Raw genomic sequence first — 101,274 nt, 5'->3', positions numbered from 1 at the left:
CGGACGCTCCGCGCACCCAGGCGCCTGCAGCCCCCCTCCTCCGCAGCCGACGGGGCAGGCGGAGCCGCTGCCTGCAGGTCCCGCTGCCGCCGGAGCCCGGGCGGCGGGGCAGACGCGGAGGGCGAGCCGGCGAGCCAGGCGGGAGGGGGGCTGCCCGGAAGGCGGCGGGGCAGGCGGGCGGCGGGGCAGGCGGGCGGCGGGCGGAGCCGCGCCGTTCCGGGCAGGGGCTGGCGCGCCGCGGCCCCGCTCTGCCTCGCCGGGCTTTTCGCTCGCTGCCGGCGCGGAGCCGCGCGCTGCCCCTCGGGGCGGAGCAGCCCCCGCCCCCGCCCCCGCCCCCGCCCCGCCGCGCCCCGCCCCGGCCCCGGCCCCGCCGCGCCCAGACGCGCCGCGCCGTCGAGTCGAGCGGGAGGCTGCGCGCCCCTCGTCGCCCGCCGGGAGGCTCCTGGCTGCTCCGCCGCGGAGGGATGGCCCGCCGCCCGCCGCCCCGCCGGGGCCCCCGCCCGGGCGGGCTGCTGCTGCTGCTGCTGCTGCTGGCGGCGCGGCTGCCGAGGAGCGCCGCGGCGCCTGCCCAGGTGAGGCGGGGCGGGAGAGGCGCGGCGCGGCGCGGCGTGAGACGGGAGCCTTGCTGCGCCCGCGCCCTCCGGCGGGGGACTGCGCGCCGTGGCCCCCCGAGGGCGACGGAGCCGGGGCGTCGCTGGACCGCGGCTCCCCTTCCCGCCAGCCGGCCGGCGGGGGACGAGGGCGCGCAGCCCCGACGCGTCCGGAGGGGCCGGGCCCCGCGCGCCCGTTCCCCTTGGCCGCGGCCGTGGGCTGGCGGTGGTGGGCGCTGGCGGCCGGGGCGCCCGCGTCGGCCGAGTGTCAGAGCGGGGTGCCGGGGATGGATGGGGGCGGCTGGGCGGGGAGCCGCCCTGCCGGAGGCCACCACAGGGCCGCCGCGTCTCGCGTCCCCTGGCCAGCCGGACGGCTGATTTATTTGGTATTGCTGGGTATCGTCTGGGAAGCCCGAAGGAGCCGCCGTGCCGCCCCAGCCGAGCCGGCATCCGGCAGCCGAGGAACAGGGCGGCTCGTAGCCCACACGGAGGGATGGCCGCAGGGAACCGTTTGGGTCTTTCCAGACGCTGGCCTTCGGGGGGGCGGGCGGGGGCTCTCTGTTTTTTTAACACTTTCTTTTATTGGCAAGAATTTTTAACCCTAGGGGTGAGGTCCCATGTTGGCTCTATGCAGACTCATTGGAATGAAGGAGACTAAAGTTAGGGGCCACTCCCTGTAGTCCCATTTGTTTCAATGGGGTCTACTTTGCATAGGGCCATCCCACATCGTTCTGTCTTTCCATCTAAATGAGTCCGTGACGCCTACAGCTTTCAAAACCATCGTGAAGCGTTTTTGGGCTGTAAAAAGCCCCAGTACGTGGAATCTGCCATTATCTACATATCTGTCAGAGACACACTGGGAAGCCTTTCATAAGCAGATGCCATGAGGTGGTAATGCTACGAGCTGGCCTGGGTCTCCGCAGAGCAAGTGAGCAGCAGGCAATCTCTTTTACAACTGACATTGGTTGCATTCTCCCTTAGTCTCCAGATCTTTATCTAGTAAGACCATCGCAGATGGCGAGAAGTTCCAGGGGCATTTGCTGAGGGTGCAGAAACATCAAACCTGAGTTGGAAGGGACCTTGTTAATTTATTATGTATTTGTTTACGGAATTTCGCCCTCCCCAAAGGCTCCCAGAGTGGCGTACAAAGATTAATAATGAGACAATCCCTGCACACAGGCATAGCAGCTAAAAGACACGACACAAAAGTTAAAGGGATTGGGAGGGAGGAGGAAAAAAGCAAAACTTGGCCACCAGTCCTTCCATTCAAATTTCTTATAGGTGTTTGTTCTGGCAGGAGAGGGTGAAACAAGCTCTCTGGAGATGTTCCTTCTCTGGTCGCTGTGGGGGGCCAGGTTGGTCTCCTCCTTGCTCTCATATTCTTTCTGGGAGACAGGGAAGGCATTGGTCCTGGGTTCTCTGGCTGATGGATGCATCCAGTGTACAGTCCTAGGGAACCGTCATAGTGGTGTCATAGAGGTCATCTAGTCCAGCCCCCTGCTCTGTGCAGAAAACATAGCTTTCGCATCCCTGACAGATGGCTGTCTAAGCCTCTGCTTAAATACCCCCAGCGAAGGAGAGCCCATCACCTCCCGAGCTGCCTGTTCCACTTTTGCACAGCTCTTACCTTCAGGATGTTTCTCATGTTTAGGCAAAATCTTCTCCCCTGCCATTTCAACCTGAGGATAAAACATGGCAACTCTGCAAGGGAGCTGGCATTTTAATTTCAGCCCATTCGCCCTAGATTCTGGTTTTGCTGCTAGGTCTTGGTGCCAGGGAATGTGAAGCATTAGCAAAATCAAGACTGCCTTGGAGCACACGTGGAGTGTAAGTTGCCATCAAGCAACCACAAGTAGCATCTGCCTATCAGGGGACTTGCACGGGCATAAGCTGTGACTTCCAGACATGCTGAGGCCTTGTTCCCTATCCCAGAGTTGGAGGATATCAAAACAAAAAAAGAGGGAAGGGGTGATGCCAATCTTATTCTGCTAATATTTCAGGGGTGACAGAATCCCATGTCATCCCCTGATCCACCTGCTACCGTCAGGTGCTCCAGTTTGTGTTCCATCATTGCGGTAGGTCTACAAGGCCTGAGGAAGGAGCGGGGCATTTGGGGTGGTGGCCCCAAGGTTGTACACTGGCATGCCCAAAGAGCTCCACTGACCACATCTCTGAGGTTGGGTTGAAGGAACTGGGTGTGTTTAGCCTGGAGAAGAGAAGACTGGGATGGGGACGTGAAAGCACTGTGGGAATAACTGAAGGGCTGCCACATAGAAGGGGAGGGGCCCTAGCTCAGTGGTACAGCCCTTGCTTTGCGTGCAGAAAGTCCCAGGTTTGATCCCTGGCATCGCCAGGTAGGGCTGAGAAAGAATCCTGCTGGGAACCCTGGAGAGCAATTGCTGCCAGTCAGTGTCGACAGTGCTGGGCTACATGGACCCAGGGCCTGACTCAGTATAAGGCAACTTTTTATGTTCCCGTGTTAAGGGGGCAAACACTGGTTCTTGGCGGCTGTCTCAGAGATCTATTGGGATTAAGTGACAAGAAGGTAGATTTCAGTAGAACATTAGGAGAAATGTCTTGAGCAGCTTGACGATGGTGCCAATTCCCTAGAGGGCTGGGTGGGCTCTGCCTTGCTGGAGGTCTTCACTTAGAGGCTGGATGGCCATTGGTTGGTGATGCTCTAGCTTTGGACTTCCTACCTCAGGCTGGGAGCTGGACTAGATGACCTCTGAGGGTCCTTCCAACGCCTGTGATTCTGTGACGCCTTTTAGAAGGCTCTTCCAGCTCTCTTTATTGAGGAGGTCCAGATGAGACAATTATACTTTATCCTCCCATCCCGCCCCAACTCCCAATGGTCATTGCCCTGAAGTACCGTCGTAAGTCACCTGGATTGCAGGAAAAGCCCAGGGCAGAAATATTTGGAACACATCAATAATTTCCCCTCTAGAGGCTTTAGGAGGGTAGCTTGGTCCCCAATGATGGATGGTGGTGGTGTGGAGCTAGGGCTCACAGGGACGCAGACTGGGGCTTTTTTATTAGCAGGGATGCTTTCAGCACCTCCCCCCCGCCCCGACTTCCCTGCTCTCTCTGAACTTAGTGGCAACTCTCACAGTAGCTGGGTGGGGGGAATAGATTTTCCCAGCAACAATATATTTTCCCCTGCAATCCTCAGAGTGGCTGTAAGGTGGCGGGATGGATTTTCCCAGCAAAATATATATTGTTGTGAGCTATCCTGTTGGAATGAGAAGTATTTGGGGGGGGCCTTGCTCTTGAACTGGCAGTCCTGGTGGGGATGAAAATGGCTGAAGCTAGTTTGTTGATATGGATCCACATCAATCTGGAGGGCAATTTGTAAGCATTACATGAATCATACCTGTTTTTTCTCCTAAGGAACTTTCATCTCCAGGCATTCCAAACTGCTGTTCCTGATACCCAGCTAACAGCACAGCCGAAACATTTAGCCTATGCATACGCACACGCACACACTGTTGTTAGTCTTTCTATCTTTCATTCAATTCCCTGGTTCTTAACTGCTGTCTCAAAGAACGATTCTCAAAGAACGATTCAGACAGAAGGAGATCTTATTGTTCAGTTCTCAGATGTGGTTGTGGGTTTCTGAAAAGAAGGGTATGAGGGGGAAACCCTGTTAGGGTTCAGAACCTTATCAGAAAAGCAAGGATCTCAGTTCTCTGATGGCTGTCTACTCGATTCCTGAAGCAGCCTGTTACAGGCATGTCGCTGTATTACGCAGCCCCCTTTTCTGGCCTTGCTACTCATCTCTAGCAAACTGAATGTTCTGATTCAGCATCGCAGGGTTTCAGCACCCTCAAAAGGATACTCATGCGTGAGTCATTTTGGGGCTGAATGAGAAAAGGAAAGCGCGCGAAAGAAGGCCAGTTTCCTGCACAGAAAGCACTCCTGGCCGTGCACAAACTTCAGGCTGATGGTGCAAATTAGTGCCATGCTGAAAATCTCTTCCACATTCCCCCCCCCCCGCCTCCAGTAATTCTCATTCAGTTCAGTAGAAAGGAAATTGCTTTCGAAAAGTCATTCAAAAGGTGAAGAACAATTCAGAGAAATTCTCATCGGTTGGGGCCTTGCGCTTACCTTACTTATGAGGTGGCCGAAGAGTGCATGCGAGTGTCCTGCCTTTGACTGCACAATCATCTCTCTGTTGGCTGGCAGCCTCCTTGGTTTCCCACATTTCAGTTAAAGCCCAGGGGAAGACATCAGGAGGCAAGTCCTCCCATAGGGCTTAGATCAGGAAGCGCAGGCAGCCCGGGAGGCTGCAGAGCCTTGGAGAGATGTCTAACAGAAACACCCTTGGCCAGCTTGCAGTGATTAGGTAAGCTCAAAAGCCACCAGTAAATTGAAATAAATTATAAAGTGTCCTGAGAATGCTGCAGAACAATGGAAACTCTTTTCACAGGGGAAGAACTCTTTCAGCAAATGGGAGGACAGATTTTGGCACAGCAGTAGCTCCATCTCTTCCCTGGAGCTGGACACAACACGCCGGCCCCCCCCCCGCCACACAAACACGCACACACACCCCTGCTACAGGACGTTCAGGGAAGTGGCGGTATTCTAACCATCTGCATTAGAGACAGGATAGATCCACAGTCACCTCTCAGAAATTTAACATTTGAGAAACCCTGGGGAAAGTGCTAAAACCTGCAGAATGGTAGCTACAGCTGAGCCACAATTTCTCAGGAGACATTTTTCTCAGAAAAGGTCCGAGATTTCTCTTTACGTTTCCCCCACCCCACCCCAATAAAAGTCTATTTTGCAGGATTCTCCCCAGATTTTCTTCACCGTTGCTGCTCTGGCAGCTTGCAGTGATCGTGAAACTCCCACCTCGCCCCAACCCTTTGGGGAGGAAAGACCGCAGCTGTGCTCCAACCCCTGCCAAGGGTGAGCCCTTTCTGTGAGAAACCATTGGAGCACTTCTCTTCCCTCTGGAGAAATTCGGTGAAACTGTCCCCCCACTTTCTCTGCCTGCAACTAAAATGACCAAGGGGCTGGAGCAACTCCCCTGTGAGGGAAGGTTACAACAGCTGGGATTGTTGAGCGTGGAGAAACGGCGAGTGAGGGGAGACATGAGAGAGGTGCCCAGATTTATGCATGGTGTGGAGAATGTGGATAGGGAGACATTTTTCTCCCTCCCTCATTCTAGAACCGAAAGGGGTCATCCCATGAAGCTGATTGGTGGGAGATTCAGGACAGATCAAAGGACGGACTTCTTCACACAGTGCAGAGTTAAACTGTGGGATTCACTGCCACAAGATATTGTGATGGCCGCCAATTTGGATGGCTTTAAAAGGGGGCTTGGACACATTCCTGGAGGAGAAGGCTATCAATGGCTACTAGTCCTGATGGATCTGTGCTCCTTCCAGGATCAGAGGCAGTCGGCCTATGTACACCAGTTGCTGGGGAACATGGGCAGGAAGGTGCCGTTGCACTTATGTCCTGCTGGTGGGGTTCCCACAGGCAGCTGGTTGGCCACTGTGTGAACAGAATGCTGGACCAGGTAGGACTTTGGTCTGATCCAGCAGTGCTCTTATGTTCTTGCAAAGAGGGCGGAAAATTTTGGAAAGCCCTCTGTGCAAAGCCCTAGTGCAGCCCGACATGACAGTTGCATATTTGGGCCTCGCTCTGTGTGTGAGTACAGAGAGGCAGAGCTGCCAATGGTTCTGAGCCACACCAAATGTTTGTGGCTCTGCCTGAGGCAACACTGGCTGATTGAAATCCAGAAGGCTCAATTGCCTTGTGGCGCGGAAGTCGGCCTCATTGCACGTGCGTGACAGAGCCTAATGCATTGATTAAGTCTCCAGACCTGCTAGATTCTGGTAAGTTTGCAAGTTCTCGGTCCAGTCTAGCATCCTCCTGTTCCTCAGCCAGATGTCCAAGAAGCCCTCGCCCCTAGGCATGAAGTAGGGATGTCAGAGAAATCTGCAATGGAGTCAAATGAGTTCACATTCCTATGAATCCAACCTGCGAATTCTGCAGCCGACCAGCTTTGTCCGAGTGATGCAGATTCTGTGGGCTGGTTTTTTGCTTTTCGGGGGGATATGCACTAATGCGCATCAGTGCTAATGCATGCTTGTGCTACTCTGCATTGGCGCTACTGTGCATTAATTAGTGTGCATTGGTGCAAGTGTGCATTAGTGCTAATGCGGATTAATGCAAGGTCAATGAAACTCTGGTGAAAAAAATCCAATTCCATGAGTGGGAGATGGAACGAAAGACACCTGACAATCTGTGAAACACAAATGTCATGGATTTAACAAACTCTGTACATCCCTAGCTTGAAGGCCTTTGCTCTTTCCTGCTCCTGCCCACTTCCTTTAAGAGATATTTGGAGCTGGATACAGAGGCTGCATTCCTAAGCACATATATTCAACCTCAAGGAGAATATGCACAAAGTCTGTTGAAGAAACAAAGAGGGAATTTTGCACGTTCTCCAGTCATTATGCATAGTCTCCAAGGGACCTTGAACTGGTGCTGACATTGTTATATTCTTTTCAGCGCTAGCACAAGATGCTTTTATTCGCTCGGATGTTTGACATTGACACATACTGTTTTTTGCTGATTGAATTGTTTTATTTACTTTCTCTCACCCTTATTGTTTGGATGTTTAATTCTATGGTTTGTTTGAATAGTCATATTGATGAGAGGAATGTGGAGGTATGTTTTGGGGCTGAAGGTGCGGATGTTTTTAACATTGAAAAAGAATAAATCAGTAAAATGAGTGAGGGAGAAAACTTCCTCTCCGTACACTTTCTGTACACCTGGCATCATTTTATAATCCTCCATCACCCCTGCCCTGAAAAAGCCCTTTCTAGAAATTAACCATCAGAAAGAGAGAGGGAGAGAGTGTTTACTCTTACGTACATTACACTGTGTTTAACAGGCTTACTCTCTGGAAAGCATGCGTAGGATTTCAGACTTATCCACTGAAGTATTTCTTTCTGTAAGATTTCTGTTCTTCCAGGGGCCTTCTGTTAAAAGCTCTGGACTAGCAATTTTGATTTTTGCTTGTTTGGACACCCATAATAGAAGAGGTAGGAGTCAGACATTGCTTGGATCTGTCTGTCTTGTGTCTGAAGACGCTGAGTTTGATTTTTCTGGATGACTGGAGGGGGTTCAGACCTGAGTCGAAACAAGAAAAGCAGTCGGGAGATGAAAGGGGAAAAATTGACTGACATTTCAAAAGCACATTTTGAGGTCAGCCAGCCATAGATTGGTGTGTTTGTGAAAGAAAGAAAGAAAGAGAGAGAGAGAGAGAGAGAGAGAGAAAAGAGGGTATACTGGTGTGTTTGTGTGTGTATCAGTGCCTGTGTGTTAAAAGATCAGGTGGGTTCTTTGATTTGGGATGATTTGAAGTAGAGGGCCATTTATTTATTTATTTAAAAATGTATTGGCCGCCTTTCAGGGCAGAAGCCCCCCAGGTGGTTCACAGCAATAAAATACATAAAACAGTTAAAATATTGAAAGTAATAAAAACATAATCACAATAAAATAGTGATAAAAGCAACAGTAAAAGCTGACAATAAAACCGTCAACAGTTAATTGAAGCATTTCTTTTATTTGAGTGATTTGACTGAGAACTTAGTAGGCTGGCTTTGCCTGTGGTGAAATTTAAATTAAAACAACAACCACCTTCCATTGGCACCAGTGAATACTCAGGGGTCTGGGGGCATTGATTGGGGGGTCTGGGGAATTGATCGGGGGCCCTAGGAAATGCATTTGTTGCTAACAACGCCACAGCTTCCGCAGTACATATCATTTAATTGCGGCTTGTTTTATGTTGGAGGTGCCAGGTGCTGAAATGGGGGGGCCTATGTATGCAGAGTTTGTGACCCGCCGCCAAGCAACACTTCTGAGGGACTTCCTGCCCTCACTTTTCTCCCGCCTCATTTCAAGAGCTACAGATGATACTGGTTCAGTCGAAATCTGACCCAGCTCTTGCAGCCGGCGAGCATTCTCATGAAACAAGCATGGCCTCAATTGGAACATTGAGCTGGCCATTGAGGCTATTAATAGCCCTGCTTGGCTTGCGGCTGGTGGTTGAGGCATGTTAAAAAAAAAAAAAAAACTGATGAAAATCCGCCCACTCGTACTTTTCACGCTTCCCGTTATTAATGCTGCTCCCTCGTATGATGGCCAGGTCAGAAGGACTCCACTGACAATCTAGAAATGTAGAGTCATTAAGTTGGACGGGACCTTGGTGATCATCTAGTCTAACCCCCTTATTGCAGGCTCTACACCACAGGGTGCGGCTGCAGCATCCCTGACAGATGTCCGTCCAGCCTCAGGTTAAATACCTGCAGCGAAGGAGAAGCCACCCCCTCCCAAGTCAATCTGTTGCACTGCTGTCACCGTTAGGGAAATTCTCCTAATGTTTACCCCAAATCTGCATCCCTGCAATTTCCATCTGTTGGTTCTAATCCTGCCCTTGGGAGCAGCAGAAAAGAAATCTGCTTCATCTTCTCCAGGCCAAGCATGCCCAGTGTTTTCAACCGTTCCTGGAGGGACTTGGTTTCCAGATGCCTCCCCCATCCTGGTAGCTCATTTCTGGGTGTGCTCCAGTGTGTCTGTGCCCTTCTTAAAATGGGGGGCCAAGAACTGGACACACTACTCCGAATGCGGCCTGATTAATGCAGAATTGAGCAGAAATGTCCCATGATCTGGACACTCCCCTTTGGTTGATGCAGCCCGAGGTTGCTTTTGCTTTCTCAGCTGCCGCATCGCGCGTCTAGTCCAGGGCCTGCGCAGTTTATGCCCTCTGCGTGCACACAGCAGAATGTGATCTGGCAACATGTCAAGAAATGTCCCATTTTTAAATTGCCGCAGGGTGTCTGGTTTGCATCATCGATGCCTTCCAACCTGATACCCTGGAAATGTTTTGGAGGACGGCTCATTATCCCTGATGGTTGGCCATGCTGGGGCAGATGGGAGCTGTTGTCCTGAAACCTTGGAGGGCGCCTGGTTGGGGAAAGGGAATGTAGCTTTCTTTCCTCGCCTGCCTTCGCTTCCCATGTGTGAGATTTTGCTACCTCGGTCCAAGGTTTCGCACAGGGGAAGCGAAGGCAGGTGAGCAGGGAAGCGAAGGCAACAGATGTTAGCGATAGGTGGTTATTTCAGTTGTGCCTCCTTAGGGTGTAATCTTCTACATCGCTGCTCAGAGGAACTCAGCCTGGTGGTGTGTGGTGGGGTTTGCTCCCAGGTAAATAGCTATAGGATTGGGGCCTTACGCGTGGTAGGACAAGAGGTGTTGGGCCTCTTCTGGCCCTTGGGGGCTGCATTCCAGTGGCCGGGGGGGGGGGGGCAAAGGCAAGTGGGCAGGGCCAAAAGACAAAATAGCCACCAGCGTATTTTGGTGTGAAGCTTTTATTGCCAGGAATTAAGCTGTAGAGTATTGTTTCTAGCGTTGTTTTCCTGCTTTAACTCACCCCGGCCGTGAATTTGTCGAATGCCCGTGACACCCTAGCAGGGCTGTCGCCACATCTTGTCGCAGGGAATTCCATAAGCTGCTTTGGGGTTTTTTCCCCCCTTCCCCTGTTCTTCTAAATGAAGCAAATATAATTTAAATAGAAACCAAAACAAGGCTACAGCACTCTGTTGGGTTTGCTGCACCCGCCCCATCATCCCCCCCACCCCAAACTAAGCCCTGGTTTAGCCTTTCTTTGGAGGGAAACTTCTTCAACCCCTGACCATTTTCCTTGTCCTTTTCTGACCCTTCTGGGGCAGAGGCTGTCTGGGTGTGATGAGCACTTGCACCGAGCATGGAATGAAATCAGTGTCCTTTCGGATTTCTGCCGTATTCTTTTCTGATGTATCGTGGGAGTTTTTAACGGTGACTGTGGTCTGTTTGCCATTTTAGGGACGGGCTCCTTGCGACGGCCCTGGCGGCTTGGAGAGCAAGACAGGGTCCGCGAAGCGCTGCTACCGCTGCCCTGCAGGTCAGTGCCTTTGGCGCAGTCTGGGAGCGACTCCGATCGCCGCCTTGTTGAAGCGAATGAGCGCTGCTCAAGAAACCGGTGTGCTGGTGCGCATGAGGGCGGAGGGTTCTCCGTGATGCGTTTGGTCCCATTCTGTCTCTGTCTCTCTGTCTCACACACACACTCTCACACACTTGTGAACACTGTCACACACACACACTCATATGCATACACACTCACAAACACACACAGACACTCACACGCACACACTTTCTCACACTCATACTCTGTCACTCACAAACACACTCACACTCACACATTCTCTCTCTCACAGACACACACACAACCACTAACACATGCACAGACACAGACACAAAGATCTCTTATGTTCTGAGGAGGGATGGGGCGAATTTTTAAATTCTTCATTCTTTGTTTAAAACGGCTATAATTCTCCCGTCAGCATATTAGATTTTAGGGCAGGGCACAACTTAACACCAACACAATAAAACACAAACGGAAAGATAGCAGCAGCAGACAGACCTTACAAACCTTGCTCTGCTGAATCCGATCTGTTAAAACGCCTGGGTAAATAAAACCTGGTTTTGCCTGGTGCCTGAAGGATATCAGTGTTGAGGCTCTTTGGGGAGGGCATTTCAACGGGGGTGCCACTGCTGAGAAGGCTCCCTCCCTTGCGGATGACCAGCGTGCCTCAGGTGGGAGAGGTACGCATGAGGCTGGAAACAGCACAGCTTGGAAGGGTGCCCTTTTGTTTCAGTAGACGATCCCTTTACCTCTGCTGCAACTGACGTTAAGCTATGTCCAAATTGTTGCTCTGCATAAACTCATCTGGGACAAGATCTCCATCGACATCCTCCTTAGCGATAGCAAATCCCCAGGGACAGCGACCTGGTGCCAACCTACCCGCGCTTCAAGCTAAGAGAGGCTGGCATTTTTGCGCCCACCCCCTTTGCCCCCACCCCTGGAATGCCTGAGAGTTTCTTTGAAATGAAATTTGTCTCTTGGGGCAAAAGAGGTTCAACAGGGCTGCCTTGCAGGATTGTTGTAAACGCTTAGGTTATAAATGATTCGCTTGAATCGCTTTGAATTTGTGGGGCACAAATGTGAAATAATAATAATAATAAACATATTAAAAAGGCCTGCTCTTGGATATATTTGTTATCATACTGTTAGAGCCCAGCGTGGAGGGCCTTTTACTTTTGGTTTCTTCATAATAACCAGAGAAGTTGGCTTACTCCAGAGGCGTAACAGCAAACACAAGAGGGGGTTTTCTGCACGTGCACACACACACACACACACACACCCCTCCAGAAAATGGTGTTTCTGGGGTCTGACTGAGGTTGGCTGGTGACTCACTGAAGCTGGCAAACTTTGTGGCCTTGGCGTGAAGCCCCAAAACTCCCCTTAGTGGCTTAGAAGAACTCTGTGGGCGGGGATGTTTTTATTTTCTTCAGGAAATTTCTGACATTTCTGCTTCTGTGTTAACAGCACACCACCAGGGGTAAATATTACGTTCAGGATTTTCTTTCTTTTTTTTAGCCATGGGTGCACATATAGGTATGATCTCATCTGCTCAATGTCTTTGCCTCCCTAAGGCATGGATGGGTTTTTATGATCGGCTTTATTTTTTACTAGAACCCTGAAATCCATCTATCAGAGCCCGGTGCAAAACACAGACACCTAGAATTAAAGCATTCAGAGCCCAGGGACTTGTTATGAGTATGAAAACTCAACAGCCGCTGTGGTGTAGTGGTTAGAGCATTGGACTGGGACTCAGGAGATCTGGGTTCTAGTCCTCAGTCAGCCATGAAGCTCACTAGGAGTCTTTGGGGCCAGTCACTGCCTCTCAGCCTAACCTACCTCACAGGGTTGTTGTGAGGATAAAATGGAGAGTAGGAGGAGCATGGACGCCCCCTTGGGCTACTTGCAAGAGGGAAAAAAGGCGAAATATAAATGTAATAATAAATGAACAAATAAATAAATAACAGCATGCAAAAATCCACTCCTGGCTACCCCAGACTTTCTTAATTTTAGCAGTGTAATTTTGGACAAGGAAGAAGTCATTCTCTTGCTGCAATTGTTAAGCAAGTTGTAGTCAAAAATCCTTGCCCGTCTGCTGCAAATCTCCCAGAGATCTATCAGTAGATCCCAACCTGCCTTTTGCCCACCACCGCTCTAAGGCTGTAGCCTGTAGCTCAAGGGTGCGTTGTTGGTCTGTGGCGATGGGCTGCATTGCCCCCAGCAGGATCTCAGCAGGCCGCATGATGTCTCTGGGAGTCCTGTGCCTCTCCCAGTACAGAAGAAAGGAGGCTGAGCCCCACCCTCTGGAAGAACCCCAGGGGGTCAGATTGGCGAGCCTGGTGGGCCGGATCGGCCCGCGAGGTGGAGGTTCTCCACCCCTGCTGTAAGTGGTCGGCTTGTGTCCATGCTGGAAGCGAGTGAAGAGGTGGCCAGATGCAAAAGAGAACAGGGCTGCTGCGCATTTAACAGTCGTGCCGCCTGATCTCGAGGAACAGGCAGGATGGTAGAGTAGGTATAGCATTCTTATAATTAGTTACTATTAATTGTTATTAATGATGATGATTAATGATGATAATTATTAGTAATGATTATTTATTGTTTATAATAATTATTTGTTATTGCTTATTAGGTATGTATCATTATTATTACTTTATTAAAAATATTTCTTGGCCGCCTTTCAGGGCAAAAGCCCTCCCATGGCGGCATCCAGCAATAGAACACATCAAACTGGTACAATATTAAGAGTGATAAAAACACAATAAAACAGTAAGAATGCAATAAAAACCAGCCTAAAAACAGCAACAAGAGCAATCAAACCAGTATTTATTATTTAAAACATTTTAAATAATATTTTAAAGTTATTCTTATTTGTCCACTTAGAAAGCACCTAACGTTTTCTAAGCGCGGCACAGGCTCGCAACCTAATAAACACAATACAAGAGGAAAAAGGGATGGTGGGGAGAGGAACGGAAGCTTGGAACAGCGGCAGCTCCTTCTCAGGCTGATGGATGTGCCCAGGCTGATGGATGTGCCCAGGTTGCCGTGAAGTTCTTCCTGGAGGTAGGAGGCTGCAGCCTCCCAGCGGCCTTCTCTTCCAGCTCTTCTCCCGAGTTTTCTTCCTGCAAAGTTTTGCATGGCACAGCATTCCCATGAAGTGAGCCCCCCGCCCCGCCCCAGAGTCTAAAGTAGCACAGTCCGGAGACAGGTTTACGCCCTCCGCCTGTGGGCGTTAAGAGAAACCCCTCTGCAGCAAGAGCAATAGGGCCAATGATCGGGGGAAAGGGTTGAGCTCTTCCTCGCAGGAGGTCTTCAAGTTGAGGCCAGACAGATTTCCAGCTGTGGATTTCCTGCATGGAGCAAAGGGGTTGGACTAGACGGCATTGTCGAAGCACTGCCCAGGATCACAGTCCAATAAACACAAAAGAAAAGGAAGAAGGGATGAAGAGGGAAGAGGAAAAGAAGAGCTGGAACAGCAGCAGTCCCTTCTGCATCAAGCAGGGGAGTTGCACCAGATAGCCTACAAACCAACCTACCAGAATGTTACCTGGATATTTACCTACCTGGACAATGAATCATCATCCGAAGCCCTTCCCCAGGAGCCCCCACCAAACGAGGAGAGGCCAGTGGCTATGAGAAAGAGGGTCTTTTCAGGGGTGGCACCCCTTTTGTGGAATCCTCTCCCCAGAGTGGCTCATCTAGCACCTACGTTAGGGTCTTTCCCGTGCTGGGGGAAGACCTTTTTATTCTCCCAAGCATTTTAAGAACTTTTTCTAGCCCTTGACTCCGCTGTTGGCTTTTTAATTTGGTTTCATGATGCTGTAAAGTTTTTGTTATTTGCTGCCAGTTTTCTCTTAGTTTCATTCATTCATTCTGGGCTGTTTTAATTTTTGTTGTTGTTGTTAATGCTTGAATTTATTTATTTATTTGTGGGGGTTAATGCATTGTACGTCTCCCGGAGTACTTTGCTTCTTGGGCGGTTTAAAAGTACAGAAAACAAGCAAACATGCTTTCTGAATCCATGACAGTGGGATCTGCAAGGCCTTCTTTGTAACACGATGTCTTCCCTCCTCCCACCTCCTTCTTTACAGGATTTAGCCAGAAGATGGAATGCCCCACGGATCGGGAAAGCGGCTGCGTCAAGCTGCCTTGTGAACAGGGTCATTACCTGAACAACAATCTTGTGACACCGAAATGCGAGGGCTGTGGGACATGCCCGTCAGGTAAATGTCTTTGCCACAAATTCCCCTTGTTATTTTCTCCCCCTCCCCGCCAGACACAATTTGCAGGTGTGTCCATCTCTTCCTGCGCCTTTCTACCAGCTCAGAATTCTACCATCTTATTCCGTTGCATTTCTAGATACAGCAAGCGTCTGGGGTGAGGCGCCACAGTCACAGAATGCACCACCCACCCCCCAGACACAGACAGATCCTTTTTGCCTCTCCTTCCAGATATTTTCTTGGTGGAGGGGACAGTTGCTCACAGGGTAATGCCCCCCCCTTTGCATGCAGTAGGCCCCAGGTTTAATCCCAGACCACTGGTTTTTCCCCCTCTTCCCTCCCCATCCCTTTTTCCTTTCATGTCATGTCTGTTTAGATGGGAAGCCTGCAGGCAAGCATCATCGTCTTTATTACGGTCACTGACCGGACTTTGAACATACCAAAATACAAAGAGTCTGCAAACACATTCGGGAAATATACAGCAAAATCAGTTCCGAAGAGATCTTATTCTCATAGCATTCAAGAATAATTCAATGCCTCGTTCTTTTATTGGTTGACTGTAAGCCATTTTGGCCTGCGGAGCTGGATCAAAATGCTTTCAGTAAATAAATCATGGTAAATCAAAGGATCGGGTAGCCAGTGATGATATTGGCCATGCCTGAGACCCTTGAGCAGGGGTGCAGAATGAGAATTGGCTGGGGGGGAGGTGAATCCCCCCGCCCCCCACCAGGCCCTCTGAGGGCCAGATGACATCAGTGGGCATATGTCCTGCCAGGGGCAGAGGATCTGCAGGATTCAAGCAAGGCAACAATCACACCAGCTGGGTCCCTTTCCCAGATTTTATTTGGAGGGAGAGGCAAGATATTAACAGCAGAGAAGAACATGGGAAGGAACAGGCAGATGCAGAGAACGTCTGCCCCTTCAGTTACCAGGAGCCCCAGTGCAGTAACAGACGTACTCCATAGCTGGTCAGCTGTGGCACGTGGCACGATCCTTGCCCATGGGGAGATGCGCCGTTGGGCGCTCCCTTGGGGCTTGTCATTTTGTATTTCTCCCATAGGTTCCAACGCATTCTGCCAAGTCGTGCTTACATCACTAATTGGCTATCAGCTACATCTGTGGTTAGGCTATATTCTGACATATCTGGCAGGCTACCTAGTGAATATATGTACCTTCATCATCAGCGATCTGTTGCTACATACAGCTGGTATCCCGGATTAGTTCATCCGTTGCACCTGGCTGTCTTGCTTTAAACCGCCTCCCTAAACTCTCCCCTTAGGGTGCAGGAGAAAGTTCAGGCACAGAGGATGAACGAAAGGGAAGACTCAGGCATGGAGATTTGAGCATGGGGGAACCACTGTCGTACACCGCTGTCGCCCTCCTCGCAATAGTCTTCCAGAATGGGTCCCGCTACAGCATGGTCACGCCCAGTGATGTGATCATTCCCCCCACCACACGCCCATGCCCACTTTGCCTTTCCCTGAGTTCCATGCCTCCCTCGACACTTACCCGGTGCTGAGAAGAGCGGCCCACCCTCCCGCTGTTGTCTGTGACCTGGAGGGGCCCAAGGAGGTTTCCGCGGGCTGGATGCACAGCCCCTGCGGGCCGGCAGTTCCACACCCCTGCTCTGGAGAACCTGCGCCAGTCGCAGTAGATAATGCTGCTGGTCTAAATGGATCAAGAGTCTGAGTCAGCGCTGTTGGCTGTGTTTTGATCCTCCCCTGCAGACCGCAACCTGGTGGAGAAGTTGCCTTGCACGGCCAATTCCGACCGAGTGTGTGAGTGCAAGCCTGGGTGGCACTGCCAAACGCCGCTGGAGAAAGGCTGCTTTCGGTGCTCTTCCCATTCCACCTGCAAGCCGGGCTTTGGAGTCAAAACCAGAGGTAGGAGGGATAAATCCAGATAAATTGAGAACCAGTGTGGTGTAGTGGTGAGAGTGTTGGACTGGGAGCCGGGAGATCCGGGTTCTAGTCCCCACTCGGCCATGGAAGCTCGCTGGGTGACTTTGGGCCTGTCACAGACTCTCAGCCCAACCCACCTCACAGGGTTGTTGTTGTGAGGATAAAATGGAGGAGGAGGATCCTTGTGTAAGCCGCCTTGGGTTCCTTAAGGAGGAAAAAAGGCGGGGTATAAATGTAATGAATGAATGAATGAATAAATAAATAAATAAATTGCCCCCAGCAAGGGCCCGTCTGTGTGTGCACCCGTGTTCTGCAATCTGTGTTAACGTCTGTAAGCCGCCCAGAGAGCTTCAGCTATGGGGCAGTATAGAAATGTTAATAATAATAAGAACAACAACAACAACAATAATACTCCAGGAAGTGGCTAACTGGCTCTCCTGCCCTTCTTTTCCATAATTTCTTTAGATTCTGCTAGTTAGGAAGAAAGCTAACTTTTTACATATTAAGTGCCAGCAGTCCAGTTCCGTTCCAGTTCCAGGGAAGCCTGTCTCTTCTGTACAGGCCCAGCTTGTCCCCAGCGCCTAACAAATCAACACCCCACACATACCTCCTGATGCTGCCATCTCATCTACAACAGCTTCTCAGTCCTGGAAGCCAAAGGCAGCTTTCCCTGAAATCCCTGCATGTGGAACAGGTCTCATTTCAGGCAAAGCTGCCTTGGAGAACGTCCCACCAAGTGACCTAAATTGGGCTTCCAGGACTGAGAAACGGTCGCCGCTTTTTGTTATTATTATCGAAGAGATTTTTTAACCTGCTGTTCAGGGCACACAGCCCTCATAGTACTGCAACAACATGAATATACCATGAGGGATATATACGGTTTTTGTTAAATCCGTTCCCTTTGTGTTTCATAGATCGTCACAAGTCTTTGGTCTGGCATCTGCTCTTTGATGGAATTGGATATTTTTCTAGGGAGGTACAAGAATGTTGTTCCTGTTTGGAAATGTGCATTAGTGTCAGTGTGCATTAGCAATAATGCCACAATTAGCGTCAATGTGCATTAGCAATAATGCCACCGTTAGTGATGGACAGCAGTTTGGATGGCTTTAAAAGGGGATTAGACAAATTCCTGGAGGAGAAGGCCATCGATAGGTACTAGACCTGATGGCTCTGTGCTAACTCCAGTCTCAGGGGCAGGATGTCGGTGTACACCAGTTGCTGGGGAACATGGGTGGGAGGGTGCTGTTGCGCTTCTGCCCTGCTTGTGGGTTCCTGGTCAACAGCTGGTTGGCCACTGTGTGAACAGAATGCTGGACTAGATGGACCCTTGGTCTGATCCAGCAGGGTTCCTCTGATGTTCTTATGATGAGAGAAGGAGAAAATATCTCTCTCTCCACTTCCTCCACACCAGGCATAATTCTGTACACCTCTCTCATGTCTCCCCTCACTTGCCATTTCTCCAAGCTAAACTCCCAGCTGCTATAACCTTCCATCACAGGGGCATTGCTCCATACCCTTCAGCATTTTAGTTGCCCTTTTCTACACTTTTCCCCCCTCCAAGTCTTGCTTTATGGGCTTCCCAGAGGTATCTAGTTAGCCGCTCGGAGAAGTAAGGTAAGTTGGGCCTCAGTCTTATCCTACAGGGCTCTTGATGATTTTATTTATTTATGCATAAAAATATATATAAAATTGATCCTTTATTCTTTTGCCAGGCACCTCTGTCAGTGATACTGTTTGTGAAAAATGCCCTCCAGGAACTTTCTCGGATCAGGATTCAAGCACCCAAATCTGCAAGCGCAACACAGAGTGAGCAAGAGTTCCTTTGCTTTGATTTATCCAGTGCATACTTAGAGCTGGTCCTATCATATGTGGACACGAGGCAAGGAGCACAAACAAACCCAAGTTCACAGCCCAACAACAAGCTGTGACTTGTCTTCTTGGGTTTGTGGTTAACAACCCATAGTTAAACCGTAGTGCAGGATTCACTCGTAACGACAACCCACAATTCAACGACAGCCTGCGATTCAACGACAGCCCACACTCAGCCGGCTCTCTGGATTGTTGTTAAGTGCAAACCAGGTCATTCTTTAAATAAGATTCAGCTTCTTGTCCAGTTAGCTTCTCTACGTGGAATTATGGGGTGTTTCTTCCTGTCTTTCATCTCTGGCACTAGAATGTCTTTGCCCAGCCATAGATCATCAGGACTTGAAACATAGGGGAAGAAAACGCAAACAGAAAACGTATAAATATGAGTCTTTATATTTTGTGTCTTTTGAACAAATTTTTTTTTATAAAGTTTGATGCTGCTGATAATAATAATAATGCATCCTTATACTAAAAAAGTGTCGCATTTATGCAAGGGTGTTTTTTTTTAGTGTTTTATGTTGATGCTTTTATTCACAAGATTTTTATTGTTGTTGTTCAGTCGTTCAGTCGTGTCCGACTCTTCGTGACCCCATGGACCATAGCACGCCAGGCCTTCCTGTCCTGCGCTCTCTCCCGGAGCGTGCTCAAGTTCATATTCATTGCATCCGTGATGCTATCTAGCCATCTCATCCTCTGCCGTCCCCTTCTCCTTTTGCCTTCAGTCTTTCCCAGCATCAGGGTCTTTTCCAGAGAGTTTTCTCTTCGCATTAGGTGGCCAAAATATTTCAGCTTCAGCTTCAGGATCTGTCCTTCCAATGAGCAGTCAGGGTTGATTTCCTTTAGGATGGACTGATTTGACCTCCTTGCAGTCCAGGGGACTCGTAAGAGTCTTCTCCAGCACCACAGTTCAAAAGAATCGATTCTTCGGCGCTCAGCCTTCCTTATAGTCCAGCTCTCACAGCCATACGTTACTACTGGGAAAACCATAGCTTTGATTAGACGGACCTTTGTCGGCAAGGTGATGTCTCTGCTTCTTACTATGCTGTCTAGGTTGGCCATAGCTTTCCTCCCAAGGAGCAAGCGTCTTTTAATTTCATGGCTACAGTGACCGTCTGCGGTGATCTTGGAGCCCAAGAAAGTAAAATCTGTCACTGCTTCCATTTCTTCCCCTTCTATATGCCAGGAAGTGATGGGGCCAGATGCCATGATCTTAGTTTTTTTAATGTTGAGTTTCAAACCAGCTTTTGCACTCTCCTCTTTCACCCTCAACAAGAGGCTCTTGAGATCCTCTTCGCTTTCTGCCATTAGGGTGGTATCGTCTGCATATCGGAGGTTGTTGATAATTCTCCCGGCAATCTTAATTCCGACCTCTGATTCATCCAACCCGGCATTTCTCATGATGTACTCTGCATATAAGTTAAATAAGCAGGGTGACAATATGCAGCCTTGTCGTACTCCTTTCCCAATTTTGAACCAATCGGTTGTTCCATGTCTGGTTCTTACTGTTGCTTCTTGACCCTCGTACAGGTTTCTCAGGAGACAGGTAAGGTGGTCTGGTACTCCCATCACTTTAAGAATTTCCCACAGTTTGTTGTGATCCACACAATCAAAGGCTTTAGAGTAGTCAATGAAGCAGAAATAGACATTTTTCTGGAATTCTCTTGCTTTCTCCATGATGCAGTGAATGTTGGCGATTTGATCTCTAGTTCCTCTGCCTCTTCTAAACCCAGCTTGTACTTCCGGTAGTTCTCGGTTCACATACTGCTGAAGCCTAGCTTGTAGGATTTTGAGCATCACCTTGCTGGCATGTGAAATGAGTGCAATTGTGCGGTAGTTTGAACACTCTTTGGCGTTGCCCTTCTTTGGAATTGGAATGTAAACTGACCTTTTCCAGTCTTGTGGCCACTGTTGAGTGTTCCAGATTTGTTGGCATATTGAATGCAGCACTTTAACAGCATCATCTTTTAGGATTTTAAATAGCTCGGCTGGAATACTGTCATCTCCGCTAGCTTTGTTGTTACTAATGCTTCCTAAGGCCCACTTGACTTCACTCTCTAGGATGTCCGGCTCAAGTTCAGTGACCGCACTATCATGGCTATCAGGGACATTCAGATCTTTCCTGTATAGTTCTTCTGTGTATTCTTGCCACCTCTTCTTAATCTCATCTGCTTCTGTTAGGTCCCTGCCTTCTTTGTCCTTTATCATGCCCGTCTTTGCACAAAACGTTCCCTTGAGATCTCCAATTTTCTTGAAGAGATCTCTAGTCTTTCCCATTCTGTTGTTTTCCTCGATTTCTTTGCATTGTTCATTTAAGAAGGCCTTCTTGTCTCTCCTTGCTATTCTCTGGAACTCTGCATTCAGTTGGCTATATCTTCCCCTTTCTCCCTTGCTTTTCGCTTCCCTTCTTTCGTCAGCTACTTGTAAAGCCTCATCAGACAGCCACTTGGCTTTCTTGCATTTCTTTTTCTTTGGGACGGATTTCGTTGCTGCCTCCTGAACAATGTTACGGACCTCCGTCCATAGTTCCTCAGGCACTCTGTCTATCAGGTCTAATCCCTGAAATCTATTCCTCACCTCCACTGTATATTCATCAGGGATATGATTTAGGTCATACCTGAACGGTTTAGTGGTTTTCCCGACGTTCTTCAATTTCAGCCGAAATTTTGCAAGAAGCAGCTCATGATCTGAGCCACAGTCAGCTCCAGGTCTTGTTTTTACTGACTGTATGGAGCTTCTCCATCTTTGGCTGCAAAGGACATAATCAATCTGATTTCGATATTGACCATCTGGTGACGTCCATGTGTAGAGTCGCCTCTTGTGCTGTTGGAAAAGAGTGTTTGCTATGATCAGCATGTTCTCTTGGCAAAACTCTATTAGCTTTTGTCCTGCTTCATTTTGTACACCAAGGCCATGCCTGCCTGTTATCCCGGTGATTTCTTGACTTCCTACTTAGCATTCCAATCCCCTATGATGAAGAGGACATCTTTTTTTGGTGTTAGTTCTAGAAGGTGTTGTAGGTCTTCATAGAACCGATCAACCTCAGCTTCTTCGGCCTCAGTGGTTGGGGCATAGACTTGAATTACTGTGATGTTGAATGGTTTGCCTTGGATTCGTACTGAGATCATTCTATCATTTTTAAGATTGTACCCCAGTACTGCTTTTCCCACCCTTTTGTTGACTATGAGTGCTACTCCATTTCTTCTAAGGGATTCTTGCCCACAATAGTAGATATGATGGTCACCTGAATTAAATTCGCCCATGGCTGTCCATTTTAGTTCGCTGATTCCCAAGATGTCGATGTTCAATCTTGCCATCTCATGTTTGACCACCTCCAGCTTACCTTGATTCATTGATCTCACATTCCAGGTTCCTAAACAATATTGTTCTTTACAGCATCGGATTTTCTTTTCACCACCAGACACATCCACAGCTGAGTGTCCTTTCGGGTTTGGCCCAGCCGCTTCACTCTTTCTGGCGCTACTTGGAAATACCCTCTGCTCTTCCCCAGTAGCATATTGGACACCTTCCGACCTGAGGGGCTCATCTTCCGGCGTCATCTCTTTTAGCCTTGTGATACGTTCCATGGGGTTTTCTTGGCAAGAATCCTGGAGTGGGTTGCCATTTCCTTCTCCAGTGGACCACATTTTGTCAGAACTCTCTGCCATGACCTGTCCGTCTTGGGTGGCCCTGCACGGCATAGCTTATGGCTTCACTGAGTTACGCAAGCCCCTTCGCCACAACAAGGCAGTGATCCATGAAGGGGAAGATTTTTATACCACCCTGTAATAAAACATTCCCAGGGAGGTTTACAATAAAACACTCGAATGATGCAATCCTATGCATGTATGGACAGAAAGTTTTGAAGTTCCAAAGTTTTCTCCAGAAAACTCTCCAGAAAGCTCTGCCAGTTTCACCAGAGGGAATGGCTGAAACTGACACAACTCTCCCTCTTGACAGTTTGACTGGACAGGAGAGATGGTGGAAGAAGTGGCAAAGAGGCAATAATGTGCAAAGGAGGCTGCACGCTGTCACCACCAAGTCACGATGGGATTATATCCCAGTCTAATCACAGCACAGTAATGGTCGTGATCCGTAGCTGGCAAGTGTGTCTCCTGCCATGCTAGCCTGTGGGGCATGTGGCGATACTTTAAAGCAGGGGTGTTGAACCTCTTTCAGTCTGTGGGCTGAATTCCATTTTGGGGGCCGCATTCCAGCGGTGGGCAGGGCCCAAGGCAAATTGGGGCAGGGCCAAAATTCCCCAAATACCAGCACATTCAACCCTCTTACTGCCAGGAATTAAGCCTTAGGAGAGGCATTTCAACCATTTAGATTGGGGGGGGGGGGAACCACACAAAAGCCAGAAAACCAAAGGATTGGCATTTGGGAGGAAAGGGAATGTGGCTCTCCGCCTTGTGCAGAATTGGGATATGAGTGGTGGACTACTTTACTGGACCGTTGCAACTCTTTTATGCTCTGTTTTCCCCCTAGGTATGCCAAGTTAAACAAGGTCACCGTGAGCACAGGGACTTCCACGCATGACAAGCGCCCCCTGGACCAGCCTGCTGAGCAGTTGGCCACCGTGACACCAGTGGCCATCCCTGGGCTACTCCTGGGCAGTTCCCCTGCCCGAGTCCTCCACACAACCATCAGGAGACCTGTGGAGGAGGTCAACACCAGCCATGTTGCTGGCATCATAACGCAAGAGAAAAGGACGAGGAGAGGTAAGCAGGGGGGTGTCATTCCAGGGGTGCTGACAGGTGCTTGGACAAACCAGGTGATGGTCTTGAAAGCATCATCGCGCCCCCCCCCCCCCCAAGCAAGCAGCAACCTCCTGCGAATTTTTGGTGTCTAGTACTCCCCCAAAAGGAGATGGAGGACCAGCCAAGTTCCTTCCTTCCTTCCTTCCTTCCTTCCTTCCTTCCTTCCTTCCTTTCATTTCTATACTGCCCACCAGGCAATAACCACGTAGTTTTAGAATCATGTGGTTGACCTGGAAAATTCTGAAAAGTAGAAAAATCTATCCCAAGGTGAGTTCTGTAAATGGCAGTAAAGAACGTGCTGCGTATTGTTTTTCATCTGGCCTGATTCGCATCCACAGAGACGGTCCTTTCTTGGCCTGTTGAAAAATGTACTGGTCAGATATTCTCTTGGCATAGTTTGTTATCTAATCTGAGTAAAGTTATGTCTAACAGGGGGGGAAAGTTAGTTCCTGCATATAAGCTGCCCTTTGGTGATTGGGTTGTATTTTATTTATTACATTTCTGTATTGCCCAACAACCGAAGCTCTCTGGGCAGTTCACAGGACAAAACCTAAAACCATAGAATGCAATAACGTAGTAAAACTTAATATAAAAACATACATTTTTTAAAAGTGAAGGACTAAAACAGCTGGGAGAATAAAAAGGTGCTGAAAAGAGCACAAGGTAGGTACCCGGCGAGCCTCTCTGGGGAGGGGATTCCAAATACAGAGTGCCACCGCTGAAAAAGCCCTCTCCTTAGTAGCCCCCCACCTCAGGTCATTCAGTGGAGACTCCTGGAGACGGGCCTCTGAGAATAATCTTAGGCTCCAGGCAGGTATATATGGAAGGAGACGATCCTTCAGGTTATCTCCAGTGGTTGTGTACCACCTGGATAATCAGTGGTGTAGGGGCTAGGGGTGTCAGAGAAATCCATTTGGGGGGTGGAGTTCAATGAGTTTTCTTAGGTCTGGCCCCCGGGACTTTATTTCAGTTCCCGCTGTGGCGCCTGACTCCATCAGGCGCCACAGGCCAGTTTCCCAATTTTTGGGAAGTGAGACTGACCAGTGAGTCAGGCCAGTTTCCCAATTTTTACGGGCATTTTGTGAGCCCCTCCATTCTGCGATTTGCACAAGTTTCTGAGCAATTTGTGCAAATTACAGCCAAATGTGGGCAGATTTAGCCAAATTTGTGCAAATTTAGCCAAATTTGTGCAAATTTGGCTGCAGTGTGTGCAAATTGCTTAGAAATTGGAGCAAATGTGCTCAAAAATTGCAGAACCTGCAAATAAATGTGCAAAAAGGTTCCTGGAGTTTGGGGAAAAGCTTGGCTCGCAGATGCAAAGTGAGTCATGTGCACCGCGGAACTCTGTTGAGTCAAAAGGGAACTGGATTTCCCAGAGACAGAAATCCCTAGTAGGGACGGAGCACTAGCACTTTTTGCATAGCAGGGACATTGATGTCATCTGCCCGCCAACCCCTACCCCCAGGCATCCCTGTTCCCTCTGAGTTTAGCTGCAATCCTCTCAGTAGCTGGGCAAGAAATGGATTTTCCCAGCAACAATCTGTTGTTCCCTGTTGTGATGCAAAGTCTTTTGGGGGTGGCTTGGTCCTGAATGGGCAATTCAGACCAATTGGCTTTATAGAACAACTGCTCCTGGTGGAGATGAGAACTTGTAGGACTGGTTTATTGATGTAGATCAACAGAGCCACCTGAATTGTTGGATTCTCCTTGGGGGCGTGTCTGTGGGGAATGTCATGATGAGCGCCTGCACTTCAGAACTGACCAGTGCACCACAGTGGACAACCTAGGTCACATGGGGGAGAAGGCCAAAAAACCGCCCTTCTTAGCGTTTGGCTGGAAATCCGTCCCAAAGATTATGAAACGGTGTTTACTACAATAGAAACAAGATACAGTGAACGGCGAGGAGGGGTGGTGGAGGAAACAAAGCCAGCACTGAAAGGAAACACACGACGGTTCCTGGTCTACAATAACCTTGCCGCAGACAACACTCATGTGGGGCTCCCAACGTTTCAGGCTTATCTGGAGAGATGGCCTGAGATTCCAAGCAGCCCTCCTCTATTTACCCTGGACCAAGGAGGAGCAAAATACCTGCCCCATTAATTCTGCAGAATACAAAGACCAGAAGCACATGGCCCCAATTACCCCCTGTTAAAGACAGCAGGACGCATCTCCTTTAGAGCAGAATAACCTTGATCAACTCTAATGGCCAAGATCCTGCTCAGGATTTAAAGATACAGGCATAGATAGATTTATGGATACCTAGATCTATAAACAGACACTGAGAATCAGCTCAGGAACAACCCCTTCTCAAGTCATTGGTAAAAATGTTGGCTTCAGTCTCCTTCATGGGCTATGTTTATTGCTGTCGGTTCTCGGCATCCAAAACTTGGAAGTTCTGCAACTAAATGTATCATCACCACTGGCAGCCATTCTAGCACACAGGTGCAGAGGGAGATGAGAGGGGGAAACGGGGCCATTCTGCTCACCCGGCTGCAAGATGGCTGTTTTTTCTCTTCCCTCCCCATCCCTTTTTCCTTGTGTGTTGTGTCTTTGGAGATGGAAAACTTGCAGGAAGGCCCATTTTGCTTAATGGATTATTTGTAAGCTCCAGGACAGCTTTAGGAAAAATATATATAAATATATAAGCGAAGAAATGAATAAACAAACAAATAAATAAATAGGGTATGACTTGGTGCAGTGCTGGTGAGGTTCCTCGTGCGCTTCCTCCTCCATCTTCCTGATCCTTTTTCTGATCTGGGTGTTGCAGATGATGGTGGCTTGGTGCTTCTGGGAATGGTGCTCCTTTCCATCCTGGTGCTGATTGTCGGCTTGCTGATGCTGTGGCGAAGGAGAGCGTGCAAAGAGTGGATCGTTGCCCACAAAGTGAAGAGTGAGCACCGCTCCTGGGCTGATACATCTGTTGTCTGTCTTTCCGAGGCGCCACAAAGCTCGCCGTTGTGGAATGACGATGCACCATTTGGGTTAATCCTGTGTGCAGTTCTGGGGTCATAGCCAACGTTAGTCTAACTGCAGCCCGATTCATAATTCCATTGCAGCTGCAATTGGTGTATTTTGCTCTGTTCAAACAGAAAAAAGCTGCAGCGAACCCCAGAGGTTGCAGCAGAGGCTCCGGGGAAATCTGCTGAGCCCCAAGAGGGCCGGATTTCCACATGATGGGCCTCCCCGCCCCGACTGGGCATTGGGGGGTTCATACATCCCTATGCATGAGGAGGACTCTCCTCACGCACTCTCTTTCCCAACATGATTGGGCTCCTGCCTGCTGTTTTGGTGGGCTGCTGGAAGCCTGATGGTACTGGGGAAGAGGGCAGCTTGGGGGAGAGTCATTCCCCTGTCCCTGTGTCCCTAGCACTGAGAACTCGGAATCGGGGGAGGGACAGTGGCTGCACTGGGCATCTGTAGTGGCCCATACATAAGGCCCCTGAGGGCCCTATCCATCCCACGGGCCGTGGGATGCCCACACTTGACTAAATGGATGTTAGCATAGCCTTAACAGAGGCCACTAATCCCCATCAGACACTTGGCCTTTCAACACCGGGCTTTCAGGGCCCAGGTTTCATGACGCCATGCCACTCCACACAAACTACAGCGTGATTAATTTCAATGGGTCTGCTCTCAGTAGGGACTAACATTGGATACAACCCCTGGTCACCTCAAAACGGATATTGCAGGGTAGAAAAGGGCGACCCAAATGATCAAGGGGATGGAGTGACTCTCCTGTGTGGAAAAGTTACAGCATTTGGGGCTCTTTAGCTTAGAAAGCGAGCACGTGACAGAGGTGTACAAAATTATGTATGATGTAATGAAAGTGGACAGGGAGAGGGCTCCCCCCCCCCCCCGCCATAATACTAGAACCCAACGTGGCTCATCCCAGGAAGCTGAACAGCAGGAGATTCAGGACAGAGCAAAGGAAGGACTTCTTTGCACGGTGCAGATTTAAACTATGGAATTTGCTACCACATTATTCATTTAATTTGTGCCCTGCCTTTCTGCCAGAAACAGTGGCGCTAACACTCAAATCCTGATTAAAAAAAATCTGAATTAAAACTTAACATAAAAACAAAAAATTTAAAAACAGTGAAAACCACAGCGATCAAAGAAATCGGCATCATGACGTGGTGAAGGGCGCCAACTTAGCCAGCTTTAAAAGGGGGATTGGACAAATTCTTGCAGGAGGAGAAGACTGTCCGTGGTTGCTGGTCCTGATGGCTTTATGCTACCTCCGGTATCAGAGGCAGTATGCTGGGGAACGTGAGTGGGAGGATGGTGTTATGTCCTGTGGTGGGCTTCTCACTGGGACATCTGGTTGGCCACTGTGGGACAGAATGCTGGATTAGAAGGACATTTTTGTCTGATCTGGCATAGCTCTTGTGTTCATATGATTTTGTTGTGCCAGGAGGTGGCGTTCTTTCCTTTGCTTTGGTGACCTTGATGTGGTTCATAGGGATGTCAGAGAAATCTGTTTGCAGAGTGGAGTGCAACAGGTTTGCCTAGGCTCAGCCCCATGGAGTTCATTCCACTTCTTGCTGTAGCGCCCAACTCAGTCTGCAGAGAGTGAGTCCAGTTCATGGATTTTCCAGGCATTTTGCACATTTATTTCCCCCCACAAGTTCCACAATTTGTGCCAATTTCTGAGCATTTTGCACAAATTTCTGAGCAATTTATGCAAATTTGGCTGTAGTTCTGCAAATTGCTCAGCACTTTGCGCAAATTGCGGACCCTCCAGGAAAGAAAATGTGCAAAAAAAGTTCCCAGAGTTCAGGAGACAGCCCGCAACTTGGCTCGCAGATGCAAAGTGAGTCGTACGTGCTTTGGAAGTCTGTCGAGCCGAAAAAGAACTGGATTTCCCAGTGACAGACATCCCTAGTGGTTCATAAGCCAGGTAGGCTGTAGCAAAGAGATTTAGGGCGTAATCCTATGCATGTTGAGTCAGAAACATCTCCTACTACTTTTGTGGCTGGGGCATGCTGGGAGCTGGACTTTTTTCTATCAAAGCATGCATAGGATTGCACCCTCTTTGCCACAGCCTACCTGGATTATGAACGACATCAAGGTTGCCAGTGCAAGTGGAAGAATGCCTTAAGCGCACAATCCTTTGCATGTTTATGCAGAAAAAAGTCTGACAACTCCCAACGTTCCCCAGCCAGCATGGCTGGCTGGGGCACGCGGGGAGTTGTAGGACTTTTTTCTGTCTGAACACATACACAGGATTGTGCACTTAAAGGCTAACAAATCTATCCTGGCATCAGCTTTTTTGTGGACACTTCATCAGATGCATGTCTCGTTAACCGCAAATTAATTGAGTTTGGGATCTTAAGGATCGAGAGCATCCTTAATTTGCCACTCCAGGCATCTGTCTTCCAGAATAAAAGGGTTAGTTTTTACAAGACTCTTGGTTGCTTTTACTGCAACACGCTACAGCAGCCTCCCCTCTGGAAAATGAGACGTGACCTCTCTCTCTCTTTCTCCCCATTGCAGTCTCTAACCATGCGAAGATGTGCAGAGTAAGTATGGCCTCTGCCCCACGACTCGCTCCCGCCACCTCTAGGGGTTAAATTAAGTGCTTCATTTTCAGCAGTGAGTTACAAATGGTTCAGGAGCCGCTGATGCTGAGATGACGATTTTGCATGTGCGTGTGTGTGATCCTGTGGGACGTATGAGGCCATCCTTTCCCAACCTGGCATACTCCAGACGCATTGGACTACAACTCCCATCAGCCCCAGTGTGGTCACAGTGATGATGGGTGTTATAGTCCGAAACCTCTAGAGGGCAGCAGGCAGGTTGGGGAAAAACTGATCTAGGCAGTAGCCCACGCTGGCTCTAAGACAGGGGTGCAGAACTTCTCTCGGCCCGAGGGCTGAATATCATTTCAGAGAAGCTCTCGGGGGCTGCGTTCCAGTGGTGTGTGGGGCCGAAGGAAAAAGGGTGGGGCCAAAGTATAAGTAAACCCGCACAATACCAGGATATCTCAGCTTAAAGCTCTTACTGCCAGCCGCTAAGCCTTAGGAGAGGCATTTCAGCCTTTTAGAATGAGGTGGGGGGAATGGCACAAAAGCCAGGAAACCGCCAAACTATGAGTGGCTGGGGGCGGGGCCAGGGAAAGGGGGCGTCACCACCGAGGGGGGTCAGGAGGGACCCAGGAGCAGGGCCGGCGTCAAGGGTCGGCATGATCAGGGACCTGCCAAGGGTCCTCGCTCCAGCAGGGGCCGACTGAGAAAAGCCCCCTGGAGTTGCTCCTGCTCTTCTCCACTGCAACCGGCTTGTTCCTCCGCCTCTCGCTCTGGCCAGACGATGGAGGTGGTGAGAAGGGAGGCGGCGGAGGAGATGCCGCGGCCTCCTTGCTCCCTGGCTCTCTGCCTGTCGAGCAAGCAAGCGGTAGCGAGGAGGAGGAGGAGGAGGAGGGAGAGCAGCTGGTGACCGTGGCAGTGAGCAGGCAGACTCACGGAGGGAGCGGGGCATGGAGGTCTGGAGGACAGATGTCAAGCCAAAAGATACAGGCAGATCTTTGGCTATGATTGATTTACGGATTGCGGTGGAGGCTGGGGGAGCATTCCCTGTCCTGGCTTCACACGGAGGCGGAACCCATCGCCAATTGCTCTGTTGCCTTCCCGTCTTTTCAAGAAGAGGATCAAGGCGCCCAGCTCTGTGGAGAGTGGCCCAGCACAGAGAGATCCAGTGGACCCAGAACTTCTCACGGAAGCCCCCGACGACAGACTCCTCTTGGGAACAGAGAGGGCGCCCGGCCTCGAACCCAGCGGGGGCGAGCTGGTTCATTTTGGCAGGGTGGCATCCCTGCAGCCTCCTCTGCAAAGCCGTACGAACAACCACATTGGTGAGTCGGAGAGGTCTTGCGAGAGGGGAGAGGGCCCGCTGGCACTCCTGAGGGAGGGGGGGAGGGCACTCTGCTCGAGTGCAGAGGCATGCAGCCAGATCCAAGCCCTGTGTTAAGAGGGTGGACTCGAGCATCTGTTAAGGCTGCCTCCAACAACACCGGGTTCAGCAGGCTTTAAGAGAAGCCTCTGTCTGCAGCAGGGTAAGGACGAAATACGGACAGCACAGCCAGAAAATGGTAAAAAATGGAACTGAATTCTCTCTCCCTTAGAATCATGGTTGCATGTATTCTGTGACCCTGTCTGTGGTCTTCAGCGCAGAATTCAGCTTCCTAAGAATCACAGCTTTGCTTTCCTTCTTTTCTTTAAAAAAAATCAAGTTTCTAGTCCTTATGATGGCAAATTCACGCTTACAACAGTGTGTGGGATGCCTGCTAAACATTTCTAAGGAGGTGACTGAAGAAGCTGAGCTGTGGCCAGGGAATGGCCGCAGCTTCTGGGCACTTCCAAATTCTTTCCTCCCCACACACATGAATGGCCGAAGCAGAATAAATTATGCAGAGTGCCCATTTTGCATAATTTTATCTAGGTCACAAGATTCAGCTATTCTCGGTGCAGTTTGGATTTTATTCAGGGCAAAGGGCCCCCACGCACTGTGGACCACGTATCTTAGGGCTCATCGATATGTTCAGGAGAATTACGTGGCACAGCTTTCTATGGACAGTTCCGCTTTTGAAATTTGGGTATGTGCGTGATCGAGTGCTACCTCCTCATGTTAAAAAATGACAGCCCCTGCCCAGAGGGCAAGCTAGCCTATCCTAGGCAAATTTCCCCCCTGCTGCTCTAGTTTTCTACATTCAGGGAATTGTTGATTACTCAGGGAGGGTTCAGACTTTTGCCTGTCGCCTTGTCCTCAAAATCCAGGGTGGAATCTCATAGAGGCAGTTGATTCCGGAAGCATCCCTGCTTTTGAGGAGAGAAGCAGAATTGGAAGTTTAAGAAACCGTTCCCGGATAGTTCCTGGGTTTTCATGCAGTCCCAGTCCACTCGCCTCCAAAGTCAGCAGTCCTGGCCTCTCCGGACACAAACATATTTCAGAGAGCTGAGAAACCCAAGATCACATACAGTGGGTGTTTCCAGACAAGACCTTGTTTGTTTGTTTGTTTGTTTGTTTACATTTGTATACCACCCCATGGCCGAAGCTCTGTGCAGTTTACAGAAGTTAAAACATTGAAAAACAACATAAAAAGTTTAAAAGCCATTTACATAAAAGCACACAGACAATATACACAAACAACGTATAGCTAAAAACTTTTATGTGTCATAACTAAAGACACATCCAGGACCGATTAAACTCATCCTTCATGGGGGCCCAGACGACAACTTTTCTAACCTTTCTGGGACTTTCCTACGACATCTTCCATCTTTTTTTTTCTCTTTCACCGCTCCGGAATCTGTTTGGATCTGGAGTGGTATACAAATGCTGTAAATAAATAAATAAATAAAATCTGTTAAGGAGCAAATGGACAGCTAAGCAATGGGTGCTTCCAGATGGAAGGGTCCTAGGGCTAAACATCCACAGGTATGATTGTGCAGCTATTTATTTATTATTACATTTATATCCTGCCTTTTTTTTCTCTTGCAAGGAGCCCAAGTTGGCTTACATTATCCTCCCCCTCTCCGTTTTTATCCTCACAACAACCCTGTGAGGTAGGTGAGGCTGAGAGTCGGTGACTTGCCCCAAGTCACTCAGTGGGCTTTGTGGCTGAGTCCTTCACAGATTTTCTGCAGTAAGAAAAAAGACAGAGGAAGTGATGGGGAAACACGGGAGGGTGACGAGTGGAAGATGTCATTGTCTGGACCTCCTCATAAAATTCCATGAATGAGGCAAAGCTAGATGGTGCAAGAAAAGCCTTATCTGGAAGTGTACGATGTCTTCCCATTTGTCACGCTAGGAGCCCTCTGTCAGGAAACACCCTGTATCTCAGATGTCTAATTCGACGTTTGCAAAATAATCCTGTATCCGTGTGGAACACCATGCCACAGATGCAACCACGCTCCACTTTCCCTTTGAATCAAACAAAACACTGGACTTTTGCTGGAGGGGAATGTTTCCTTGAAGAAAAACATCTGAGCCTTTAGCTCATTTTTCTGAAACTTCACATTGAGTTGGGCTGCTCACAGGGGGAAATGATGCTGATGCTGATGCTGTTATCTTACTTGCTTCCTTCCCTAGAAAAAGTATACATCATGAGAGCTGAAACGGTGATCGTGGGGTCTGTTTCAGAAGTGCCTTCTGGGAAGACCTGTCCAGCTAGAGATGAAGAAGGGAGCCTTGGAACCCAAGAGGGCGTTGACGAGACGGAATTGGCCATGCACTATCCGGAACAGGAAACAGAATTCTGTGCAGGAAGTAACATCACAACTCCTGTAGAGGAAGAGTGGGAGTTCTACCATTCCAGTGAAAAGACGTTGGCGATCTAGAAGGAAAGTGATGGAGGCACTTACTGTAGTCCACACAAACCAATCCAGCTAGACAGCATTTTTAGTGTACAAAGTGCTTTACAGATGTTTTGAGTTATGGACTTGTGACAACACCTAGGAATTAATGCCATGGATGTAAAATTGGTGAGGGAAAGGATGCGCTTGATCCAGATTGAGAAGTGGGAGATTATCCAATAAGTTTCGTGCCTGTCTTTTTTTCTGGAAGCCTATTGATAAATCGCTTTAGGTTGGTTGTGTGTTACTCGTTGACTTGATGGACCACAGCTAGAACTAGGGATGTATGAGAAATTTGTTTCCATTTGGGCTCGATCAGGATTTACCAAGTTTGCGACTTCAAAACCAAACACAGATATGGAGCAATCTGCAGTCGAAGTCTGAACCTTACTGAGCTTGCAGTGTGATTCACGGACCAAAAAAATGGCTTTCGACAGCATGTGTACCTTTGAAAAATGCACATAGAAATGTGTACTTTTGAAAAATGCTCACAGATACGCTTTAATCAGTGGGAGAAGAATGTGTACGTTTCAGCCATGCGTAAAGCTGATGCACGCATTTGGAAAAATACACATGAAAATATGCATGAATTTTCAGGCAAAAAGAAAAAAACAGAGCTCACAATTTGATATGAACTCGAGTTGGAACAAGCTTCAAGATGGAATTTGGAGAACTTTGGTGAGCTCAGGTTTTGCTGATTCATACAATCCTGGCTAGAACCAAAAGGAATTTCGCAGGGAAATATGCTGGAGCAGTTCTCTGATATCAAAATGTTTGCAGAGATTCAAATGGCATGCTGGCCCTATTTACATGGGACTGCATTTTCACATTTACATATATTGGATTTTCTTTTCTCAACCTCTTCAGTTTAGAATTCGGAAAATTCAGCCCTCCCAACCTGGTGCCTTCTAGATGTGTTGGACTACAAATTCCATGCTGCCTAGGCATAATGGGGTTTGTAGTCCAACACATCTGAAGGGCACCAGGTTTGGGAAGCATTATGTTATCACCTTAGAATTCATCCAAAAGACCAAAGGTTTTCTTAATGCTTCCCTGAGCATCGGATTTCAAGAATGAACTCTGACAGTGTTTGAAATTCGACAACATGCCATATTTTGGGCCAAATTTAGAATCTGTGTGGAATTTTCATTCCTGCTCTGCCGAAGTGGAGTGAGGAGCTGGGGAGCCCCTCCAAACTGTGTCTCTGAGGCTTCAGCCAGCTTGTGTGGAGTTATTTCAACTCTGTCTCCTCCTCGCCTGGAAATCTTAAGCAGCCTTCTTAAGTTTTGTTTGCCAATTATAAAGAAATGTTTGCTCTTTCAGACCGAATTGCTCAGGCGGTGATGTTATCAGCCATCGTAAAATCCTGTGGCCGTTGAGATTACTGATTAACTTCCATCCCAGTCTTGTAAAAAAAACCACACACACAACCCCCCCGCCCCAACAACGTCACTGTTTTTGCCTGGCGGGTGGGATGCTCAGAAGAGCAAACAAAGAAATCGCTCTGTGTTTACGGGACAAAGCGCTTTTATAAAAAGGAGCTGTTGGATCCGCGAACACAACTTGCAGGGGGCTGAGCTGCGGCCCCAAAGCGACAGCGCTTTCTCCATGGACCCTTCCACGGACAATTTGCACATTGAGAATGAGATGGAAACGAGGGAGACGGGCCGGCTAGGAACAGCCAAAGAGAACACGGCACAAACGGAGCAGTCTGAGGCTTCCAAAGCACCGACTCCCGACATGGAGAGTGGTCCAGCTTCCAAAGCTCAGCCCATAGAAGGGGACTGTGCCTGCCGTTCGCCCTCCGCAGAAGGTCCAAAGCAAGATGCTCCAGAAACGGCGCCTTCTCCCCCTTTGAAGCCACCGGCGTTGGCTTCCAAAATGTCACCCGTGGAACCGCCCGAGCAGCCCCGCTCCCCCAAAGCTTCACTTGCCGAAATGGACTGCCTCATCTGCTTCAACCGGTACAGCCCGTGCCGGCTGCCCAAGCTCCTGGCTTGCCAGCACGCCTTCTGCGCCGTCTGCCTGAAGCTCATCCTGCGGCGTGAGGACCGCACCTGGCTGATCAGCTGCCCGCTTTGCCGGAAAGCCACCGTGGTCTTTGGGGGGCTCATCTGCAGCCTCCATGACAAAGAGGACCTCGTGGACCGGCTGGAATGCCCTGGTCTGGATGCCGAGGTGCCCTGCCCTGGGGACTCTCCCAGCCCAGGCCATGCTCCGTGCCAGCTCATCTCCGGCAACCATGACCACGCCAGCGGAGGGACCAGCCGGGCTGCAGCCAAGAGACTGGTGTTGCTGTTGCTGTTGGTCGCCATGCTCATTGTCCTTGTGCTCCCGTTCATGTACACGGGGCTGCTGAAATGGGCCCTCTGCTTCGTCGTGGTTTTGGGGCTCGTTATGTCGGTAGTCCTTTGCTGCAACCCCAGCTGGAGATGTTCAGACCACCCATGGCCCTCCTGGAGGAAAAAGGAGGGCCACGTTGCGTCAGTGGCTTGAGAAGCCCAATGCTCTAGTTTCTTGCGCTACGGTGGCTCAGCAGAGCCTCAGTCATTGCTGGTCCAGAGCTGTTGCCGCTGGGGCAGGTTTCCGTTCTGCCTCCCCTGACCCCGCTTCCAAGGTCCTGAGCAGGAACTCCTCAACCAGCTGCTGAAAGAAGAACCCACGTCAGTTTCTGTCCTTCAGGTCAAGCTCAAGATCAGACACATGGGCCTCATTGTTGGGCAAATCAGGTGGCCATGTATGGATCGCCCCCAAAGGAGGACATAAATTTGCATACCATTTGCATGTGCTAATTTATATGCATGGCTTTCCTGTTTAGAAATTATCCTGATGACTGAAAGGGAAATGCAGCCTATCTCACCATATTGCAGAACGCTGTAGCCAGGGGACCTGTGTATACCTCCAGTATCAGAGGCAGGATGCCTCTGTACACCAGTTGCTGGGGAACATGGGCGGGAGGGTGCTGTTGCACTCATGTCCTGCTCGTGGGTCTCCCGTGGGCAGCTGGTTGGCTACTGTGAACGGAATGCGGGACTAGATGGACCCTTGGTCTGATCCAGCAGGGCCCTTCTGATGTTCTTGATGTTCCTTCTGATGACGGGCAACAGTTCTGATGGTTCTTTAAACCAGAATTGGACAGGACAGCCCTTCAAATATAGGATGGCTTCTAAGAGGGGGCAGTCCTCTATAAAAGAGGATACCTGGCCACGCTAGACCAGGGCTCAGGAGGGAAGGGGGTTGCACCTTTGTGAAAACAGTCTCCAGCATCCGTTTGCCCTGATGCGCACCCTCCAGTGTACCATGGTGGGCATCTGTGTACGTGCCCGCTGCTTGCCATCAAGTGTGGGTTGATTTCATCGTTGTCCAAGAAACAAGCAGCACCCCCAAATCCAGACAGCTCATTTAGTGATGTGTTGTCCCAAATGCTCACTCACCTGGAGGGTGTCTGCCTGTCTCTTTTTCACTACCACAAGATGCAGATATTATGAATCCATAGACCAGAGGTCTATCTAAGGTTGTGATGGCTAAATCGAATTTCCATGTTCAGGTGCAGTACAGCCTTGAATACCAGAGGTTGGCAGTTGTGGGAAACAGCAGTCTGGACTAGCTGGACCTTTGGTCTGTTCCAGCAAGGCTAATTGTCTTCTTAAAATCTAGCGGTCCGGTCCCAGTTTGGAATTGAGCCATTTTTTAAAAAAATGTCCTGTGGGTACATAAATATCCCACAAGGGTACAAAATATGGATCAATTGCTCTTTAACTCCCCTATTGTCAGGGTGTGTTTTTTTAAATGTCTTTTTCAATGCACATGTCATGGTTAGAAGGGGGATTCTAATCCATTTGGGAGGGTTTGTGACTATGGGGAGCAGACAGAATCATTTAATTCAGAGTACAAAGGGGTTTTGTTCTGAAGTCATTTAATGCAGAGTACAAAATGGTTTAGTTCTGAAGTCATTTAATGCAGAATAGACAGGGGGCTTGCTCTGGAATCATTTAACAGAGCGTACAAAAGCGTTTTGCTCTGAGCTCATTTAACACAGAGTACAAAAGAGTTTGTATGTTACATATCCATAAAGTTTACAAGGAACCAATAATCACTCTAGTACATTTGAAACAAACACAGCCTAGATATCCTTGCTATAAGGGCAGTTTGAAACACTCAGGATTGTCAAAATGTGTTGCCCCAATAGAGGTTTATGTATATATTTTAATAGGTTATGATCTGTGTAAGAGTTGTATAAAGAGAATTCTTCTTGGGAGTTTGTCTTTTCTTCTTCCCTGCCCCAAATCTGTATTTGCCTTAAAAATGTGCTTCATTGACACAAAGGTGTCTGTCCATTCAGTGCCCAGGTGAAGCTCTCCCAATCTCTATGATGGAAAAGTTTAATCTGTGTCCATTTCTGCCTATTGCACAGCCATATTTTGATGGAAAGGGGAGAGTGTGCAAGGCCTGTTTGAACACAAATTCTTTAAGACAGAGTTGCCAACTTCTCCATGGGTCCCATCTCCCAGGCTAGGGTGGGGAAATTCATTCAACCCAAGGGCCAAATTCAGTTCTGGAGATGCCATCGGGGCCCTATCCCAGTGGTGGGAGGGGCAAAAGGGGTCGTGCCAAACATACAAAAATATCAGCCCATTTTCACTTAAAGCTTTTCCTGCTGGTAACCAAGTCTTTGCAGGTAGGTCACAAAGAAAGATAGGCCATTGCTGCATGCGATTTGAAATGATATCAAAGTCACCTTTCTTTTTAACTTGGAAGCTTATTATATAATACTGCAGGGGTGCAAATCTGGCCCGCCGGGTGGGCCCAAATGGCCCAACCCCCTTTCCCCAACCCCCTATTCTTTGGTGCCTTCCAGGCTTTTGCGCAGGGTTTTTTTCCATTTGAAAAGGTTCTGCATCCCTGTAATATGGCTTACAACCGTACAAACACCAAGGGGTCGTACAGAACTAAATGTGAACATTCTCTTTCCGTTCTGCAACTGAAGAAGTTGAGTGTGTTAAGGGTGGGTGGGGGGGTTGTGCTTTGAATGGAATATAAATGTACCCTAAGATGAGATGGAGACAGAGAACTGTTCCTTGCTGCGATCACAAGGTTGCAGCAGGAGTTGCCTTCCTCCCACACTTAATACGGGGAATAAGGAAGCAAAGATCATTCAACAAAGTAAACGCAAAGCGTGCTAAAAATAGGAGCTGGCGGAGACCGTCGCTTCTGAAGAGGCAGGGAAGATTGTCAGTTGTCAGGCCATGATGGGCCCACGGCGAGAATAATAGGGGGCCTGTATTTGCTGGCTTCAAAGGAAGAGGAGCAATGCCTTTCAAGCTGTCAGGTTTTTTAAACACGCTCCATGCATTCAATGGGTCTGCTGTTTTAACATAGGGATAGGGAACCTCTTTCAGCCCAGGGGCCAATTTCAGAGAAGGGCTGGATTTGTCCTGCAGTTTGACACCCCTGTTTTAATGTATCGTGTGGGACATGCTGAAGCCTCAGCAAAAGGGGCTTTCAAAGATAGGACAGGGCCCACAGCTTGGTGGTAAAGGACACGCATGTTGAGTCCAAAGGATTGCAGGGAGCAAGGCTGGGAAAGACCTCTGAGAGATCATGGCAAGTTCAGACAAAGAAACGCGTGCTGGGCTGGCGGGACCTATAGAAGGCAGCTTCGTACATTCATACTTCAATTTACAGGCAGGGTCTATAGCTCAGGAGTGGAGTACCAAAGTCAAGCGCGTGACAAACACTTGCAGCATATTCTCACAGCTCCAAGCAGGAGTGTTCCTTTTCTAGGTTCCAGCCAGCCATGCCCTTTTTGAGGCTATTCCATTCCATCCCACCTCCCCACTTTTTGTCTCCAACTAACGGCCAACATTCCATGGCTACTGAGTATGCTGAGTCGACGTTGTTGCTTTGTAGTTGTTGTTCAGTCGTTCAGTCGTGTCCGACTCTTCGTGACCCCATGGACCATAACACGCCAGACCTTCCTGTCCTGCGCTCTCTCCCGTAGCGTGCTCAAGTTCATATTCATTGCATCAGTGATGCTATCTAGCCATCTCATCCTCTGCCGTCCCCTTCTTCTTTTGCCTTCAGTCTTTCCCAGCATCAGGGTCTTTTCCAGGGAGTTTTCTCTTCGCTTTAGGTGGCCAAAATATTGGAGCTTCAGCTTCAGGATCTGTCCTTCCAATGAGCACTCAGGGTTGATTTCCTTTAGTATGGACTGATTTGACCTCCTTGCAGTCCAGGGGACTCGTAAGAGTCTTCTCCAGCACCACAGTTCGAAAGCATCAATTCTTCGGCGCTCAGCCTTCCTTATAGTCCAGCTCTCACAGCCATACATTACTACTGGGAAAACCATAGCTTTGATTAGATGGACCTTTGTCGGCAAGGTGATGTCTCTGCTTCTTACTATGCTGTCTAGGTTTGCCATAGCTTTCCTCCCAAGGAGCAAGCGTCTTTTAATTTCATGGCTACAGTGACCGTCTGCGGTGATCTTGGAGCCCAAGAAAGTAAAATCTGTCACTGCTTCCATTTCTTCCCCTTCTATATGCCAGGAAGTGATGGGGCCAGATGCCATGATCTTAGTTTTTTTAATGTTGAGTTTCAAACCAGCTTTTGCACTCTCCTCTTTCACCCTCAACAAGAGGCTCTTGAGATCCTCTTCGCTTTCTGCCATTAGGGTGGTATCGTCTGCATATCAGAGGTTGTTGATAATTCTCCCGGCAATCTTAATTCCGACCTCTGATTCATCCAACCCGGCATTTCTCATGATGTACTCTGCATATAAGTTAAATAAGCAGGGTGACAATATGCAGCCTTGTCGTACTCCTTTCCCAATTTTGAACCACTCGGTTGTTCCATGTCTGGTTCTTACTGTTGCTTCTTGACCCTCGTACAGGTTTCTCAGGAGACAGGTAAGGTGGTTTGGTACTCCCATCACTTTAAGAATTTGCCACAGTTTGTTGTGATCCACACAATCAAAGGCTTTAGCGTAGTCAATGAAGCAGAAATAGACGTTTTTCTGGAATTCTCTTGCTTTCTCCATGATCCAGCGAATGTTGGCGATTTGATCTCTAGTTCCTCTGCCTCTTCTAAACCCAGCTTGTACTTCCGGTGGTTCTCGGTTCGCATACTGCTGAAGCCTAGCTTGTAGGATTTTGAGCATCACCTTGCTGGCATGTGAAATGAGCGCAATTGTGCGGTAGTTTGAACACTCTTTGGCGTTGCCCTTCTTTGGAACTGGAATATAAACTGACCTTTTCCAGTCTTGTGGCCACTGTTGAGTGTTCCAGATTTGTTGGCATATTGAATGCAGCACTTTAACAGCATCATCATTTAGGATTTTAAATAGCTCAGCTGGAATACTGTCATCTCTGCTAGCTTTGTTGTTACTAATGCTTCCTAAGGCCCACTTGACTTCACTCTCTAGGACGTCCGGCTCAAGTTCAGTGACCGCACTATTATAGCTATCAGGGACATTCAGATCTTTCCTGTATAGTTCTTCTGTGTATTCTTGCCACCTCTTCTTAATCTCATCTGCTTCTGTTAGGTCCCTGCCTTCTTTGTCTTTTATCATGCCTGTCTTTGCACAAAACGTTCCCTTGAGATCTCCAATTTTCTTGAAGAGATCTCTAGTCTTTCCCATTCTGTTGTTTTCCTCGATTTCTTTGCATTGTTCATTTAAGAAGGCCTTCTTGTCTCTCCTTGCTATTCTCTGGAACTCTGCATTCAGTTGGGTATATCTTCCCCTTTCTCCCTTGCTTTTCGCTGCCCTTCTTTCGTGAGCTACTTGTAAAGCCTCATCAGACAGGCACTTTGCTTTCTTGCATTTCTTTTTCTTTGGGATGGATTTCGTTGCTGCCTCCTGAACAATGTTACAGACCTCCGTCCATAGTTCCTCAGGCACTCTGTCTATCAGGTCTAATCCCTGAAATCTATTCCTCACCTCCACTGTATATTCAGAAGGGATATGACTGAGGTCATACCTGAACGGTTTAGTGGTTTTCCCGACGTTCTTCAATTTAAGCCGAAATTTTGCAAGAAGCAGCTCATGATCTGAGCCACAGTCAGCTCCAGGTCTTGTTTTTACTGACTGTATGGAGCTTCTCCATCTTTGGCTGCAAAGGACATAATCAATCTGATTTCGATATTGACCATCTGGTGACGTCCATGTGTAGAGTCGCCTCTTGTGCTGTTGGAAAAGAGTGTTTGCTATGATCAGCATGTTCTCTTGGCAAAACTCTATTAGCTTTTGTCCTGCTTCATTTTGTACACCAAGGCCATGCCTGCCTGTTATCCCGGTGATTTCTTGACTTCCTACTTTAGCATTCCAATCCCCTATGATGAAGAGGACATCTTTTTTTGGTGTTAGTTCTAGAAAGTGTTGTAGGTCTTCATAGAACCGATCAACCTCAGCTTCTTCGGCCTCAGTGGTTGGGGCATAGACTTGAATTACTGTGATGTTGAATGGTTTGCCTTGGATTCGTACTGAGATCATTCTATCATTTTTAAGATTGTACCCCAGTACTGCTTTTCCCACCCTTTTGTTGACTATGAGTGCTACTCCATTTCTTCTAAGGGATTCTTGCCCACAATAGTAGATATGATGGTCACCTGAATTAAATTCGCCCATGCCTGTCCATTTTAGTTCGCTGATTCCCAAGATGTCGATGTTCAATCTTGCCATCTCATGTTTGACCACCTCCAGCTTACCTTGATTCATTGATCTGACATTCCAGGTTCCTAAACAATATTGTTCTTTACAGCATCGGATTTTCTTTTCACCACCAGACACATCCACAGCTGAGTGTCCTTTTGGGTTTGGCCCAGCCGCTTCACTCTTTCTGGCGCTACTTGGAAATACCCTCTGCTCTTCCCCAGTAGCATATTGGACACCTTCCGACCTGAGGGGCTCATCTTCCGGCGTCATATCTTTTAGCCTTGTGATATGTTCCATGGGGTTTTCTTGGCAAGAATACTGGAGTGGGTTGCCATTTCCTTCTCCAGTGGACCACATTTTGTCAGAACTCTCTGCCATGACCTGTCCGTTTTGGGTGGCCCTGCACGGCACAGCTTATGGCTTCACTGAGTTACGCAAGCCCCTTCGCCACAACAAGGCAGTGATCCATGAAGGGGCGTTGTTGCTTAGCCCCCTCGGATGTGTGGTTTCGTTGAGATTCTTTTTTTTTTTTTACTTCTGCAAATCTCAAGATTCCCCCTGAGCACACCAATCCCTCCTTCCTGTTCCTGAGCATTCGCAACGAGGCGAATGGGTGGTGCAATGTGTAAATGCAATGTGCCTACTTCTTGTTTCTTAGTAGCTCGTGATACCCCTGGGGGATTCCTTGTCAGAGGACAGCTTGGACCTTCAGAGCCAGAGGTCCCCAGAGAACAGGTCATTTCAGAAGACTCCAGCAATCCCCAAGGTGGTCGTGGGCCTTCAGATCTGGCTCCCTGAGAGGCAGAGACCTCCGCTTCTGAGGCAGAGAGGAATGTCCACTCACAACCTATTCATTCATTCATTTATTCCATTTCTAATCCAGCCAATAACTAATGTTCTCTGGGTGGATTACAAACAGGTTAAAATAAAATGACATTGAACAGTTGAGAATAAAATACAATATAATGCTGGTGCCTTAAAATTCAGGCTAGGAGGGTGGCCCGGCAAACCTGTTCGTGGAAGAGAGCTCCTTGTGATTAGAGGGCTCCTCATGAGGAGGATTTCTTACACAAGCCTCTCATGCGATGCAGCCGAGTCCTAGGTGGAGCTTTGGTAGATGCAGAATATAAGCTCTTGGAGGAGACTTCTTGGCTGCTGGAATACCCACCTCAGCTTCTAGTGCCTTGAACCCCTGTTTCCCTGGTCTTGCTCCATAATTGAACCCCTGTGCAACCAGCCGTTGGACTCTTGCTTCATTCTCCTTTGTGGAACTCTTCTTCTGGCCTGGTAATACTGTGCTTTGACCATTGCTTGTTTACTGAGTACTCCTGCCTTTGACTGCCCTCCTGCTGGACTGTTACTTCTGAGCTTGATAGGCAGGCTTGATTTTTGCCTGACTTGCCCCTTAATTTGCCCTAACACTGCGACTGATCCAGCCATAGCAGGACAAGTTTCCTATTCAAGGGAGTGATTCTTGGCATGTAGCTTCAGCCCCCAGCATCTCCGGTTTGAAAAATGATTGGTAGTGGGGTTAGGAAAGATCTTGGAGGAGACTTATTCCCAGTTAGACAGGAACAACCCTGGGTCAGATAGACCAGTGGTTTACCAGAGCTGGCATAAGGGAGGTTTGCTTCTATGTAAGGCTGAACTGAAACAGCCCTACTGAAAGACTTAATTTTTTTTCCTCTTCCCTCCTCATCTCTTTTCCTTGGCTGTCATGTCTTTTTAGATTGTAAGCCTGCGGCCAGGGACTGTTGCTTTATTGATTATATGGAAGCCATTCTGGGAGCCTTTTTCACTGAGGAACAGGATAAAAAATATTTTAAATAATGGGCAGATAACAAATGCACAGTCCCAGATAACACAAGGGACCTATTCCAGCATTCTTCCTCAAGGCTTTTACAAAAATTTAGGGAGCAATCCTATGGCTGCTAGTCAGTGGCTCGACAGCCATAGGATATGTTGGTTTCCAGGAACTGACCTCAAAGCCTGCTCTCCGAGGTCGGTTCCCAGAGAACCGACCTTCCCTCCCCCTGCGCTGCCTTGCAGGCAGCTTGGAACGGCTGACCACTCGGAAGAGGAGCGCGGAGCAATGAAAATGGGGTGTTCTAGGGCAGGGAAGGCGGAAATGCCGGTATGACACATCCTATGTGTCATCCAGCAGCCCCTTCCCCTGCTCCGCCTGTCTAGCTGCAAATGCAGGGCGGCTGAAGTGTGGAGGGGATGATCCCATCCGTGCTTCTCCTGCCCTGCATTGGATAGGCGGATGCCTCTGAGTTCGGTGGCAGCTGCCTATCCCCATAGGATTGCACCCTTAATGTATTAAGTTTCAATACACAAAACAATTTGTATACACACACATGCACTAACAGCAAGCAGATACTTGAAGAGAGAAGAGGGAGGAAACAAAGCTAGCAATATAAAGGCGCAATCCTATTTATGTTTAGACAGAAGAAAGCCCTACAATGCCCAGCATGCATGGCTGGTTGGGGAATGCTGGGAGTTGTAGGACTTTTTTCTGTCTAAACATGAATAGGATTGCAACCTAAATATTTAAAAATGTAATAAACACAAAAAGAAGAGAGAAACCTTGCAGAAATTATAACATAGAAAACACACAGTTCCGCTTTATTTTTTTTAAAAAATCATTCCAAGAATTAACAAATGACACCCATCTTTGTATACATTTATCATTTTGTGAACTATATTGTCCCCTTCCCGATACAAAAATGCCACTTTTGTAAAATAAGCAATATTCCAGATCTTTCTGAACCAATCTGAAATATTAAGTAGGTGGTTCGTCTGATAATTTCCAGAATTGGGCTATACATATTCTGGCTGCTAATAATAGTCATAATATAAATTGGAAGTCTAGATTCGGTTTCATCTCTCAAATATTTTACATCTTTGCACTGCTGCTAGGTTTCAGGTGGGGCTGGGGGGGTTCTTTATTTTCATTTCCTTGGTTCATGAATGTTTATCTTTTTAATTCTGTAAGGTTGTTCTTAATGTTTTACTAAGTTTTTATGATTACGATTGTTGTTGTTTTCTGAAATCTTTATAAACCGCCTTGGATGGCTCAGAAAAGGGGCATAGAAATGCAATAAATAATTATTATATTATTAAATAATCATAATCAGTAACAACAGGTCCCTTCGTTGGCACTTTTAGGAAGGCCCTGAAAGAAAACAACTTTCTTTTCTCTGGCCTTCCCCTGATTATATTTTACTGTTCTGTTCTGTAGCTGCAACTGTGTTGTAGGTTTTTTAGTATTGCCTGACCTAGATGTTGTATTGTTGGTGTTTGCTGTTTTTTTTTTTTTTTAATGATTTTTCTGTTTTATTGCGGTACCAGTTTTTATTATAGGGGATTTTATTGTTGTTAGCCACCTGAAAGGTGGCCTAGAAAGAGATGATGATGATTTATTAACAGGGGGAACAATTCTAAAAGAACAAATCAAAGCAACAATCTTGAATTAAGTTTTAAAAAAGAAGCACTCAGACTGTTCTGAAAGCTTAAAAAAAACACCCCCCTCTTCCATTCACTACTTCAATGCATTTTCTTTGGGTGCTGAATGCGCCACAAGTAAAGCTACTGCGTCCCCAGTCGGCGGTTTTGTGTCCCGAGTCGCTGCGACGTTTGCGCAGCCTGCTCCTTCCCCTGCGCTACCCACGTCATCCCTCCGCCGTAACTCCCTTTCCGGAATAGCGCCCTTCCGCCGCCCGCCGGCGTTCGAGCGAGGCCTAGGCGGCTTCTTCCGAGCCTCGGGCTGGCGTGAGCGGGGAGCCGGCGCAGGGTGAAGGCAAGGCGGCGACGAGTCGAGGGTCTGATGCGGCCCTTTTCAACCTCGAGGACGGCCAGGTGGGGCTTCGGCGTGTGGGGGCGGAGCACAGGAAAGGGGGTTCGGGGGGGGCGCCCTATAATTAGAAATTTGAGATGTGAGGGAGGGGCTTTCCGGGTCTCCCCCTCCCCAAATGGGGGGGCGCTACAGATTCTGCCCCCCCAAACTACAAGGAATGCGGGGGGGGTCGTAGTGGAGGGATGAAGAAAGCGGAGTGGTAGGAGCAGTGGATGAGATTTGCCTATTGCATTTTGGGGTCGGGGGCTTTTTGCCTAATTGTAGAACAGGAGAGTTTAAACCGCCCCCCCCCCCCGTTTCTTGCACCAAAGCAAGATTTGCAGGGTGTTGGTGTGAATGCATGCATCACGTTGCTGCAAGAGGCCTGCCCGTGCTGCCTTTGTGGAATAATAAGAGGCTGGAGTAGATCTCCGTGACCTCTTTTTCCAGCTTCCAATTTAAGAGCCAGAGGGATGCTGCTAGTCCCTGGTGATTGCGCCAAACCGCCTCTTGCTTTTTTGCCGCTGTTGCGATGATCTGTGATGGACAGTCCAATATGCCTCCGAATGTTCAAATAAAATCAGCACTTATTATTGACGGAATGATCTGTTACAGTTTGTAGAACTGGGGGTGTGCCCCATGCCTTTCAACACGTGATGGTGGAAAATTGGGGTACCCTACTGTCCTTGTAGAGGATGAGATGGCTGGATAGCATCACCGATGCAATGAATATGGACTTGAGCACGCTCTGGGAGAGAGCGCAGGACAGGAAGGCCTGGCGTGCTCTGGTCCATGGGGTCACGAAGAGTCGGACACGACTGAATGACTGAACAACAACAACTGTCCTTGTAACCATTTCTTATTCTCACGCCAAGGGTCAGTGCTTGCATGCTCTCCCATTGCACACGGAGGAGGACTCTTTTCGCCTCCCATTGCACGCAGAGGACTCTTATCAATGGCTACTGGGCTTGAGGGCTATGTGATACCTCCAGTACCAGAGGCAGTGAGCCTATGTACACCAGTTGCTGGGGAACATGGGTGGGAGGGTGCTGTTGCACTCTTGTCCTACTGGTGGGTTCCTGGTCGACAGCTGTGTGAACAGAATGCTGGACTAGATGGACCCTTGGTCTGATCCAGCAGAGCTCTTACGTTATGTTCCCTGCTGTAAAGCCAATAAATAAATACATAAAATTGCACCTAAATTGTAAAGCACTGTACTTATAACTTATAACTTCAATGAATGTGCTGTCACCATCCTCTGCAAATTATGTTTCTGCCACTGTATCCTTTCCAGCTCGTCCAGCAGAAAAAAGGCCTCATTTTCTTGCCCTGAATGCTGACCCATAAAGTGTTGCAACTAGTCGCAATCATCACCGTAATTGTTGTTGCTGTTGTTGTTGTTATGTGCCACTTCCCACTGCAAAAACAGTCTTGAAACGACTTACACATACAAATACAGAAATGGATATAATGAATATAAGGCGGAAACAAACCGATAACAAGCCAACTTAACCATACACAGCACAACAGTACAGATAAAAATAAACACTGTGAAAACATAAATTAAAATCAATACAATACAGAAAGTCTCTCCTACTGCAGAGTAGAATGAACATCACAGAAGCAGCCTGCAGTGAGACAGTTGGTGATAGTTTATTTATTTATGTACTTTTATTTGCAACATTTGTATGCCACCCGCATGACAAATGGGCAGCTTACAGCAAAGAAGCGTGAAAGCCATTTTAAATACAAAAGACTATTCAAAATTGTGATGAAAAACAAAGGCGAGTAAGGGGAGACATGATAGAGGTATACAAAATTATGCACAGTGTGGAGAATGTGGATAGAGAAACATTTTTCTCCCTCTCTCATAATACTAGAACCCGGGGTCATCCTGTGAAGCTGCCTGATGGGAGTTTCAGGACAGATAAAAGAAAGGACTTCTTCACACAGCGCAGAGTTAAGCTATGGAACTCACTACCACAGGATGTAGTGATGGCCACCCATTTGGATGGCTTTAAAAGGGGGTTGGACAAATTCCTGGAGGAGAAGGCTATTGATAGTCTTGATGGTTCTGTGCGACCTCCAGTATCAGAGGCAGTAAGCCTATGTACACCAGTTGCTGGGGAACATGGGCAGGAGAGTGCTCTTGCACTCATGTTCTGCTTGTGGGTTTCCCATGGGCAGCTGGTTGGCCACTGTGTGACGAGAATGCTGGACTAGATGGACCCTTGGTCTGATCCAGCATGGCTCTTCTTATGTTCTTACGATGCTGTGGCGATTTGTTAACCATGAGCTACAGACGGTTCACAACCCAGCAATAAACCATGGGTTTTCTTCATGGGTTGTTTGTGGCTAACAAACCATGGTTTGTTTTCACAGCTGAGTTCAGACAACACGTCAACCCACGGTTCAGCAACAACCCATGGTTCAACCACAACCAACTCTCAACCCATGGTTCAACCACAACCGATTCTCAACCCATACTCAACCTTGAATGTGGGTTATTGTATTGTGTGAACTCAGTCAGTGGCTGGCCCAAAGTCACCCAGTGAGCATCATGGCCAAGTGAGGACTAGAACTGGTTCTTCTGAGTCCCAGTCCAACACTCAAACCACCACATACCCCTGGCTCTTTCTGGCGACAGGGCCTGCTTCATAGGATCAGTTGTGTCTGTCCCAGGACTGGAGGGTACCAGTAACTTTTCAGTTCAGTTTAATAGCACATTGTTTAAGGTTTAAAAGTGTTACTGTTTTAGCATGTAGTATAGGCACTGGGATGGATTGCCAGTTAATTTCCTAGTTGGGCCTCTATGACATTAGCCAAGTGATTCCCAAGCTGCATGCGAGAGGATGTTTGTTATGAGAAATAAGTAATCAGAGGTCCTTGTGACGTACATCCAGAACACCTTTCCACAGAGTAGGGTGTCCACTGCATCTCTTTATGACTCACTATTATGGCCCTAGGGTGTCCTTCAAGTAGCCTTTGTTGTACTGTTTATAGCCAATGGCCCTTAAGGTATAAGTCACAAAACTAGGGACGTTGAACCTCTTACCCAAGGGCCAAATTCAGTGTTGGAGAAGCTCTTGGGGGCCGCATTCCAGTGCTGGTTGGGGCCAAAGGCAAAGGAGGCAGAGCAAAATTACAAAACACCTCAGCATATTATAACTTAAAGCACTTAGGGCCACTAACTAAGTCTTAGGAGAGACATTTCAGTCTTTTAGAATAGAGAAAAAACTGCACGAAAGCCAGGAAACCATCCACCGTTCGGTAAAATTCCTCATATTGTTTAAAAATGTCTCCTTGACAGTCCAGTATTTTGGGGTTTAGAAAGAAGCCCATTAACTTTCTCACTGCTAACACACATAAAGTTACCCTATCGGTAACCAGAGATGTTTAGGCGGGGGTGGTGGTGGTGGAAAAATTAGGGGAGGGAAATTCCCCAAATTTTGCAAAAATCCCTGGGGAGGGGGGGAAATGTTTTCTGGTCCCATCCGTTTTTCCTGTTCCTCTCCACAACCACCCCTACCACCCAAAGCTTTCATGTCTTTATTGGTAATAAACTTAATGACGTCAGCCAGTTACCACGTAGTTTTAAAATCATGTGATTGACCTGGAAAATTCTGAAAAGTAGAAAAATCTATCCTGAGGTGAGTTCTGTAAAAGGCAGTAAAGGACGTGCTGCGTATTGTTTTCCATCTGGCCTGATTCGCATCCACAGAGACGGTCCTTTCTTGGCCTGTTGAAAAATGTATTGGTCAGATATTCTGTTGCCATTGTTTGAAACCTAATCTGAGTAAAATTATGTCTAACGGGGGGAAAAGTTAGTTCCTACATATAAGCTGCCCTTTGGTGATTGGGCTGTATTTTATTTATTACATTTCTATATTGCCCAACAACCAAGGCTCTCTGGGCAGTTCACAAGACAAAACTTAAAACCATAAAGTGCAATCACATCGTAAAACATTATATAAAAACCAAATGCTTAAAACAGAATAAAACTAAAGTAAAAACCAAGATAAAGGCCAGCAGCAATGCAAAGCTCTAAAACGGCACTAACATAATTTTTAAAACTGAACAACTAAAACTGCTGAGAGAATTTATAAGGTCTTCCCCGGTACCAAAAATACTCCAACGTAGGCTCCAGGCGAGCTTCTTTGGGGAGGGGATTCTACAACCAGGGTGCCATTGCTGAAAAGTCCCCCTTATTAGTAGCCACCCACCTCACTTCATTCAGTGGGGGCACCCAGGGGAACGCATCTGATGATGATCTTGGGTGCTGGGCAGGTATATATGGGAGGGGATGATTCTTCATGTAGCCTTGCCCCCAATGGTTTAGGGCTTTTTAAGTCACTACCAGGGCTTCAAATTTTAATATGCCACACTGAGGACTTAAAAATGTGTTGGGAGGGGCGAACTCTGCTGCCCTGGTAAAAATCCATATTATGGCAATACTTTTATTTGGGCGAACTCCAGCTCTTCATCAGGCAAGGTGTTACAAAAAGCAGGCTGATGACAGGGTGAAACGGCTGTCCTGAGGCTGAAGTCATGAAATCTGTATGGGCAGAGAGTCTTAATCTGAAACGTGGGAGGAGGCTGCAAACGTTCAAGTTAGGCCCGACCACAGGGGTGCGGAACCTCATCCGGCCCCCTGGCATTCCCCACATGGCCGTGCCCCTTTCCCCGACCTCCAATCGTTGGATGGTTTCCTGGCTTTTCTGGATTTTTATCCCCATTCTAAAAGGTTGAAATGCCCTTCCTAAGGCTTAACTACTCGCAGTCAAAGCATTAAGGTAAAAGATCCTGGTATTTTTGGCCCTGCTCCTTTTGTCTTTGGCCCCGCCCATCACAGGAATGCGGCCCCTGAGTGCTTAGGATGAAACAAGTCCTGCATCCCAGATCTACCAGGTGCTGTGATGGATTCAGGGTGCACCTAGGATTGCTGGGATGCAGAAACAGACAAACAATGGTTGATCGTCCATTTTTGAAAATAAAAAACCCAGCCGTTACTTGGAACCGTGTCCATAGGCAAAACACACAGATTCCTTGGTAGCATCTAGTCCCTATTTCAGACTTCCCCAAGCCGGGTGCCCTCCAGATGTTTAAGACTTCAGTTCTCATCAGCCCCTGATGGTTCGGAATGCTGGGAGTTGTAGTCACAAACATCTTGATGGCACCAGGCTGGGGTAAGCTGCATTATTGATTATAGGATGGTTGATATTCAGTTGATATCCTGCTCATTTTCCACCGCTAATATGATGAATGGCCAGGCAGATTATAACCTGAAAGGCTACCTTCTCCCACATGAGCCTGCCATTTAAGATCTTTGGGAGACGCCTGTCTTTTGGTACCGCCACGGGGGCTTGTTTGGTGGCGATACGAGAGAGGACGTTCTTGGTGGCTGCTCCCAGCCTCTGGAACTCCCTGCTGAGGGAGGCTAGATTGGTTCCCTCTCTGTTGTCCTTCTACAGATGTCTTTATCCAGCAGGCCTTTGGCGTGTAAGCTGGTTTGTTGGGTTGGGTGCCGGTTTTATTCTGTAATTGTTGTATTTTAACTGTGTTTTAATGTCTTTGTTTTATTATTGTTTTCATCAAGTTTTTCATCGTTTAATAGTTCCTCTAATCGTAAGCCACCTCGAGTGCCATTTTTTTGGTAGAAAGGTGGGGTGCAAATCAACTGAATATATCAAATAACCCTGCCAGGTTGAAATGGGGCAACCCTGTGCGAAAGCTTGACATGAGAACCTCCCCCAATTGTCATTTCAAAGCTTCTTTTAATACCGGGGGGAGAAAAATATAGAGGAAAAACAAAGAGTTCTGTAAGTTCCCAAAGTCAGTTTTAAGTCCTTGCGCTTAACTCCTTCTGTTTGGATTTGATGCAGCAAAGGGGTGTGTGTACACACAGAGAAAAGATTGTGGGTCTCTCTTTACTGTTGTTGCTCTTGGTTTATGTTAGCAAGATGCAAAGATTATGAACTGTCCTTCAGGCTAATGTCAAGAACCAGGACGTCAATAACCAGGAGGTCATAAAAAAAATGATTTAAAAATAAACAAACCCTTCCGAACCTTGCTGGGAACTCAAGGTCAGCTCTCCAGGAAGCAGAGAGACTGATCTGTAATTGTAGGTGTGCTTGGGAAAATGCACTGTGGGCCACTCCGTGTCCGTGAGGAGTCAGGAGTTGAGAAGTTAACAAGTTGTCTGGCTATAAGTGCAAGAGAGTAACTATCAATCAGGTTTGGACTCATATGGTCTCCTCCGGCAAGTGAGAAAATTGCCTCTGGGCGACCACATGGAACAGGGGCAGGAAACCTCTTTCAGCCTGAGGGCCGAGTTCCATTCGGAGAAGCTCTTTGGGGCCGCATACTAATGGTGGGCAGGGCTACAGGTGAAAGTGGTGGGCCTGAAATACAAAAAATAGCATATTTCAGCTTAGAGCTCCTCCTGGAGCAGAGGAAGCTGCCTTATACCGAGTCAGACCGCTGGCCCATCTAGCCCAGGATTGTTGACACTGACTGCCAGTGGCTCTCCAGGGTTTCAGGCAGGATTCTTTCCTCGCCCTACTGGGAGAAGCCGGGGATCGAACCTGTGACCTTCTGCTTGCAAAGCAGGGGCTCTGTCACACTGAGCTATGGCCCCTCCGAGTACCTGCTAGTAACTTAGCTTTCGGAGAGGCATTTCACCCTCTTCTGGGGAGGAGAGAACAGTGCAAACGCTGGAAAACCATCAAGTGGGGGGAGAGGTGGGGCCAGGAAAAGGGGGCGTGGCCATTTGGGGAATGCTGGAGGGCTGGATTTGGCCCACAGGAGCTGAGGTTCCCCACCCCTAGTTTAGGGCTTTGGAGGTTAAAACTACCGTCTTGAATTGAGCCTGGAAAGCGATTGGCTACCAGTGCAGGTCTTTCAAGACGGTGTGGTCTTCCATCTTGGAAAACCTCTCGGTTAAGGTTTTGACAGCTCAGGTGAAATCACGATCTGTCTCTGCTGTCTGTGGCTAACGTTGCACGGTGACCCAACTGCAACTGAGGATCTGAGCTGGGGCCAGGCGATCACGTCTGCCGGAGGCTCTGTGCCATCATCCCTGGAGCACTCGTTTACCAAAGTAGCGCCGGCAGGACCACGTGGAGGTCTGTGATACATGCCGGAAAGAATGCCCCAGCATCCTTTCCCAGCTCCCCCCCCCCCCCCGGTCATTCCAGGGAGCAAATCAGTTTTATTATTTCATTCTGCCGTGGACTTTGCGCTCCTCGTGCTTGCGGCACGAGTGTGAGGTTTCCGTGGAAATGGGCCAGGGATGTGCGGCAGGCGAGTGGTTGCCCAGGCAGGGAGAGCATCAGCGTGGCCCCAGTGGGGCAGCCCCAAGGGCGAGCCAGACGCATGTGCTAACGCGGGCAGAAAGTCGAGCCTGCATCATCCAAATTACGGTGCGCTACGACTGGAAAATCACGGTCCAAAGTTTTCTTTGCCTGATAGGCCTTGGTGGAATATATAAAAGGAAAGAACCTCTCCCTGCCGTTTCCCACACATCCTTTCTCCTTATTAAGAGGGGAAAGATAGACTAGGCGGGGCTGCGTGTGCTCTACCCCAGCCTGGAACCTTTCAGATGTGTCGGGAGTGCGACTCCCATCACTCCCAACACATGTTGGCTGGGGATGATGGGAGTCACAGTCCCAACACATCTGGAGGTCTTCCACTGGAATGCGGCCCCCGAGAATTTCTCCAGACTGGCATTCAGCCCTCAGGCTGAAAGAGGTCTGGCATTCTTTTCCTTGATGGTCCTCCTGGCAGCAGTCAGGTGTGAAAGGTTGAGAGGCTCTCAATCTCTTCTCCTTCTCCTTCTCTTTCTCCTCCTCCTCATTTCTGTACTGCCCAATAGCTGAAGCTCTCTGGGAGGTTCACAAAGAGATTCAGCAGAGAGTCACAAATCTCTGCTGTGACTACAAGATTCTGGGGAACAAAGTGGGGAGGATCCAGCTGGCCGCTGTTGGAAGCATGATACTGGGTGAGAGGTGGACCTTTGGCCTGAACCAGTATGTTCTCCCTCGCACGCTTCTTCCCATACCAGCTGGCCCACACTCTGAGCTCATCAGCAGAGGCCTTTCTCACAAACGCACCACCAAAGGTGGTTCAGCTAGTACGTATGAGGGAGAGGGCCTTCTCAATGGTGGCCCCGTACCTCTAGAATCGGCTTCCATCAGGGCTTCCTCCAGCCCCTTCTCTGTGGGTTTTCAAGGGGGCTCTGAAGACCTGCCTGTTTTCGCTAGGCTTTCCACAGTCTGCAGGCTTACAGGTTTCATTCATACGATCTGTTTTTATAGTATGTTTCGAACTGAACCCTTATTTCTTGTGTCTCTGTTGTTGCTCTGTACCATTTCAGGGTGTTTTTATTTTATGCATCACCTTGGGAGGGCTCTATCCTTAAAGGGGGCTTAAAAATCATTTCAAATAAATACATATTCCCCATCTATCTGTGTTGCTTGCTGCAATAGTGGTGAAAATGGCTGCCAGTCGATGGAGGCTTTGGAGAAGGGGGGCAGGGCTGCCAGAAGAAAAAGAGGAGCTGTCCAAATGCGTCGGGAGACAGCTGGGCGACCCGGGAAAGTTTGCCTATGCCGCTCTCTGTGCCATATCCTTGGCGTCGCTCTTCCCCGAGCAAGAGGAAAGGTGAGTACTTCTACCTGAGTCAGGAATCCAGGTGGTTTGGATCTGTTGTGCCTGCATAGCTCCTGGGAGCATGTCCAGACAGCCAAATAATCTAACTTGGGGTATTAAGGTCTTTGGGGAAGACCTCTCTCTGTCCCACTGCCATCCGAGCTGTGTTTTGTGGCAAGGCAAGGGAGAGCCTTCTCAGTGGCCGCTCCCAGACACTGGAACTCCCTGCCGAGGGAGGCTATGCTGGCCCCCTCTCTGCTGGCAGGTGGATAGGCTTTTATTTAGGCAGACCTGTGGCATCTAAGCTGGTTTGCTGCTGACGTTTTTTTTAAAAACGCGTTGGGTTGGGTTTTCTTGTTATTGCTGTGTTTTTATTTGATTTGTTTTAATCACGATTCTGTTTTTAATCTGCCTTTTATGATTGTTAGCTGCCTTGAGCGTCAGGCGGGCTATAAAGTTGTTGTGGTTTAAAAAAAAAAAATAGTGTTGCCGGGTATTTTGCTCCGTTTGAGTTGGGCTGTTTTGCTCCGTTTGCAAAGATGAGTTTTTTGAGGAAAGGGGTCCCTTGGAAACTAAAGAGAAAAAGTTGCCTCTGCTGGATAAAAAGCTACAGAAAGAATGATAATTTATTTCTAGGCAATTTCAACTCTAGCAGTATAGGTGTTCTCCACTATTCGTGTATCTGTACTGGTTATTATATTGCGTATATTCCTTTGAATGTATACGAGTACAGGAAAATTCCTTGTACTCCATCCGGGAATGGGCCGTAACTCAGTGGTACAGCACCTGCTTTCCATGTGAAAGGTCCCAGGTTCAATCCATGATATGTCAAGAATCAGGCTGGGGGAAAACCCTGCCTGAAACCTTGGAGAGCGGCTGCCAGTCAGTTTCAACAATGCTGAGCGAGACAGACACAAGGCCGCTTCCTTCGTTCCTGTTTAAAGCAGACCTTTATTCAGAACCATGAGGACTGGAACCTTACTTCAGCTTTATGGGAAGGACCATAGCTTTGCAGGCGAAAGGTCTCAGGTTCAGTTCCCAGCATCTCCAGGTAGGGCTAGGGAAAACTCCTGTCTGAAACCCTGGGAAACTTTTGCCAGTCAGTAGCAACGAGATGGGGCCGCGGTGGCTTAGCGGTTAAGACGCTGAACTGCAGACCGGAAGGTTGGCAGGTCAGCAGTTCGAGGCCCGAGTGCCGCGTGACGGAGTGAGCTCCCGTCTTCAGTCCCAGCTCCTGCCAACCTAGCAGTTCGAAAGCAAGAAATTGCAAGTAGATAAATAGGTGCCGCTTCGGCGGGAAAGGTGACAGTGTTCCGTGCACCTCGGTGTTCAGTCATGCCGGCCACATGACCACGGAAGCGTCTTCGGACAGCGCCGGCTCTTCGGCTTAGAAACGGGGATGAGCACCGCACCCTAGAGTCGGACACGACTGGTCGGGGACACCTTTACCTTTACCTTTTTAGCAATGAGATGGACCAAAGGTCTGACTCGGTACAAGGCAGCTTCCTATGTTCCTGATCCTGCGGATGCTGTAAGATGCTTTGAGATCCTGCCATACCTGGCTTCCTACTTGTGATCTCCAGTCGTCGGTGTGTTTGCTGAGGTCCCCCACACCATCAAAACCATTACACTGACGTTTCTTTAAAAAACACATACACACAAGCAAAGAAGTGGTGGTGTGACTTGGTTTCCCTGTGACGCTTCTCCCCTTGTCTCTGCGGTTTTCAAAGCTCATACCGGATGGGGGTGGTCGAGAGCCTGGTGAAATGGCTGGAACTCCCGGAAGGCGTTTTGCCGGCCATGCTGGCATTTGCCGGTGGCTTGGGAGGCGAAGGGACAGAGACGTTTGCTGAGATCCTGTTGAAGGAGCCTCTCGTGAAAGGTCACGCCAGTATCATCACACAGGTGAGTCAGTCCTGTTTTCCAGGTAACCTGGGGACGCCTGCCGAGTTCTCACCAAAGATACTGCCCTAGACTCTGACTCTGTATAACTCAATTTCTTTGTGGGTCGGGTCATAAATGCCCTATGTCTGGACTGTACCACTCCAGACTGCAGGAGGGGCTCATGGACATCCAAATTCCCTGCACCTAGAAAACTAGCATGTCAGGGAAAAGAGTTCTAGCCTCACCTTTCCTCTGACATGCTGGGTGTGGGTTTTTTTGGGGGGGGGGTTGCTGTTGTTGTTGTCATCCAACAGAAACGTTCAACTGTGTTGGCTCCCCCCATCTGTAACCTGAAGCCGTGCAGTCCCGCAGAAACAGAAGGACCGCCTCGTCTGCCACTGGCATAAGTTAGGCCTAGGAAGGTTTTTGCGATCTGCCCTTCCGGATTGAGTTCGCCTGCCTTCAACTCAGATATAATCCCCTGATGAGGCGGGAAATCCCTTAGCCTTCCCCAACCTTGCACCCTCTTTTTGGGTTGGGCTACTACTCCCATCATCCCCAGCCAGCACCATGCTGGCTGAGGATGATGGGAGGCATATCGCAACACATCTGCAAGGTGCCAGGTTGGGTTAACCCTTTCCTCCCATGTCCTTTTCCCAATCCAAAGCCGCCTTCGTAATAACTGCCGTTAGCAGTTAGTTAGTTAGTACGTGGTGGGTAAAGGGAAGCAACAGCATCTGTGCCTGTTTCTGGGAAACTGCGTGAAGTGTTCCCTGGCAACTGGCACACAGATACAGTGCCTCTGAACATGGAGGTTCAATTTAGCCATTATGGTCAATAGCCACTGGAGCACCTTGCCTTCCTCCACGAATTTCTCTGCCCCAGGGTCAGGGATCCTTTCTCCTGTCAAAGTCTACTTTGAAAACTGTCCGGGGTCTGCATCCCAGCAGACGGGGTGTGGGCAGAGCCAGAAGTGGGTGGATTATGGATATGACACTTATCTTTGTTCAGTATGCAGCGAGGTGGTTGGGGAGACGTTTGCATACAGGCAGCCTTTCCCCCCCCCAATATATATAAGGTTCTTCCATCAGCTTCATATTGCGTGTGTGTGTCCCACCATTTTTCCTTCACCAAGGAAACCAAGGTAGCTTACGTGGTCCTCCTCTCCATTTTTATCCTCATAGCAACCCTGTGAGGTAGGGTAGTGTGAGAGTCAGTGACTGGCCCAAAGTCATGGCCAAGTGGGGACTAGAACCCAGGTCTGCCAAGTCCCAGCCCAACACTGTAACCACTACATCACAACCACCTCTATTCATTCATTCATTCATTCATTCATTTCTTTTTTTAATCCCACTCCTCAGCCAGAGGTTTCCGTGGAGCAGTTTACATGCAATCAGTAAAACAAGACAGTCCCTGCCTGCAGGCTTGCAATCAAAAAAGACACAGCACACAAGGAAAAAGGGATGGGAAGGGAAGAGGGAAAAAAAACAGGCTAAGAAATTAGTTGGGGGACAGAGCAGGACAGAGTAAATAATATCAATAACTCAGGGCATGGCCTGGAGAGAGTCTGGAGGTCTGCTTTTGCCCATGGACAGAGGTTGTTTTCCACCCCTGCCCTAATCCCTCTAAGCCAGTAGTATGTCCTATCTTGTGGCAGTAAATCCCTGTCCTGTTTGTGGTTCATTGAGGCCCTCAGGGGGAAGCTGGTAGCATCTGATGGCAGTCCAATCAAGACAGGAAGAAAATAGGACCTTGGATAGCTCCAGGTGGAACCTGCTGGCCAGAACTCTGTCCTACTAGGACAATAGGTAGATGCTGTCTCAGCAGAGAGCTAAAGCCAACTGAAGCCTGATGTAGGCCGACAAGACCTGTAATATGGTAAATTCTTCTGGAGGAACAGTATGGACCATTAAAAGGTCCCTAGGCTGATTTTGTAGACTGAGATTTCTGTGAAGCTGGGGAGATGGAGGTTCTGCTGGGGACTGGTCCAGAGGACGATGGCAGGGCTGTGTCCTCTCTCAGGGTATGTGTGTGAATAAGGCACTGTGTGCCCTACCCCCGAAGAAGTGGCTTGTGCCTCATCTTCTTCAGAATCCTCTGCTACACACTGGAAGGTCCGAAGGCTAGGGGTCATGACAATGACAACCGCCTAAGTTAATTAAGCACTGTATGAAAGAGTACTTTCTTTTCCCTGTCCTGGATCTACAACTCATTAATTTCATTGCGTGACCTCTTGTTCTTATATAACAGAAGAAGAAGAACAGGGTTACGGAGGGTGTGGGTGGGATATTCTCTTCACATTTAGCTGGAGGTGGGGGTTTTGCTGCACTGCAAAAGATCATCATCTCAGCTCGAGAGAATGGCAAGTCACGAGTTGAGCCTTGGTATGTCTATATATCTATTCCCCGACACCCCTTCTTTGTGCATCTCCAGAATCATAGCCGAAGCTGTGCTTCAAATAAAACAGTGCTTAAAAAGCAAACACCCAGCAGCACTGGCAATAAACCCATCATCGCGTTTCAGAGAAGAAAAGCAGCCTGTGGCTGCAGAAGAAGCTTGGTCAAATAAGCTATAAAACTCCCTCTCTTGGGAAGTTATGTGAGGCTGGCTGGCTGATGAAAGCTTAAATGTCTCACTGCAAGTAGGAGAGCGCCAGATGTAAGGAGTTCTTTGCAGGATCGGGGCAGAGATGCATCTGGTCTCGCATTCTGTGGCCAGCAGTTATCCAGGCAGGTACCTCTGGGAAGCTCACAAGAAGGCACCACATCTGTTGCTTGTCTTTTATTCAGAGCTGTGCTGCCTCTGTACAAGGGCTTTCCATTTAACTTCCCTACCTAGCAGCTGTGGAAATACCTCTACTCTTTCATGGACTTATTTAATCTAGGCATGTGGATCCTCAGGCCTTTGAGCCAAATCCGGCTTTCCTGGGGTCCCAGTTCGGCACCCCGGGGCTCTTCAGTTGGCCTTGCCCCCTTTCCTCTGACTGTCAATCACCTGTTGGTTTCCCAACTTTTGCAAAGTTGTCGTTCCCCCTAACGTTGTCGTTGCCTCTCCTAAGACTGGCAGTAAGAGCTTAATGCTAAAACATGCTGGTACTTTTGGTATTTTGGTCTTGCCCTCTTCCTCTGCCACCCCCTTTTCTCTCTCTCCCTCTTCTCCCCCTTTTCTCTCTCCCTCTGCCACCCCCTTTTCTCTCTCTCCCTCTTCTCCCCCTTTTCTCTCTCCCTCTGCCACCCCTTTCTGTCCCACCCCCTTTTCTCCTTTCTCTCTCTCCCCCATTTCTTCTCTCTCTCTCTCTCTCAATCTCAATCTCTACCTGCAACCCTCTTTTCTCCTCTCTCTCACTCCTCTTTGTTCTCTCTCTCTCTCCCACCCTCTTTTCTCCTTTCTCTCTCTTTCTGCCAATCCTGTTTCTTTCTCTCTCCCTTCCCCCCCAAAAAAAAAACAGGCTGACAGGGAAGGGACAGGTCCCTTTCTCAAGGGATTAGAATTGATAGCTCACAAGGCCTTTGGAGATGAAATTAGGCCCAGGGCCACAAGTTGGCCACCCCTGCCTTAAAGCGTTAGGCAAAGTCACAGGGGTTTGGTTTTCCAGCAGCTTTCAGCCATGATACTTAAACGTAACCTCCATGTTCCGAGGCAGTACCCTCTAATATTCGGGTAGCCAATCCCCTTCAGGCACCTAGCTGGTGGGCTGTTGTCCAGAACAGGACGCTGACCTGAATGGAGCCACCTTGGACTGATCCAGGAAGGGATTTGGTATTGTTGATGGAGGATGGGATCGTGTGGCTTTTTGTGCATGGAATAGCAGCTATGCGCAGTCAATGCATGGGGCAAGCCTTGAGGGCTAGTCTTATTTTGTATGCTCTGATTTGGCAGGGAAAACAGCAGCTGCTCTTTGCATGGGACTTGTGCGCACGTGCGTCCAGGAGCCCCCCTGCGCTTGGCCCGCAGACTTGTCATTTCATTTCATGTATTACATTTCTATACCACCCAATGCCCAAAGCTCTCTGGGCGGTTTACAGAGATTGAAAAACTTAAAAATACAGCGGTATGCATAATATCAAAACAGTTTAGCTGCAAACATATAAACAAAGCAGACACTCATGCACATACGCATATCCAAACAAAATCCCACAACCTGATTAAAAATACATCATACGTTGCCAACTGCCTGGGAGTAGAGGGAAGTCTTAATCCGGCGCCAAAAAGATAACAATGTTGGCGCCAGGCGGGCCTTGCTGGGGAGTTCGTTACATAACTGGAAATCAACCATAAGGGAACGAATCTTGGGATTTGAATCTTGGGAATGAATCTTAAGGATTTTCCTTTTCAGCATGTTCTCAGCATCTCTCTTATGCTTCTTTTTTTTAGGATCTTGTGTCCTTCTCTCTCAAGGACGGTGAGTTTGTGTGTGTGTGTGTTTCTCTGCCTCTCCACCCACCATCCCTCCCCAACTAATGTTATCAATGTCATAAATACACTAACACAGCTTCCTGCAATCTGGTGCCCTCTGGATGCGTTGGCCTACAATTCCTATCAGCCCCAGCCAATAGCTGTGCTGGCTGGGGATTATGACAGTTGTAGTCCAAGACATCTGAGGGATGCCAGGTTGGAGAAGGCTATGCTAAGGGGATTTTGTGGTGGTTGTCGGGATGAAGTGATGTCAGACTGGCAGAAGGCAAATTCGAGAGGGGTAGTTTTTTGGGCTGGAGGAGGGTTACATTAGCATTTTCCAGGAAGGAATACAATACAATAGCAGATATTTCTGTTGATGATGGTTTATGCCCAATAGTGATTTTTTTAACCATGTGATACTGTTTTCTCTGTTGTAATACTTTTATGGATATGTAATAAAATAAAAGGAAATGGTTGTTTCACCTGACATTTAAATACCAAAGGAAGAACAGCCTTCTAAACTGGCAAAAACCAGAACAAATAGGAAAAAAAGGTTAAAAGCGCGACTGTGATGTGAGCATTAACATCTGGTGTTAATGGCATAAAATGGTCTCCTTCGAAATGTGCATGGATCCTTTGTTCTCAGGCCATTTCAAGGAGTTCCCCAAATAACTGTGGCAGGGGTGCAGAACCTCTTCCAGCCTGACGGCCGAATTCTACTTTGAAGAAGCTCTCAGGGGCCGCATTCCACTGATGGGCCTGGTTGAAGGCAAAAGGGATGACGCTGAAAATAACAAAAATACCGGCAAACGTATTTCAGCTTAGAGTTCTTACTGCCAGTAACCGAGAGGCATTTCAACCTTTTAGAGTGGGGGAAAAACTGCACAAAAGCCAGGAAGCCACCCTATGTGTTGCCGGGGGGAAAGGGGGTGTGGCCATCTGGGGAACCCCAGAGGGCAGGATTTGGCCTCTGAGCCTGAGGTTCAACACCCCAGCTCTGAAGACTCTACATAGGTGGGAGAGTTGCTCTAGCTGCCTATTGGTAGTCTTGCTCTGAAATGAAGCATGTCTTGGCCGCCATTGGTTGAGCTGCTTGGATCATTGGAGAAGGCCAGGGTAGACCAAACAGGCTAGGGGAGGCCTAAGTTGGCCAGTTGATGATGGATTGTGGGGAAATATTTTCCCGCCGGCCCTTCAAAGGCAGAGCAAGGTTTGTGGCTGACTAGCTGTCTTAGATCACAACCTCCCCCTTCCCTGCCCCTTGCCTGTGTTTCAGGGTACTACGATGCTCGTGCAAGGGTGCTCCTTTCGCGTGTCACCTGGCTGCTGAGGGTCGCCTTGGAGGAACTGGAGGCTTCAGAGGAATGTCTCCTTGAATGCCTGAACGAGGACCAAGAGGAGGAATCGGAGTAAGACGCTTTCCCCAGAGACGGTTAACATAGTTAAAAAGATAGATACAGATATCTTCTTGTTTTCACAAGAGCACTGCACCAGTGACAAAGGCACTAACCTTGTGCTGTGCAATGTTTTAAAATATCCTATTAGCCCCTTTGAATACAGTTGCTGTAGAAAAGCTGGGTAGAGCTGAGTTAGATTACTGCAGTGCGCTCAACTTGGGGCAGCATTGAAGACAGTTCCCTGACCTGGCAACCATAGATGTATCAGACTACAAATCCCATCATCCCAGCCAGCATGGTTGGGGAGTGATGGGAGTTGTAGTCAAATACATCTGGAGGTCGCTGGGTCTGGAAAAGCTGACGTAACAAACATGAAGCGCTTCGGACACACTAAAGTTGCTATCATTATTATTAATGATTTATGGGTGGGTAGGGTCAAAGGGTCCAGGCCCATGTGAGCAAAGAGGTCCACCAAGATGTTCTGACCTCCTCGCGTTCTGGGATGGGAAGGGAGGCCTTTTGACTCTTGTTCAACTGAAATTACAGGCCCCATTTTTTAAAAAAGTTGCCAGCTGGAGGTGCAGGAAAAAACAATGAAGAAAAGGAAATGGAGAAATCCCAGGTGCCTGTAGAAAAAAGTTTATTATAGTTCTTTTATATTGGCCCCAATATAAAAGAACTATAATGAACTTTTTTCTATAGGCACCTGGGCTTTCTCCATTTTCTCCATTATTTTTTCCTGCACACGTGCCTCCCCTCCTCTTTTTATTCAGCTGGAGGTGCAGGCCGTTAACTAAAAAAAATGTTTTTAACACGTCGTCGTTATGGCTTTTAATAGCGCTGCATATAAACTGCCTGTGTACATGTTTAATATTTGCTGTTTTCATTGCCCAAGCTGCCTATCTAATAGGGAGGATCTTCCAGGTATGTAGAGCTGGGTTTGGTTTTGCTGTTTTTCTGATTGATATCAACCATTCTTATTTTTGCAAGCTGAAATCGAGATGCATCTGTGTGCTCCGGGGTGTTGGGGGAGCTGGATACTTCCTATGGTGATAATACAGCAAGACACAGGGCCGGCCCTACCATTAGAGAAAGTGAGGCAGTTCCTCCTCCTTTTTGTTGTTGTTTTTTGTATTTTTATATTTTGTATTGCGATTATTGTTGTATTTGCAAAAAAAAAAAAAACAACCTTTGGGAGCTGGTTTGGGGTGCCTTGAAAGGACAGCAAATTCTTACTTGTTTTATTATTCTTGTATTTTTACACCTGGGGAGGGGGAGAGGTGGTAGCAGAATTTTCCAATTTAGTGGAAACGGTGCATATTGATTTCTGGTGGTGGTGGGGAGCGTGTGCTGGTCTGCCTCAGGCATCAGAATATCTGGTCCTGGCCCTGCAAAGAGAGCTCGCAGCCTTTTTTTTTTTTCCCCCACCCACACATCTTTCCCTCCCCCTGCGCAGAACGGCGGAGGCACTGAGGAAGAAGAAAGAGAAAAGGAAAAAGCTGAAACGGTACCTGCTGATTGGCTTGGCCACTGTCGGAGGCGGGACGGTGATCGGTGAGTCAGGACTCCCTGTTGGGCTGCCGCAGTTGCCCTATCCATTTATCCCAGCGGTGTTGAATCTCTGGCCCACCTGAGATGTCCACACACCCTTTCCCCAGACTACTGGTCCAGCGTTCGTGCGGTTTTTCCCACATTCTAAAAAGTTATTTAGGATGACACTGGAATGCAGCCCCTGAGAGCTTCTCCGTAATGGAAGCAGCCCTTGGGCTGCAAGAGATTCGACACCCCCGGCGGAGGGTGCTGCATCATCGTGGTCCTCACCCACCCCTTGTGTCACTTGGGCTCGCTAGAGGCTGAAAAGGCACCCCTCTGTTTAGGTCTGACGGGGGGCCTGGCTGCCCCTCTGGTGGCCACCGGAGCGGCGGCCGTCATTGGAAGCGCCGGCGCTGCTGCCCTGGGCTCGACGGCTGGGATTGCTGTCATGGCGTCGCTGTTTGGAGCTGCGGGAGCAGGACTCACAGGTAAGGGGATACGGGGGTAAAAGGGTCACTGTCTGGTGCCACAAGAGGATGGAGGCAGATGGCGGAGAAGCCCCTCTGGGAATTGCGGTGCACTTGTCATCTCTGCTGGAACACTGGACACTGAGATTGCTTAAAAGAGTGCTAGGACTCTGCTGAACGCTAGTCTGATCCAGCCAGACACATCTGTTGTCAGGGATTCAGAAGCTCAGGCCAAATCCGGCCCTTCTGGGATTTCAGTCTGGCACTCCTGGCTTCCCCAGAAGGCCATGCCCCTTCCCCTTCCCCTGGCCCCACCCCTTTTCCTCCAACCACTGATCATTTGGTGGTTTCCCAGGTTTTGTGCAGTTCTTCTCCCCATTCTGAAAAGTTGAAACGCCTCCCCTAAAGCTTAGTGACTGCCAGGAAGAGCTTCAAGCTACAATATGCTGGTATTTTTTGCCCTGCCCCTTTTGCATTTGGCCCCGCCCACCGCTAGAAGGCAGCCCCCAAGAGGTTCTCAGAAATGGAATTTGGCCCACGGGCTGAAAGGGGTTCTGCACATCCTTAAGAACTGGCCAGACCCGGAGGGTCTCTAATGAGACATGCCTTAATCGTTAAGACATCCTCACCCTACACACTCTTGCTTTGTACATTTGGAACACATCTGTGCGCTCGGAAGACAGTAGTTTTGCAGGTCAGCCACGCAAGCCTGAAGTTGCGTCCAGCCCTGGTCTAAAGAAGTGTTAATTGTTAAATGTGCGGGACTGCCTATTCCTTCCCCCTTAGCGGCTGACCCAGGGCCGTTGCCTGCTGTGTGCACCAGTGAAACACATGTAAAATAAACAGAGAAATCCTGTGTCCACAGTTGCTATGTAAATAAAGCTCCAGTTCCAGATGGCTGCGACAAATCCACAATCTATATCTTTATATGCCTGGTGACCATGGTCACAAGGTATATATATTTTAAGTATTCATTTTAAGTGGATGTCGTTGGGATGTTTGCATTCCTATAGTATGGGTTCTCCACCGTTAAAATTTTACATGCCGTAAGGGCAGAATGGAACAAATCAGTAAGGCTTCCAGACGGGGCAGAGAAATGTGTGAAAAAGGCAGCATCTCTTTACCGATATCTAGAAGCTGAATCTCAGCGTGGTTTTCCCCATTTGGTAACCTGGATCAACGTTTGTTCTCTTTCCGGGGTTGGTAACTGTTTGGAAAGGAATGGTTTCGACTGCTTTAAAAATAAATAAGAAGCTGTAAAGCAGCCAAGCTAGGCCTGAAGCGGGTTGCAGTGAAGCATATCTCTAGAGCATATCTTGAGAACTCCTTTAGAGTTCTGACTGAAACCCAGAGCGGATTCACCGCCCCATTGACAGTGGAGCCACCAGCCTCCGCTGGGGAGGCCCCCCTAGAGGGTTGTGTCCAGGGGCGGCTTTGCACTGCCAGAAGGGAATTACGGCAGGGGTACAGAACTACATGTCCCCCAATCCCCAGGGGCACCTTTCCAGGGTGGTGTGAGGGAGGACTGCAGTAGGCACAAGGACTGAGTGAAAACCGGGTGCCCTGCTTTGTCTAATCTAGCCAACATGGTGCCCTCCAGCTGTTTGGGGCAACAATCCCCATCATCCCTAACCATTGGCCATGCTGACTGAGGTTGATGGGTGCTGTAGCCCAGAACCTCTGGAAGGGCACCACGTTGGGGAAATCCCCTGTAAGTGCTTTCCTGCGATCACAATGCCACTGCTGCATACAGCTCCTAGAACAGAGTGACCAGGTTCAGGTGTGACGACAAACGGTGGCTTGTATTTAGGAGAATGGGCTTTCGTGATGCTCAGAATTGGGCGCTCCCCCTCTCCTCCTCCTCCTCCTTCGCCCACAAGGAGAGGTGATTGAAAGCTTCCATTTTCAGTTTTGAACTAAACACGGTTCCCTGTGGTTGGTTAGCCAGGAAACTGTGGTTTGCTCTGTCTTTCATTAAAACAAATCAGTATCAAACTTGTAATCCGCTAGTAATCGCAGGGAAGTAACCTTTGAACAGGGAGGTTCTTCTTCCTTCTCCTGGCTGCTAACCCTTGATAGACCTCCATAAATTTGTTCTGGATCCAAATTAGACAGGGTGCCATTATCCATTATTAGATTTCTGAACTCTTCTTCGTTAAAAAGCAGCTGTTTTTCTCCCAGTATTCTTTTCTTTGGACCATTTCCCAGAAGCCACTGTATGGGCCAGGGTTATTTTTAGAGTATAATTTATTAATTTAGGCAAAAATTGAAATACCTCTGCTTCTTGCCATTGCAATGGCACAAAGTTTGTGTTCACTTTTTAGAAATACCTTCTTTGGGGCAGGTGTGGTTGACATCACAGCATGTGCTCTTGCCTGACCCAGTAAACCAGGGGTTGTTAATTTGTGGCCCCCCCTCAATGCCTTGGCCTACAACTCCCATCAGTCGTAGCCAGCAAAACCAATGGCAAGGGATGATGGGAGTTGTAGGCCAAAACATGCAGGGGAATTGCCCACCCCTGTAGTAAACCATCCCTCATATTTTTAACAGCCAGGCATATAATTAAGCAGTGTGAATTATATGTGTGTATGTGCAGGCTACAAGATGAAGAAGCGTGTGGGGGCCATAGAAGAGTTTGAATTCCTGCCCTTAACGGAAGGCAAGCAACTCCATATCACCATAGCCATCACCGGCTGGCTTTCTACCGGCAAATATGGTAAGGGCAAAGCAAAAGAAATAGGATCTCTACAGCTGGCACACACAAACACCCCACAGTTAGAATGTTCGCTAACATTCCATGATGTCACAACAGCGCAGCCAATAGGAGGGCGGGGAGCTGACAGGGTGGCATTTAAAAACAAAAATCTGGCTGAAGCAGGGGTTCGGCCCTCCAGATGTTTTGGCCTATAACTCCCATCTGCCCTAGCCAGCATAGCCAATGGTGAAGGATCATGGGAGTTTTGTACGTCAAAGCGTCTAACCAGCATGACAGTGGTGACAACTTCCTGTGTGCCGAAATGTGATTGTTTATGTACAAAGTACGTGCAGTCCGGAATATGTTTAATCCTGCCCTCTAATCCCCCAAAGTCGCCCCACTCCGTCTGCTGCTGTTGGGAACATTTTACACATCGGACAGTGTCCCCCCCCCGGCCCCCATTTGGGGCATCCTTTCGCAGCACACTCCTACGAGGCTGCTGGCGATCAGCTGTTCTCGTTAATCTCCCTCGCCCTATAAAACCAGCTCTTCTGTTTGCCTTTCACATCGACTTGTTTTCTCAACCATGACTGCCGTCCCATGAGGTGCAGGGATACGCCTGGGTGAAAGGGCGAAGATGTTAACGTGCTCTGCCTTTGGGGGGGGTGTGTGGAAGGGATTAATCGCAGTTCTAGAAGCCATGCCCGCTTCTCAGCTAAATGCTGTGAGTTTCCAGCAGGCTGGGCCCATGGATTAATTCAAACTTGGCAACAGTGTGTGACGCTTAGTCCTTGGCGCAAAACCTGATTCAGTCCAGGAGTTGCACTGGGACAAAATTAACCCAGAGTGTGCCCATTACAGACATGCAGAGTTCTCAACCGTTCTCAAGTGCTGTGTGGATTCTGACTTTCCCCACATTCTAAAAGGTTGAAGTGCTTCATTACTGGCAGAGGGAGCTTTAAACTCTACTCTCTACTCTCTTTTTAACTCTACTTTGCTGGCATTTTTTTATATCTGGCCCCACCCCTTTTGGCTTGGCCCCGCCCACCATGGGATGTGGCCCCCGAGAGCTTTGCGGCCCGTGGGCTGAAACAGGTTCCCCACCCATGTGCTAAATATTACTGTGTCCTTTAGAGGAAGGACACAGACAGGGAAGCACTTTCATTCTCTGGTCAGCTTCAAATGTTCTCTATCCATTAAAAAAACAACAACTAAGCAGCCCGCCTCCACCTCTATGAGCTAGAACTCCAGAGTCTCCAAAGTAGTGTTGCTGCCCTTCCTGATTTTTATATTTCATTTCTTCAGATTTTTGCTTAAAATTTTAAAATGTGTTTTTTTAAAACTAGGAAGTCAATATGCTGCTAAGTGAAGTGCTGCCCTCCAGAGCCATCTTTATTTGGATTCAAAGGGGTGGTTGTGTGTTTTGGCACTCAGAACCCACCTCTGCCTTGTACTTGGGCGAGTTCCATTTCTTTTCATCTCGCCAGTTTATTCCTATCACTTTCTGGGAAATGAGGGTTGTCGTTTTTTTGCAACCGGCCATGCCCACCTGGGCAACTGTTTTATGAATGGGCAAACCCCACCTCCATAGCAGCCATTTTGTGAGAGTGCCCATGACACATGCTTAAAAATTCCAAATGCGCCCACCGACCCAAATAAAAGGTTGAGGACTCCTGACTGTGGAGTGAAAACGTCTGGGAGTCCCTTGCAAGGCGTGTGATAATGAAGGGCAAATTTGCATATTATAGAAACATAGAATAGTAGGGTTGGAAGGGGCCTACAAGACCATCGAGTCCAACCCCCTGCTCAGTGCAGGAATCCAAATCAGAGCATCCCTGACAGATGGCTGTCCAGCCTCGTCTTGAATGCCTCCACTGTGGGAGAGCCCACCACCTCCCTAGGTCATGGGTTCCATTGTCGTATTGCTCCAACAGTCAGGATGTTTTCCTGATGTTCAGATGAGAACTGGCTTCCTGTGACTTGCGCCCATGATTCCGTGTCCTGCACTCTGGGAGGATCAAGAAGAGATCCTGGCCTTCCTCTCTGAGACAACCTTTCAAGTGTTTGAAGAGCGCTATCCTACCTCCCCTCAGTCTTCTCTTCTCAAGGCTAAACATGCCCAGTTCTTTCAGTCTCTCCTCATAGGGCTTTGTTTCCAGTCCCCTGATCATCCTCATTGCCCTCCTCTGAACCCTCTCCAGCTTGTCTGCATCCTTCTGTCAGGGATGCTTTGACTTGGATTCCTGCATTGAGTAGGGGGTTGGACTCGATGATCTTGTAGGCCCCTTCCAACCCTATGATTCTTAAAGTGCGGTGCCCAGGACTGGACACAGTACTCCAGATGAGGCCTAACAAGTGCTGAGTAGAGGGGAACCAGTACTTCCCGGGATTTGGAAGCTATGCTTCTATTAATGCAGCCCAAAATAGCATTTGCCTTTTTTGCAGCCACATCACATGGTTGGCTCATATTGTTAATTCTCTCCTTTCCCAACTCCCCTCCCTTTTAAAGGGAGTTTCACAGGGCCGTGGAGCAGCTTGCTGCATTCCAAAGAGCAGTACTGCTTAGCCTGGGAATCGAAATATCTAATGGAGCTGGGCAATGCCCTCGACTCCCTGCTGAATGGATTAGTTAACATGGTGGCCCAGGAAGCTCTGAAATACACCGTGTTGTCAGGTGAGTATCCGACGACCATCCTTCTTGGGGCATTATTTTTGTATGTTCCCATTTTAAAGACGAAAGGAGAAAGGTATGTAAATCTCGCTTGTTTACCAAATATTTCTTTTTAACCCTACAGTTGGCCAAACGTACAGAAACCTCACTTTAAAAAGAAAAGAAAAGCTCAGCATGGGGGTGAAATTTGTTCAGTTTGCTTTTTAAACATTCATTATTTATTTAAAGAATGTTTATCTCACTCCTCAGCCGAAAAGGCTCCCAGAGTGGATTATGAGCAATCAGCAAACACTTCAGTGCCTGCAATTACAATCTAAAGAGACACCACGCACAAGGAAAAAAGGATGAGGAGGGAAGAGGAAAAGGGGAGGGGGGGAATGAAGTCTTTCAGCAGGGCTGGTGGAATGTTCCTGCTCTCCTTCTCATTGCCCTCAGCCCAGCCTGCTGGAATGGCTGCTGGTGGGGACAGTTGAGGGAGGAGGGAATTTAATGCAAAGTTACCTCATTTTGCACCAGTATGCAAAATGAAACTTGGTTCTCCTTTGACATGTGCGGTGCTCCAACTGTTGCAATAGAGTTCTCCAGTAGAAAGGTACACACAAAACTACATATATTAGTGAAACTACCGTTAAAACGCATTATGTACCATTAAAATGCATGAGATGGCATGGCCATCTGGGAATCTCCGGAGGCCTGGATTGGGACCTCAGGCTGGACTTTGGCTGTGGGCCACAGGTTCAACACCCCTGCTGCAGAAGCTTTCCACAAAGCAGCCCGTGGCTCTGACTTTGATTTTGTTTTTTCACCTTGCCTCCTTCCAGGTATTGTCGCGGCCCTGACTTGGCCCGCTTCGTTGCTTGCAGTGGCCAGTGTGATCGATAACCCCTGGGGTGTGTGCCTTCATCGTTCGGCCAAAGTTGGCGAACACCTGGCTCAGATACTGCTCGGCCGACACCAGGTGGGAGGCGACAAAAGTTTCCAGTCTGAAACCAGCACTTATCCTGGGATCATCTTTGTGGGGGTCTCTGTAGGGGAGCGTGGGGGTACAGGTCATCGTTCACCAGCCGAGCACCTGTTTTGCATGCGGAAGGGCCCAGGTTCTTATACCGGCAAATGTGGATCACAGGGGTGATCTGGTAGAAATTGCTTACTTGGGCTTCCAAAAGGCTTTTGTCATAGTCCCTCGCCAAAGACTCCTGAGCAAACTTAGCAGTCAAGGAATAAGAGGAGAGGCCCTTGTATGGATCACTAACTGGTTAAAGAACAGAAAGCAGAGAGGAGGAATAAATGGTAAATTCTTCCAATGGAGGGAAGTAAATAGTGGGGTCCCACGGGGAACTGTATTAGGACCAATGCTTTTCAGCCTGTTCATAAATGATCTGGAATTAGGAGTGAGCAGTGAAGTGGCCGAGTTTGCAGATGACACCAAATTATTTAAGGTGGTTAAAACAAAAAGGGATTGTGAAGAGCACCAAAAAGATCTCTCCAAACTGGGAGAAGGAGCATCCAAATGGCAAATGCAGTTCAGTGTAAGCAAGTGTAAAGTGATGCATGTTGGGGCAAAAGATCCCAACTTCAGGTATAGCCTGATGGGATCTGAGCTAACGGTGACCAACCAAGAAAGAGATCTTGGAGTTGTGGTGGACAGCTCAATGAAGATGTCAGCCCAATGTGCAGCTACTGTAAAAAAAGGCAAACTCCATGTTAGGCATAATTAGAAAAGGAAGTGAGAGCAGAACTGCCAGCATCATACTGCCCCTGCACAAATCTATGGTGCAACCACACTTGGAATACTGTGTCTGGTTCTGGTCACCACGCCTAAAAAAAGGTATTGTAGAGCTGAAAAAACTGCAGAAAAGGGCAACTGAAATGATCCAGGGGCTGGAGCATCTCCCCTATGAGAGAAGGTTACAACAGCTGGGATTGTTTAGCTTGGAAAAGAGGAGGGTAAGGGGAGACAGGATACAGGTGTACAAAATTAGGCAAGGTGGAGAATGTGGAGAGGGAGACATTTTTCTCCCTCTCTCAAAATATGAGAACCTGCGGTCACCCCATGAAGCTGATGGGTGGAAGATTCAGAACAGATCAAAGGAAGGACTTCTTCACACAGCACAGAGTTAAACTATGGAACTCACTACCACAGGATGTAGTGATGGCCTCCAATTTGGATGGCTTTAAGAGCAGGGTGGACAAATTCCTGGAGGAGAAGGCTATCGATGGCTACTAGTCGTGATGGCTATGTGCTCCCTCCAGTACCAGAGGCAGTGAGCCTATGTACACCAGTTGCTGGGGAACATGGGTGGGAGGGTGCTGTTGCAGTCATGCCCTGCTTGTGGGTCTCTGGTCGACAACTGGTCGGCCACTGTGTGAACTGAAGGCTGGACTAGATGGACCCCTGGTCCGATCCAGCAGGGCTCTTCTTATGTTGTTAATCCCTGGTGTCTCCATTTAGAAAGTGATCAGGTATTTATTTATTTAGAAACCTTTCTATACCGTTTCCCATTTTAAAACTCCCAACGAGGTTTACAACCAATGATGAAACAATACATCGTTATAAAAGCACAGCAAAAGTTAGACATGGTGACTGGGCTGGACTGGAGTTCCAGTCCCAAGATGTGTGGAGGGCATCCGTCTGGGGAAAACTGTAACAGCGTCAGAGAGAGGCAGTGTGATTTAGTGGTTAGACTAGGTGTCTTCCCAAGAGAACTGGGAAGACCTGGGTTTAAATCCCCACTCAGCCGGAAAGCTCGCTCTGTGGCCTTAAAGCAGCCTCTTTCTGAGATTCTCTGGAGACTGAATTCATGTGCCCATTCTGGTTTCTCTCTCCCCCCCCCCCCACCAGGGCAAGCGGCCAGTGACTTTGATTGGTTTCAGTCTCGGTGCCAGAGTCATCTACTTCTGCCTCCAGGAGATGGCCAAGGAGGAAGGTATGCAGAAAAAATATTGCTTCCCCCCCATATGGACTGTGGCTCAGGGATGGAGCATCTGTTTTGCAGGCAGAAGGCCTCAGGTTCAATATCTGGCATTTCCAAATGAAAAGACCACATTTGAATGACTCCATTCCCTCATATGAACCTGCCTGGGTTTTAAAGTCCTTGTGCGAAGCGCTTCTTTTGGTCTTGCCACTGTCAGAGGCACAGTTGATGGGAATGGGCAAGAGGGCCTTCTCAGTGGCTGCTCCCAAGCTCAGGAATTCCCTGCCAAGGGAAGCCAGGCACTCCGCAGATTTTCCTGCAGAATCACAGTCCTGGACGGGGGGCAGGCGCACTTTTCACATCCATTGAGCCAAGCAATGGAGTTCTGGCGACCAAGCTGGAGTTCTCCATCTCAAAGCGTCACAGTTTCCGTCTGGCCAGCAGCGTTTCGAGGTCCTCCCTGGATCTATCTTGACGACAGCATCCATGACTGAAAGTTCTTCCCGTCCCTACATCCTGGCAGGCTGTCCCTTCTTGAAGTCAACATTCTTGGCCGGCGTGTTCTCCCACCTGCCATGGCATTCTTCCGCTCGGCAAACCATCTGTCAACTCATGACGACCCGTGATCTCCGATATGAATAGTTCCCCCCCTCCTCTCCCCCTTCCCTCTGCCGCCGCTTACTTCAGTGACAAAAAGGAATCGAGTCGTCGCCATCGCTCGGAATGGAATTGTACCACTGAGTCATTAGCGCCACTGCTGTTCTCTGTGTGTTGTCTTCCTCCCCTTCTTCCTCGCCACGGACGGCTACATCGGGACAATTTGTACCAATTAACGCAATGAGAGACTTGCAGCCAGAAAAATAAAATCTGGTGGCTGCTGTGTTCGAATGACTGCTTGACGTTCAAGCTGCTCCTTGACTCCCCTTCCTCCTCCGTGGTGCCTCCGCCTCCGGAACCGCTTTCCCTGCTGAGAGCAGGCATGTCTGGTGTGGCCCCGCATGAGCTCCCCCCCCCTGCCCAGGCTGTCAGAAGGACATAGGAAGCTGCCTTAAGCGGGGTGTGGTGAGGAGGTAATATTTTTGGTGACATGTAACTTTTTGTCATAGGGCTTTACAGCCTGCCCCTCAATAAACTTCCCAGGGCGGCATACAGAATTTCCAAAACCCAACGGAACAAATCGAAAAACATACCAAAGATAGTCTGGAAGACGGCAACATCCCAAGAGTGGCAGAACAGCATAACAAACCCCAAATCTAAAATGGAACAAGTTGAGTTGAAAGATGGTAGAAAAATTAACAAGGTCTTCGCCTGACCGCAAAAATGACAGCGAATTTGGTGCTAGGAGAGCCTTCCGCAGGAGGGCATTCTACACTTAGGGTGCCAACACCGAGAAGGTCATCTCCTCCTGGTTACCCGCTTCACCTTGGACGGCGAGGCACCTGGGGATGATCTTAATGTACAGAAAGGCACATGCAGAGGTGGGCAGTGTTTCGCAAGCCCTGGTCCAAAGCCAAGAAGGGCTTTAAAGCTGAAAACCAGCACTTTAAACTGAGCCCAGAATCTTGGTCCCGGTTAGCAATCTAGGGGCTGCATTCATAAGCAGCTGCAGTTTCCGAACCGCCTTCAAAGACAGCCCCATGTGCGACTTGCCGCAGTAATCCAATCTGGAGATTGATGCTCTACGCGACCCTCTTTTATTGCCCACCATCAACTTTTGCTCCACCTCTTGCTGCTTCTCGCTCCGGGTTTTTGGATCCAGCTGCTGTGCAGGGGCCAAAAGAAGAGGGCAGGGGGATGTGGTTGCTAGGCAACCCTGGTACCTCTCTGCTGACTCCCAGTCATGCTGAAGCACCGAGAGCAAGAGTAAAGGGGAGGAGGAGAGATTCCATGCAGAACTGCAGGGGGAGGAGGAGTTAATAATGTCAGGCAATTCCTAGGCCAGAAGTCCAAACCACAAATGTGATGATCTCAGCTCCTGAGCTTGAAGCCCACTAAGAACTTGCTGCCACCATATGAAATTCATATGAATAAGGAATCCTGCAGTGTTTGAATCAGCTGAGTCAAATCTGTCTTACGAATTCCATTTAGGCAGTGGAAATCTCCTCTTTGCCCCCCACCCCCGTCTCCAGAGCGTAAGCAACCTCGTCTGCCCAAATCAGCTCTTTCAGAATGAAAGACGAAAGCCTCTCTTGCTATATGTCCTCTTCTCCCCCGACCCTGTCTTTTTCTTTCTTTCTCACTTCCCCAAGAATGATCCAAGAAAGACAAACCCAGCTTGCAAATTGACTTACTCCTGCGGGAGGCTTATGGCCGCTCTGGTATAATTAGCAATCGTGTTTTTCTTTTTTCAAGAAGTTGGTCTCCCTGTGCTTGGGGCATGACCAGTTGCTCTCTCAATGAGCAAGCATTTCCCAAGGATGAAAGTACAGCTGCCTTACGACCGCAGTCCTATACGCTCACCATTCCCAACTTGGCACTGACCAGATGTCTTGCCTACAAGTCCCATCATCCAGCTTTCAGCCGGTGGGCTGAATTCAGTTTTGGAGGAGCTCTGTGGGGCAGCATTCCAGCGGTGGGTGGGTCCAAAGGGAAGAGGGGTGCTGCTGGAGGTGAGAGGGGTGGGCTGAAATACCAGTGCATTGTAGCTTAGAGCTCCTCCTGCCAGCAACTCAGCCGCACAAGAGGAACTTCAACTTTTTAGAACGTGGGAAAACCCACACGGAAGCCACCCAGTGATTGGCGGCCAGGGGGAAGGGGTCAGGGGAAGGGGGTGTGGCTTGTGGGGAGCCCTGGAGGGCCGGATAGGAAGCCCACGTGGGCCGGATTTGGCTCACAGGCCTGAGATTTTCTGTACCTGTGAGGAACAACAGAAGAGCCCTGCGGGATCAGCCCATGGGTCCATCCCGTCCAGCATTCTGTTCGCACAGTGGCCAACCGGCTGCCCACGAGAAACCCACAAGCAGGGCGTGAGTGCAACAGCACCCTCCCGCCCATGTTCCCCAGCAACTGGTCTACATAGGCTCACTACCTCTGGTATTGGAGGTAGCATGTAGCCATCAGGACTAGTAGCCATCGATAGCCTTTTCCTCCAGGAATTTGTCCAACCCCCTCTTAAAGCCACCCAAATCAGTGACCATCACATCTTGTGGTAGCCAATTCTGTAGTTCAACTCTGCGCTGTGTGAAGCCCTTCCTTTATCTGCCATGAATCTCCCACCAATCAGCTTCATGGGGTGACTCTTGTTCTACATCATATGACAGAACTAGAAAACATAAAAGTCTTAACTAAAAACAAAAATCCTCCCCGTCTCCCGTTTCCCCTGCCTCTGTACTCTCTTTTGTGTTGAACTTGAGGTTGTAAGTTCTTTGGAGCAGGGAGCCCTATTATTTCTCTGTAAAGCGCTGTGCACCCCATTACTGTGTCAATAATGAATTGTAGAATTGGTGACTATGATAACAATCATCCCCTCTATTTCCCATAGAAGTGCTGGAGTGCTGATGCTTATGCAGCCAAAATGGCACCACTCATGCGCAAGGATGCCCAGCATCAGCAAGCTGCGGGGAGGGGGCACGATTTGCAGAAGTACAACTAATCTTTAGGACTGGGAACCTCAGGGGAAAACATAAACAGCCCAATGGGGGTCAAGCCTGCTCAGAGCGTGTGTGATCATGAGCAGGGGGGAATGGAAAACAGAGGGGAAGAGAAATGGAATGGAGTGGCCAGAATCTTGAGCAGCAGCATTCGATGCTGCAACATTTTCCTGCAGTTCTCACTTGCCATTTATGATAATAATTTCTCCAACTGCGTTCCACGTGTTTGGGTCAGCAGTGCAGAAAACCAATCGTTTTGAAGTGGCTTGATTGGATGGATTTACTGTTTTCCCCTTCCGGGGAAACACTTACCTGGGCCTAAGTCCCTGTGAATTTAAGCGGGGCTTCTGATTAAAAATCCATACCATCAGGCCTTCATTGTTTTTCATTTATTTACTTTAGAATATTGATATATACCACTTCCCGCTTTAAAAATCCCAAAGCGGTTTGCAACCAATTATAAAACAATACATCATTATAAAAGCACAAGAACGCCACAGTCCGTGATACAAATGCAACCACAGACAATTCCCAAATCACTGTGTATCTGTCTGTGTAACACATTCATCTTCCAAGACTTTCTGACGAATGCTTTTTCTGTGGTTTGTGTGCGTGCGCGTGGACTTTTCTCGTCAGATTGTAAAGGAATCATTGAAGACGTGATCCTGTTGGGAGCACCGGTGGAAGGAAATGCCAAGTATTGGAAGCCGATCACCAAGGTCGTCTCGGGAAAGATTATCAACGGTTACTGTAGGTCGGTAGGCCCTAAAGAGTCAGCGCTTCTTTTCTTTTTTTTTACGCATGTGGGAATGTGTATATGATACATATTTTAACGCAGGTGGTGAAACCTTTGTGCCGAGGGTGTCGAACTTCTTTCAGTGGAGCTCTCGGGGGCCGCCTTCCAGTGGTGGGTGGGGCCAAAGGCTAAAGGGGTGGGGCCAGGAGAAGGGGCGTGGCCTTCTGAGGAACCCCAGAGGGCCAGGTTTGAGGTTCTGCGCCCCTGGGCTATGCCACTGTTGGGATTAGACTGCTGGGTTAGATAAGAATCATAAATGTTGGATGGGTCCTTGCAGGTCATTTGTTCCATCTGCCTGCTCAGTCCAGGATCTGCAACACATCCAGCCTCTACTTAAAGGAGAGCCCACCACCTCTCCAATGTCAATTAACTCCTACTGTTGGGACACTTCTCCTAAAGTTCCGCCAAAATCCACTTCCTTGTAATTTCCACCCATTGCTTCTAATCCTGCCCTCTGGAGCAACAGAGAACAAATCGGGTCCATCTCCTGCCCTTCAGATATTTGAAGGCCGCGATCACGTCTCCCGTTAACCTTCTCTTCTCCAGGCTAAACATACCCAGAGCTTTCAGCCTTACAGTTGATGGGACTGTTGTTTATATTCTTCAACCGATTGTTACGGGATGGCTCCTCGCTTAGACTTCTCGGTTTCTCTTTCTCCGTCTTCCAGGGGAGATTGGCTGCTGAGCTTCGTTTACCGGACATCCTCTGCCCAACTCAATGTCGCCGGGCTTCAGCCAGTTAACCTGGACGACAGGAGGATGGTGAACGTGGATCTCTCATCTGTCGTAAGTAGCCGCAAGCAAAGATGGGCCTGAAAGGTTTTAGGGCCAACGTCTGCTGAAACCTCGAAAGCGACTGCCTACAGCAGAGGGGTCTTTCAGCTCGAGGGCCAAATTCCATTCCAGAGAGCCTCTCGGCGTGCGCATTACTCTAAAATGGGTGGGACCAAAAATATAAAAACAGGAAAAATACCAGCATATTATTCCTCAGATCACCACACCCCTGTCCCTGGCCACCAATTGTTTGGTGGTTTCCCCACTTCTGTGCAGCGTTTTTCCCATTCTAAAAGGTTGAAATGCCTCTCCTGAGGCTTAGTTCCTGGCAGGAAGAGCTTTCAGCTAAAATATGCTGGCATTTCGGGCCCCGACCCTTTTGTCTTCAGTCCCACCCACCATTGGAATGTGGCCCCCAAAAGCTTCTCTGAAATTAAATTCAGCCCTCAGGCTGAAAGAGGTTCCCCATGCCTGCATGTGGGCTGTTCTTATTTTTTATTCCTTTCCAACAGCCCCCAATGTGGAATTTTTCCTTTTTCACAGCCCAGTTGACGTTTTCACCAACCTATCCACCACAAACCCAAGATCTCCTATTTTTCTTTGAAAAAATCCAGAGTGGCTAATAGCAACTGATATAAATAAATAAAAATTCCTCCAAATAAAGCAACAGCTGCGGAAATAGTATAAAACAGCAGAACAAGTGCAGCTTATCCTTTACTCATTAGATCTACTGCTTGTTCTGCTTCTTCCCATAGCTAATTCCATAGCTTCTGAAAAACCCAGACTGGACAGGTTAACAAAAGAACAGGGACCTCCTCCCACTTTTCCTGCCCCCTCCCTTGAGATGCCCACAACATCTGACAATTCAGCCTGTTAGGCCTTCAACAGCCTTTTTAATTAAAGCTCTAATTTCTCCCAAGTTGAAAAAGACCGGTCGAGCCATATGGACAGTTTGTGGCTGCAGATTGCCTCGTTAAGTCATGGATCCAAAAAAAGCCACACCAGGCAAACAGACAACCTTCTGGGTTTCGTGCCAAGTTCTAGGTGGCTCCAAATGTCAAAGCGTTCCAGAGAAATCCAGAGAGGGATTGGTCTGTCAATGGCTGTTAGCCATGGTAGCTAAGTGGCGACTACATGTTGAACGTTGGATAAGTTTGACGATGGGATGGATGAGGGTGAACGAGCTGCGATTAAATCCAGATGAGACAGAGGGGCTGTAGAGAGCTTGGTTCAGGGACTGAGATTCCACCTGTTCTGAATGCGACCGTGCTCCCCCTGAAAGATCAGGTTTGTAGCTTGGAAGACCACCTGGATTCTACATTGTCCCTGGATCTCCAGGTGGCAAGGAGATCCCATGGAGATTCATAAATGACCTAGAATGAGGAGTGAGCAGTGAAGTGGCCAAGTTTGCAGATGACACCAAATTATTTAGGGTGGTTAAATAAAAAAGGGATTATGAAGCGCTCCAAAAGGATCTCTCCATACTGGGAGAATGGGCTTCCAAATGGCAAATGCGGTTCATTGTAAGCAAGTGTAAAGCGATGCACGTTGGGGCAAAAAATCCCAGCTTGAAGTATAGCCTGGTGGGACCTGAGCTAGCAGAGACTGACCAGAAAAGAGATCCTGGGTTTGTGGTGGACAGCTCCTTGAAGATGTCGACTTAGTGTGCAGCCGCTGTAAACAAGGCAGACGCCATGTTCGGCATAATTAGAAAGGGGATTGAGAATAAAACTGCCAGCATCATACTGCCCTGATACAAATCTATGGTGCGACCACTCTTGGAATAGTGTGTACCATTCTGTAGGGCTGGAAAAAGTGCAGAAAAGGGCAACTAAAATGATCAAGGGGCTGGAGCATCTCCCCTATAAGAGAATGTTTCAACAGCTGGGATTGTTTAGCTTGGAAAAAAGGAGGTAAGGGGAGACAGGATACAGGTGTACAAAATTAGGCATGGTATGGAGAAAGTGGGTAGGGAGACATTTTTCTCCCAGGGTCATCCTATGAAGCTGATGGGTGGGAGATTCAGGACAGATAAAGGAAGGACTCCTTCACACAGCACAGAATTAAGCTATGGAATTCGCTTGCACAGGATGTAGTGATGGCCACCAGTTTGGATGGCTTAGACTGAAGGCAAAAGGAGAAGGGGATGGCAGAGGATGAGATGGCTAGATAGCATCACCGATGCAATGAATATGGACTTGAGCACGCTCCGGGAGAGAGCGCAGGACAGGAAGGCCTGGCGTGCTGTGGTCCGTGGGGTCACGAAGAGTCGGACACGACTGAACGACTGAACAACAACAAAGAGGGTGTTGGACAAATTCCTGGAGGAAAAGGCTATCAATGGCTACTAATCCTGATGGCTATGTGCTACCTCCTGTACCAGAGGCAGTGAGCCTATGTACACCAGTTTCTGGGGAACATGGGTGGGAGGGTGCTGTTGTAGTCATGCCCTGCTTGTGGGTTCCCAGCCGACAGCTGGGTGGCCACTGTGTGAACAGAATGCTGGACTAGATGGACCCTGGGTCTGATCCAGCAGGGCTCCTCTTACATTCTTAAGGAACACATTTGCACAGCTATGTCTAGTGTGCCTTCAGGGGAAGGAGCATTAACCCTGGAGGGCTGCATTTGGCCCATGGCCTGAAGATCCTCACCCCTGGAGTAGGGGGAAAAATGCTTAGATGCTGTGGGGAGGGGGGAGAGGAACCCCAAATTCTACTTTCCTCCCCATCTCCCAGCATTGTCTGCTTCCAGGGACCAGACCCACTTTGTGATAGCCCTGCCCCTTACGAAACATTGTGGTCCCTTGCAGGTGAGTGGCCACCTGGACTACATGAAGCAGATGGACATGATCCTGAAGGCCGTGGGCGTCAAAACCAAGCAGTGCCGCTCAGAAGAGCAGGGGAACCTTGCCACGTCCTCCGCCAAGCTGGCGGAAAGCCAGGAGCTGACGCTGCCGGATGCCGGAAAAGAGCAAAACACACTGGCTGGGGAGGAGAGCTGTGATGACAACAGCGTTGGCCTCACTGCGGTTGACGACCACTGGTCGTGGGAGCCAGTATCCGGCTGTGGATTGTGCCTCGAAGCCTGCCCGCCGGAGCTGGATCCTGAACAGAACGAGATCTCTGACACCAATCGAGACCAAAACCTCGCTGGCCTAGAGGGATCGTCCCCCGATGGCACTTCACATTCCTCGGAACTTTCTGGAATAGCTGGCCGTGGCATCTGCTCCACCAGCACCCTGCCTCTGACACCGAGATAGCGTGCAAGTGATGCAGCACGATGGTTATCGTAGTCTTTGCACTGGGTCTTCCATAAATCCCTGCACGGCCGCTGTGGTGCCAATGGCACCTAAGTGCTTTGCAGTGGGGGACATAAAAGAGGTCTCTTGTAGAATCAGGCCGAGGTTCTGCCTACCCAAGAACATCAGCACCAGGGCAGGATGGATATAGCCTTCCCTTATTCCACCCCCCACATCTTGTAATACCAGGTATGTTGCCCCCGATGGCTCTTGATTTAGACCAGTCCTCTCCATGGATTTCCCCTGCCTGGTGCTCTCCAGATGTTTTGGATTTTGACTCCATGGACACTGTGGTCCGTGATCAGGAATGCTGGGAATTGTAGTCCAAAAAATATGTTGGGCGCCAGGTTGGGTAAGGCTGATCTAATGCAGCATGTGCCATCCTTGGTTCCCCCTAGATGTTGCTGGACTACAACTCCCACCACCCCTAGCCAGGAGAACTGGGCTGTCTGCGGATTATTTTAGCTGTAGTCTAACTGCACCAGAGGGACACAAAGTTGGCAAAGGCTGGTCTAACAACTGTAACCCTTCCCCCAAAAAAGCCATCTGAGGCTCACGGAATACTAGGGATGTATGGCTTTCGTAAAATGTGTTCTGTTTGTATTTTGCAGGTTAACAGGTGCCTTTTCTTCTGCCGTCGTCTCATTGGCAGAATCGGATTTTTTTCCATTTTCCCAAATTCGTGCAAATTCGCATTTGCCCAAACTCAAACTTGTGCAGATGCGCAACCTCCCCCCAATGTGCAAATCCCCCCAAAATGCGCATTTTCATACTTTAGCCTATGCAGGAAATGCACATTTTTGGCCAGTGCTTTTTTATTTTATGTATTTTTCTACAACTAAATTTGTGAAAAATTCCGGAAAGGCAAAGAAATGGTCTGCAAGTCTGCAGAATCCATGCGACTCGGGAAATGCCGGTCTGCTGTGGAATCCACTGGTCGGATTCATAGAAATCCAAACTCCTTTGATTCTGTTGCAGATTTCTCTGACACCCCTCTGCTATACGCCCTGTTCATTGCGTAGCGTGTCACTGAGAGTAATCTTTAAAGAAAAACACACTCCAGATTAAGTGTGCACGGCCCCAATTTAGATTGGGGCCACCATGGATTGGAAGAGGAGAATTGAGCCTTGCTGCCCAACATCACCTTTTGGTTTTTTGGTGCCCGTGCAGGGATTTCAGGGAGGGGGAAAGATGTGGGGAGGGAAAGATTTAATTCCACCCCTGGTAAGGGTAGGAAAGTTCCCTGGCTGAAATCCACCATCAGTCAGGGTAGACAATACCGGCCAATAGTGCCAATAAGGACCAGAAGAAACAGCTGTAAGGCTGGAAACCAAAGTCAAAAAAGAAACAGCTGCACCCGTTGAATTCCCAATGCCTTTCAACATTTGGTCTTTATCCAGGGAAGAAGCAAGGGAGAGGGAATCCTCCAGAAGAATCTCCAAGACTTTTTCCCTTGATAAAGACCATGTGTCGAAACGCGCTGGGGATTCAGTTGGTGCAGCTGTTTCTTTTTTGACTTTAGACGATACTGGGCCAGAGAGAACAGCGGTGTGAGTTGGTGTAAGGCAGTTTCTCAGAAGTCGTGGCTAAGGGCTGTTAGTCATCCAAGCAACCCATAGATGAAACTGCACAATACTGACTCAGACATTTGCCCTGTCTAGCATAGTTTTGCCTGCTCAAACTGGCCAAGGCCACAGAGCCTCTGGAGATGGCAGAGACTGAACCTTGGACCTTCCGCATATAAACCAGGGGCTGTGCCACTGAGCCACACTCTCTTCCCGACCCCCTGCTGGCCATCGCTGTGTCTTGTGGAATGGAGTTCCCCAGGTGTTCCGATCAGGGCAGCCTTGCGGGGTCAGAGGGGGCGCTGAGCACTTGAGGTCTGTGTTTAAAAAAAGCAAAACCAACAAACACACATCTCTTTATTTACACACGTACAGATTGAGAAGAAACAACGGTGAAAGGGCATCCAGCATGGGGCGTCGAACCTTTCTCAGCCTGAGGGATGGATTCTGTTTTGGAGGAGCATTCCAGTGGTGGGTGGGGCCAAAGGCAAGGGGGCGGGACCAAAAACGCCGGCCTATTTTAGCTTCAAGCTCTTCCGGCCAGTAACTCAGAGAGGCATTTCGACCTTGTAGAATGTGAGGGGAAAAATGGCACAAAAACTGGGAAACCAACCAACGACCAGTGGTTGGGGAAAAGGGGGTTGGGCCAGGAGAAGGGTGTGTGGCCAGCTGGGGAACCCTGGAGGGCCAGATTTTGCCCCCCGGCCTGAGGTTGCCAACTCCTGGTGTAGCTGAATAAAAGAATGTGTTAAATTATTTTGTACACCCCAACCCCCAAAAGCAACATTCTGTAGGATTGATCCAGGGACATTCATTTCTTGGGTCTCACCACATTGATGCTCCAGTTGCAATCAGAAGCCAGTTCTCCCCGCCCCTAGACATGGTGGATCCAGCCTGGCCGTTAACCTCCGTTTCAGTTGGTTAAGAAAGCTGTTGTCCAGTGGCCCTGGACCCTTTAATCCTTCTGTTCCATCTTGGAGAAGAAAAAGGTGGAGATAAGGGACCACAGATGGGGGCTGGGGGGGGGGCATGAATCAGCCTCTGGTGGAGTACTTGGTATTGTTGCAAGCAATCCCCATTTCCATCAGCCAGGGCTGTGATGCGGAATCTGGTTGGCCCCTGCTCTAGAAAAATCCCTATTTTGTGATTCATATGAACCTGTGAAATGTAGGGCATTAGGAGAATATGCAAGCAGGAAGTTTTCATAGTGTCCACTCGGTAATAATAAAGGACTGCATCTGCTGCCTGCAATTTAAATGTGCCCTCCGGTGTATTGTTGGGTTTCCATGTGCAGAAGATAGGAATTTACACACTCTCATAATCTAAATCAGGATGCGATTTCTATTGGGAAACAGGGCAAGGGAAGAGGGCTCACTTGTTTGGCCAGAAACAGGCTCTCCTTAATGGCTTCCACTCTGCAGCCAGAATCCCTCCTCCCTGGTGCGACCAAATGTAACAAATAAGAAGGCAGGTGCACTGTTCTCCAAGTTACCCGGCCATGTTAAAAAGGCCACAGATGCTGGTTAAACTAGGGTGAAGCTACAGGTGATCAGCAGAGCTGGGTGCTGCAAGTGACCCTTTTGAGAAGACAGATAAGAGCTCAGAATGTGAAGGACAGATGGACCAGGAAGAACATAGGAAGAGCCCTGCTGGATCAGACCAAGGAGGTAGCAGAGAGCCATCAGGACTAGTAGCCATTGCTAGCCTTCTCCATGAATTTCCCAATCCCCCTTTAAAGCCATCCAAATTGGTGGCCATTACTACGTCTTGTAATAGTGAATTCCGTTTTCATTTGATCTGCCCTGAATCTCCCTCCAATCAGCTTCATGGGATGACCCCACTGGGTTTTAGTATTGTGAGAGAGGGAGCAAAATATCTCCCTGTCCACTTTCTCCACACCAAGCATAGTTTTGTGCACCTCTGTCCGTGGGTGGTGCCAACTGTAAAAAGCAGACCATGCCACCCAAAATGGATCTGTGGTTGTATTAGGTGTATACAAGGGGAATTTGATAGTCATGGTATGTTTCAAATTTGACCATGTTCAGAGAGAACAGTAGGTGAGAAAGCTTGTGCGTGCCACGCACAAAAAGGGCCACTGAATGGGATTTGAGTTTGTCACAACTAATAAGTCCCATTCATTGCAATGGGTCTAACCTATGGAGGCTTGACATTAGATACTACCTTTTGTGACTGGCCACGCCCACCCTGGCAGCCATTTTATGAATGAGCGTCCCCTCCAAGCAGCCATTTTGTGAGAGCGCCCATGACGCTTAAAATTCCAAATCTGCCCACTGACCCAAAAAAGGTTAGGGACCCCTACATTAAACCTTTGCATTTAATGCTCTATGTGGGAGCAGGTGTGGTGGGTCAGGGAAAGAGAAATATGGCAGTGTTATGTGGCTCAAATTTGTCAATGGGGAAAAAACGGGAAAATCTTGCGTGGAAACTTATGTGCACCTATGTCATTTGCATGGGGAGGCAACTGAGAGTGTCAGGCGTTTGCATTTCAAGCCTGCACCACAAACATGGGAAGCGCTGGAAGACAGGTGGGACCAAATGATTGACTGAGCTACTCGGAGAGCCATACGCAAGACATCAAAAGCAGCATCCTTTCTCGCCAAGATGAAGGTGTTCATTGAAAAAACACACACACAACTCCCCCTGCCTCTTCTAATGATTGCATGCAAATGGGAGAAGTTATACTGAGCAAGCCAAGCTGTGGAAAGGTGGGGTGAGAGAGAGAGAGAGAGAACCCAGGCAAGAATATATTGGCGAAAATCAGCAGAGAGACACCCTAATCACGGAAGAAGGAAAACAGGTGATAAAGTCACAACAGTGGCTATTGTGTGCTTTGCCCCACTCCAAGCACACACGAAATAGGCCCTGTTTGGAACATCCGGTAACCGCCTTGCAGCAGATTATGGCAAGCAGAAACTGTCAGCCATTACTTAAGAGGGGGAAGACAAATTGTCTGTTGATCCCTCCCATGTTTATCGTTCTTTTTTTAAACCGGGAAGTCAGAGAGCCCTGTGATTGTTTTGTGTGTCAGAAGAACAGTGATCATTTCTTTTTGCTTTGCCACGTCCTTGACAGAGAGCATTCCCAGCCTGTGTCTCCTTGCAGGGTCGGCACAGTTGGGCACCTGCCAAGGGCCCGCACCTCAGCAGGGGCCCGCTGGCAAGAGCCCCCTGGAGTTGCTCCTCTTCCCCACTGCAACCTGCTTGTTCCCCGGCCTCTTGCTCTGGCCCAGGCCATGGTGGTGGTGAGAAGGAGCAGGACATGCCATGGCCTCCTTGCTCAGTGGTTCTCTGCCTGGCAAGCAAGCAAGGGGTAGCGATGAGGAGGAAGAGGAGGAGGAACAAGAGGCAGCTGGTGATGATCGTGGTGAGAAGGCAAACTCCCTGAGGGAGGGGGCTGACGGAGGGTGCCTTGCCCAAGGGCCCACAAAAAATTGGAGCAGGCACTGTCTCCTTGGCTGGCTGTGCTTACCACGGCTGGCTGCGGCAAGCGCTCATTTTGAAACGGCAGGACGGAGCTCCGGCTATGAAGGGCTGGTGGGGCCGTGGGGTCACTGGGCAGCTTGGATGGTCCACCTCAGTCCATGGGAGTGTTTAGCAGATTGATGTGGCGCTCCTGGTCCATGTGCTCCAGGTCGAAAAGGTTCACCGACTCTGCCCCCATGGCCGGGAGAGATCCTAAGTGCTGGCTGCTGTGCTCGTTGGCCTGGGTGGTGGAGTCGGCCGAATCAGTGTCTCCTGGCAGGGTCAGGACATTCCTGAGGGATGCCCCTGGCCGAGGGCCGCTGTTAGAGTTCCTCATGGAGAGCGAGACGGGGCTGGCCCGGCGCTCCCAGGCACGCCGGCAGCATGGCAGGTACTTTGCCATGGCCCGCTTGAAGTCCCGCATGAAGAGGGGGTAGATTATGGGGTTCATGGTGCTGTTGCAGTAGCCCAGCCAGGTAAGGATGTCGAAAAAGTCTTCAGAGATGCAGTTACATATAGCCTGGAGAGAGAAGAGAATAAGCGGGAGAACAGAAGGTGGATGGATGGAGATGGATTATAGCCACAAAATGGTCCATTATACATACATACATACATGAAAGATAGAAAGACTAACAACAGAGTATTTTAACAAATATACTTTGAGCTAAATGTTTCTGCTTCTGCCCACAACAGTAGCTAACACAGCACAACTACTCATGAGGGTGGAAGCCAAAACATTTGTCTGAAAGTATGTATTTTAAGTATGTATAAAGGGCCGCAGTGTCTTAGCGGTTAAGACGCTGAACTGCAGACCGGAAGGTCGGCAGGACAGCAGTTCGAGACCCGAGTGCCGCGTGACGGAGTGAGCTCCCGTCTTCAGTCCCAGCTCCTGCCAACCTAGCAGTTCGAAAGCAAGAAATTGCAAGTAGATAAATAGCTACCGCCTTGGCGGGACAGGTGACAGCGTTCCGTGCGCCTCGGTGTTCAGTCACGCCGGCCACATGACCACGGAAGCGTCTTTGGACAGCGCTGGCTCTCCGGCTTAGAAACGGGGATGAGCACCGCACCCTGGAGTCGGACACGACTGGTTGGGGACACCTTTACCTTTTTATGTATTTTAAAATACTCTGTTGTTAGTCTTTCTATCTTTCTTTTATATTTTACCTTAAGACTGACTGCATCCAAAGGGGATCCAGAGCTCCTCATTGCTTTGCTTTACACCTCCCTACAGATATATATACCCAGAGAGAGAGAGAGAGAGAGAGAGAGAGAGAGAGAGACCTAGGAGAGCATTAAAAATGGGGCATGCTGCCCTAGGACTCGACCACCCCCTGCGGCTGCATGTGCAGACCCAGCTGAACTCACGTCGAGGGTCTCTGCTCCCACAACCGTTCCCAGGTCATGGTTCCAGAATTTAAAATAAAGTTTTTTAAAAGTCTCTTTTTTGATATCATCATCATTATTAATATTTTAAATTGGTAACTCAGCAAAGATAGACACCTTCTCCTGCAAAGCCCTGTAGATCATTAATCCACACAAAATCCAAATATTACTTTACTTCAAAGCTGGCTTCAGGGCGCGAAGCAGCCCTAGAACTCTGGTACTGAGAATGGTGTATTAGCCACCAAAATGTTTACCAGTGGGAAGAACAATAAAAATAACTTTTAACCTTTCACAGATCTGTTCAAGGTTTGACTTCAGGTTTTTTGTTTTGTTTTTTTAACTGTGCATTTGGAGTTGGAGGAAACTCCATTTGTTTGGAATTATTATTATTATTATTATTATTTTGTAAACATATTTTACTTTAGACATACACGGTATCAATGATATGCAGACTAAAACGTCATCCGTGTATAAGAAGCACAGCCTGTGCTGAATTATTCATCACAGGCTCTATACATATTTTAGAATGGTTGTCCCTGAATGTACACATTTTCCAAACACAGGTCTGCTCACTTGGGGAACGCTGACCTTGTATTAACATATGAAGGGGAACCAAGTTTCCATAGTAGTAGTAATAAATTACACCCAAAGCAGCTTATATGAACACCAATCAATAGAACTCTTTAGAAATACGAAACAAAACAAAACAAATATATAAAGTAAATAGCAGTAAAGTAAAAGACTTCTGAATGATTTGACCATCGGAGGTGATATTTCCTGTCCTAAATATCTTGGATCTTATCTGCTTCCGGTTATTACTGATCACCTTACATTTATCTCCTGCTCACGGCACATGGCCCTCCCCGCGCTCTAGCCATGTAGCCATCACAAAAACCCTGCGAGGTAGGTTAGTCCGAGAGAACACAGCTGCCCCCAAGTCGCCCAATGACCTTCATGGCTGAGTCTGGACTTGAACCCAGGGTCTCCTGAAATGTAATCCGACAATCTAACCCAACCTGCTGCCTTGCAGGTGTTTGGGACTGCAACTCCCAGCACCCTCAAGGGTCAAGTATTGTGGGAGTTGTAGTGCAAAACACCCAGCATGCTCAGGTCAAGTGTTGATTTTGTGTGACTTAAATCAGGAAAGGAGATTCCCCCTCTTGCTCAGGTTTGGCAAGTTTGTTCCCTGCTGGGACGGGACTTACCTGTGCCATGTTACAGACAAAGAAAGGAAGCCACGCCACGAAGAACATGCCCAGCAGGATACCCAAAGTCAGACTGGCTTTCAGCGCCCTTCTGCTGTGCTTGCTGGCAAATTTCCGGTTGTCACTCGTGCCCGTGGATTGGCTATGAGCTCGGTCAACCTGGGGGAGAGCAAAGAGAGTGAGGTGCACGACAATGAAAGAGCGAGCGAGCACTACAACTCCCAGCAGCCCTAGCCAACAGAGCTAATGGTTGGGGATTATTGGAGTTGTAGCCCAAAATATCTAGAGGGCGCCTGGTTGCCTCACCCTGCTGGCAGGAAGAACGGCAAGCAAAGATATGCTGGTGTGTTTGGCTCCTCCACTTTTGCCTTTGGCCCCGCCCACCACTGGAATTGGAATGAACTACTGGAATGAAAGTGGAAGGCCAAAGGAAGAGGGGCCGACTAGGGGCAAGATGGATGGATGATATTCTGGAGGTGACGGACTCGACCTTGGGGGAGATGGGGGTGGCAACAGCCGACAGGAGGCTCTGGCGTGGGCTGGTCCATGAAGTCGCGAAGAGTCGGAAGCGATGGACCGAATAAACAACAACAACCACTGGAATGCAGCCCCCGAGCTTCTGTGGCCCTTGCGTGAAAGAGCTTCTGCATCCCTGCTTTATGCCCTGTCGGACTTTGTTAGCCACAATCAGTCAATGCTGCGTCCATTTTTAATTTGCTTCAGTCTAGACGCATTTTATATGACATGTATTTATTTTATTTAAAATATTTCTGGGCCACTTTTCAGGGCAGAACCCTGATCCACGCTGCAGGCATAAGGCAAACCCAGGTTGGTGGCCCTCTAATCATGTGAAACATTGGCCAGGAGATTAGTAACGGCTTTCACCTGGTTCGTGAAAAGAAAGGTTGTTCTGTTTCTCAAAAGCTATGGTTTTCCTCCCTCCTGCCATTGGTAGCAACTAATTGGGGGGATCCAGTCACATTAAATCTAATATGTCGTACCTTTCAGCTTGGCTGTATGATATGAGATTTTGCAATTGATTACAGAGGCTTTTTAATTAGATTTTTAATTATTACTTTTATTTTGAGCCTTGACTGTTTCATTCAACGAAGCCAAGGCCTGCCTCTGTGCTATCTTTCTCCCTCTGTCTCCTCTAGCTGTAAATTAAATTGTTATCTCTACATCCGGTCTTAATTCAATCAACTCTGACTTGGCAGGGATCGCTCTACCAAAAGAATCCTCACACACACATACTCCCTGTGGGCTTCCTTGTTTTCCCAACCCTTTTGTAAATTAGAGCTTTCTGAGCGTGATTAGGGGTGCACATCTTTGCTTCCGTCATCCAGAATAACAATGAAAATGTTTGTTTCACAAAAAGGATTGCCGTGAAAAAATACCCCAGCTCTGTCATTGGCAAGATTCCCGTCATATGTTCTGGATCACAGCTTCAGTGAGATGTGGAATTTGCCCGCCTTAGCTCAGATTTCTTCTTGAAAAAAAATAATCAAGTTTCTGGTCTTCGTGTATCCATCAAAAGATATGTGGTCCATGTCTGATGATTGCTAACAAACCAGAGAGGGTTGGGGCGAGTTTTTCAGTGATGGTAAAAAATCCTTCTGTGCCTATGATTCCACCTGACCAATTTCCCATTGCACTCCATCATTTCAGGCTTTGCTATATGGGAAATCCAGATTATTTGAAAATCTGGCTGTTGGGAGTCATACACAATGCATGCAAATGTGATTTGATTTCTAGAAGGAATTCTGAGCATTGGGTTTGGGTTTGCTCAGTGCAGAATTTGAACGGGGGCAGGAAAATTGACAGGGCAACCCTGCTGCTTGGGGAAAGACTGGAAAGGGAAGCAACCCCTTTATCCAAAACCCAGACAGGCTCGCACCAACAGAGAGGGAGGACTGGTGTTTTTCTCCTCCCTGCTTCTTTTGGGGGCTTGCGAGGTTTTACTTTTACAATTTCCATCCCTTTGGTTGCCTTATGTATGCTAACTCCAGGCCTGGCGTATCTTTCCTCTAATTCCAGGGGTGTGTCAGGGAAATGTGAAGGCCAAGGTTCCTGCTAAACCATGCCTCACCTGCAATCCCAACACCCCCCCCCCCAGAACACACACCCCTTTGCCTGCACAGACATCAGAGAGGAAAAGGCCGTGGAAATCTCTGCTGCGCCTGGGAAGTAGTTTGAGAGCTTGGGTCTCCCCCTCCAAGGCTGAACACTCTCTGATTTTCTGTGCCCTTGGAACACCGAAACATCCTATGGCCCCAGTGACACCTTAAGTAGATAAATCAGTAGATGAATCAACCACATTGGTAGATTAATCAACTAACTTGGTAGATTAATCAACTACAGCTTGATCCACGGGGATCCAACTTTAGTTGCTGGGGGTTCCTACTCACCTTATCTATGGGGCCGAGCATTAAGAGCATCTCCATTTAGCACTAGAACCTCATGTGGGGTGGGGTGTTGCTGTAATGTTCACAACTGCTTTTCCTTACTCCAACGCGTGGTAGCTTTTTGATGATTAAATTATAGGTTGATCTCACATCTCCTTCAGGCATCTCCAATCGGCACTGCTGCGGGGGTTTGAGGAATGTGCAGATGTACTTAAGCTTAATTATGGGCAGATTGCTAATCATCTCAGAATCCTGCCATGGGTCTACAGCCCAACTAAGAAAGGGTCGGCCGGTCCTCCATGATGGTTTGGGGCTTGCCATTGTCCATGGTGCTGACATGGGTCTGTGGTTACGGGTTTCAAGAAAGATGGTTCAGCAATTTCCTAGCGACTGGTTGGCAACAGAGAACAGGGGTAAAGGGACTGTTCAACCTCCCTGCTTCCTTTCCCTGTCCCGGGGAGCAGAGGGACAAATGACATTTCCCCTTTATCCTGGAAACAAAGACTTTGGCTAACACTGTCAATGTCCTGGTATCTGCCAGAAGTGTAGAGCTGGTCTCCTTCCGGCTGGATTTCAGCCACGGGTACTAGTTGCTGATCCCCAGAGTGTACAAAATGAGAGTGATTTAACATGGAAAATCAGACCAGCTCACATTCCGAGTCTCGCTGTGTCATCTCCACAACTATCTTGGTCTTCGCAAACTTTCCAGAACTGGGTTGAGGGCGGTTTGTGTTTTGTCCATTGCAAACATCCCTGTGACGTTCCTTCATTTTTTGCTTGTCCTAAGTGTAAGGCAATTGTGTATTCTTGAGTAAGAATGGCTGCATACTGAGAGATCTGCAGTAGCCAAGAGAGGAAAGGCCACTTAGAATGAGGTTGTTTACCAAATTTGCTGAGGCTATATTGTTACAGAAAAAATAAATCATGGCATGCAGGAAAAGCTGTATTTATCACGCTTGTATTTATCATCCTCCAAAAAGGAAATAATTCAAGCCGTTCCTTAGTCATCCCCCACCGATAAAGTAGAATACAGGATTCCAGCTCTGTTTGCTTCTTCCTTTTAAAAGCTTTTCTTAAGCCAAGAATCTGCAACTGGGCATTTGATTGTTGGCTGGGTTGCAGGTCCCTGATGTGAGAAGAAAAAAATGAAGGGGGGGGGGAGCTATATCAAAGCAATTAAATGCAATTAAGCTTGGAGGTTTCCCCTCCCCCCCTCTCCTGCAGGATATGACATTCATAGTGGCAATTGTTGGTGAGTTACATCTGTCATTTTCCATGGCACGTTACCTCATCTCTAAATAGTGGGACACACACACTTATACACAAAAAGGAAAGAAAAAGGTAAAATTCTCAAGAATCTAGATTCTGCAGCCATGAGGACTAGGGGCTTGTTCTGTGCTTTACTATTTCAAGCTGAGATGTCCAAGAATCTAGATTCTGCAATCATGAGGACTAGAAGCTTATTTTGTGTTTTATTATTTCAAACTGAGATGCTCAAGAAGCTAGATCATGCAGCCATGAGGACTAGGACCTTGTTTTATGTTTTGTTATTTAAATCTGAGATTCTTGAGGAGCTGGATCCTGCTTCTGGCCTTCTACTCTTTTCCACGCCTGCAGGAATGGCTAAGCAAGCACACAAACATGCACACACAGCCCTGGGAAGAGCGCCATTTCCCTTTAATGAGCTCGTTGGTGATGAAATGATCTTGGCAAATTAAATTTCACTTGCCTGGAACATTAGTCATTTGTCACAGGGTGGCATTAGGAACTGAGGCGGCAGGAAGGTTATTTTGGTGTTATGTTACAGAGGCATCCGACCCGCTCCCCAATTCTGGGAGAAGAATCATAGAATCACAGAACAGTAGAATAGTAGGGTTGGAAGGGGCCTACAAGGCCATCGAGTCCAACCCCCTGCTCAAGGCAGGAACCCAAGTCAGAGCATCCCCGGCAGATGGCTGTCCAGCCTCGTCTCGAACGCCTCCAGTGTGGGAGAGCCCACCGCCTCCCTAGGGAATGGGTTCTGTTGTCGTGTTGCTCTAGCAGTCAGGAAGTTTTTCCTGATGTTCAGCCGGAATCTGGCTTCCTGCAACTTGAGCCCATTATTCCGTGTCCTGCACTCTGGGAGGATCGAGAAGAGACCCTGGCCTTCCTCTCTGTGACAACCTTTCAAGTCCTTGAAGAGCGCTATCCTATTTCCCCTCGGTCTTCTCTTCTCAAGGCTAAACAGGCCCAGTTCTTCCAGTCTCTCCTCATAGGGCTTTGTTTCCAGTCCCCTGATCATCTTTGTTGCCCTCCTCTGAACCCTCTCCAGCTTGTCTGCATCCTTCTTAAAATGTGGTGCTCAGAACTGGACACAGTACTCCAGATGAGGCCTAACCAGTGCTGAGTAGAGGGGAACTAATACTTCCCAGGATTCAAAAGCTACGCTTCTATTAATGCAGCCCCAAATAGCATTTGCCTTTTTTGCAGCCACATCACATTGTTGGCTCATATTCAGCTTGTGATCTACGACAATTCCAAGATCCTTCTCGCTTGTAGTGTTGTTGAGCCATGTATTCCCCATCTTGTAACTGTGCATTTGGTTTCTTTTTCCTAGGTGCAGAACTTGGCATTTGTCCCTATTAAATTTCATTCTGTTGTTTTCAGCCCAGCGCTCCAGTCTATCAAGATCACTTTGAATTTTGTTCCTGTCTTCCAAGGTATTAGCTATCCCGCCCAGATGGTGCCATTCATTCCGGTGCTTGCAAATCTTCCCCCTGCCCCCACTCCCCCCCCCAACCCCTGCTGATACGTCCAGTTTCCTGCTAGTTTCAGTGCTTATTGAACTCGGCAATGGGGTTAATTAGATTTTCCAAATGAGGTACATGTGAGCAGAGCAAAATTCTGAGAGGACAGAGCTGGCTAGAGTGCCCTTGCTAGCATGAGTATTTGTTTACCTCCTTACAGAAGCTGATCTCCAAAGACACGGCCAGATCAATCACGGCCAATGCATGGGCTCCCCACACACCCCTTCCTGCAATGTCTGTGATTCAAACGCCTCCATATCTACAGGGCTTCCTCCCCAGAATGGCTTTTGCTTCGCCCAGAGTGTTCCAGCTTTATCACACAATGGTTAAAGAAATGGATGGATTGCTTTGTACTCCCTTTCCACCATGAAAATGGTGCTCAAGGTAGCTAGCAATCATTGCTGCATGATGCGCTTCAGTGCATTTCGGAGCAGTCCAACTAATGCTAAGGCACTTTCAGTGAAGCTAATATGTGTAATGGTCCACAGTCTGCATCACTGTTTTTGACCTAGGCAGTTTCCACACTCCGCTGGAAGCCATCTAGTGTGAACTGGCTCTCTTAGTGTGTCTCTATCCTGTTGCGAGTTAGTTTCTTTCTCTAGCTATCTTTCCTTCAACTTTCTTTTTCTTTATTTCCTTCCATCTTTCTTTTACTTTCTTTTAATTCTTTTTGTCTGCCTTCTGCTCATTCCTGTTTTCCAGTGTAACTCCATGCATATTTACACGGATGCCAGTCCACTGTATTCAATGGGGGGGGGGGTGTATCAAGTTGGATAAGAACGGCTACTTCTTCGTCGCTGAGCGACGAACAGCGAGAGACGTCGCTGAGTAGAAAGACAGTATCCTTGATCAATGCAGTTGGCTCTCTCATTTTTCAGTACGTTCTTGTTTTCTATGTAAATTAAAAAGTGCTTATGTGGCATGTTTGCAGTAATGCTACCTTTATTTCCCTTGTCTTTTTAATTCCCCCACACCCACTTTTTAAAATACATCAGCAGATTATATTTGTTATTGTGGATTAGAATTTCTTTTACGGAATGTATGCTTAAGGAGGTCTCTCTCATTACAAAATTGGCATTTGGGCAATGAGACGTTTTTAGAGAGTTTATGTTTGGGAGTGTGAAACCAGCATATTAGTTGTGATTAGGGCTGTATTGTGTTATGATCACTTGACGGTTTAGGGCAGGGATGGGGGACTGTTTCAGCCTCAAGGGCTGAAATCCATTGCAGATAACCTCTCAGGAGCCGCATTCCAGTGAGGAGTGGAGTGGAAGCCAAAAGGGGTGGAGCGAAAATTCCACCAGCGGGCCAACATGCCACCGGAGATCCCACGGCACGCAGGTGGAAAGTTCCATGCGTGTGAAAGTTTCCTGGCAGTATTCTGCCTGCAGGAGGGAGAGAAATGGGCATGTTGGCCCAGGAGTGGAGACGCTACTTCCAAAGTCCCTTCTTTTCCCCCAAACACCCACAGAAGCGTTAGGACTGTACACCAGACCTGTTGGCATTTGTCACCCCCCCCCCCTTGTGACAGATAGCTGCCTAGTAAACTGGAAGAACTGGAGTGGACAGAATGAGTTTGGGAGTTGTTGCTCTGTACCGCCCTACACTCCGTTCCTGTCTGAGCAGATGCTGCCTGCCCACTTCCACATGGCACCGGGATGGGGGTGGGGGGTGACAAGTCTGGAGCTCAGGCTCCCCTCCCCTCCCCTTCTGATGAATGGCTCCTCCATATTCCTCAAAAATACACCTGACATTCTCCTCTCCCACTCTATTGTTTTGGTGACTGCAGTTACCTTCTGCAAATGGGAACAAAAGAACAAGCAAGAAGAGAGAGAGAGAGAGAGAGAAGGTTGGTATCTCTCCTCAGACAAAAAGAAACTACATTCCTTCTGTCCCTGCAAACATCAGGGGCTCCAGAGCTACCGTGGGGGGCTCCAGCCCAGCCTGGCCCTTCACTAAGGACGCCCCATTGTCTGGTGTATGAACATTAGCCCAAGGGCCTTTCCTGCCCTGCATGTGTGGATTGGGATGGTGACCTCAAGGACATGCTAAGAAAACACCTCCATCTTTTTCTGCCGCTGTGGTGTGTATATTTGCAGGAACAGGGGTTGGGCATAGCACTCGGAATCCGGACACTCTCATCTCTCACACCCTTTTCAGAACAAGGTTCCAGCCCTTAAAGTTGCCAAGGTAAAGTAGGGCAGGCTGGAAACACAGCACCTATATCACCTTCCTGGATTCATATATCAAGGGCAGGGAAGAGCTTTTGGCAACCTGACCCTTCTAGCTGGAGACAGCAGGGATGGAACCTGGGACACCCCCCCCCCTTTGTAATAGGGAGCATGCTTTTTCAACATAAAACCCCCAAGTCCAAAAGCCAGTGGAGGCAGAGCACCTTGGATAGCTCTGACTGGTTCTGACTGAAACCCAAAGTGGATTCACAGCCCCACTGACATCGGAGCCCCCAGCCCCCCTGCCAAAAATGTAGTGTGTTTCAGGGGTGCGGTGGGTGGGATTCTTGGGGTCTTCTTGCTTTCACATTTCCTCTTGTTTTCCCTGCAGGTTGAAAAGCCCGCTCAGGTGGTTTGCGAACAGTTAAACTCTGCCCCCCTCCCTCTCCAGGAAAATCTCATAAGAACTGCAAACTAACATAGGTTGGCAGCAGTGATAAAGCAAGCGTTCTCATGGCTGGCCAAAGACCCCCAGACAAATGAAAGCGTGTGAGTTTGATGTCTGAAAGAAATAGAAGAGAAGGGGGCAAAAGGAACTTAACAGCCCCCCCCCAGGGCTCCTGATCAAGAACATTATTGCCCTGCTGGCAGGGGGCAGCGTGATCATGCCTGGAGCCGTCCCAGCAGGACGACAACGTTAAATCCGCCCCACCCACCCCGCGATCAAGAACGCCGTTAGCGGCTGGGCAACAGTGATATTGCTTGCATCAGGATTGCTGGGGTGCGGGGAGGTTCAACCTCTCCCCTGCAGCAATCCTAATCATGACTTCGGTTTCCCCAGCGTTTGCCTGGAACAGTGAACTTTTCTCCACCTCCTGGCTGATGGGTGATCAGCTGTGCAGCGGGGCAGGGGGGGGATGGCTGGGGTTCTGCAGGCCTCACAGAGAGCGATCCAAGGCCACGTGGTTTGCCTGTGGCTTAGGGAAGGGCATTCCACAAATCACCACAAAGACGGCGCTGCCGATTGCTGAGTTCAGGAGACTCTGCAGATCGGTGGAGGGGCTGCCACCAGACAGCCCCTGCAGTCCACCTCCAGGTCCTTCTGCCCTCTCCCTCTGGAGAGGAGAGGCCGGAACCTGGATGATGTGTTTGACTGCCCCCATGAATCCCTACGTTGTACCTTCATGTTGGGTTAGTATTGTGCGCCATGGGGGGAACCATACGTGTCTGACAAGCAGGATATAATTAATTGTATTAATGTGTTAATTGCCTAATTTCAAGGACTTGAAAGGCTGTCACAGAGAGGAAGGCCAGGATCTCTTCTCGATCATCCCAGAGTGCAGGACACGGAATAATGCAAACAGTCAGGAAGAAAAGCTTCCTGACTGTTAGAGCAACACGACAATGGAACCAATGACCTAGGGAGGCGGTGGGCTCTCCCACACTCGAGGCGTTCAAGACGAGGCTGGACAGCCATCTGTCAGGGATGCTCTGACCTGGATTCCTGCCTTGAGCAGGGGGTTGGACTCGATGGCCTTGTAGGCCCCTTCCAACCCTACTGTTCTATGATTTTATTATTCTGACACTGAGGAGGCCTTTGGTCCAGCTCTTTGCAAACAAGGATTTTCACAGGGGAGATGGTGATCTTTCAGATATTTCCTGGTCCTAGACTCCACAGAGCTGTATCCTTCCCTCTAATAGCAAACTCAGGTGGCGAGGGCCGACAGGACTGTGGCTGACATGGGCCCACTGAGACACAAGATGAAGGTATCCGCACGCTCAGCGAAACACTGAGGTTTGCAGAAGTACATAAAATCTTTAAATAATTATAATAAAAAAAGAGTAACGGGTAACCCACCCATCCCAACAGAGACTAGAAGAAAGATGAGAGGTGAAGATTGGAGGGGAGGATATGCTGCAGAATTCTGTTGCAGCCCCCGCCCCCTGTAGGTTTTTAAAGCAGACAGGAAACTGATGGGAAAGCAGTGCTGATCTTTTGACACCGGCATAATATATCCATAAGGACCAGCACAAGAGTGCCATTGGCTGGCAGCTAGAAAATGCCCCGGAGGATTCTGAAACTGAACGGTAGGGCTGTAAACCGAAGCGTCCATCAGCTGCAGAAAACCAGAGAGAAAAGGAAAACGAGAAAACGAGAGAGACAGGGCTTGATTTTCCGCCTTGCTGCCTTGTTTGAGACGTCTCCCATTCCACGGTCCCCACAGGATGCACCGTTTTGGGCACCTCTAGCAAGTCTCCCTGTCACCTGCCTTGTTGCTAAGCTAAACAGTCCCAGATGTTGCAACCTTTCCTCGCAGGGGAGTTGCTCCAGCCCCTTGATCATTTTAGTTGCCCTTTTCTGCACCTTTTCCAGCTCCGCATAGGGCAGGAGTGTTGAACCTCTTTCGTCCCGAGGGCCGAACTGCATTTTGGAGAAGCTCTCGGGGGCCACATTCCAGAGGTGGGTGAGGCCAAAGGCAAAAGATGCAGGGCCGAAAATGCGAGCGGATTGTAGCTTGATGCTCTTCCTGCCGGAGAGACTCTGTGTTCAAGGGAGGGGCACTCATCTGGCTGTGTCCCCCAGCTAGGGAGAAGCCAAACATACAGCAGTGACCCATGCAGAGAGGCAACGGGCAGACTCCTCTAAGGGCCAGCCATTTTGAATGAGCCCATCACACCAAGAGGCTGCTTGGAAGGCAGCATGCCCTGTTTCAGTGGCTCACACAGAGACAGACTGTTCTGCTAGGCCTGTAGTAGCAGGAAGGAAGGAAGGAAGGAAGGAAGGAAGGAAGGAAGGAAGGAAGGAAGCATGGCCATGCACAGGGACTGTGCAGAGTTTCAGCAGGCACCTTCCTCTGCGTGTGGATAGCTTCGGCTTCTTAATTTTCTGAATTTCCTGCACTCTCACAGCGCCCCATAGAGAAGGGACTGCTTCTATGCAAGGAAGACTCTGGGAGATGTCCCATCATGATATTGCTGTAGCACCACCTCTGAGCATGCAAAGAGTTCATTTTCTCCACTCCACAGAACAAATGCAAAAGGGCCAGATTAGGAGCAGGTCTGAGACCCCAACACCCGTAGCAAACCAATTTTGTGGGCTACCTCAGGGGCCAGGCACCTGGACCCCCGACCCCTTGGTTTCATTTTGTTTCATTTCTGTACTTCCCAACAGCCAAAGCTCTCGGGGCGGCTCCCCAAAATTACTACCCAAAATACAACATAATTTTTAAAGAGAGCCAGTGTGGTGTAGTGGTGAGAGTGTTGGACTAGGAGTCGGGAGATCCGGGTTCTAGTCCCCACTCGGCCATGGAAGCCCACTGGGTGACTTTGGGCCAGTCACAGACTCTCAGCCCAACCCACCTCACAGGGTTGTTGTTGTGAGGATAAAATGGAGGAGGAGGATCGTTGTGTAAGCCGCCTTGGGCTCCTTAAGGAGGAAAAAAGGCGGGATATAAATGTAATAAATAAATAAATAAATAAATAAATAAATAAAGCTAAACACAGTTAACAATAAAATACCAGGAACCTAATAAATCAACTATTAAATGCCCCGTCATATGCCATCAAAAGCCTGTGAGCAGTCTTTACCTGGTGCTGAAAAGACAACAGTGTTGGTGCCAGGTTGGCCTCACTGGAGAGAGCATTTCACAATTGTGGGGCCACCACCAAGAAGGCCCTATCCCTTGTGGCCATCAGTGGAGGCTGGTGGCCCCAGTGTCAGGAGGGAGCGTAATCCAATCTGGGTTTCACACCTTGGATGGTTCTTTTAGAGTTGTGACTGGTTCTGACTGAAACCTGGAGCAGATCCACCACCCCACTGACATCGGAGCCACCAGCCTCCACTGGTTACCATCCTCCAAACCTCCCTCGGAGGAGGCACTCAGAGGAGATAGTTTACAGGCAGGTTCATATCAGGAGAGAGGCTCCATCGGGGATTGCAGTCCTGAGCTGTTTAAGCCTTTATATGTCAAACCCAGCATATGCTGGGCCAGTGTTGTGGAGTGGTTAGAGCATTAGACCAGGACTTGGGAGATCCGGGTTCTAGTCCCCACTCGGTCATGAAGCTCTCTGGGTGACTTTGGGGCCAGTCACAGACTCTCAGCCTCACCTACCTCACAGGGTTGTTGTGAGGATAACATGGAGAGGAGCAGAAGGACCACGTAAGCCACGTTGGGTTCCTTCCAAGAAGAAAAATGGCAGGATATAAATGTAACAATGTCAGTGGTTGGACTACAGCAGCCGTCATCCCTGTCCACTGGCTGTGCTGTGCTGGGGTCAATGGAAGTTGTAGTTCAAAATGTTGGGAGAGCCGCCTAGGATCAGCTTTTTCTGCAGCTTTTTCCTCATTCTGAAAGGTGCCCCAGATGCCTCTCCGAGGGCTTAGCTTCTGGCAGTAAGAGCTCGAAGCTACAATATGCTGGCATGTTGTCCCCGCCCCTTTTGTGGTTGGCCACACCCCCTTTCCTTTTGCCCCACCCCTTTGGCTTAAACCCCACCCACCACTGGAATGCTGCCCCCACGAGCGTCTCCAAAGTGGAATCCAGCCCCCAAGCCCAAAGAGACACCCCTGGCCTACGCCGAGCCAAGCTGCAATTCTTGTTACCTGTTGTGTCGGCTCATCGGCTGCCGCGACAACGGTGTTGGTGAGGGAGGCCACCTGGACCGCTTGCTTCCGGGCCGCCAGCAGGATGCGGCAGTAGGTGAACAAAATGGCAATGGACGGGAGGAAGAAGGTCAGGCCGGAGGCGATGAGGGCGTAAGGCAAGCTCACCAAGAGGCGGCATTGGCCCTCTTGGGCCTGGAGGGTGGCATTGAGTGGCCGGAGGTCAAACTCCACCTTGTGCCAGCCCATCTTGATCGGCAAGAAGGACACCAAGGCGGCGAGCGTCCAGGTGGCCAGGATGAGCAGGACAGCTCGGCTGGACGTCACCCTCAGCTTGTACTTGAGAGGCGAGATGATGAGGAGGTAGCGGTCCAAGCTGATGACGCACAAGTTGAGGATGGAAGCGCTGGTGCACATCACGTCGAAGGAGAACCAGATGGAGCAGAATGCGCCGTCTAGCACCCAGCGGCCGTAGAGCTGGTTCAACAGGGCTGGGGGCATCACGACGGAGCCCACCATCAGGTCAGACATGAAGAGCGACACCAAGAAGTAGTTGGAGGTGTTGCGCAAGGCCCGCTGGGTGAAGATCAGGAGGATGAGTGAGAAGTTGCCCACCATGGTCAAGAGGATGATGAAACCAAGGAAGGCAGCCGTCCACGCGCTGCCGCGGAGCAGAGGGCTCTCCCCGATCCAGCTGGTGTTGCTGCTCCCCAACTCTCCTTCCATTGGGAAGACAGGCTGGTGGAGAGGGAGGGGAGTCGCTGGATGAGGTCTGCCCAATTCCAGAGCTAGGAGCAGAGGGGGGCAGCCGCCCAAGCGCTGCCACTGAGCAGAGGGATCTCCCCAGCCCGGCTGGTGTTGCTGTTCCCGAACTCCCCTTCCATCGGGGAGATGGGATCGGAGAGAGGGAGGGGGAGCTGCCGAGTTGAACCCACTGATTTGCGAAAGAGGGTTGTGGTTCGGAGCTCCAACTTCCAAAGCTATTAGCAGAGGAAGGCAGCTGTCCAAGTGCTGGCCCTGGCCTGGCTGCTGCTCCCGAGAACTCTCCTTTCATCGGGGAGATGGGACTGGGGAGAGGGAGGGAGAGCTGTCGAGGTAGGTCTGACTCACTCAGATGGTCCAAATTCCAGAGCTAGAAGCAGAGAAAAGCAGCCGTCCGAGCGCTGCCGACGAGCACAGACTTCTCCCCGATCCGGCTGGTGTTGCTGCTCCTGAATTCTCCTTCCACTGGGGAGAGGGAGGGAAGTTGTTGAGTGCGGTCCGCTGGTTTGCGAAAGAGGATCTTGGCTCGGGGTCCAAATGAGGGAGCTAGGTGATCATCGCTGGGCGATTCAGATGACGGAGCTAGGCGAGTCAAGGGATGCAAAATTATTCTGTGCCCTTTCCACCAGCCCTCCTTTGCTCGTTCTTTCCCCCTTCCTCCTCCTCTTCTTCTTCTCTCTTTCTGCCCCTCTTCGC

General features: G+C 48.8%; 4 protein-coding genes across 7 annotated transcripts; 3 read left to right on the top strand and 1 right to left on the bottom strand.

The window, feature by feature from the left end:
* The first annotated feature begins 378 nt into the window (after nucleotides 1-378).
* LOC146335194 (tumor necrosis factor receptor superfamily member 8-like) lies at nucleotides 379-36,917 on the top strand. Of its 2 annotated transcripts, none has more exons than XM_084822121.1 (10): nucleotides 379-572; nucleotides 10,474-10,552; nucleotides 14,659-14,790; nucleotides 16,515-16,670; nucleotides 18,401-18,494; nucleotides 23,043-23,275; nucleotides 26,082-26,204; nucleotides 28,811-28,836; nucleotides 29,954-30,164; nucleotides 32,399-36,917. In XM_084822121.1, the coding sequence occupies exons 1-10, from the start codon at nucleotides 465-467 to the stop codon at nucleotides 32,644-32,646; spliced, it is 1,410 nt and encodes a 469-aa protein (XP_084678247.1). In that variant the 5' UTR covers nucleotides 379-464; the 3' UTR covers nucleotides 32,647-36,917. The 2 variants fall into 2 exon arrangements, with proteins under 2 accessions (XP_084678247.1, XP_084678248.1); XM_084822122.1 differs by having other exon boundaries at nucleotides 389-572; nucleotides 29,957-30,164.
* On the top strand, nucleotides 32,436-36,912 carry RNF186 (ring finger protein 186). Its single transcript, XM_084822125.1, has one exon. It carries the CDS (start codon nucleotides 34,270-34,272, stop codon nucleotides 35,155-35,157), a length of 888 nt encoding a protein of 295 aa, XP_084678251.1. The 5' UTR covers nucleotides 32,436-34,269; the 3' UTR covers nucleotides 35,158-36,912.
* Nucleotides 36,918-45,035: 8,118 nt separating the features above from the next.
* TMCO4 (transmembrane and coiled-coil domains 4) lies at nucleotides 45,036-83,032 on the top strand. 3 transcript variants are annotated; one of them, XR_014786039.1, is made up of 15 exons: nucleotides 45,036-45,172; nucleotides 53,636-53,810; nucleotides 55,529-55,703; nucleotides 60,057-60,084; nucleotides 61,357-61,489; nucleotides 62,934-63,031; nucleotides 63,355-63,498; nucleotides 66,074-66,193; nucleotides 68,682-68,846; nucleotides 69,665-69,801; nucleotides 71,686-71,770; nucleotides 75,985-76,102; nucleotides 76,813-76,930; nucleotides 79,728-80,405; nucleotides 82,157-83,032. XR_014786039.1 is itself a non-coding variant. In XM_084822118.1 (14 exons), the coding sequence occupies exons 2-14, from the start codon at nucleotides 53,644-53,646 to the stop codon at nucleotides 80,175-80,177; spliced, it is 1,938 nt and encodes a 645-aa protein (XP_084678244.1). In that variant the 5' UTR covers nucleotides 45,036-45,172; nucleotides 53,636-53,643; the 3' UTR covers nucleotides 80,178-80,824. The 3 variants fall into 3 exon arrangements, 2 of the variants coding, with proteins under 2 accessions (XP_084678244.1, XP_084678245.1); XM_084822118.1 differs by lacking the exon at nucleotides 82,157-83,032 and having other exon boundaries at nucleotides 79,728-80,824; XM_084822119.1 differs by lacking the exons at nucleotides 55,529-55,703; nucleotides 82,157-83,032 and having other exon boundaries at nucleotides 79,728-80,824.
* Nucleotides 83,033-85,325: 2,293 nt separating this feature from the next.
* Nucleotides 85,326-100,542, bottom strand: HTR6 (5-hydroxytryptamine receptor 6). The gene is made up of 3 exons (XM_084822120.1): nucleotides 99,817-100,542; nucleotides 87,852-88,010; nucleotides 85,326-85,783 (listed from the first exon to the last, which is right to left on the bottom strand). Exons 1-3 carry the CDS (start codon nucleotides 100,540-100,542, stop codon nucleotides 85,376-85,378), a joined length of 1,293 nt encoding a protein of 430 aa, XP_084678246.1. The 3' UTR covers nucleotides 85,326-85,375.
* Between the last annotated feature and the right edge of the window lie 732 nt (nucleotides 100,543-101,274).

The sequence above is a fragment of the Heloderma suspectum genome, chromosome 15, assembly GCF_057233095.1.
Source record: "Heloderma suspectum isolate Gila_16-S chromosome 15, 16-S_ref, whole genome shotgun sequence".
In the NCBI taxonomy this organism is placed as follows: Eukaryota; Metazoa; Chordata; class Lepidosauria; order Squamata; family Helodermatidae; genus Heloderma; species Heloderma suspectum.
This window is presented reverse-complemented; position numbering and strand designations above follow the sequence as displayed.

What these genes read in the sequence shown, in the direction of transcription:
- HTR6 (XM_084822120.1), bottom strand. Translation starts at nt 100,542, where the DNA reads ATGGAAGGAGAGTTGGGGAGCAGCAACACCAGCTGGATCGGGGAGAGC. An exon ending in CCGATGAGCCGACACAACAG is followed by an intron (nt 88,011 to 99,816) that starts GTAACAAGAATT and finishes GCTCTCCCCCAG; the next exon opens with GTTGACCGAGCTCATAGCCA. An exon ending in TTGTCTGTAACATGGCACAG is followed by an intron (nt 85,784 to 87,851) that starts GTAAGTCCCGTC and finishes TTCTCTCTCCAG; the next exon opens with GCTATATGTAACTGCATCTC.
- TMCO4 (XM_084822118.1), top strand. Translation starts at nt 53,644, where the DNA reads ATGGCTGCCAGTCGATGGAGGCTTTGGAGAAGGGGGGCAGGGCTGCCA. An exon ending in TTCCCCGAGCAAGAGGAAAG is followed by an intron (nt 53,811 to 55,528) that starts GTGAGTACTTCT and finishes CGGTTTTCAAAG; the next exon opens with CTCATACCGGATGGGGGTGG. An exon ending in CGGAGGCGGGACGGTGATCG is followed by an intron (nt 63,032 to 63,354) that starts GTGAGTCAGGAC and finishes CCCTCTGTTTAG; the next exon opens with GTCTGACGGGGGGCCTGGCT.
- RNF186 (XM_084822125.1), top strand. Translation starts at nt 34,270, where the DNA reads ATGGACCCTTCCACGGACAATTTGCACATTGAGAATGAGATGGAAACG.
- LOC146335194 (XM_084822121.1), top strand. Translation starts at nt 465, where the DNA reads ATGGCCCGCCGCCCGCCGCCCCGCCGGGGCCCCCGCCCGGGCGGGCTG. An exon ending in GCGCCGCGGCGCCTGCCCAG is followed by an intron (nt 573 to 10,473) that starts GTGAGGCGGGGC and finishes TTGCCATTTTAG; the next exon opens with GGACGGGCTCCTTGCGACGG. An exon ending in CTGCTACCGCTGCCCTGCAG is followed by an intron (nt 10,553 to 14,658) that starts GTCAGTGCCTTT and finishes CCTTCTTTACAG; the next exon opens with GATTTAGCCAGAAGATGGAA.